At 43.6% G+C, this 144179-nt stretch overlaps 2 protein-coding genes across 2 annotated transcripts in view; one reads left to right on the forward strand and one right to left on the reverse strand.

Annotated features, from left to right (window-relative positions):
• Positions 1-867, reverse strand: part of GINM1 (glycosylated integral membrane protein 1) — an 18523-nt gene extending 17656 nt beyond the window's left edge. The window contains exon 1 of the mRNA XM_054279412.1: positions 759-867. Coding sequence (XP_054135387.1) covers positions 759-863 — 105 coding nt within the window. The 5' untranslated portion in view covers positions 864-867. The remainder of the gene's footprint in view (positions 1-758) is intronic.
• Positions 868-22907: 22040 nt separating this feature from the next.
• FNDC1 (fibronectin type III domain containing 1) lies at positions 22908-84272 on the forward strand. The gene is made up of 20 exons (XM_054279414.1): positions 22908-22938; positions 44898-45107; positions 45495-45593; positions 47389-47503; positions 48585-48772; positions 49483-49590; positions 51778-51966; positions 52743-55109; positions 56920-57047; positions 58807-58918; positions 59885-60274; positions 64896-64961; positions 66842-67003; positions 68920-69150; positions 69535-69643; positions 77309-77388; positions 79119-79148; positions 80820-80981; positions 81661-81783; positions 83187-84272. Exons 2-20 carry the CDS (start codon positions 44906-44908, stop codon positions 83300-83302), a joined length of 4977 nt encoding a protein of 1658 aa, XP_054135389.1. The 5' UTR covers positions 22908-22938; positions 44898-44905; the 3' UTR covers positions 83303-84272.
• Positions 84273-144179: the final 59907 nt, after the last annotated feature.

Here is a 144179-nt window from a genome sequence, read left to right on the forward strand (position 1 = left end):
GAAATTTACTCAGGTAACTGGTCAGTAACTTCACATTGGCTAGACAAGTTGACTATAAACCTTCCCTCTGTGATCTTACACCTTGGGTTCGCAATTATAACAATTTTAGAGGATGTATCTGATCACAATTCAAGCTCAGGCAGAAGTACCCAGCTCTTCTGTAATTCTAGAGGTCAGGTCAGAACTCACCTGGTGCTGTGGCAAATCTTTTTATTCCCACTGTAAAGCTCTCCTAAGTAGCACCCAAAATATTCCTTCCACTCTTTTTAAAAGCCACCAAATTTAAAACTGATGTCACCAAGATACAGCATAGATATTGGAATAGAAAAACAAGCAACACAATGCCCTGTGTGTTTATAGATATACATCAAAGAGATATACACCCCTTCTCTTGGTTCGAATCATGAGCAGGCTAAGCACAAGTGTTGATCTAATGCAGTGCGTACCTCTACGGCACCGAACCATGGAGATGTAGGCAGACAAGCCTGAAAACACAACATAAACACATCTACACTGCACAGGAGTGACCACCTTCCCCCTCGGACCTGTCAGATACGGCACATCGAATCCTATACGGAGGAACCAGCAAAGGGACAGGGGAAGCCCTGTCTGCCCGCGGCAGGGTCGGGCTCACCCCTGGGAGGGAGCGGGGCCGGGGCAGGGGCAGGAGCAGGAACAGGGAGAGGGACAGGGAGAGGGGGACAGGGAGAGGGACAGGGAAAGTGGCAGTGGCAGGACAGGGCTGGCCCCGGCGGTACCTGTCCCAGCGGCGCGGCCGGGCCCAGCAGAGCGGCGGCCAGAGGCGGCAGCAGCAGCGACAGCGGCAGCAGCAGCAGCTCCCGACGTCCCAGCGCCGCCTCCATCTTGCGACCCTGGAATTAAAAGCAAGTGAAACATCAACAGGCGGGGCAGGGAGGAAGCGGGGGAGGCGGCGAGAGGGGGCCGGCCCTGCCTCGGCCCTGCCCCTGTCCCTGTCCCTGCCCCTGTCCCTATCACTGTCCCTGTGCCTATCACTGTCCCTGCCCCTGTCACCGTCCCTGCCCCTGGCCGGGCAGCGCCGCCGCCGGGAGCTCCCGAGGTCGGCGTTGCGGCATTAAGCGCGAGTACGGAGCTCCAGGAGCCTGCAGGAGCCTGTCACACTGAATAGGCGAACGCAGCCTTTGAAAGCACGAAGGGAGGTACCCGTACAGACAGTGTTAGGAATTGCTGCTGTTTGGGAAATGTCGTGAGGCACCTGCTGTTGTCAGCTGCTCCGCGCGGAGAGGGTCGTGGGGCCGGAGCAATACCACCACGCTGCAGGAAAGGGTTCTGGAAAGCAAAAACAGGCAGAGTACTCCAGGAGGGGCAGAGAGAGTCATTGGAAAGGCGGAAAGCACAAGATAAAGTTTTCAAGAGCTAGAGGTCGTCGTCCTAAAGAAGAGGAAGCAGAGGGAAACTTAGTAGTAGCAGTCAAAACCATGGAAGTCTCAGGCAAAGGCAAAGAAAAGCTGGACCACCAAGTTCTTAGTGGATTTGAAGATAACAAGTGTTTTATTTGCAAGAAGGATTGCCATTACCTATTAGCAAAAAATGGTAATCATGGCAAATATATGAACACCTTGTCTAGGGAGGTTTTAATACTGCCATAAATTAGCTGTCCTGTTGAAGCAATGTTTAGCCTGATTTTATATTGCTCCATGACTCCCTGTTGGTTGATAATGAACATGAATCATAAAAGCCACAGAAACTTCTTGTTTTGTATGCAGTTTGCATTTGTGAGACACTGATACAAACATCTGGCACAAGGAACAAGGCGTTGGAAAATGAGGCCTAAGAGACTCGTATATTGCGAAGTATGTTGCACACACTTCCACGAAACCCTCAAATATGTAATCCCTAAGCACATTTATCATCAGCAGTTCCTACTGTTTTAGAGATCACAAAAAAACAGAGCTGACTAATTGCCTTTGTAATATCCACACATAGCAGTAACAGAAGAAGGAATAAAACCTGACATTTTAATTTCCACCACCTCTCTTCACTATCACCTAGTTTCCCTGATTTCTCGCACACTCATCCTCAAGATTTTTTTTTTTTTAAATCTGTTGTGTTTGGTAAATGAAAAATCAATAGGTAAAGAATCTGTTCACTGTGCAGCCTCGTAAGGCAGAGAACCATGAGGTAAGTGAGCTCCCCAGCAGGGCGTTCTGCCGCCTCTCCTGACGGCTGCAGGAGCGTGTGCAGGATACCAGGGCTGCCAGGATTCTGCTCTTGTCAGTGCTTGCAGTCATTTGCATGTGCTGGTGGGAGGAAGTTTAAATCACCGAAATTCCCGATTATGAGTTGCATTCTCTAGAACTCAGAGTGGGGGTTGCCTCCCAGCAGGAGAACAGTACAGTGTTTTTTGTAATAGATTCAGTACCTCGAATGTTTACAAAATGTACCAGAGGCATAATAATTAATGCTATCAGGGTACATTAAAATGGAGGGAAGCAAAGATCCCTGATCTGCAGAGTTTATAGATTCAGCAAAATTCACGCTGGGTTCTGAGCTGACCTTGAGGAGTTTAGCATCTCACTGAAATGGAATAGCAGATGAATGCCTTTTCATTTTTTACTATCTCTGCTTGCAAGTTTCCTGGTAAACTACCTATCAAGTAGCACTTTCCTTCTGTTTCTGTTCCTATCATTCTTTCCTTTTTCTTTCCACTTTCTTTTCTTCAATCCTCTCTCTTCCTTTTTTATTCTCCTGGAACTTAACTAAAACTTCGAAAATTATGGACTAACAGTGCTTTCAAGTATTTCTGTTTTCTTCAAATTTCAAAGCTTTCATTAGACTCACAGCATAACAGATGTCATAACAGTTTTATTTAATCTGAATGATAAAATTCCTTGCAATAACTAAATAACTTATGATCAGTTTCACAGGTGAGCTGTCCTTGGTGAAGGTGGAGCTACTCAGTGCTAGGAAAAGCTGGGAGTATAACAGGGCTTTCCCTTAGGGCTCAGCTGCAAGGCTCTTAGGCTCCTCCAGTCTGCCAGTGAACATGTCCTGCCGTTTTATTAGAATATGAATTATTATGAATTTATTATTAGAATATGTAACATTTTTGAGTATATGGTATTGAGAATGACTACTGCTTGAGCTGCTGTGTGCCAGAAGTGGTATATTTAATTGAGTTTTTATTTAAGTTGGAAGTGATGTCTTTGACCTTTCTAAGTAATTGTGAAAAGCTGTTTTTTTCTTTGAACCTTCATTGCAGGCATGGGTTATTAGGAGAATAAGAAGCCAGAAGCCAGTGTAAAGAAGAAGGAAATTAAAATTTAGTTTCTTTTATGACTAAAAAGAGTGAGAAAAGCCTGCTCTTAGTAGTATGTTTTCTTACTGAAGTGCAAAGAGTACTGAGACTAGCAAGTAAATAGTTAAATTTCAGGCAGCACAGGCTTGCATGAGACTGATGTACCATTTACATCCCTCCTAAAGTTTCAGAATAATAAATGTAATGCGTGCTATAGTTCTTTCTTCTGTCAATGACTGCCATATGGATGGCTTAAAACCAGCCTTGAATCAATTCTGGATTGACATACAGTCTGGGAATAACCTCACAAGAACAATACGACACTGCCAGCCACTCGATGACAGCACAAACAGCTTTGAGACCTAGCACAATGTGGAGGCAGAGCACAATGCCCTGCAGTGCAGATCTTGGTCCCAGGACCAGCCCACTATGTCTCCAGGACCATCCTGCAGCAGTGTAGCATCAAAAAGTAAATTCCCTGCTTGGCAGTTTATAAAGGTGCTATTAGATCTGCTGTTACTTTTACTGCTAAGTAAAAAGGAGATCCTGCTCTCACCAGCCTACACACCTCTGCACTCCCAGCTCCTGCTCCCCCTTTTCCCCTTTGCTGGTTCCAATTTACTGTACAGTGGGTCAATTCAGGTCACTGATCTGGCAGAAAACAAATTCAGCGATAGAAAAAGATAAATAGTTCTACAGCAGATTAGTGACTTGGACAAACTCATTATGTGATGAGTACCAGAGCATGATCTGGAAAGAAGTGGAGACAGTGGCCTGAAGCAGAAATTCTGTGTGCTGGGGAGCAGGATCCCTTCTTTTAAATGCAGCAAGCCTGGTTAGATAAGTTCAGCTGTAACACACAAGCCCAAGAAACACTTCATGTGTAGCTGTAGCTACATGTATATGTACTATGCTGCACATAGTGCATGTGCACTACAGGAAGGGAATAAATTCTGTTGTCTGTCCTTTCAGAGGTGCTCACACTACTACAGGTCATGTTGTGACCATGTACTCACAGTAAATATTGGGACTGTTAATCGTTTTGAAACCCTCTAATTAATATCTGTGAGGTAGACTGGGTAAAATAAGGACACAGGCCCTCAGTGTGCACCACGCTCAAAAGCTGAGTGATCCACATCAAAATGTGTACTCTCCCATAGGAAGTTGCTCCTGGGGTGGTGTGGGTGTGTGTCTTTCATTTTCCATATTCCCTTCAGGACAGGCTCCCTGGCAGCCTACTGACAGCATTGTCCACCAAATCAGATTCATTACCTGATGCGCAACAAGCCTATAGTTACACACTCAAAAAGGGTGCCCTGTTTTAATTGATAAAAGGTATGTCCTGCCTTGGAGATGGAGATCAACTCAGAAAAGGGTGTGTCCTATTAAAAACATTATAGTATTGTAAGTAAGCATCATCTCTTTTACTTGAAAGGTGGCCAGTTTAGGACAAGGCAGTCTCATAAAAAGCAGCTATTCATTGTATTCTAGAGCATATGATCCTGGATGGAGAGGGGGCTCATACACATCACCATCACCATCATCTCATTCACAGAGTGCAAATCCTGTTGGATGCTATCAAAGGCAGGGAATAGGATAAAACCTTTCCTTCTCTGTGAATCAGTCCAGAGGCAGTGTCCTGCACTGTAGCTGTGACACTGCAGCTGATTTCTTTTCAGCTAGTGAGATTGAATTTTTTTCTTTGTGTTCTCATGGAATGCATCTGAATATGCATATCTGTGTAGAGAAGATGCATATTTGGAAAGTAGATTTCACGTGAAAATAGATGTCAGCACCTAAATTTAATTTTTTTGTATTTTACAAACTAACTGTTGTGATACAGAGCACAATAAGCAATTAAAGTTCATTGTCTGTAAACAGGACTAATTTTTTGTTTTCGACTTCATATGATTGTTGTGAAGCTGCACAAGTGAAAAGAATATTGAGTTCCTAAATGCAGACTTTTGTTAAGTGCATACCTAATTTTCTGTGACAATCAGCACAAAATCATAATAATCATATAGAATAATTGTCTTGCAAAAAGCATATGAAATGTGAAGCTGTGGTGCTCTGGATGCTATTAGAAAAAAATTGAGAACATAAGTAGTTTGGGAATTAAGGTAAAGTTTCTCTGCATGGGAATTGATTGTTTCTCCTTGTCCTGACCCCATCACTCCTGCTGCACCTGAAATCTGTTCAGTCACAGAGCAGCCAGGTATTGCTCACCTCACTGTGACCTGTGCAATCAAAATCTGCCTTTTTGGTGCAACAGAAAACAGCTCTTACAGAAGCACACACTACTGAGGCCAGAGCTTATGTTGGGGAATTCAGCTTTCTCCCACCTCCTGTCAGTCTTTACCTGTTTGTTTGAATACTGCCTGCTCCTGAGTGTTCTCATTTCCAAACTGCTGGGAGCATGAGTCTCCATAGAGCAAAGTACTTATCAGCAGACCTGGTTAGAAGCTTTTTAGATGGAAGTCAGAGGGAGGTTTGTGTTTACTTATTCAGGACTCCTGTGGTCTTAGCAGAATGTGACAGCAGTCCCAGCAACAGAAAATCATGATGACTCTGGCAGTCTCCTGAGAAATGGGAAATGCAGGGTAGGGCCCGCTTTCCCAGATTCCAACAAGAATCCTAATGGGAATCTACTAGGAAAAGGGATCATGTTGCAGAAGTCCCAGAAGTGTGGTAGCAGTGCCAGTGCTGCTCAGGCTCTGCAGAGCCCTGTTTGGAGGCACCAGGTGCACTGTCAGTGTTGCCTGGTTGTGCCTTTGGGGTGTGTTTGTACAGAAGATGGGGAGCCTGGGTACTGGGAGCTGGACACTAGGGACTAATATCTGGGGTTTGGTGCTCATAGAACAAACACTGACAGAGACAGACCAGAAAGAATAAGAAAAGCATTATGGACTGAAACAAGAGTCTTTATTTCAGTGCAGAACAGAGGAATGGGAGTTACTTTGCTTTGAATGCAAGTACCAAAACAAAAAAAAATGAAGCACATAAAAGACATTTGTGGAGTACTAGGAATCCTTGGATATCAAAGCAGTGAAAAATTATAGCTGTTATGCTGCAGCATTCAAATAAATATTTACATATCTTTAAACTAATGCACCACTACCTTGATTTATATTACTGGTAACTTAGCTTCCAGCAGTATAAGATACTACCACTGAAAAAGCTGTCTTAGCCATCAGTCTTTTAGCCAGTGATTTCTTTATGTTTAAAATGCATTGGTACAGAGGTAACACTCTTTACCAAGCCAGCTCTCCAAAACCCCAGCAAAATCAGTCTCTTGGTTTTTTTTCTTCCAAAAGAATGAATTTGATCAATTTTGTTAATTACATTGGCCTTTGGTTATGTATAGTAATACTGTGAATAGTGGGCCCAGTTCACAATCAAGTAGCATGAATTCCTATTAAGGTCATGAGAAAGTATTGTTTAAAGAAAAAAAAAAAGATTGTTACACTGTCATTCTGCAGCACCAAACACAATGGCTGCTCAGGACTGGGCTTTTTCAATTACAGCACTATTTTTCAGCTTGAATCAGGACAGGTCATTTGTTTTCCTATTAGATGTAGAAGATTTACATCTTCAGAGGTACCAAAGCAGACTGACATAGTGGTTTGCAGCTGAGTCAATAGCCCCATTTACTGATTCAGGGATGCTTTTCTAATAAATAAGCATTAATTACACAGGTATTGCTGTGAACCAAGCCCATTGTCCAAAGGAAGCACATTTCTTGCCTAATTAAGTCTTTACATGGGAATATGTTTTTATAAAGGATTTGAATAGCTGCTGTGCAAGTTAATAAAATCATATGCCTTCCTGCTCACACTTTGTACCAACACAAAAAAATGAATAAACATGCAATAAAATGTAGCACCATTTAGAAAATAATGTGTAAAAAAAAGATAGGCATTTCCTAGCACTGTGCTGGGACATTTTGCTTCCTTTGGTTGGGAGGAAGATAAAGGTGTAAGTAATGGAATGGCTTCCCTCTCTTGCAAGTGTTCAAAGAAAATCAACAGGTGCATTTGGTGGAAAATGTGGTCCTTTTTTGCATTCATAGTCTTCTCTCAAACTGTAGTGGGTAAAGACTGTGTAAGACTTCTGTTCTGCTATAAGTTATGTGTTTGGCTGCTTCTTCAAGGCAAAGTCAATGAGTGTCTCCTAAGATCATGTTGAAAAGGAACATCTTTAATAAAGTGCTTGTGCAGTATGTATGCATGTGTCATGATTTTCAACCAGCCTTTCCAGAGCAGCGTTTCCAGTGGCTGCAGTTGTTAATGCTGCTGAGCTGTCCTTTTCTCCTGATCTGGAAGTGGTGAGCTTTAGCCACAGCACAAGCTCCAAGCTCCCCCCTGTGGCACCACAAATTTCATTGTGCAAGGAACACACTGCTTTGAGGAATTCGTAAGCAAGAGCTCTGAACTTTGAGAAATACTTGAGCCTGTTCTGGAATGATTTGGATACAGCTCATCCTCCTGAGCAGACCTCTGCATCAGCGCAGGTGAGCCCAGGGGTTTGCTTGTGTAGCTGAGTCTAGCTTAAGTTCTTTTGAGTAGAGGTGAGGTGACAGACTGGGGAAGCATGAGTGAAGGAGGATGTGTGCCATATAGTTATTTTATTGTATTTTCTTTCTAAACAGTGAAGTCTTGTAGACCTTCAAGCCTTAATTTGATTTCCTCTGCCGTGATTGAATTCACTGGATTTGTGTTCACTTTTCCCACAGAAGTGAGAACAAAACCAGGTCACTCATCTTTCACAGCCTTTCTCCTGTTATAAATATTCTAAATAGTGCACTTTGTGCTCAGCTATATCTAAGGGAAAAGTAATTTACTGGCCAAAAATAGACACACACCTGATCATCACTATGTGCTGCCATCTCCCAGTAAAAGGGGCGCAGTTCTTGGGCTGAGAGATGGCAGTCATCCTGTGTGAAGAGAAGGGTATTTCATTTGATGTTTTCTTTTGCTGGGTGAGGGTAGCACAGGGTGCAGTACATTTTATGTTCTGTTTCACAGCACCTTCTCTTGGCAGCAGTGGATGTGGAACTTTGAAAGTCAGATTATGGACAGAAATAAAATGTAATGATCCAAGCCATGGTCTTCCTCAGCAAGATATGGTGGCCACCTGTTTCCATTTGTGCTGACAGATCTTCATGCCTCATTCCACATGGAAAGTAGACTTGACTATTATAGATCACCAGAGCATTTCCCTTAAAGAGAGGAATTTTCAGTTTCTCTCCAACAGGACTAGTAGATGAAAGTATTACACTATTCTTATAATCCTTATTCTTGGTATTGGTGAGTGACTTTAAAATTTCTGAAACAACAAAGTTAGGAGACTTTACAATAAGAGAACAGGACCTTGTTTTTCCTTTCTGGCTCTTCCTTCCAACATCTTTCACTGGGGTTATTCAGGAACATTTCTCATCTCTAGTTTCATCAGGACTAGAACAGTGTATTGTCAAGTTTGAGCTGCTAGGTATTAAAGACTTTGAAAAATTGTGCCCAAAGGAGCTGGAACTCTCTTCCATCTTCATTTATGGCCATACAAAATTACAGGTTGTGTTTCTGTAGCTTGCCTCATTTCAGAGACATTTCACTGTGGCTAACAGTAGTTGCTGTAGTTTAGATGGGAAAAAAGATATTGATGTGATTTTGGCTTAATGTGGTATCTCTAAATGAGGTTTTAAAATCTGTGCCTGAGGTTCTTCGTTAACTTTAAGAGATTTCAGAAGTGGATGCTTTGTCCTCTTGGTTAGCACAAGTTAGTGAGAAGCCTCTCTTCAGAGGGTGCTTTTAAACTGAAAAGCACCTTCTTGGGCCATCTCCCTGTGTATTCCTGCTCTCTCACAACTTCCTAGAGTCATCCCATGATTCAGCCTGTGGTTATGATCAGAATAGTTTTGATTTATGTGTGCTCACTGCCACTACTGAGAAGAGAGAAAACTGCTTAAAATATAAAGTCTATTTTATAGCACGAGAGTTTATATCAAGCAAAGAAAATGGAACTCAACATGACAAAACTACTTGATGCCTTTTAAAAAACATTATGCCTTTTGAAACTATTTTTTTGACACTTTGTTGAAGATCAGTGGATTCTCCTGAAGAATCAGGCATTTTTCTATTTTAGTGATATTGTCTTGAAAACTCCTGTTTTAACTTGATTCGGTGTTGTCTCTCCCTGCACTTTAGCCATTCACCAGAAGGTGGGGCTTAAGGTATTGTCAGTGAGCTAGAACTGAAGGAATTTCACAAAATCCTTTGGATTGGAGAGTTTGGAATGTGTATTATCTTCTCCCTGTTTTGCAGAGGAAATCCTGGATCAGCATGACAGCTCCTCAGGCCATGGCACCTCGCGCTCAGGAATCCTAGTGGTCCCAGACTGTCTGGTACCAGCACAATGTAATTAAGCCAAAATATCATCACCTAAGACACATCAAAGAACAGAATCATTGTACAAAAAATGAGGATGATTGTGTCCCTGCAGATGCTAGTGATGTTTGTTGGATTACTGGGAAACTAATGACTGGGAGAGAGAGGAGTGTTTCCTCGTGTTTCTGCCCCAGTCCCAGCAGGCACCGCTGCTACAGAATGATAGAGCAGTTTGGGTTGGAAGGGTCCTTAGAGATCACGCACGTCCAGCTCCTGTGTCATAGACAGGGACACCTTCCACTAGACCAGGCTGCTCAAAGCCCTGTCCAACCTGGCCTTGACTTGTGTCCCCACGGGCCAGAAGATGCTCAGCTTGATTCCTGTGTGGGGGTTTGCCATGCTGGGCCCCACACACTCTTGGCCATCTTAGGCTCATGCAAACTCCCAGGGAAGACTCTCTCTAGCACCCAAACCACTGCTGCCTTGACATGGAGTTGACTTGTCAGCTGCAATCACTGCACTGCAGTAGCAGGAAGCCTTTTGGACAGCAGGGACCCAAACCCCACAGTGCCTCGGGGAGAAGTGTCTCAGATGTTGAACCTGAATCAAATCTCTGTGAGGCTGTGACAGAGCAGCAGGGTGTCTGCGGTGACATGTGTTACCAGGGTGCTGCACACCAATGGGCTGCATGAAAAGAGCATTCTCATGGCTTTCTACTTATAGACATAAGTTAAGTCCAGTCTGGATCATGCTAGGTCATGTTCAGTAGATAACTGGAAGCTGGATAGATTTGTCTAGCTGCTTTGTGGATGTACTCAGGATTAAGACTTCATACTGAACAGTTCTTGACTAAAAGCACAGCATCTCCCTTAGCTTTCCTCAGCTCTAGTTTGGGAGGAAGGATAACTGCCTTCTCTGCATGATGCAGGGATAATTTGACTCACAGTAGCCCTTGTTCATGCTCTTTCTGGGTTAGAAAGATGCAGTTGGGGTCCAGTTATTTGGTGGAAATTTATGTAGATCCTTTTCCTAGACGATGTGGATGGGATGAGCTTTTGACCGTTTCCCTTATATGAGCTTTCTTCTGAAACTTTGACCTGAGTAGCTGCTCTCTGTAGTGGCAACACATGTCACAGCACCAGAAATGTCTTTTTTGGGTGAAACCAAAGTTTCACCTAGATCCTGTTTTGTCAATGTCCTGTCTTTGGGAATGGCTAAAGGCTGATGCCTAGGGAAGAGGAGAAGAATAGAGCAAACATAAAGCAGTTGTTCCCTACAGTACTTCTCTGATCAGCAGTGATTTCCAGCTGATGGAGTCATTGAACTAGAGATGATGCCTTTATGTTCAATTGCCCTCTTAGAGACTTGGAACAATTCTAGTGAGCAGTTTTCCCAGACCCTGTTAGTCCTAAGGCTAATCTCCCACCACCTCAACTGAGAAGCTGTAATGGACCCATTGGAAATCACTTCAGTGTTGAATGTAACAGATTCCCTTGGTTAGCCATCTAGGTGCTGACAAGATTGATTAGTGAAGATTCAATTCCTTCAATTTTACACCATTCCAATGAATGGTGCAAAATCATTTCCTCAAGATAGGAAAACCCATGAGGGGTGGCAAAAATTTTGACCTATTGAGCTGGAACAAGTGGTTTGGTGTCCTCATGAAAAAGAAATGAAAAAGAATTTTCTGCCTATTTTATTTCAAAATAATAGACTTATCTCTGTTTCAATTACATGTCCTTTTTGAACAGTGAAGATAAGTTCTGCTGTGTATTCAAAACATCAATCTCTTTCCTGTCCTGAAAACAATCAATAGGCTCAAAACACTATTGGCACCTAGCAGAAGCTAACCACAGCTAAGAGTGAGGTTAACAAGGCCAACCCACTTGGTCAGGAAGTTTTTGAGACAAATCTGAAACAGAGTGTTTCTGTCTGGCAACAAAGAATAAATTTAGTGTTTTTCTTAGCTCTTAAAATGCATTTAAATGCCAGCATTCTCATGGGGGAAATTGGTTTCTGAAAAGAATTTGCATCAAAATTATCTTTGTACCCACTTCTTTAGAAAATGAGTTAATTGCTATTTATTTTCATAATCACTGTGCCAAGTATTCCAAGTATGAGGAAATACTGAATTCTGCATCTGACTTGCAGCAGCAGATTTGCTCAGACAGCCTCATCTCCCAGAAAACTGATGGCTGTTCCCCTTGCAGGGTGGCTTGGATGGAGTGCTGCAGTCTTTACTCTGAGGCAGACCTGCTGTAGACCTTGTTTGTTCTGCTGCTGCCAGAGTCCAACAGGGGTGGTCTGCTTCTTCCAGGTTTCATACAGCAGGAGAAAAGAGATGAACCCTGCCAAGAAGTACAGGCAAAAAGAGGAAAGACATACAAGAGCAAGGCACCAGAGGCAAGTGGGAAATAACCATGAAGTGGTAAGAGTTTTTCAAAGGCCTGTGGAGGTAATCTAGATTACCTGGAAGTATAAATGTGAAGGGAATTAGTTAAATTTCATCTGTCTGCACAGGTGTTCTTGCTCAAAGTGAAGATGACCTGGTTGATGGCATTAAGCCAGTTTCACTTCACAATTTTCATGAGTTCCACTGGATTTTTCTTGAGTTTTCCATGGTAGATGCATCATGGTACTGTTCTCTTTTCCAAGATGGGGCTGGAAGAAGGAAGGACAGAAGGAAGAGGAGCCATTCTTGTAAGGGTCAGAAATGAGAGAATTGGGTACCTTGTTAAAGAGATGAGGCTTGAGCAGAAATCAACCCTTCAGAGCAATTTGTCACTTGCAGAAAATCTACACAAGAGAAAGCAAGGCAACATCAAAGACTGAAGGATGACAGAGGCTGAGAATGGTCACCTAGGGAAGGTCTGAAAGGTAAAAAGAGAAGCCTTTGATGAGGTATAGCCAGGGAGTGCTAGGAAGCAAGAGGACAAAAACAGAGTTAAGAAAATGATTTGGAATAATGCTCTGAAGGGAGTCGGTGCAAGAGAGGACAAAACTGGAAAGGAGAAGGACTGTGGAAGGATGTGAGAAGAAATTACAGATTTTAGGGAGGCTGTGGAAGGTAAGAAAGGTGAGACATTGAAACAGTCATTCAGAGGTCAGCATAAGGGAAAGATGATATGCAGGAAAAGGGTGGAAGGGACTTAGAGGAATCTGGTATTGACCAGTGAAACACAGAGGCCAGTGCTAAAGCAGAGCAGTGAGGGGTAGTCCATGGCAAAGGTGAGATCCGTTCCAGTGGATTAATTTTCTGTGTGAAATACACACCATATCTGCAGGGCAAATCAATGAAAGAAAGATGTCAGGTAATCAGATGGGCACCAGTATGAGAGGTGAGAGTTGGCAAGGCTGTGGTTGAAAGGTAATGATGTGAGGGAAAGGTGATGACCTCCAAGTTGTGCCCTCCAAGGGAGGTCATCCAAGAGTATCACAGTGTCAGGATGGGACATGCAGAGAAGTTGGATGAATTGGTGATGACAGGAAGAGGGTGAGAAATAGTAGAGAAGTGTTGGAATTATTGGTAATGAGAAGAAAAGCCCAGCAACCTCTTTCCACTTTTTATCCCTGGAATAATTAATTGTTAAGAAAGATGTGGGAAAGAAAAGGAAGGAGTACAGTGACCACAAGAACAAAGAAATGTTGAGATGCTATTTGAGGATAAGGAGGGAAAAGTTAATGAAAAGGGAGGAAATATGATTAGGGAAAGGAGAACTGAGCGAAGGCAAAACAATCATGCTGGAGAGGACAGGGAGGCACATGCAGTTGGAAAAGACCTTTTGAAAATGCCACTTGGACTCCAGGATTCTTACAATTCTGAACAGAAGGGTGTTGTCATCTTATTGCAGGGGTCCCATGCTATTGTCTCCTTATAGCAAAAGTTTCATACCTCCTTGGTGTTTTCTCATGGGCTACTCCTCCAAGCACTGACTCTTTCTTCTTCACAAAGCAGCCAACTGACTCCAGCTCCCTTCTTTACCCACCACCCCACTCTTTCATAGCATCTTCTTCTCATTGGTTACAGCTGTGGCCTGTTAAAGTCAGGCCTGTTCCTAATCTTTGATAATTGGCCCAGCTGCAACTCCTTAGGGGTAAGATTACTTTCTACACTATCTTTATTTTCTTATATTCTATCCCCCCACAGAAGGGGAGGAAAATGCAGGTCCCTGTGACTCAGAGGTAACTCTGGCAGCTGCACTGTGCTCAAACCACTACTAGTTTTTCCTGTGACAGGCTGAGTTCCTTCTCCCTTTTTGGTACCTGAATTCCAAAGGTCCATAATCCACAGTCCCATGCCACATGTCTCAAATAAAAGTACCTTGTCCCTGAAGTAGAGAGAGAACTTCACCAATTCAAAGCTTAATGATAGAACACCCTGAAAGACACAAGTACCCCAGAAGAGCTTTGGCCTATGCTGTGTTTCCAGACTGGTGCTTCAAGTATGCAGAGCCACCATGCATTGAAAAAACTTTCTTCTGAGGCGACAGCAAGAGAGCTGCGCCCCTCACAGCATGGTGGTGTCACATTCAACAGAGCATCCTCCGTGCCTGGGGCATGGGCACAGCTGCCCTGTGTTGGCAGTGCCTTCCAGCCGCATTGGGCAGCCCCAGGTGTGCCCAATTCTGCCCTCTGAGCTGCCCCTGTGAGATCAGCCAGGCAACACTGGGCCACTCCGGGGGCATCCATCTCAGGCAAACCTTCAGGTGACAAGTCCTAGGAGCCAAATATCAACAGTGCCTGCTGCTGAGCTGCTCAGGAGCAGCCAGCTCTTGTAGGGTGGCAGGGCTGCACATGGATCTGGCCTTCCTCATGGCTCTGGTGACAGGAAGACCATTCATGAAGAAATCAGGCACAACCCTTCAATGTTTTGAGGATCTGCTTGTGCAATGGCAGCATTGTTTCCAGTCACCAGGCTGACATGAAGATTTAGTCATGGAGCTGCTCAGCAGGAGGGCCCTTTCTGAAGAAGAAGAAAAGTAAGCACAAACATCTCAGTGCTGCTGGAGACTTGCTTGGAGCATGTGAGGAACCTGTGGTGCTTTGGCTAATTCCTGTATGCAAAATGAGCAGGAGGGAGGACACCTTGGCCAGGATTCCCCTTTAAAGATAGCCTTAAATAGCCTGCTCTATGCATTACATACTCTGGGCCAGAGTATTTAATAGGTCTGAGTGATACTTTATGCTCATCAAGAAGCATTTTGTAAAGCTCTTTGAGAAACCCTGACTTGAAATTATATATAACATTGCCGGGGGGGGAGGGGGGGGGAGGGGGGAGGTGAATGATATTTTGGGGATGATTTCTTAACCTCAGAAAGTTAATTTATTCCTCTTTTCTATTTAATTCATGAAAAATCATGTCTGTTCCACACTTTTCCAATTATCTGTTTAAGATCTGCAACCACAAATATTTTGAGTCTTCGCAAGTCACCCAAAAGGTTGAAAATCCTTTATCTTTCTTCCAAATATCAGTAGATACACCCACAGTTAATTTCAGGTCTCAAATACCACAGAAGCAAAGTCACCTCACTCTGCAGATCACGGTCTGCACTTTACCATATTGTCAGGGTAATGTTACTGAGGGATAATGTGACCTCAGCAATGTGACTGACAGTAAATTCATTGGGTCATGCTGTGTAGCAACTGGAAGAATTAGTCTTGACTAGTGAGATGCCTCTCTGCCTTGTAGCTGTCAAAATCAAACACTAGTTTGAAATTCATTGCACTGGGTGCCTGCCAGAAAATGCAGTGCAATGCAGTTTATTTGAATTCCAAATATCCTGAGTAGGGCTGAAGCTGGAGTAAACAATATCCCTAAAAAATCACTGTGAGAGCAAAGCAGTTGTAGTCATTAAGGAAACAGTAAGCCTAAGCTGTGATCAATCCTAGTTCTTTTCTTGCCAAACAGAGCCATAACAATAGCCTTCTCTTTTAACAGAAGGATCTCAGAGAACAAATATCCTCTACTGCTGTAAAATTACAGTTGTCTTCTCACTCCTAAGTTTCCGGGATCATGAGTTTCATGGAGGTGCCTATCAGGCATGGGCTGTCACTTGCTCCTAGTGGTGGAGCAAGGGGAGTGTTAGGGCAAACAAGCTTGGACAACTTTGTAAATCAGCGGAGTTTATAAGGGCCCAGCAGACATTTATTGGTTGGGAGATGAATCCTCTGAGGCTCTCAAATTCACAAAGAAGATCCTCTCAGAATCCTGTGACTGCTGACCTTAGTGGGAGCTCTTTCCTCACAGGACCAGAGCTCCACATCTCTGTCCCCATTCCAGTCACCCTCCCTGTGCCAGCAGCACACTAATGTCCCTGCAATCCCTGCTCTGAGCTGCTGGCCGCGGTCTCATCAGACAAAGAGGATCAGTAAGGATAACCCCTCCTGGACTGTGTCCTTCAAGCTCCTAGTTTCTGTCAGAGTAGCTGACTGCTGTAGGAGTTAAGTAGAGGAAGGTGAAAATGGAGGTCTAGAAGTCCTAAACTCTTCATCAGGTAGACAGGCTGTGCTGCAGGGCCAGTTCATGCAGCTCAGATGGCGTCTACCTCTGGAGTTGTGACAAAAATCTGCTTATTTTGGCAAAATTGCAAAAGTCAGGGGTTTGTGTAGAGCCTCAAACTCATCAAGTCTCTACTGGAAGCTTTTTTTTCTTGTGTCTCAAAGTCACCACCATCTGCAGTGTGGGGGGTACAAGCACCATGCAGGAATGGCAGCTCAGAATCCCTCCATGTGCCTTTCCAGTTCAGTGCTCTTCCTCTGTGGAGGGCTCAGTACAGAGGGATGAGGCATTTTTCCTGTTTTAGAAGCAGCCACAATCATGTTTTATTTGGAAGAACCCATAGTAAGAGTGGCCAAACTGACACACCTTTTATTAGACCACTGCTTGCTGTGATGAAGCTTTCAGGACTCGACACCTCCTTGTGCTGACTGAGCTTTAGCAGCTGAAATGGCCTTGAACCTGGACAGGCAGTGCTGCATCTCTGACGGCACCCATCATCAAAGCCTGTGACAATCAGTCTCTCTGCTGACAGTTCCCAGGGTGTGAGCACTGATGTCCAGCCATCACACTGGCAGAGATCCTCCACCACTGGGGATTGCGTGCTTCAGGCAGTCAGCAGCACCCAGGTTTGACATGCTGCTGGACTTGGGTTTTGTGACACCAGGCAGGAACACAGGGAACTTGTTCATGAGGCTTTAAATACAAATTTTGCAAAGACTTTCATAAGTAGCACTTATATTCTGCTATTTTAATGCTGGCTAGTTGCAGTGTTGAAAGGTATTTGGCAAGGCAGCAATGGCTCAGTTATATCAACTCAGTCTCACCAAGAGATGAGGAATAGGGGATCATGACATGGCATTATTACATTCACTGTTCTGACAAACTGCATGGTAGAATAACACAGCTCTCATCATATGCATAAACACTCAAAGGAAAATATTATTTTGCTCCAGAAGCTGAAGCAGTTTAATGGAGAGGTGCAGCATTACTGCCACTCTCTACTGTGGTACGTGACAAGGAGTGGGAGAATTACAGGTGTGGCTTCTGTGAGAAGCTGCTAGAAGCTTCCCCATGTCTGACAGAGCCAATGCCAGCCAGCTTGGGAGCAGATCTGCCAGTGGTCAAGGTTGAACCCATGAGTGACAGTGGCAGCACCTCTGGGATGACATGTTTAAGAAGAGGAAAAAATTGCACAACAGCAACTTCAGCCAGAGAGATGAGAATATACAAGAGAACAGCTCTGCAGGCACCCAGGTCAGTGAAGGGGCAGAAGGAGAAGGTACCAAGTACCCGAGCAGGGATTCCCCCGAAGTTCCTGGTGAAGACCCCTTGGGAAGCACACACTGGAGCAGGCTCCTGGAAGAAACTGTGGCCCCATGGGGGAGGGAGAGAAGCTCACAGTGGAGCAGGTTGTCTGGCAGGACTGTGACCCAGCCCCAGAACGCCGGAGTTGTCTGTTCCTCAAGGACTGTATCTTGTGGAGGGGACCCCCACTGGAGCAATTCATGCAGCCTGTGAGAAGAACTCACACTGGAGAAGTTAATGGAGGAGTGTCTCCTGGGGGAGAGACCCCACATTGGAGCAGGGGAGGAGTGTGAGGAGTCCTTCTTTTAAAAAGGAAGGAGCAGCAGAGATGATGTGCTGAACTGACCACAGCCTCATTCCCTGTGTCCCTGTGCTGCAGTGGGGGAGGAGGTAGAGAAAGTCTGAGTAAAATAACCTGGAGAAGGAGAGAGGGGTAGGGGGAAGGTGTTTTGGATTTATTTCTCATTACCCTACTCTGATCTGATTTGTAATAAATGAATTAATTTAGTTTTCCCAAGTCAAGCCCGTTTGCCCATGACTGTAACTGTTGAGTGATCTCTCCCTACTCTCATCTCAACCCATGAGCCTTTTTCTATATTTTCTCTCCCTTGTCCAGCTGAGGAGAGCAGTGATAGAGTGGCTCTAGTGGGCACCTGGCATCCAGGAGGAGCTGCTAAAATGGAGCTTAACAGAAGTAGTGCTGGGCACTTTGTCCACAAAAGTTATAAAATCAGAGAATCACTTAGTTTAGAAAAGACTCTTAAAATCATTGAGTTCAACCAGTGATGATCTTAACACTGAACACTGACATTGCTAGAGAAGAATGGCATGGAAAATACATGTTTTCAGACATAACACAAGAAACAAGTCATGCCAGTTCTACAGCTGCCTAAAACACTTTACTGACTCCTTGTTTGTTTGCAGCATTGTTTAATGACATAATCTCCTCTTCTTTAGTTTTTGTTTCAATGAGTCTACCAGATGGGCATACAAGAATTCTGATTCCACTGACGCTCATCTGGCATTTTCATTTAACTTAAGCAGGTTTTTATTTTCTTCTGGCAGGTTTTGTTTTTTTAATCTCTACTTAGAAGCTGGATTGGGTAAATACCCCACATATCTTCAAGAACACATGCCTAAACCATTTTGTTATTATAAAACCAGAAATCTCTCTTTTAGTTTAAGTGAGAGGGTTACCTAAACATATAAATGTAAATAATTAACAAATACATTAAAGAAACTGTTTCCAGGCAAGTAAACCAGGACAAAAGGCAAAATTCAGCAAATAAATTATTGGCTACTTATGACTTGCCTGTAACAAGTATATCTTCTATGCTCTATTCTTTTTTAAAAATGAGCATTTATTTTACATGATGCAGCTATTTGTGCTTCTACCAACCTATAGGTCACACTAAAATAGGCAACCTGCAAGGAAAAGGAGTGGCTACCAGGTGCACGTAGTTTTATATTGCTGGAAGGTATTTCCTGTCTCCCTTTCAGTCTCTTCTATCCATTAGTGGCCTTCAACAGAATTGTACATTAAATAATTGCATGATTAAAATGCTTTAAACTGTTTCTGTTCATTTTGGAGTAAAATAGACACTTAGATTTATGCATTTCAATATTCCTAGCATTTTGTGCAGGTTTAGTGTTAAAGCAGGTGCAAAACATTTACAAAAAAAAGGTCTCAAATCCTTTAAACAAAATTGTGTGGAATGGTGGTTGCAATTAGAGTAAGTGGTCAGAAACTGCTTGGCAGTGTTTAATGTGGCACTCCTTCCTTCTCATGCATAAATAAAGCAAATGTCACTGGAATTTAGTAAAAGGCTGCTATGTTTTCACTTGGATCTGAAACTGTGATTGCAGATGGAGTAGAAGACGCTCCACAGCAGATGTGGCTTTAGCTGCAGGGTGCTGAGCCATGCCTGTGTTGTAGCCCATGCTGCCATAGCTGGGCTGATGCTGGGGCTGAATCCTGCTTGCTTGTATCCAAGTGAGCTGCAGCCAGTGCTGTAGAGAATTACAGAGGAGAGAAACTCTCCGTACAGAGCCCTTGAGATTGCTTATAAGTATCTGACAATTTGGCTCACTAAAATTCTTCCTTTATATGTCTCTGCCTCCATCTGTAAACCTGCCCCTACAAACCATTGGGAGTACCATTTTTATCTCACAGCCTGCAGCTATCTTTCCTTTGCATCAATGATAAGCATTCTTGAAGTCAAGAGTCAGTAAGTTTGTTCACCAAAGGCAAAAAGCTGTTCCATTAGCTGGTATAAATATGAAAGAGCTCTACAGAAAATGAAAGGAGGTGAGGCAAGAAGCTCTGCTGGACTGTGCCAGCTGAAGACCTGTTTCAATGGGTTTTCTAGAAATCCTGAAAACAAACTGCTGGTGCGTTGCATCTTCTCTACTCAGGATTTTCCAGCATATACTGATTATTTATCTGGCCTCCTATGGCTTCAAGAGAAGCATTTGCATAAACAAGACAGAGAGAATCAGTAATCCCAAGTATCCCTTGTCTGGGTTTAAACTCAAATTTAATCTTAAATGTTACATTAATATCAGCTGGGCTAATTACGGAAAATTAATTTCCTGCAAAGAACCAAATTTCACATTGCCATAGGAACAAGTCCATACTCATTGCACTATGGTATCTTAGTTGTTTCCTGAGTAATCCACATTCTCAATGGAATTCTGTCTTTTAAATGAAAAACCTCCAGGACTGCACAGCCTATACAGATGAGCATGGTGGATAGTTTCATCCAGACAGATGGCTGCACCCCTGCATGTTCAACACTCTGTCTCTCCTGGATGCACTTGCATAGAGCAAGCAATGAAGAAACAACCGAGGAAAATAAAACCCCTTCCAGATTTGTGTACCCTGCAAAGATTCACCCTTTCCAATACACCTATATACCGTTTTGCCTCCAGTTAGTAAGTGCATGGTTTTTCCCTTTTCAGAGCTGTGATTCAAAAAGCATCAAGTGGGCTTGAGCCTACTGAGTAATATCATGCTTCCATGGGGATCCCTCTGCCCCCCATGACCAGCTGGGGGGTGAGGGGGGCTCTGCGGGTGCTGGAGGGGCATGCTGAGGCCATTCCTCCTGCCTTGCCAGGTACCACTTTCTCTTAGGCCAAGCTCAGACCGCCTTGTCAGGGAGTGCTGGCACAGTCACCTTGTTGCACTAACTACATCCACTGCAATTCCCAAATGCCCCCCATGCACAATGACACCTTCCTCACACAGAACAGCTCTTGCTGCAGATAGCAGGCAGGATTTGGATTTCTGTGATGCTGAGATCCCTGACTCTAATAGGTACTCTTTACCCAGGTTTACTTCCTAAACATTTTCATCTGAATATCCAGATCTCTCAGTGTGGTTGGTTTTGGTTATTTTCTCTAGCTGTCATGCTTTGCTAGTGAAGTGTACTTTCTCTTAGAAGCAGCTGGTGTCCCATGTGAGAATTGGATGTCTTTAACCAGCCAGTGTTCAAGTCAGTCCTTGATTCATAATCCAGAAAAGGCCTTTCAAAGCTGCACTTTGGCGTTCCATTCCTCATGATATGACTGATACTATTGCAGTGGGAGCCACATCCTTGAGAAGCAAAGCTGAAAGGGGATAATGAAGCTGTGATGCTCAAGCAGGAGGGGTACAGTGACCAGTGATGCCTGGTGTGATGCAAAGCCAGGAGGCTGCAATGGACAACAATCTACTAAAAATGTGGTATTACAGATGTGCCTTAACTCAAGCTTCCTGAAACCCTGCATCTAGAGACTCCTTCTGTTTGCTATGCTGCTTGGTTTTTAAAAGCCTGTCCCAGGCTGTAGCAGTCAAGTTCTAGGAGGAAATATTCCAGGAGTGGTGAAAGACAGCCTTTTGGAGATGCCCACAGCTCAGCACTCCCTTTGCTTGTCCCAGTGTGGTTTCTTGCTTCAGCTCTGGACTACAGTCCCTACCTTGTGCATGGCTGCCACAGTCTCAGCTTGCTCCCAGGCTTCCTTACAGAGAGCAGCGATCACCTTGCAATGAAACAAAACCCAGGTGTGGTTCTGCAGGAGGCTGCCCCATACCCACTTTGGCCCCCTATGTCCCACAGAGCTCTCCATCCAACATCATCCCACTGTAACATCACAGGGAATGGAGCCTACAGTGTTCTGCTGTGAGCCCACATTCAGCTCATCAGTTACTGCTGTCTGCACCTCATTTTGGATGCTGCAAACTGTGAAAATACACATATGTAACACACAGGGCACAAAGGATACTGTGTTTTCACTGATACCAGTGAGGATGTGGCAAGTATGTCCCTGGGGGCTATGGGACTCTGAGCAGCTTGGCCAGGAGGGCCAGAGTGGTGAGTAGGGCCAGAGTCCCAGAAGCAGCTATGTCCAGCAGCAGAGATGTAGCCTGAGATTTTGGAGCCACTCTGTGCCAGTCCTCCACGGGGTCAGCCATGGAGCTGTGTGGCAGCATGCCAAAGCCAGTGTCTGGGCAGAGGCAGGTGTGGAGCCAGATTCCTGCGCAAACCCTGCACCTGTTATTTGCCTTCCTTTGATTTGTACTTTTGTTTGTTTGGTCTGTTTGTTTCTTTGTTTTTTAAAAAAAATAAAATATGGTGTTTATTTTTCCTAGTATCTTTCCTCTTCCTTCATAGCAGGCAAGAACTTTTATGCTCATTTAGTTTTGCTTTTGTTTTATTTTTGCTTAGTTTCCACAGCAGGGGACCCATTATTAATTGTTACAGAAATATCCTTCAGCAATGCAGCAAAAAGTCGACGAGGGGTGTGGGCTGGAGGGCTGTAGGAAGAGCCAGGCAAGTCGGACTGTGAAGTGCCTTGCAGATCTAACAGTGCATCCCTCCAGTGCAAGGCTACTGAAGTAAAAACCCCGTCCCGATATGGGGTGGAAGTTCAGAAAGAACAAAAGATGACGAGAAGAAGGAAGGACAATCCGATGTAGAAAGTTCTGTATAGTGAACCCTGTGCCCACGCAGGACTGAATACCCACCCCAGCTGGGAGGGCACAGTGCCACAAGGGGAGAAGACAAGAGGGCAGCACGAGGTGCGGGTAACACTCTGGGGGCCAGCTGAAGTTCCCCTGGGTGCCGAGGGGCAGGCTCGGATCTCTTCGGCTCCTTGGGGAGACGCTTCCCGAAGGAGCCAGGTGCGCTCTCGCCAGGGCAGGGGATGCTGCGGGCGCTGGCCGCCGGGGCGGGCCGGGGCCGGGGGGCGGAGGGCCGTCTCTCGCCTCCGCGGGGCCGCCCCGCTGGCTGCAGTGTCCCGGCAGCCCGGGAGGAGGAGACGGCGGGGCGCGCAGGCAGCAGCGGGGCAGCCCCGCCGAGACGCTCTCCGGGCGGGCGGCAGCTCCGCGCCCCGCCGCTCCCGCCGCCCGCGCCCGCTCCCCGGCCCCATGGCGGGGCCCGCCGCGCCCTGCGCCGCCCTGCTGCTCCTGGCCGCCCTGCTGCCCGCCGCCCTGCCAGGTACGCGGGAGCTGCCGCCCCACGCGTGTCGCTGCCCGGCGGGGAGGTGCCCGGGGCGGGGGGCTCCGGGGGGACGCGGTGCTTGGGGATGCCCGCGGCGCCGCTCTCGGCCCCGGCCCGGCAAGGGGACAAGCACAGCGGGGACACCCCGGCCGAGGCGGCCGCCTCCCTGTCCCGCACAGGCACCTGCCGCTGTCCCCGGTGTGTGCGGGCCCCTCGGCCGGTGCCCCCGAGCGGGGACGGGAGCTGCAGAGCCGGGCAAGCCTCGGCACCGAGGGTCACCTGGCGCTCGGAGAGAGACCTCCGTGGGTCGGCCCGCTGCGGCTCTGCCGCGTTTCGGGCAGCTCCGGAGCGCGGGGCTGCAGCCCACACGGACGCTCGTGGCCAGACGGGAACAGATGGCACCGGACGGTGACAGCCTCCCGCTTGCCTTCAGCCCATGGATGCCTTTTTCCCCATGGAACCTCGTGCTGGTCCCACTGTCCCGTCGGGGCTCTGCTGAGGAGCCCCTCTCAGCCCCGGTGAGCGGCGCTGACACCGGGCAGCGCAGCGCTGCATCTCCCCGGGAAGCCAGGAGAGATCCCTCTCTTCTCTTCGTTCCCGCCGCCGGAGTCCCGCGGATCGAACCCTGCATCAGCCTGGGCGAGGCCGGCGCTGCTGTCAGAGCTCCCCGGCCCGCAGGCTCAGGTTTGAGCTGCTCTGGAGGTGGCAGAGGTTGTGGGAGGCAGTGGCAGATGTGCCCTGTCCTTTCCCTAGTGGAAGCAGTGGGCGATCACTGCAGCCCCCGCGGCGCTTTTTGCACCGCAGACAACGCTGAACCGAATCTCCCCAGCTTGTGACCGCAAGGTGTGCATCAGATAAAGACAGGGTATAGACACATATGCGGAGGCATTTGAGCGCCAGAATGTATCTGTCGGGGTTACAGTAGGCAGGGTGGCACAGGGACACTTGCCCCCAGCTCCGGATGTGGTGGCTGTCCCATCTCCAGCCCCGTGCTGTAGTCGCAGAGGAGCCGGCTGAGGACCATAGCATCCTCCCCGACTCTCCTGCAGCTCTGGGCTGTGCGGCAGAGCCTGGGACTTCATGTCACCCGTGGCTCCTGGTGAGTTTTAGTGTGTAGCTAAACATCCAGAAAGAAATGATCTCCTTACCCTGGAACTGCGGTCTCTCTGCAACTTGCTGTGCACATCTGGGTTGAGCTTGGGATCACACTCCTGGAAGCGGTTTTATAATAATTTGTGGCAGTGGTAAATGGAGGGGGAACTGCATCTCTGGGGCTACCTGCTGGAAAGTGAGAGGAGAAGGGAAGGGAGCAGGGGAGTTTTTGTTCTGCTAGTGAGGGAAACATTGTGACAAATGTCATAGCCTCTGAGGAAAAGTGTTAGCTGTTGAGTGCATGCAGGCTCTTGCTTCCCTGACTGTGAAATGTCTAAAGTGATTCTTGGAGATTCTGATACTTCACTAAAATTTTTGCATGTAATATCCATCTAGTCTTTCTTGTTTGCAGTCCCACACCAATGTGCTGTAAAAATTGGGCCAATTTCTGAACAAACCCAAATGTGTTGGCATAGTGCTGCACAGAGCTCTGCGTGCTTCCCAGCTATGGAACTCTGGAGCACACCAAAACCTGCTGGAGTGGGAATACTGAGCTTTAACCCCAGAGTGGCTGGAGAGGGCTGGATGTGGGCTGCATGGGTACTCCCTGTCCTTGTTGGTGTGCTGGCCACATTGAGTGGACACCACTTTCCTTCTCCAGTCCAGAGAGCAGTTTATAAGCTACAAACACAGTTTATAAGCTATAAACACAGGCTGTGTCCTGAGCAAGTGCAGTCTTAGACAAGAGGGCTGGTGGGTTCTGGAGATCTTTCTCAGGGGGTAAAAGCCATTGCTGAGCATTTTTGCTTCCCTTGGTCCTGCCTTCTCACATTCTAGCTGTGTTTGAAATTGTCCTGCTGACCACCTTTACTGCATGTGCTCTGTCTAGGGGACCTGTCCCAAACTCACTCTGCACTTTGGAGCCTTTGTCCAAGTACCATGTCTGTGAGACAGGGAGGCTGCCTTGGCTCAGCAGACAGGCTCCAATGAAGTGAAAAAGCCCTTCAGTTTCTGTCTGTGGAAAGAAAAGAAGGATTTTTCCCCAGTAAGGGTCTGGCATTGGGCTGGTGCTGTCATTGACTGTGTTCTGTTTATCAAAATAGAAAATCAGTGTGGGGCCTGTGCCCAGGATTGTTGTGGCAGTCCTCGGGCCAAGAAAGCGTAAGAGAAGGGTGTTGTGCTGTAGCCAGCTCAGGGGGCAGATCCCATTTGTGTATTGCCAAGAGGGATTTGTTGCTTGCTGCCAGATCCCATGTGTGGAAGAATGGATACTGACTACAGAAAACAGTAGTCACCCACCCACCTTATTAGCTTAAACAAACAGTGTTCAGGAACCACCTGCAGCCAGTGGGAGAAATTTGGGAGAAACATTAAGAAGAGTCTATGGTCAGAGCAAGAGCCTTTCTGACAGCAGCACTAACTCTCATTTTCCTCCCTTGTCTAGACTGTCTGACACAAACAGAGAAAGCAGAAGGGTCTCCAAGGGAATTTTCCACTTCATTTAGCTCTAAGGAATGTATCCTCTCAGTTATTTAGGACAGTGCTGTAATGGTCTTAACTGTATAGCTCTGTACCAGTCTCTGGGTGTGTCAGATGTATGAAAGCTCCTGTGCTGTCCAAGTCTGTGATTCCAGCTCTTCAGACAGCACATGGACTGATTTTGGCTGGACGTGTGGTTAAGATGCTTGCAGAAGCTGATCTATACAGAAAGAAATTAGAAGGGGGGGCTGAGTCGATGATGCAGCAAGTCAAAGACACGCCAGCAGGGGGAATGGGATCTTGTGTCTATGATCCAGTGTCTTGAGTGAGCGTTCAATTGCACAAAAATGCAGCTCAGACACATTCAGTGATCATACTTCCCATGCAGGACACTGAAAAGTGACTTCTAAGTTCTCAAGATAACTTAGGTTGGACTTTATATCTGCTTCACATGCTATGCAGCTGTCTGCAGGTGGGCTGTTGTCTTCACATGAAGGAAGCATAGCAGTATTTCCACCAGGTGCAGCTGGTGGTGCATGTCTAGGACCCGTGGTTTCTCTAGCTGGGAATTATGTAACACACCTCAGTCTGTCACTGAGGAAGTGCTCAGGAATGTGGCTAAGTTGGCATTGGGATGTGCTGGCACCAGGCATTAGGTCTCTTAAATTTATGCTGTTGCAGCTCAAGTATAATCAGGACTGGAACCTCTTCCTAACCAAAGACCTCTAGATTGAACCTGTGTTTAGTAGCTTGGGTGTGATCCCAAATATGCAAGAAACTGCAGCCAAACCAACACTTTTTCCCCCCCTTAGTTTTGAAGTGTCAGGATCAGCTTATCTTGTTTAACTTGAGTTACCTGTCTTCATAAATTAGTATTCCTTTACTCCCCCTTCACCTGCCCAAGTGAACCATGGCTAGGTGCATGCATGTATCATGGGAACATTTACCTTTTGTTGTGCTTTCTGCTGGGAAAGAGGAGGGGACATGGATGAAAGGCAAGTCTCCCCCAGACTGCCAATGCACTAAGCAGGAGAAGTGGTCACTTCCCCAGAGGAGATGGTGTGGACATCGATGTGCCTTCCTCTTGGGAAGCCCCATGCTGCTATTTTCTCCCCCAAGCTGTAGGTGTACCACACTTTTGTGCAGCCTTGAGAGGGTTCTCCCAACCCTGCAGACTCTGTACTGATCCTTCAGGCAGGTGCCAGCACTCCTTGTTGTCTTTTTCTACCCCTGAAATTGCCACGTGTCATTTCTCTTCCACAGCTCCCTAAAGCAGCAACATTTTCACTGGTGTGCTGCACTGTGGGATTGTTTTTATTCCTTTGAATGCACATGAAATTTAACTCACTTGCAACTATGAGTGTTTTCCTTATTCCCCAAGATGAGAAAGATGGCTTCATGTCTGCAGCCAGTGCCCCTGCCCAGCATGAGAGGGAGGGGTGAACTGCTGGGTTGTGAAGCAGTGGAATCCAGAGGAGAGCAGCAGATTCTGAAGCTGAGATATCCTTTCCCTCTGTAAAAACCCAAGTGTTTTGCTTCCATGTGCGTTGAGAATTTTGGCTATGTGTGCACTAACCTCATAGCCTCTGAGGAGTGGTATGTCTTACATTTCCAGTTCAGTAGAGGGGTGATGGGTGTCTTGAAGAAATGTGAGGTTGTCTGAAAGATCATTTGTTGTGCGTGACCCAACAGAAAACCTTTGAAATCGTGTTTGCATTTTCTTATATGTGTTTGCTATTCTGCTGCTTATTCTGCTGCACTGTTGGCTGCAAAGCCTTCAGTCTGTGTTGAATGTTCACAAACTGAAGTGCCAAAATAAGCACTGCCAAGATCAAGACAGTGGCTTAAATTGCACAAGATTTAAAGAAAACCAAAAACTGCTGAGATCTTCTGCTTTGCTGTCTGTTCTCTGGGTCTTGGGACACACGTTTCTTAATTTCCTCCACACCCTGGATGCCTAGGGATTTAGAGGAGTGGTGTGGTGTAGTCCTGTGTCTCCACTGCTTGACTCTTACCAAAGAGGCATTTAGACCAGCAGGATTTTGCACTGCCCTTGTACCTGGCAAGACTGACTATGCACACTCTGACCCTAACTCTCACATTTATTCTTGCTTGAGGCACCAGCAGCTTTTGCCTGCAGCACCTCTCTAGTTGGATTCATTTCCTTTGGGGGTGTACAAGCACCTGGAAAGTGTCTGCTTTCCCTGGTTCCTCTTTAAACTTTAGAGAAAGTTGTAATGAAAAATAACTTTTTCCACAGTGTACCACATGGTTGAGTGCTTAACTGCTGCACCAGTAGTAGAATTAACAAGAGCAACATCAAACAGTGTTTACACAGCATCCCTTTCATTGCATGCTCTTGATTTGCCTGGGGAGATGAGAGCCTGTGCTGACAGCTCATGTGCTTCTGGTCCCCAGCAACACCTTTGCAGGCTGCTGAGCTCTCTCTTCTGGATGGGACCTGGTACCCACTTCTCTCCAGACCACTTTTCCTGTGTCCTGCCCTCCTAAGACACATGGCTGCTGGCTCACATAGCTCTGGAAACGGCAAATTCTCCTCCCCAGCTCCCTGGAGCTGCTGTCTGGGATGTCATATAAGGTCTTTTCTCCTACTCAGAGTTTCTGCAAATGTGTGTTTAAACTTCAGCATGTTTTGTACTGTTCACAGCACTTTCAGGATGGTTAAAAACACTCTGGGTTAAATTGTACCTTTCTCAAGCAGCAGTCACTGTACCTCACTCTCATTAAACTCGCAACCTCTGGCCCACTGTTTGCTCTTCATAAATGACATCTGTGCAGTGGGACACAGAAGCTTTTCCCACGTGCCAGGCTGGGTTGTGTACCCTGGCAATGTCACATCTCTGTGCTGTGGTTAGAGCTGAGCACACTTCAGTGCCTCTGAAATCAGCCTGGATGTGTCTCCATTTTGGTATAGGTGCTTGCATTTGGCAGGTCTGTATTTAAAGCAAATAGAATTAAGGAGTAGAGAAGCAAGGAAAAGTGGAAGAAAGACCCAAGATATGTAGAAATTGTGTGCTTTAAACAGAGACCTTTTCCTAAACAAAGAGAAATTGTTAGTTACATCAAATGTAATACTGAAATCCAGTGGTAAGGAAGGCAGTCCAAGCTTCTCCTCATCCTGGAAGAACCATAAAATGTACATCTAAATTTAACTATGTACACATTAAAAAGTGGTCTGGAGAAGTGTGCATTTTAAATCAACTCTCTTCAGTGAGTAACTCAGTCATCAAATCAGCTCTTCATTAAACAGAGTAAATTACTCTTTGAGGACTGTGGAGTGTGTTCATATTTCACAGTTCCAGTGCAGCTATTCCACTATTACATAGTTATTAAGTCCTCTTGGGCATCCTGCAATGATCCTGGTTCCAGCAAATCTTTCCGACTGTTGTGTTCTTCCTCCACTAAACTGATTATTTTTCCATTGGAGGAGTTGGTTGTTCTTAATATGTACATTTGTTGTAAAATAAGAGGCCACTCTTCAGATGGTTATTTGTCATGTTTACTGTAGAGTTGACTACAATATTTTGGCTGAAACTTTTTTTTGGGAAAAAGTGCAGGACTGCTGGAGCTGGAATGTTAGTGTTTCTTCATCTCTAAAAAAAAAAAAGACAGAAATAAAAGAATTGAATAGTCAACATAATTTGTTTTGGTATTCTGTTACGAAGTGCTTAATCCCTTCTTTCAGAGTGGTGTCCTTGGAAGGGTGTACAGAAGGGCTGCTATCGGGGAAAAACTACTGACTGTGCCTTAAAAATCCCACAATGGAAAGCAGCAAATGTAACTGGCAAAACATGCTGCCATGCATGTTTTCTGGTACCAGAGAACAGCCCAAGCCCTGCTACCTGCCTGGCCAGCCCTCTCAGAGCCCCTGGATGCTCCTGCTGCTGAGGGAGGGGAGGGTGGGAGCAGCACCCAGTTCCCAATGCCAGCACCCGTCCTGCAGCCTGAGAAGCATCCAGGCTTCATGTTTTCAGCCTCGGGAAGGCAGTGTTTACTTTTGCCTTTGCTGCTGAGATCTTAGGGCAGGTCTGAGAGCACTGCAGGACACAGGCTGTAGCCAGATGGATGGAGAGCTGGATTTAGATGCTGTAGCTCCTCCTGGGTAGTGTCTTGCTTCATGTGGCAGCCCCGTGGAAGCACCTAACAGCATCAGAATCTGCCCCTGCATGAGTAACTGAGCTGCACTTTGACACAGTCTGCATGTCTTTCCCTTTGGTCACCTTTTGAAGCCATGCCGAGTTCAGTGTTCAGTGACACAATTGTGTGGTCTTTAGCCCAGGATGTGTTGCAGATGGCCTCAGCCTCAGGCTCCAAGAGGCTGCAGCAGCCTGAGGCTGACAGTGATCCAGTGACTTGGCCGAGGGCTCGCTGCACTTTGCAGGAGTGGCTGCTCTGGGTTATGTGTTTTCAGCCCTGCTGGCTGCATCAGCTGAGCTTCGTGTCCCAGCTGTGCCATCGCTCTCATGTTTCTGGTCCCCCAAAGGAGAGGTGCTAAAAACAATTTAAAACCAAATGGCAGTGATGGAAATGCTCCATTTGGCTTTGCTGGTCTGAGACTCCAGGCTGATTTCAGGCTGCATGTATTTTTAATATATGTATTTGATAAGTGTCTAAGGTTGTGTTACTGGGGAGGTGGGTTGGGATCACAAGGCCTGGTTTCATTCAAAAGTCTGAGACAGAGTTTGAAAGTGACATCTCACCTTTCCCGAGCTCCACGGGCCCTGTTTTAATAATGAGTTGAATGCTTTTTCCATGCTGTGCTGTGCTGAAGAACTGCCCAAGCTAAGACTCTACTCTTTTCTGCTTGAAATTTTCCAAACAAGAAGTAATAACTGATGTCTTGTGAATTGCCCAGTTGCCCAAAGCTGAATGTATGCAGAAGTAAAGTTGCTGTCTGTACAAAGAAACCAAGTCAAAAGAAAATGAAATTAACCAGAAAAGCTTTTCTGTGATAGCACAGCAACAGTATTGAAAACCTAGAAAGTCTAAACCTTAAACAGCAATATTAGCAAGCCAAATTTCCATGCTAGATGTGTACAGTGATGTATTATTTTGTTTGCAATGTGGTGGTTGCTCTGCCAGGGTGCTGAGCTCCTTTTCTTCACTCATAGTGACTACTGTAAGTCAAGCCAGTCTTCCAAGAGCCTGAGCACATGCTTAAATGGCAGTCAGGGGACTGAATGCTCAGTGAGCATGTACATGTTTTCATGAAAGCCCTTCCCAGTCAGGTCAGAGCTGCTGGGTTTCAGCTGCTGAGCACAAATTTATTGCCACAAGATGTCTCAGACCATATGTGCTCTTCATCTGCCCTCCCAGCAAGTCAGCCCCCAGTGCAGGATGTGCCGTGCCCCTTGGAAGTGCTGATTGCTGAGGGCCAGACACACTTTCTTTACTCTGCAAAAACACCTGTTTAAATTACCCTCAGGAAGGGCTGATGAGTGGTATAAGACATTGTGGGATTCTGGTTGTGTTTGGGATCACATGGGGCTGGAAACCTGCAGCTGATGATGTGACGTGAGAATGGGAACGAGTGTGAAAGCTTGGAGGGATGGAAACTGGTTTCAAACTGCTACTTAAGTGAAATGAAAAGAGAAATGGCTTTGAACTGGCTTAAGTCTTTCCTTGTGGTGGTGACAAGGCAGCTGTCCCATGTTATGCTAGCACAGGGCAGTCACAGGCAGCATGGTGTGGGCACAGTGGGAGTGTGTCTGGGAGAGGATGGTGTCCACATTCCCACTGGGAATGGAGGGAAGGAACCATCCATGTGTGTGTCAACAGAGGGAAGAGAAAAGGAAATACAAGAAAAAAAACCAAGATTTTTTTTCCTTACACCAGCTGGGAGAGAGGAAGGATTCAGCCCAGTGGAGAGAGCTGAAATGAGAGCTCAGATAACTGATGACCTCAGGGTCTGGTGGGTGTAAGCATCAGACTATCTGATGAGTTAGTGTGTGGATGTTTCTGAAAGAAGGTGGTGTGTTTGAAGATGGGGGAGTTATTTTTAGTGCATGCTTACTGCTCTACCTGTTACTTTCCTTTGGGAGAAGCAAGATTTTTCTTAGGACTGGACACTTAGAGAACAAGTGCTAATAATTGTAGTGAAGGTGGCAGAAACAGACCCTATGAATCCAAACATAAGAGCCTCATAAAATTAGACACAGACTTTGCAAGATTTTTGGCAATATGAAATGAACCATTTGGCTTTTTCAGCAGTTGGACCTTTTGCAAATATATTTTTTCTCTGCTTATGTTGTATAAATATATTTTTAAAACCCCCAAACTTTTGTTATGCTTGCAGGTAGTCCCCATAAAAACCAAGAAGGCAAATAGTGAAACTTCAAAATGCTTGTAGGAGCTTTTGAGTAATTTGGGGCCTCTTTGTATGGAAGGAAATCACTGTGTTTCAGGAAGCTTTGCAGCTTCAGCAAAATGTTTTTGCTACTGAATGGTAGCAGATGGCCAACCCGCAAAAGGTTAGCAAGTTGCTTAAGTTACTTGTAAAACAGCACAAATTTCCTTGCCTTGCTCTTAGCAGCCAGCCTTGGTTTGAGGGATTCAAGCTTGGACCTTGTCTCTGCTGTTGCTGCAGGGCTGCTTCCCCAGCACTGGCCACACAGAACACCCAGGTTCAGGCTGCCCATAACCCTGTTGGATAACCTGTCCTTGCCATGCAGATCCAGTCAAAGCCCTGAGACAGCAGAGATTGCCACTGCCACAGACGTAAGGGTTGGTTTTCATCAGTAGCTCAGGTTTGAAGAGAGAGGGAATTATTGTTCATCACCACATCATTATAGGTCACCAGCATTGGTGATGGGTGGGTCAGAGCTCACAAGCTAAGCAGGCAGTGCTGGATGTGGGTTCTGGTGTTAGAAAGCTTCACTCCTCTGAGCTGCACCAGTGCCAGCTTGGTGTCACAGGTCACCTCGCAGCAGTCACAGTGGCCTAATCAATGCACCCTTCCACTGCATCCTTCCTTCCAAATCTCCTACTCTGGATAGGAGATTTGGAAGGAATCCAAACAGGAATAACATTAAATAGGAGTGCATGTACATTGGTACATAGCTCTAGCAGCCTGCTAGCTATGGCATGTTAAAGACTTCTCCTGATTTTTGCAGAGGCTTTGTTAACAGGAAGGATTGCTTTTCTTCTTCCCCATAGGCTCCTCTTGTTGTACATCCCACTGGTCAGGGATATTCTGTGCTTTGTGGGGAGAAGCTGCAAATCTTGAACCTCAACACTGGAGACCAAACCAATGTAGATATGTGAATTTCCAGTTCTAAATATCCCTGGGCTAACCCAAGGAAGATGGCATAGATTCTCTTTTACAAACCTGCTGCGCTGTGACTGCATCTTTTTTATACGTTCAGATGCTTTTCAAGGTTATTAATTGGGTAAAATCTTTGCCAGCTGTCTCCCAGTACCTGACAAATCATGATGAGGTGAATCCAAGTGGCTGCTGCCGTGTGTCTCAGTTGTGTCTGCTCAGCTATGATAGAGCTGCTTATAACTTGTGAAACAGCCCAGGGCTTTGCATGAAGACATTGCTTTGAATATGACTGCAGAAGGTTGCTCTTTGGAAAAGAAATCAAACAAGGAAGTAATTTATCAGTAACGAAGATCTGTGCCTATCTGAGCCCAACCTAATACAGACCTCCAAAGAATAGCAATCATAGTATTCTGTGCATTTCCCTGGCATGCACTTTATCTAGGATCTATGAGTTTTGCACTTTGGGAGCCTTGGAGGGTGTGCCGCCAGCTTCCCTTTTAGACTAGAAAGCTATATGTGTGCTTTCTGAAAGAACTTCTGCAATAAATAATGTGGAATGAAGTTAGAAGAATCAGAGCAGGTATTACTTCAAGACATGAACCGTGAGCCGTTTTGTATTAGAGATAGATAAATAATATTTTAGTGGGTTTTATTTGCATTTTACATTAAGAGGAAGCAGGAAAGGCTATGTTATTTTAAGATTTATGTTTTCCAGTCTCTGTAAAGAAACTTAATCTCTGACTGCTGCTAATGAAAGACCAGAGACTAATGTTAAGCCCGAGTTTTATTCTTAGTAAACCTGCACCTTGGGAAACCTGCACACCTGATTTATAAAAGGCTTTGAAATGTGAAATAAAAATGAAGAGTTTTAAATTTTATTTTCCTTCAATGCATGATGAAGCTTGAATTCCTACTCCCTGACTTCGTGAGTCTGAGGCATTTTTGGCAGTTTCGAATGGAAAGTTGAACATGCACTTCGCTAGAGATGGAATGGAAAGACTTTACATAAACATATGAATCTCCAGTAGATTAAAAAATCTGCGCTATTTCACTGGGTAAGGGAACAAATTTATCTATATTTGAAGTGGTTTTGGAGAGAAGTGTAAATCAACTGTCCCAAATGTAAGTAGGATGCTTGAGGATGATTTGGTGACATCTGTGGTATGCATAAAGGAATGAACTAAATGCAGAGCCACAGCATCCAGACTGCCAACGCTTTGGATTCAAACCCAATCTTCATTTCAGAAGTATCCTACTGATCATCTTTCCCCCCCCCTCCTTTTTTTTTTTGTATAAGTGAAAATCAGTTTTCTGAAATTTTCAAAATCCTAGATTTCTGAATAACAGTCGAAGCCATGAGGTTTTTTTACTAGTTGTGGCTTGGTTAACACTTGTTGCTGTGTCCACAAATGACAGATGCAATCCATTTGCTGAATGTTAAAGTGGCCAAAATTAACAGGTTTTTCAGGGGATGTGAAGGTGACTGAGAGTTGTCACTTTCCTCCCACAGCCTGTCACAAACCAGTACAGTTTGGTTTGTAGGCTGTAGGCTCCCATTTGTCTCCTACTTTGAGGAAGGGCCATGAAACATCCCAGCAACCAATAGCTGGGAGAAATTTGGAAGGAAATTGGGTGTTTGGATAGAAGTATTTAATTGAAAATAAAATTAACAGATAAAGTGCATAATATGAATGAAGCATGCAAAACTTTGTGCTTTATGGATGTTGGTAACCACTGCCTGATGAGGTTGGAGTGAAAGCTGGTGCAGAAAGAGAACTGTGCTTCCTCCTGTGACTTACCCTAAGCCTAGTCCATATCCTCCATCAGGATAATTGCATACAATGTTTTCCTCAGCCTTTGAGTGAGCAGGGCCTCATTCTTCACTTGAGTGCTTCTATACATGCCACCCGTTTTAATGAGATTGCATGGATGTGAAAGGAGAGCAGATTTAGGTTCATAAGAAATGATCCAGGTGCACAGCATAAAGATGCTGCCACGGTTTAGTTAGCCTCCTAATGAGCAGTGCAATTTTAATGGGTGTGTTTTCCTTTCTGGAGATCTATGGCCATGGCTGCGGGGAGAGGACAGAGCTTGGCTCACAGAAGCGCATGCTCTGGCTCTGCCTTGTGTCCCTGCCAACCCACTTCAAAGCTGCCTCCCTCAGGCTGCGGGCACAGGGGAGGGAGCAGTGGTGGAGGAGATGCCTGACAGCCTAGAAACAATGCTCTCTTTTTTTGCTGCCTCACCTGTGGGCATCCTTTGAGGTTCAGCTAGAGGGAAATAAGCTGTCTCATCTGCAAGCCTGTGTGGGGGTGACAGTAAATGTCCTGGGTAAGCTGCAGTGCAGTAACTCACACACCCAGGGCCCATGTCCAGTCTGGGCAGAGCAGCATCGTGCAAGCTCCATGCTGGTGTCAGTGCTGGAGAGAAGGACATTTGTGGGCTTGTAATCCTGTCATCCTTCCCATCTAGCCATACCTGTGTGGCTATCAGCTGTGGTTGGAGTTTCACCTTCGACTTAAAGAAAGCTCTGCAAATATTTCCTCATGTGGAAATGAAACATCATCTCAGTGGCAGCTTCACAGAATGTGAGAAAGCCACTTAGGCTAAGTCAGTCTGAGCAAATATTCTGTCTTATTCCAGGTTTTCATGAATGAGGATGTCGCTGCTCATCATGGGTGATGCAGCCGAAATCCTGCCTGGATTCCAAGTGGCACTTGAAATATCCCCAAAAGGATATTCCCCTTTGGGATATTCCCAAAGGCTGCCTCTGACAGCCTTTGAAATGTTTGAGGGACAAGCAGTAGACTGGAGTAGTGGTGAGCAAAAGGGAGCCCTGCATTCCAGGAGCTTGCATGGAAGAGCCTGTTGAAATCCATAAGTTTGCCCCTGGCACCAGTGGCAGATGGATGCATGAGTGCCCATTCAGTGCCCTCAGGAGCCATGGAGCTGCTCAGGGGGATCCTGCTGCCTTTGGAATCTCTCAGGGATTTCTTCTCCTACCTTCTCCTGCAGTCAGAGAGAGCAATATGACCTGTGCTTAAAACCCACTTCTCCCCCCTAAGGAGAGTGTTGTCACTTGTGTTACCAATGGGCTTCTCTAACACTGATTAAGCTGTTCCCAGGGCCAGTGTTGTTAAAGGCCCCAGCCTTTGTGGCTGTGAGGAGAGTGAGGATAGTGCATGAATGCAGGTGGAAGTCAGGGATGTCCCAGGGAAGATGTGGCTTCCAAGTATTCAGGACCATGTTGTGGGTTTCTCTTCTGTACTGTCCACTTCTCTTCAATGAACAGTGTGTTTTCAATACCTTCTTCGACAACAAAAATACACATTAAAACGTAGTATGAGTCAAGTGTCCCTAATTTTAAAGAGGAAACTAACCAAAATTGTATGTCTGTTAGCTTTGTGGCAATGTATTGTTTGCTCTTAACTTTCCTGACATGGTTTTGATATATTGTGTGCTTCATCTTAGATTGTTAGAAACAAAGAAGTTACTACAGTTTATAGTAAATTAAGAACATGAATATGAAAACAACAACAAACTGTAGGTGAAAACAATGTGGTGACTACAGTCATGAATAAGGTGTGGAAAGCCAGACCCTCCTTACAGTGTTCCATTTTTAAGTTTAGAAAAGGTTAGACTTGGAGTCAGTAAACAAAGATTGAAAGGATACCTGTATTAACATTTGAAGCTTAATCAAATAGTATAGATCTGATTTTTATTTGTTATCAAGAACTAAAAGGCTGTAAGCCTAAATCTGCTGATGGTACCAGCTAATCCTCAGACTGATTTCTGGACTCCCAAAGGAACAGCTGGAGTCACAATTATGACTCTGTCCTGCATAGGAAGAAAAGTCCTTATGTTGTCAGACATGGTTAAGCCATGTAAAAGAGAACAATCCACCAGAAACAAAATTATTTTCACCAGATGAAGAACTTCAAAGACTTCAAATGTAAGCAAACTAATATTATCAGGACCTTGAAAGATGCATTGATGAGAATCCAAAAGAAAAATAGATTAATATCAGTGTGAATTGGTATTAGACAGCCAGGTGGAGGAAATGTATCTACACAAAGGGATAGTTTGAGTGATAGGTTTATAAGCCACCTTTCAGTGCTGGTTTTGGAGTAGCTGGTTTCAAAAACTCTTCCAAAATGGGTCTGCCAAATGTTCAAGTTCTTCTGTATTTTACTTATTAGGGAATTGGGAATAATTATAGTTTTTATGACATACAAAGTACATTCTTCATAAATGCTGCTCCCATTTCTGTTAGTGATTGAGGATTTTATTTTAGAAGGGTCACACCCCTACATACTGTTCCTGATTTACAGAGTATGCCATATCCATCCATATCCATCTCACTGCCTGACGTTTGGAAGCTTTCAGGAGGCCTGCTTCTGGAATAGGTTTCATGTTTTGCACTCCCAGAAGTGGCTGCTGAGTTGAGCAGTGGGCTGTATTTCTCCAGGAGCTGAAACAGTGGCCTGATGTAAACCATGTGTTTTGGAGCTCAGGCCATGCACATTAGTGTGGGTGGCAAAAAGGAGCCCCAGGGCCAGAGCTGTGCAGCCAGGAGAGCTTGAAAACCACCTGCTCAGTTCTTCTGGACTGTCAGGGGCTTCTGTCCTCCCATTGGACCTAAAGGAGCAATGACTTGGTGCCTCTACCTCTGGAGCAGGGGTGGATTTCAAAATAAGTTGGAGACAAAGTGTGCCACCGAGGGTTCAGCTGGGAACTCGGAAGGTTTAAGCTGTGAGAGCAGTGAAGAGCTTTGAATGTGGTCTTGAATCAAAGAACTCGAATGTGGTGAGGGACATATTTAAGTGCTCATGAGACTGATATCATTCTCCAGGTGACAGGTGACAATTACAAGTGAAAAATGTATTCTGTAGTGGCACAGCTATGTTAAATAAAGCAAGGGGCTGTTTTTAAGCCATAGCTGTCCACGGCATCTCTTGAGAAGAATGTGGAAAGAGAAAGATGGAAAATGCAAGTTTTAAAATTATAACAGTGGGGTTCTGAGAGCTGTATGGCTCAGAATGGATGGCTTTTGCTGTTGCAGCTCCAGGCCCAGTTGGAGGAACTGTTTCCATAAGTTTTTGTTGCTTGGTTAGAGCATGCAGCAAAGCACAGCTTACTGAGTCTCAGTTCTCCCTTGCCAAGTGCCATGATTTTACCCCCTTGTCATGCTGGCTGAAGACACCATCCATGCCTTTGTAGTTATCATTTTAGAGGGAATCTCAGGTGGGCCCTAATCCATCCCCGCATTTCTCTGTGGCAAACCCTTGCCCAGCTATATGCTGTGGATGGTTGCACTGATACAAATGATGCTTTTCCATCATCTGTGATGCCTGTTCAAGCCAACCAGTCACACCTGCAAGGCAGCAGGGTGAGAAGGCAGCTCTGTCCTCCTGGTGACTGGCAAGAGGAGGATGTCCTGCCAAGGAATGTGCACAGCCACATACCTGTTGTCCATACCTCACCTGTGGTTGCAGCGACTGTGCACTTCATCTGTTCTGGTGCTGGAGTTCTTTGTAGTGCCCATACCTGACTGGTGAGCAACATGGTCACTGATGATGTGCATTGTAAAGGTTTTGGCTGTATAAATATGCTAGCAGATGTAGATGAGCAACGTCATGATTAGAGCAAGATACCAAGGGTGAAGTCTCCAGGGAGAGCAAACAATTATAGCCCAATAAGTTAATGGAAAGAGACCCCCAGCTCTTTCCATTGGTGAGGGCAACCCATGCCTTTGCCAGATGGTTTCACCTCCTCCATCCCCTCAAGGAACCCCCTAAGCTGTTGTCACTCCAGTACTGCCTTTCCTCCAACTCAGTGAACAGGCAGGCAAGTGTTGGACAATACCCTGAATGGGAACCTCAGACCAGGGCCATGGCTGCAGTGTGCTCTGACAGCCTTTGTGAAGTTCCTGGGGGTCTTTGCACAGTGGTTTGATCACTGGAGAAGCCCAGATGTGAGGCATCCAAAACCAGTGGGCGTGAGAGGCAGGCAGAGCCCAGCCTCAGAGGGCTCCCTTCAGAGGTCACTGATGCAGAAGGAAGCCTGTGCATTGATGTCAGTGGGAGAATGTGAAGCCTTTGATAACTCACTGTTGGTTTTTCCTAAGTCGTAATACACGTGTTAATCATGTAGAATTACATTCCTGAGTTTGGAAAGTGCCCTGGTCCACTGTGCTCAGCATTCAGAGAGCTCTTCAAAGGGAGCACTGGAAACTTCTGTTGACGCTGTCAATTTAAAGAATGTCCTCCGGATGCCAGGTAACTCCTCTACAGATGTATAATGGATTGCTTTCCTTAAATCAGACATTACCGCTGGATGCTGGTCCTCTGCCCGAAACTCCTGACCAGAGCCCAGTGAATTATGGCACAGATTCCATTGTGCTTTGCAGGAACTGAAGCGTTCCAGTCCCTGCTTTCTGCGCCAAGCAGAAGTGTGTGGAAATGTGCTAAACGATTTTTTCTTTTTTTCTGCAAGAAACAAAGGATGTTTATGTCGCTCGCCTCTGCTGCTTTAGCTGATTAGCTTATTTCCAGGAGGAGATCTGATGCTGACTGTATAAATTAGTGGCATTACAAGAGTTGGTCAGCCCACACAGGGGAAATTTAACAGTGCATGTTGAAATGCGAGGGGACCCACCGACCCAGTAAGCCTCAGGGTGGATTTGTTTTTCCATTTCAGTCCTACTTTCTCTTAGGTCATATACTTAGGCTTTTACACGTGTTAACTGCTGCAGTACTCTGAAGATCCCCACTAGAGCTGGTGTTCTGCTCTGTGCCAGGGCCGGTCTGAGGGAAATCACTGATCCCAGAGTCTTGTGCATTTAGAGCAGTCAGCACGTCGCAGTTTGGAGGGCCACATCAGCACTGTTTGAGCTGGCTCACCCACTGCAGGAAATATCTTTGCAGAGTGAACTCTTCTTGGGATGGCCCCAGTCCAGCCCTCATTGAAGCTGGTGAATTGCTCACATTTTCTTAACTGAGCTTGGGTCATCAACTTAAAAAAACCCCATCAACTTAAAAAAAATCCAGTAACACTTAGACAAAGTGGGACACTAATTTTTGGGTGGAAAACAACTATATTTCTGTAATATTGTGTTTGTCCTCTTTCTTATTTTCTTTTCTGCTTATGTGTCTTAGGGGTAGCTATATAGTGACAGGTAACATCAGAGTATGTGAAGGTGAGGAGGAGAGCAGCCACCCCTGTGTGGATTGCTGGATGAGAAAAGTGAGATATTCTTCTTTCCCCTTTGCTTTTCAGTTATGGTAAAATGACATTTTTCCTTTCCTGTTAATGAATAATCAACAACGGTTGAAAGCCTTAAGTTGTACAAAGGACTGCAAATCTTAGATGCCTGGCTTTCCTGGTAAAGCTCTGCTTTCACCTTGTCAAATACACTCTGTTTCATAATCTATTTCAAATCAGGTGAAAAAATAAGATGGTGTATCTGAATCGCCCCAACCCTTAAAGCCAATACACAAAGTGATTTACCTATTGGAAGATAGGATGTGGAAAACAACACTTGTTGGGGGCATGAAGAAGAAAGAAGTGATCATGTTGCAAAGTATTTTTGAAAAAAATAATTTTGTTCCTGGTGAAGGTCTGGCCATGATACAGCCAGTACATGAACACTGCCACATGGATGTGGGGGTTTGCTCTCTGACTTTCCTCACAAGCAGCCCAAAAAGGGCACCTGTAGAGTTGCCCTAGGATGTGTTTGCCATGTGTGCCCTGAACTTGAGTGTCACAGCTCAAGCTGTTGCATTTAGGAGTGGCCAATACAATAGGTTTTATGAGTATGAATGTTTTACAAAGAGTCTTACCTCACAAATGGAATAAATTTAGAATTGCCCACTAAGGAATTGAAAGATAGTGTCACTTTTTTCTTGTTCATTAATTAACTAGCATTTTTTGCTACAAATACTGTTGACATCTTCATGAGGTAGGGCTTGGACACTTATGGAAATGCATATTATACAGAGTGTTGTTTCCCACAGAAATGGCTCAGAGATCTAGGAACTGCATCTGGCTGGGGTATTTTCTAGTCCTGATGGTGGTTTTGAGTGGAAAAGGACAGGGTGTCTGTAAACTGAGTTGCTCAGCTCTGAAATTGGATTGCAGATTGCCAGTGATACAAGGTTCTTATCTCAAAGGACAGTTAGTTGAGCTTAGGGAGCAGTTAAAGTCTTCTTAAGACAGGAGTCTGCTTTTTGAGAAGGATAAATGAACTGAGCAGTTCTTTTCTTCTGAACTGCTCTTCTGAGCAGTACTTTTTCTTTAACCTTTAATACTGTTTCAATCTGGTAAAGCAGCAGTAGACTCAAGTACAGGGTTCAGAATTAGTAAGTCTCATTTTATGCTTAGAACTTAATTTAAAATAATAATAAAGACCAAAACACCACATTTCCCCTATAAAAAAGCTGCAAAAATCCTGCCAGTTTGCTGTTGCAATGCAAATTCTGATGATTTTTGGTCAAGTTGTCCATTGCAAAATTTCATTTACCAGCTACCATTTTTGGTCTTTTCTGATGACTTGTTATCTCTTAGCAGCTACAATTTCTGCCTCCAAGCTGTTACTTTGGTCATGGCTGGGTCACTGTACTCAGTCTCCCAGGCTTCTGCCTGTAAAAGAGAGATTGATAGTTGCTTATAAACTATATGGATGTTGTCTACTGGCTGTGCCAAATTATGTGTCATCTCTGCAGCAGAACACATTTTTATAGGTCCAGTTTTCCAGTCCTGAAGTTATGGTGCACAAAGTGTAGAAAAGTTTTTGTTGACTATGGAAGGCAAAAGGAAAAATCTGTACCTGGACTTGCGGTGGTAAATTGAAGTGCCTGATTTTTTGTGACCTCAAATTTCAATGACTTTTTGTACCTTAATAGGTTTGTCTTGTATATTTTCCCCTGCAGTTATAGATTGATTGCTAGGGGTCAGTACTTCCCTTTTCTTCTGGAACTATTTTGTGTTTTCCTTTGCTAGATAATTGATGAGACCCTCTGAAGAATCTGTATAATTTGGCAAGTGCAAACTGCCTCCTTGTGTGGTTGTTCAGAGGATGTTTTACCCTCAGCTTAGACCTTGTGCTTTGGGCTTACATAATTTGTAAAATGCTTTCCTACAGTACAGAGACATTTTGGCAATACTAGTGGACGTTTCATCTGTGAGAAGTCAGTCTCAAGGCTTTAATCAGCCCTAAATTTTTAGGGCCAAGATACTGTACAGTTTTAGGGCCAAGATTCCTGCAGTTCTAAGTAATGTTGGATTTCTAGACTGAAGAGAGTGAAAGGGAGTGACTCTTTCTCATTTTCGAGACTATAGGGAAGCATTTTATTTTAATGTAATTGCAGGTAGATCTTTGAATGAGTTCTGAAGATGATTACCAGTTGATTTAGTTTGACCAGAGTGGAAGTTCAGAAAGCTGTTAAATCAGTTTTGGAACAAAAGAGAAAATGCTTACAGGGGTAAATAATGGGCAGATGAGGAAGACCCAACCTTAAGTTCAGTCAAGTACTTGGTTACTTGGTAGCTAATTCTTTTAAGACTGTTTAGGACTATTGTTCCTGGGGAGTTCAGTATCCCCACAGGAAGGGGCATCACTGGGAGTTGAATGACTTAAATTAAGCATTGGATTTATTACTTCCTCCTCCCATCCCTTCTCTAGTAAGTGTAGCTAGTTTAGGATAGTTCTGATTTTTTGATGTGATTTTTGTTGGTGGTGGTGGTGGTGGTTCTGAAGGATTTTTTTGAACATGAATAAGCCTGGCTAGGAGGACAAAACTCTGGTCTTTGGGATACAATGAGTTTCTCTTGTTGTACACTGTCTACAGTCCCAGGGTTATCCTCCTTGTGGAAATTCATATTTTTTTTCCCCAGAACTAAGATGAGAGCAGGAGACCAGGACAAGGGGATGCTGAGGGGCTGTAACTGCAGAAGACAGTGACTCTGTTGGGGACTTAAGGAGTGTGAAATGTCCTGACTGGGAAGTGCCAACCCTTTGGCATGGCTAAACCTTGTGGGACAGCAACTTTGTAGGTACTTCTGTGGGGAGGTGTGAACTCAGCTTCATCTTGCCCTGTGTGGCTGAGGTCAGGGCCTTCAGCCTTATCCCAGACCAGACTGATGGCTCCTAGGCTGTGGTAAGCTCCTGCTGCTGCTCTTCATTTTTAATGAGAAGTCCCTTTCTTGTAAAGCCTGGAACAGACTTCACACAAAAACTCTGGTTTTGATGGATCAGCAGTTATCAGCAATGCTATTTTAACCATTGCTGATAACTCCATCTTGGGTGCCTTCAGACTCCTGCTGGTCAAACTGTGATGAGAAATGATAAATAGAAACTGGAGCTAACTAGTGAAATGGGAACAATGGTAGTAGAGTGTGGTGCTATCATGAGGAAAGTAATTGAATCCTTGGAAAGCCCTGGTTTTAAAATCTCAGATGATCCCCTGCATTCAGCCTTAGGGTCGGTACAATTCTCTTTGCCTAAAACCACATTTGTTTCAGATTGAATGCTTTCCATATGGCTTTCTGGCCAGGCTGGTTCCTTTTGTATCCTTCATCCCTTGCAACTCTCTATTTTAATTGCAGATGAAAGCTGCAGCTTTGACTGGGGAAGCAATGTTCTTCCTAGAACATACAGGGCTGCTGAGTGAAAACCAGCACAGTGTGCTTCCACTGCAGCCTGGAAAAACTTCAGGCACCTGGGAGAGCGTGGCTTGTTGAGGGGAGGTGTTATTTCCCTCAGCCAGGGCTGGGATGCTCCGGAGAAATGTTGGGATCTGGGGATGTGGTGGCTACCAATGGCACATGGGCTCCAGTGGGAGCCTAAAGGAATGGGGCTGGCTCAATCTGACAAACAGGAGGATTGGGAAACATCTCTCAGCAGCCAGCTGCTACTTGATGGGAGGCTGCAAAAAGTCACTTCTTGGTGGGAGCAAAGCACATGTAGCCCTGTAATGCTGGGCACCAGCTGCAGGTAGCTGTTTGGGAGGTTTGGGTTGGAATTGAGGAAAATGTATGAGAAATAGCATGGCAGCAGGACCAGGAAAGGGATCATACCTCTGCACTTGGACTGGTGATACTCAGCTGCTTTGAGTTCTGTGTCCAGTTTTGGGCCACTCACTACAAGAAAGTCATTGAGGTGCTGGGGGAAGTCCAGAGAATGGCAGCAAGGCTGGGAAAGCTCTGGAGCACCGGTCTTATAAAGGAACATTGTGGGAACTGGAGTTGCTAAGAATAGGTGAGAAAAGGTCTCAGATTAACCTTGTTAATCTCTACAAGTGCTTGAAAGGAAGTTGTAACATGGTGGGAGTAAATCTCTTCTCCCAAGCTGCAAGTGACAGAACAAGAGGAAATGGTCTGAAGTTGCCCAAAAGGAGGTTTAGATTGGATACTAGCAAATTTTTTTTCACTAGAAGAGCTGTTAAGCCTTGAACCAGTGTGACTGCTTAAAAGAACGCTGTCAACTTCTGAGCAAATGTTAAAAAATACCCAACTTGCATGAGATACCTTTTACAGTGCTCAAGGGATCATATAATGGGAGTTTGGGAAGTCAGAAATGAAGGCATGTGCAGAAAGACATTTTAGATATGCCTCTGTTGGAGAACAGAACAATTAGAGATAGGTTTAGGAGAAAAAAACCCTATTTTTAATAGTAAAACTGCTCTGTGCTTCATTTTACACTGAACTTTAGCTCTTCCCAAAAAAATAATGTACCGGTGTGCCTGAAGTGGGGAAAAGGGGTTTAAAAAAAGAAAATGGACAAGATTTAAAAGGAAAACTTCAAGACATCCCCAGTTTCTGGCAGGAGTCCTTGTATTACAGTATGTTTTCACTTTCAAGGTCTTGCACCAGTCTGTCTGAAGGTCCTGGGAAAAGGCTTTGTTGAGTATTGTACATCCCGCTTGGAAATCTTGTTGTTTCTCCAATTTGGTTTTATAGAAACAATGAAAAAGCTGTAAAATTATGCCCTTTGTTCTGATCTTCATAGATGTGCTTCCAACAGACATATGTGGAATGTGATATCATGTGCTCCATAGTAACTCTCATGGGGTTTGTGGGTGTGTTTGCTTATTTTGTGAAGAGAGAGGCATGCCAAGCAGACCTCTGAGAGCACGAGCCCAATCTCCAGATGGCAAGGTACCTTTTCGGTGGAGACCCCCCTATGGAGCAGGCTTCAGGGGTCCACACAGCAGATCGCAAGGCTATCCCCGTGGATATGGAGAGAGCAACCGAAGGATGAGCTACGCTCCGATGCCACAAGAGCGACAAAACCAGGAAGCAAGGAAACTGGGTGAGTGAAATTTCTCTGATAGCGCCTGGCTTAGCTAGCACACTTCTGTAGTCCCCTGCAGCTGCCAGGTGAGCACAGATCATGTGCTGTCCTAGGTATCAAAAACCCTTCTTCCTATAAATGAAAACACTTGTTATAATTGTGTCCTGTGTCTTAGCAGAGTGAGGGCATTATGTAGAGAATTGTGTAGAAATTGTAGGAGAACTTGATGCTATGTTAAAGAGACACCATGTGCAAGTTTGTTATATTAACACCAGAGGGAAAGGGTGGAGAGAAGAGCCATAGCTCAGATTCTGCTTGCATGTGGTGGGACCACTCTGAAATCTATTCTTTCTTATAAATGAAAAAGGTTACAGGAAACCTTCTGTTTTTTCCCTGCATGCAAAGCCTCTGAATCAGTTCATGTGGTTTCACTACCATCAAGGAGCTCACAAGGAAGGAGCCAACCTGTCTATAGGTCATCTTTAACTAAAAGAAAAGTCACAGGTATGTTTCTTTCACATCTACTGTCAATGAGTGGAGACAATTGGATGCAAAGAGATAGCTTTGTGATTTTTACACGGAAAGTCTTTTGGTGCTAGAGTTTTTCTCTTTGTGGTAAAGAGCTTGATGGGTGTCTCTAATTCTCTAATTCAAGCAGGATTAATAAAATAATACAATTTTGTATTTGGTTGAGTTTCTGAGGTCCTGTTAATTTTTTTTTTCTTTTATCTTCTCCTCTCTATCTACTGGCAAATGTTACGCATTGCAGTAACTGCATGAGAAGACTTGATTAAATCAAAGCCAGCCCCCCCCAAATGATATGCCTTCTTTCTCTCAGATCTATATCCCCTTTTTGAAGGGTTGATTACCAGAAGCATCAACCCAGCAAAAGTTTTCATTTACATTGGAAAGAAGTGATTGCATGCTGCTGCCACGGTTAAAAAGGATGACTGAGATTCTGAATCATCTCCATGCCAGTGTGCTTTCTCACCCCCTCACACTGTGATGGGAGTGGCATGGGAATGGCAAAGTGTTTAGGAGGTTTTGATGGTGACAAACACCTATGCCAGAACTGAGAATTGTGGTTGAACTGTATTGAAATCCCATCTCATACCTTTTCCTTTCTCATGCTCACTTTCTTTCTTCAGGTGCTCCCATTGCAAAACTTTGCCAATAGGCCCCCTAAGCTACTTGTGGGTAGTAGATGGGTCCTCTTGGCCATTTTGTATGGTAGCTGTTTGGCATGGAAAACCTGGAACTGTCTGAAAACCCTGTGCATTAAAAACCAGTTTGGAAGGGGGGGAATGTGCCTCCCTGCTGTCTGCCATTTGCGTAGGCAGTGCTGGGTTTTGGGCTAATGCCCTTCTCTTGCTGAAGAGAAGGGCAATCTCTCCCTGAATTTCAGTCATATATGACTAAGATCCCTAGGGACTGAGATCATCCTCCAGAGTTTACTGGCTCCTTTCCTTTCCTGAGACATCGATATTTTTTCCAATGTTACTTGTCTATAAAACTCTGTCTGGAAGGTCGTGCCTTGTACATTCTGTGCCTTTGGGAGCCTTGGAAATAGTTGCCATTACACTAGTAAGGAAAAGTAATAAATCTCATTAGCCAGTAGATAGACTAGACTAAAACAACTGTGATGGACAGATAGAAAAGGGAACCTTATCAAAATTAAAAACCTCAAAATATCAAATTAGTTTCACTTAATTTTAAAATTTTGTAAATTATTTGTGAAAGGTACTCTGATATGTCAAAACATCCCACTTCAATTATTTTTAAATTTCTTTTATTGTATACCATAAAATAAATTAAAGCTGAATTCAAACAACCTGTTTGAAGCGCTCAAAAACATTAAATAGACACTAATTCTCTCTTGTAAAAATTTTTTTGAAGAAGGTTTTATTGCCCTTCAAAATGAAACCTGATTTTAAAATCTCAGCATTTTCTTTAAGAAAAAATTTCCCCTCTCCAGGTACCTCTAGCAGTGCATTTGCTGCAGATGGTGAATATCAGTATGTTATAAAACATTTGCTGTGGGTAACAGTTTGGGGACAAATAGAATATTGAAGGACTGTAGAATGTATTAGTACTGTAGTCTTGCCAGCACACAGCTAACAAAATAAATTACTTTTCCATTAAATACCATCAGTAATCAATGCAATTAGTTTTCTACTCCCACCTGTATTTCTAAATCAACTGTGCTGTGTGAATATTATTGCATCAGTTGAAGACATTTGCTATTTTTAATGAGAACTCCAGTGTTGTTAATGAATGCTGTTCTGTTTTGCCTTTTCAGAGGAGGAAGAGGTGGAGGTGGCACAAGACATAACTGTTCGAGTTATGTCCTCTCAGTCTGTGCTTGTTACTTGGACAGACCCACTGTATGAAAAGAGGAAGGTTGCAGCAAATAGGTACTTAGCCCTGGGTTTTTAAATGGGTGCTGAAGGGGAACTGCTGCCAATGCTCTACTGAATGCTTTTGCATTCATTTAATTGCTGTTGGTTATGAGAAAAATTTAGCTTGCCTCCTAGTGCCCTGCTCATTAGAATTTAGAGACCTGTGTGAGTGTTGTACTACAGGGGTTTACCTCTCTTCTGAAATGTTGCCAGCACCAGCTCTGGTATTTATTTGGCCGTTCCAGTGTTGGTATACCACCATAGCCAGCAAATCCCCAAAGATGCATGGGCAAAGAAGGAGTGGGGGACAAGGCACAGCCTGCAGAGGTGAGGTGTTGGGCTGAGTTGTCAAAACAGACTACAGCTTCGAGATGACCATGGGTGAAGTGGGAAAGACACATCACTGCAGTGGGAAAGACACCCATCATTGCACCCTGCATCCTCTGACCCTCCAGGAACCCCATGCAGCTGATGCTAAGCAGGCTGGGGCTCCTGTGAGTGAGATCTTGGCTTGTGGCAGCATGCTGCAGCAGTTGGAGACCAAAACAAACAAGGAAATGGGCTGGAAACTGCCAAAGATCTGAAAGCACTGGATTGTGTTGCTCGGCCTGGGAGCACTGAAGAGCTGTGCAAACTGGGGCTGAAGTGCCCTGAGAGTCACAGTAGGAAAACTAGTAATTTTAAATGTTCTCTGTTTCGTTGTGGAAGCAGTTATCTAGGCAGACAGATGGGAACTGAGCCACTGGTGCTGTTCTGGGAGCAAGGGCCTGCCAGCAGTCCAGCCGTGCTCATGGCCACGGGGCAGTGAGATAGTGGTGTGGAACCTCCCAGTATGCCTGGCTCATTTTTGAATAAGAATCTTGAAAGAGCCATCTTGGAGAATCCATCCTTTGGGGTGAAAGCAATCACACTCCATTAGAGAAAGGAAAAAAGCATGCAGGGTTTTGTTGTTGGTACTTTGTTGTTTGCACTTTTGGAGGTTCCTCCCTAAGCCCCAGCAGGCTACTTGAGGGCAAAGCATCCCTGTCCTACTCTGGTTCTGCTGTTGCTGGGCTCCCACATGCTCACTTTCCTTCTCCTGTGTTTCTGGTGCCAGGCAGTACAATGTTCGCTATCGGGAAAAGGGGGAATCGGCAAGGTGGGATTACAAGCAGGTGCCCAACCGGCGGGCACTGGTGGAGAACCTGCTGCCAGACACTATGTACGAGTTTGCCATCCAGATCCTGGAGGGAGAAAAGGAAGGCAAATGGAGCGTGTCCGTTTACCAGCGGACCCCAGAGGCAGGTATGCATTCAGAGGGTCCTCGGGCTAACACAAGGCATAGGGTTTGAGCTGTGGAACAGGGCTGACTTGAGGGAAAGCCAGCCCCAAGTGATTGCTTGGGGCAGCAGAGGGTTGAGAGTGTGGGAAAGGCCTCAGTGCTGCTGCCTGCATCCCTGTGGTAGTGAAGCACACCAGGAGAGCGCACTCAGCTGCTCTTGTGGTGCAAGGAGAACAAGGGGAAGTGGCTTAGGTATTTCTGTGGGATGGTTCAGCACCTTGGACCCCTGCAGCTAGATGTGCCCCTTCCTTTGAGAAGGGCAACCTGGCTTCCATTCCTCTTTGTGGACAGCAAATTAAAATCCTCCTTCCACCATGGAGAAGCTGTCAGGCCCCTTTGGTACAGGGAAATGCTCCATAACAAACAAATTACTGTGTCATTCTGGCTAAGCCACTTAGCAGTCTTGTGCGGACTTCCTTTTCTTAAAATTATGGAATAAAATTTTGCTATGGCAGTCTGAGAGAGAGATGTGACAGAGACAAGCATGGACCTGAGCCGTGTGTACTCTTCACATTTATCTTTGAGAGATGAGACAGAGACAAGCATGGACCTGAGCCATGCATACTCTTCACGTTTATCTTTGAAGTAGCTGTATAGGAATCTCTGCTATGGAGCAAAACGTGTACGCTGTGCTGATTCTTACTTGCCTCTTCTGTGTATGGCTGTTTCCCAGCTCCTGCCAGCGCACCTGAAAATTTGGATGTTTGGCCATTAAAGGGGAAACCAACCTCTGTAGCAGCATCCTGGGATGCTCTTCCAGAGAGTGAAGGAAAAGTCAAAGGTGAGTCTTCACTGTTGGTTTCTAACTCCCTCAAGGAGCTGTTGTTCTCAAAGGCAGACTGCTGCCCTGCAGTAAGCTGGAACCTTGGCTGTGCCAGAATTCTTTCACTTGATTAAACCCAAGCAAGATTTTCATGTTTCCAGCCCAGTGTCTCCACAGTGCCACTGAGAAGCCACTGTCACTGTCTGCCTGGCATGTCACAGAGGTTCCTGGGGTATCATGCATGCACATTTTATCTCTTCTTCCATTAATAGGCAGGTCAAAATGAGGCTCAAGAAGGAAGTTTCCGGAAAGATTTTAAAGAATTAGTTGGAGAGGAAAAAGTTGGTTAGTTGCCAAGAAAGTGAGTGAGTTTATGTTGTGTTTTATTTCTAGTTTGTCATGGAAGGAAATCCTCAGCTTAAGAAGCAAACACAAATCTGATTTCAGAAGATCTCAGGCATAAATCTTGTGTACTATAATGTTATTGGACATAGTCATAAAGATAGTTTGCCAGTTGGCTAAGATTTGCATAGAATTAAAGAAAAAGCTCTTTCTGGGATTTTTCCCTGTTTCCCTCTGAAAATGAGGCTGATTTTTTAGCCTCCTGTTCTTCAGTGGTTAACGAGATTGTGTTCTCAAATTACACAAGTTGTTGGAGGTCCCTTATCAGCACTACAGCATCTCAGGATTTGAAAAATCATTGGCCTGGAGGGAGGTACACCGTGTCTGCAAGACCTGCTTTATGTGTTCTTCAGGACAGTGGTGGAATTCCTTCCCTTTTTGAAGTCAGTAGAAGTCTTGCCAATTACTTCAATGGAGCTGCAGTTGTGTCCAAGAATCATTATTTCTGTAAGAAGGGTCATGCAGGGACATTATCTGATATTTGAAGTCTGCTCCTAATTTTGACCAATCTGTAGCCCTTTGTGCAGTTTTGTCTGCATTCTTATTAGATCATTCATCCAAGGTAATAAAGATACCTAATATTTAAGGGCTGAATGCTTATACACATCTAATATATCATTGTTTGAGTATGAAGTGTACAGGAGATGTCTTATTTTTAAACTAAATAAATGACAAGATATTTTTACTGGCTAAATAAAATCACTGAGTTAGCATTCCATGGTCATTTTGATACCATGTGGTAATAAGGAATTTTTTTCTTTTGATCCTTTTGTTTTTCAATCCTGTCCTTTTTTGTATTTATACCACATATTAAAATAATGGGACACAGTGTTCTCCAGTAGTCATTTAAGAGTTATCAGAAGCTACACCAGTGTCTCTGCCATGGAAGAAATGCCTGTGTAAAAAGAAGGAAAAGAAAAAAGATTCAAAGAAAAAGGATTCGTGTCTTCCGATACCTTGATTTGTTTTTCAGTGGAGCATTAAATTTATTTGCATATAAAATATCAATGATTTTTCCTTGATTTTGATGAACTATGCATGCCTTATTTCTTAACACAATAAATATGGGGTCACTTTCAGAAAAAAAAAAAAAGATGCCGTTATATTCTAGATTTTTCTCATTGTGGCACTGTGGCTCCTCAGGTATTATTGTGGGTTTTTGTGTAGAGACAGAAAGCTGGCAGCCCATGAAATTTATTATCAAAACCCTGGTTTTGTCTGATACCTGTGCCTCTTACAGAGGATTTGAAAAGAAAACAGAGCTTGCACATATCTGACATTTCACCTGCCCTTCTTGGGAGTGTAATGGGAAGATTCCTCTTCATGCCCAGATTTGCTCCTATAGGGGAGAAATTTCTCTCAACACAGAAAGCTAAGACAGAGCACAGGTATCACAGTAATTCAAAACTTGAAGGTGAGAGCAGGGGGAGTTTCAAGGTGGCAACCAGACCTTGCTTTGCTCTCTCTGCCGTGGTGTTTGACCCTAGCTCTGGCTAAGCACAGTGTGTCATATTTAGAATTTGTTGGACAGACGTGATGTTGCTACCATTTGGCAAATCTGCAGTGCTGATATTTTCTGGTAGAAGTATCTCTTCTGAATAAGAACAAATATTCAACTTAACCTACATATATACGTGTATCTCTCTCTCATGTCTTTATACTCCAGCTGTTGACTCGGCGTGCATTGCCAGTGTATTAATTTTAGTAATGCACGTTCTAATTCATCCTACCCATACAGTCTGTCCGCTGGAAACAGGACTGTTTTCAGTTTCCTCCTTCCAACCGTCTGCCAAATCATTTCAGAATACATTCTTTCATACGCCCCGGCTCTCAAGCCATTTGGAGCAAAGTCCATCACCTACTCTGGAGCTACAACATCAGCCATAATAGATGGTCTACAGGCTGGGGAGCGCTATATATTCAAAATTCGTGCAGCAAACAGGAGGGGACCGGGTCCTCAGTCAAAAGCCTTCAGTGTCGCCATCCCAGCAGGTGAGCACCAAGCCATGAAGCAGTGCTGTAGTTCACCTACTCTTGCCTTGGTCCCAGTTGTGTTAATTCTTACTGACTCAACTCCTCTGCACTCTGTCTGACCTGTGGGATTTGAGTTCCTTGGTATTGTTTTTGCTTGCTCTTTTCATCATTATATTGCCCAAATAAGTCTTTGTCACTCTGCAGCATGCAAAAAGTCATTTTTATGGACATTTTAGCCTCTTAAATAAATGCATGCCATAATCTATGACAACACTATGTGTTCTTGTTATCCAAAAACCAATGAGTGCAATGCTCTGGGGTTTTGACTACTCTGTTCCTGACAGCTCCCACTCTTAAAAGTCACTTTAGTGTCTTAGATACTACTCCTTGTGTTTGGCTCTTGACAAAAAGTTACTGTTGTAGGGACAGAATATTTGCTGGGTTAGCTAAAAAGATGGGCCACAGCCTAACGTGGGATAATGCAGCACCATGTCATCCACATGCCTAAATTCTCCTGAAGATTTGGTTCCCCTGAAATGGTGTTGCAGTTCCTGATTTTAGATATTTGATTTTAATTGGTCTAAGTTTTATCCAAGCTACAGTAATTCCACATAGGTACCTTACTACAACCCAAAATTTATCTTGGCTGGACTCCACAGCTTGGTTAATGCAGTAATAATTATTGTCCCATATTCTCTTAAGTTTTGTTCTTGCTACCTGGGTGTTTTCTGCTTTTGATCAGTTCTTATGAATCTTCTATTGTTGTGAATAAACACTTTTCTTTTTGCCTCTAGCTGCTCCTGAGGATTCAGTTGCTCAGCAAAAGACAAATATCCAAGATAATTCAGAGGCTAAAAAGACTGGGAATGCTGGCTTATCTCCTTCTCAAAGTTCTTCTGTTTCTTCAAAAGCCCAGCTGTCACCTTCTTCTAAGCAGCTGCCTGTTCATTCACCTAGTGTTAGTGATAAAAAGAGTCTTCTTTCTGAATATAAGAACAAAATCTTGACTCGAGGAGTCCTAAGTAAATCTCAGTTACCTTCTAGAAAGACAGGAGAGCTGGAATCTGACCTCCAATCCACTGAGGTGACAGATGATCGTGATTCATCCCAGGAAGCTACAACGTCACCGCCGAAAGCCCAGGATCAGAGGAGGAATGTTAAACCCTTGTCCCCTAGTCGGCCAATCCACCCTGTCCTTGCCTCAGGAAGGATGTCTGTCCAAACCCACACATCTGAGGTGTCAAGCCAGAAGAGCACAGAGGAACGTGAGCCACCAGCACTGTTACCATCATCAGCACAACACTCTTCTGCCTCGTCCGTTCCCAGATACACAGATAATGAAACCAAACAGTTGAGGCATAGCAACAACAATGTGCCTTCTAAAACCTCTTCCCAGCCTCTGCCTGCCAAAAGTAATGGTCTTGTGAGTAATGTGGAGGGCAAGCCTGACCCCATGCTGGTGAAAGTGTCTCCTAAAGCCTCAGACCCCAGTCGCCAGGCCTCGCCATCGAGTCGGCAGTCTGCTGTCTCTCACGAGGCTGTCTCAGGCCATCGCAGTAGGTCTGGCTCTCTAGGCCATTCACACCAACCTGCTTCCAAATCAGCAGACTCCCACGCTCCTAATAGCTATAATGAGTTTGACAGTGAAGAAGCAGAGGACAGAGCAGAACAGCCAAGTTCTAGGTCACAGCAAACAAGGCTATCCTCAGGCGCCAGTTCCCGCACATGGAAGGATTCAAAATCAGCTGCGGCGGCAGGTTCATCAAGGTCTGCTGTTCCTGCTTACACTTCACCTCACTCTCGCTCCTCCACCAGTGCCAAATCCAATGGAAAGGATGTTGATAAGAATTATAGGGAGGACTCAGAAGAGGAAAACCCCTTATTTCCTTCTTTGCCCTCTTCCAGGCAGTCTTCTTCAGCAATCTATTCCAAGAGAAGAAATCCTGGTCCTGATTCTCGCTCCAGAGAGGCACATGGTGAAAAATCACCCCGCTCTAACTCAGAAGAACAACAAAGCCAAACAGCTGCTCCAGAAAATCATTCTCATTTGCAGTCTTCTCTTTCCAAATCCAAACCTGAAGAGCAGGGCAATCGAGAGGTAAAAGAAAAGCTTGCTCGATCAAAACCAAGCGAGTCTTTGCCTAGAAAGACACTCTCTTCTCGTCTTCCAGTGGAGAAGACCTCCCACTCAGAGCCTCCACAGAGGGCACAAACCAGTCCTTCCATCCTGCATTCAAGGGGCCGGCGCCTCCCATCCCACCGCGCCGTCTCATCCCAAAGTAATGAAGAGTTGCAGGAAGAGGATGATGAGGATGAAACAGAAGGCAGTGACAGAGCAAGCAGGCACTCTGTGTTTCTTAAAGAGGTGTCCTCTTCTAGGGGATTATCTGCTTCTTTCTCTCAGGGAAGCTCAAGTTCGTCTCAATCAAAGCAACAGCAGACAGGTTCTCAGGTACCTTCCTACAAGCCAAAACACACTCAGCCAGACTCCAGTTCTGCCAGTGATGCAGCAAAAGACAGCCAGTATAATCAAAGGCTGTCACACACTTTGAGACAAACTCGTCCTTCGTTGCCTACTCGCTCAGTAGTTGCTACAAGAACAGCATCCCAAACAGACAAAAAAAAGGGCTTGTTGCCCTCAAAAATGTCTAACACTGAACTTCCTCAAAAAGTTCCTTCCCCCTCTTCATCTAAATCTCATCAGTCAGTTTCTAATGAAGAGGATGATTATTACAGTGAATATGATCAGAAAGAAATGGAAGAGAAACCCACATCTTTGGCTGCAAAACGGTCCCCTTCTGTTTCTAGAGGTAACAAAAATGTATATGAAGACATTGCTAGCAATAAAAGAAAATCTATGGACACTCTTCTACCTCACAAAGTAAGTTCTGAAGAAGAAGAGATGAAAAAACCTTCAATATTAAAAATGGCTCCTCCTGAATCACCAAAAAGCTCTGCCACAGCATCACAGACTACTCAGTCCTCTAACAAACATACCCCATCTAAACCAAGCTTTGTCTGGCCACGTTCTTCTGCATCTACCACCACACACACCATTTCTCCAGCAGTTTCTTCCACTTCATCTCCTCGTCAGCGACTACTGAACTCCAGGCTAGGGAGCCCTTCCCAGCGCCAATTTGTTAGACCTCCTTATAGACCAGGTATCCTGCCTTTGTTGTACTAATGTCACTAATTGTGTTTTTCCTAGAGTCAGCAGTTAGATAAAAAGTCCTCCAGCAGGATACAGGTTCAATTATTTAGTATAATGTGTTGCTTTTTATTTTGGTGGTAGCTGGGAAGCCCAGTTCTTGAGGACATTGCCTATTTGGTGTAACGTGGTGCCCCAGACCCTTTCTCCTGTGGTCTGATCTGCACAGGATCCCATGATCCGCAAAGAGGGTGACAGAGTTAGGTGCTAAATTGGAAAAGTTCCTTATTGAGCAATGACTTCACCAAATGCTCATTGAAAGCTCATTTGTACTCAGAATATGCCAGCCTCTCAGGTACATAGCTCTTCATCATGGATAGCTGAAAGACCTTTGTAGGTTCCATAGTACCACCTTGCCCATGCCAGACAGTGAAGTGTTTCCTCATGATGCCCTGGCATTCCGTGTTTTCTTTGATGATTTTTTAAGTCACTTTCCTCTTTTTTCTAACCTGCAGCTCAGGATTGCCCATACCTGTTGCCTATACCTGTTGTCCATCACAGCCAGACCATCTAGTACCGTTATGGCTGTGATTTCCCCAAAAGTTAGAGGCTTGTTTCTGGCAGAATATCTGCAGACCTAGTAGAATAGAGGGTCCACTACAGATCAAGATATTTATTCTTCATGTCACCTATGGAAAATCCCTGACAGCCTCAGTGACCTTGCTAAGTAGAAATACCTTTTCTCCCTTCAATGCATGACCTTGCTAGGTAGAAATACATTTTCTCCCTCCAATGAATAGTATTTAGTGACCTGAATGTTTTAGTAAATACCTTCTGTGTTTTCTGTAGGTAGTAATGTTTGGTTTGAAGTGGCCTTCCTGTTACACAATGAGGACTGTAAATCTGGGCTGTTGCATCTGATATGCTTTAGTCAGACTCAGTGTTGTGTAGAGATTCACCAGCTTAAAGAGCTTTAAGGTGGGAGTAGACCTTGAATGACCTGAGACTTGAGTAGACCCTGAGAGACCATGGGGGATGAGATGTATGACTGAAAAAAATAACAGATTTCTGTACGGAGGTTATTTAAGGTTACTACTAGCAATGCAAATAGTGAAGTTATAGCCAACAAGCGTTCAGTTAAATTTTTTCCCAGTCTATATTTTTTTCCCATTATATTTTTCTGGAAGCAAGTCTCTGAGATAAGATGTGAAAGTTGCTACCCTTTCAGAGCTGGGGTGCCTACAGCTCAGTGCTACTGCTTCTCCACTTCTGACATGGCTGTACTTCTGTTTAGCAGTAGTTTTTTAGCTAGAGAAGGAGATTCCTTCATTTTACAAGTTAAAAATAGAGGAGTAGAGATAATTCCTATGCCCTCTCCTTTCAGTTTGTCACTACAGCTTTGTATAAGGATATAATTGAACAAGTGGTTGTGTTTAATAATGGTTTCTTTCTTCATCCCATGTCTGAAAGATCATTTACAAAGATCACAAACATTTTAATGACTGTAGTGCCATGAAGAAATGTTGCCCTGCTTTCTTAAAAAAAAAAAATAGACCAAATTAACAGGATAGAGATGAACAATGAGTGTTTAACCTCTTCAGAAAAACAATTTCAGATTCTCGTGTCAGTTGCAAAAATCTGACAGTGTCACAACAGTTGCTCCAAGAAGAAGTGGAGTGCCTAGTTTGTGGAGTGTAGTGAGGCCTCTTTCTGTTCTTGTTTATACTCAGATCAGCCAGAAAATGCATTTACTTGCAATTTAAAATATGGCTTGTAGGTTGCACAGCTTTCTTCAGAATAGTGTGTTTTCTTCCCTGTTTCAGGTTATAATGGCAGACCAAATCTTACAATGAAAAATGGAAACGGAAATGGAAATGGTAAAGTAATTCCTGGTAATAATGGAAAACCAAGCGGACAGAAAGTAATCAATGGCCCTCAAGGAGCAAAGTGGGTAGGGTGACCTTCTCTCTAAATTCAAGATGTTTTGACCTTTTATTGTATTTGTATTTTCATTAAGAAAAGACAGGCAAGCAGTGCCCTCAGTCAATGCAGCTTTAAAGTGAAGCTATTCTTAGTGATTTAGTTTCCACTGTTCCACTGAAATCTAAAGACAAATTCTGGGTTTTGTTATTTTAACATTTTAAATTTAAATTCAGCCTGATGGATTGAATTTTAAACTATAATATTACTCCTGTTAAATTTAGACAAACAGCTTTTCATCAAAATCAATGAGATTTGTGCTCCCCAGTGACCTGGGGACTCTTGACACAGTGGGCGCTTTGCTGTGCACTGTGAGTGGAGATTGCCTGGAATAGCTGCTGTGCTAAAGATGTGCTCAGCAATGCTTCTCCCAGACTCTCACTCCAGATAGAAGCTCCTGAGCAAGACTTCTGAAATAAAAAGTGCCTCCATAACTGTCACAATGCTTTAAATGCACTTACGTAGATTTTTGTTTCCTCATGTTTCCCAAGGTTTATGCAGAAGAGCTCTGATACCATTGATAGGAAAGTCCCACAAGCTGTGTACATGCCCATACATTGTCTTTTAACATCCTTTACAATGAGTTTTTAACCAAGGAAAGCAAGGGAAGGAACTGGTGCTTCCTGCATGTTTTCCCAAGAGCTGAGCAGCAGGATTTTGTGATCAGCCTCCCTGGCATCAGCAGAGCTGCTTGCAGCTGGCATAAGACATTTATTTTATGGCCACTTCAGTCTTACCCTTTTCATTAGAGGAACATTAAAAAGTGCATCAGGTGTGTCACATTCAAGGGAGGCATTTTGACAAGGATACCCAAAGTCCTTCAAATGGATTCCAGGAAGTGGGTTAGGAAGGTCCTTGGAATGCCATGGGACATTTCTCTGCCTTGTGAGGGGAAGGCATTGCTGCTAGCAGGATGAACACCTTGCAAAGCAAGAGGATCTATGCCAAATCTGGTGCCTGGAGGGCTTCACAGACTGATCTCATAATCTGCTGTCCTTCCTGCTGTAGTCTTTTTCTCAGCACCAGATGTAAGTCTGTCTTGCCAACCTGGAATCGCTGTTTCTGTCTCCTTCCCAGTTTCCTCAGAGTACTTAACACCTTTTGCATTTTTGTGTTCTGTGGCTGAGTGTCTGTTACCTCAGGTTAAAACAGCATAAAGTTCAGCTATTTTGGGTTGAAATAGCAAAAAGGGCTGAATTTTAACTTCAGTTAGCTCTGGAATTCAGTCCAAGCTCTCAGACATATTTGCTTTACGAGACAGAGGCTTTTCTTCAGTCTCCTATCCCAATTAAAATCTTAGCTACTTTGTTTTCACTACCATTTCAAACTAAAGTAACCAGTCTGACATTTAATTTTTTTTTAGTTAGACATAATTCTAAATCCCATCTTCAAAATGGCTCAGCGTCATACTGAAATCAGTACTACAGGAATTCACCTTAGGAGTGGTGCAGCCCAAGAAGATCAAGGGATTTGCTCATTTGCACACGAGAGCTACAGTAGGTGATATGAATATGGCTGTGCAGCTCTGGACCCCAGTTCCTGGGAATCTGCTTTCTTCAGCAATTGTACTTCACTGATTACTATACATAAGTTTTAAAAGTTCCAGTGTGTTGTAGCTATTCCTGAACATCACACTTAGTGTCTGAATTTCCCCAGGATTTCTGTTGCTGTGAAATTTCATTTCACCTCCTCTTGGGTTAGCTAAACTTGAGTCCATCTATTGCTTTTAGATTGTAGATCTTGACCGAGGGCTAGTGTTAAATGCTGAAGGAAAATACCTCCAAGACTCCCAAGGCAACCCTCTCCGAGTGAAATTAGGAGGGGATGGACGTACAATTGTTGGTAAGTTACAACTTCCTTCATACAGAAAAAAGCTCTATAGTTGTTGTACATATGGTACAAATCTTTGAGCTGTTGAATGCTTCAGGCATCCCCAGGTCCCCTGCAAGGCATTTGGAGTGGCTTGTACCTCAAGTCAGCACATTGCAGGACCTGGGGAGGCTTTGAGTCACCCTGTGAGACTGCAAGAATCACTCAACTCCATCTCACTTGTAACAGCATTAGAAAGGACTGCAGAACTGAGCCAGAACAAGGACTGATGAGTAGAATAAGGGTTGATGATTGTTTATATCTTTGTATACATAGGAATAATTATTCCCCACTTCTAGCACTGTACCAGCCATATGGATGTGTTTATTTCATTTTTTTCTTCTAAAGCCGACCACAAATAGTAAGAAACCCTGTTTGTGTTCTCTGAAGACTGCTGTTTGCATGTCAATCCACCTATACAGTTCTCTTGAATACAAATTCAGTGCCTATTGTTAAGCTGGCTACCATGAATATTTACAGTACCCAGAATTTGGCACACAAGTTTATCTGTAGTGACAACATCTTGCCAGCTCATCCCAGATTTTCCTTGCATGTGTTTGACATTAAGGAACAGAATATGGATTCATCATACATTTCATCAACAGTTAGTTGATGAGAGTGACTTAGATGAAATGCCATCATTGTCTGCACATTGTGATTCTGAAATGAAACCTCCCTGGAGTGTTTATCAAACAGCTGAAAAAATGTGAACACCACTGTGGTTTTTTTGAGGTTCTTCTGAACCATTTTCCAGCTTCCTTAGCCATGGCTCTTTCCTAAGTAACACTCTCCTTCTCTGTCAGTTTACTTACAGAAGGCTCTATTCACTCTATTCAGTGCTTTTGTGGCATCTACTGTGATAAAACACAGTAATGCTTTATGCTATAAGCCCGAAGTGGATTAACGGTGAGATTTTTTGGTTTTGTTCTTCTCTCTTAGATGAAAAGGGTGCTCCAATGGTGAGTCCTGATGGATTACCTTTGTTTGGACATAGCAGATTTAGTAAACCTGTAGCGAGTGCACAAGATAAACCAATAATAAGCCTTGGAGGAAAGCCTCTGATTGGTCTTGAGATGGTTAAGAAAACAACCACTCCCTCAACTACTACTACAACAGTACCTACAACAACTACCACCACCACCACCACAACCACTACAACAACTGTTGCTACAACCACCACCAGCACCACCACCACTCCAGAGCCGACCACCACTGAGCCACCCACCGAGAAACCCACACCCACCTGTCCTCCAGGCACCTACGGGGAGTATGATGATGAAGGCAACTTGCTCCTGGGCTTGGATGGCCTGCCAGAGTGCAATGCAGAAGGTAATTTCCTTTTGTGCTGTTTGAATTCCTGTGGCTGTGCTGTTTGTGCAGTGCAGTTACACAGATGTGGAATGGTGGAGAATCTGCCTCTGAAGATTTTGGTCCATTTGATAAGGTAGGAGCTGAGATTAGAGCATATGAAGAAGTGTTTGAGTGATAAATGGATTTTCACTGGCAAATGCCAACTTTCACCAAAGCTGAGGTTTTTTGTGAAATTGTGTTGTTTTCAGCAAATTTCTTACATTGTGTTGGATCCACTTTTATATGTTCACTCACAGGGGTACAAGTCTAAGCAGTAACTTTGTGGTCAAAGCACTTACATATAAGTTTTTCTCATTCCATTTCAGGCCAGGGAAGGAGCTGGAGGAGCTATACATTTTGTCTGTGTTGTGTTCACTTATCACAATGAATTCTGAAAAGTCTCTCTTTTGAGCCATGGTGGAAACAGCATTTGCAAAGTGAGATTCTTGCTCTCTTGCCAGCCCTTGGAGATAGATTGTCTAGCAGGAATGCAGCACAGCACAGATGAAGCTGGTGAAAGGCAACCCAGGCTCTGCACAGATAAGGCAGAGAGTTGTACACTAATTTCTTTAATATCTGTAGATATGAACCAGTGTCAGTGCAGGTCATTTTTTGCTGTTGCTGTTATACAAGCTTAGGTTTTGATGCCAAACTGAAATCCAAAGTAAACACAAGTAAATGCACTAGCGTCTTTTGGTGTTGAGCCTGTTCCCTGTGGTGTTTTATGCTTTCAGCACCTGGATTGCAAGTTAGCTGCTTATTTTAATCCTCAACTCATTCTACCAGTGGGCAATAGCAGCACAGCCATAACTTTACCAGCATGTTGGCAGTCAGACATCTGACAACTGTTTTAATGGCTAGTGAAGCCCCTTTACCTTTCTTCTATACACCTGTGTCTCTTAAGTCAAAGTAGATTTACAAGTAGGTCATGAAACCATGGCCTAGGAAGCTGAACTATCACTTTGAAAAGGGCAGTGATATAGAAAGGTGTGGCTCCAGCAACTCACAGTGAGTCTAAGGATGGCATCCTGGGAGAAGATCTCAGAAGCAGAAAACAAAATTCCCTTACCCGCGGCCCATGACAGTTAATGAGTCAGAGATGTCAGCTCCTTCTGCAGGTAAAATTACAATGAGTTATAGTGTTAGTATTTATTAAAATTAGCCACCTCTGACACTGTGCAGTTATAGAAGCATGCTTGCATGTGTAGATATGCACAGATGTGTACACACACACACACACACACACACATGTAAAAATCATAAAATCATTAAATATTAATATGAAGAGTTTTGCTTTTCCCTATGGAAAGTTCGTAGTTCTTAATTGTACTTACAAAAATGTTACAAATATTGTTATATATGGTCACTCTCATACTTTCAAAGTTGCCTAAAGGGAGCCATGATTTTTGGTAGTTAGAATCCCTCCCACACCCCCCAGCTCCTTTTGCTTATCTTAGATGTTGATTACATCCTGTAACGTTTCCTCTTTTTTGGCCTGTGCTATTTGGTACCTGGAGGACCTCTTCTGAGAATACACATTGTAAGAACAGTAGAAGTTCATGACATACATCTGGGGTTAAATCTGAAGGTAGGCTCCAGAAGATGAGCAACAAAATCCTTTGCAGTGTTAGGTTTAGCAGAGCTGTGGGCTGGGGAATTTTCATGTGATTTTCTGAACACATTAAAAATTCTGCTTGGGCTTTTTGCCTTCTACCAGATGGGCTTGTTGAATCTTTGAACTTGATAGAAGCACGAATGAAAATTAAGTTTTTATTCAGGCTGTGTGTTCAATGAGAATGGCCTTGAAGTAACTCATAAACTGCCTGGCATTTTGACAGTATGTCTGCCAATGCCTCACAGTGGAAGGCTGAAAGGATGGTGCTGGGTTTCTGCTTCTTACCTGGTTCTTAAGGCTAATTACCTTATAGCTTTTGCAATACTAGTCCCTACCTGGGAATTTGGAAATCTTCTCTGAAGAGACTTTTTCAATTTTTTCAAATCTTAGTGACCTGCTTCAGGATTAAATAAACACAGGAAAACAGTCTGCCTGTTCCACAAAGAACTTGCTAGAAAAGTAAAGATCTTTGTGGTATTTATTTAATGATGGCTGCTACTGTTTAACAACGGAAGTGTATATTTCAAGAGGGCTAAACTACTACTCAATTATCAAAACAATGCAATTTTCACTTGACCATTTCCAAATTACTTTAAATTATATTTTTATCTTGTCTTTCCCTTTAATCTGAGTCTAGAAATTACTCCACATTGTTTAGTGAAATACTTTTTCTGCCAAAGCTTGATATTTGTTGCTAAGGGCTTTATTCACAAACAGGGTCTGCAAGTGCCAAAACCCAGCTCCAAATGTTCTACTTAAGCTTTGGCAAATTCTTTTATCTCTGTCAGGATTTCTTCTTGCTCCAGCAGAATTTATTACCAGCTTTTCACTATATTCATCAGTCTTTAACTCTCAAGGAGGAGTTTGGCCACACAAGCATGATTTGTCAGTGAAATCAACTCAACTTTGTTCATGAGCTCACAAAGAAAAAAAACAGGTGGAGACTTAACCACGCGTTACTTGTGATAAAATCAAGTGATGGAATTTGTAAAAGAAGTAAGACAGCTAGACTTTCCTTACAGATGCCAAAAGTCTGTGGCAAGTGGTCATAGGAAGATTTGGCCTCATTTATTACAGGCAAGAGATTCAGCAAAGGGTGATGGTGCAAGGTGAAGAACTGCAGCTGGAGTGTGTACAGAAAATAATAAAATGAGAGGTCTATTGGAGAGTACTCTTATTGTCACCATGACACAGCTAATGTTAAACAAGCACAGTAACTGAAATTGAGTACAAAAATAGAAAATTAAATTTGGCTTTGCTGGGCTGTACATAGGCCAAGGACTTACTAGCTAATATGCATGGATGAGTTGAAATCTGCTCGTGGAAGATTTCAAATTTCTGCATATCTGATCCTCTTTATTCCTTGCATATAGGCAGTCAAAGGTACGTGCATACGTTATAGATGTTGGTTGATGTTGGCCAGTTGTGGGTAGATGTGCAGAATTCAGCAAAGAATCTACTTTGGGACTGACTACCTTCAGAGAAGACAAGTGACTTCCAAGGGGATCATCTCCTGAAGAGTGCTGCAGAAGTCTACCATAAGGAAATATCAGATTCTTATATATGAAAGTCTGACAAGAATGAACCCATTTCCTGTGTTTTAAAGCATATTTTGGCATTAAAATCGTGCAGTGTATTTAAAATAAAATTATTTTAGGAGAAAAAAAGCAGTTATACAGTAATTGTTGGTTCAAAAAAAAAATCAGCAAAATTAAAATGTATCATTCAGATTATATTTGTGAGGTATTTAACATTGGCAGTTGAAACTTTGCACTGTTTGCAGTTCTGGTTTAGTTGAAAATAACACTATTGCTTCCATACTGAGTGTTACAGGAGTGTGACCAATATATATGAAGTGTCTGGAGGTCAAAGCTGTCTTTCTTTTGTCTTTGTTCCAATGCTGGCCACTCCCCAGCCCCAGCATTGCATTGGAGACTTCTGATAGTGCCTGCAGTGAGTTACAGCACAGTGCTTTTGTTTTGTTTTCATGGCTTTTTATGACTGTGCTGAGCTTTGGGTATCTTTTGGCTTCCCTAAATAATGTGAAGAAACATTTTCCTCAGAGTGTGCAGGAAAGCCTTTGGGATTCAACAGATGAGGTACTTGATGGTTGATGTATCTGGTGCTGAATTCATGTCCTGCAGAGATAATGAGATAATATCAAGGAATAGTCAGCTGGGAAGTCTATTGGTGCATCTGCATTGGGTTTTGGGGTGGATCAGTAGGGAGTTTTTGATGTGCATCTCATAATCATCTGTCATTGCTGTGCTTTCATTTGCATCCTGGAGCAATCTCACTCTGATTTCCTGAACTGAATTCATGCTGGATGAAACCAATGCGGAGCAGTGCTTCAGGATTACACCTATGTGGCCCAACCTGTAATGGGCAGCCATTCCATAGGATCAGAGTAGAGCTAGTGCAGAGTAAAACCCCAGAAAATCCAGCACTAATTACTTCATTCTACAAATCCATTCCTTTTGGGCTGCATTCCTTGCAAGACCATTGACATGGGCTATAAATGTCATGGCTCTGTGGGCTGTTTGTTTTTATACCTCCATAAAAAATATTTGGGTAGAAATATTTAATTCCTTGGTTGGTTTTTTTGGCATATAATGTTTTCACATTTGCTGCTTCTGAGGCTATAAAATATTGTCAAATCCAGATGTGATCTTTATATAGTTGCTGGCAGCCTACCTTTGCTCCAGAGCAGCTGGGGCCTGGGGCAGAGCTTCTGGAAGGTGATTACTCTTAATTTTATGTAGTAGCCCTGAGCCCATTTTTCCCCAACAAAACTCCTGACTACTGCACTTAGCTTCTCATCTGTTATTCTCAATGTGCAGGGCAGACTGTCACTGCATTATTTGGAAACCAGGAAGTTATCTTTTTCTTTACAATTTCACTGGCTAAATATTTTTATATTAAACTTTATTCCAGAATTATTTTATTGAATTCTTACAGCATTTTTTTTTCTTTCTCTGTCAATAGATACATTCTCAGGACTGGATTCAGATGTGACAGCAACTCCAGAAGCTTATGTGATATATGATGATGGTATGGGTTAACTGTAGGAGTCTATTGCAAGTGACATGTTGCCTTTTTCTCTGTCTTCTTTCTTCAGAACTGGGTTCAAGGAGGCAGATTGGTAAATGGGAGCTTAAGCAAGTGATGCTGAGCTGGAAAATGGTTCTGCATTACATATGAAGAGAAAGGATCTAAAACCATCTGTTTCTGGACATAAAAGTCCCTTTCTATCAGTCCTGCAATCTAACAGGAACCTACTGAGGAAATAAATTACTTTTTAGAGCTGTGTCATACAGACACTGCTTCAATCCTAGATTTACTTTCTCTGGTAAAACTTCTAACTCCATCCCCGTCAAAGTCAATTGCCTCCTCTAAAATACAAAATCCAGATAACATTCAATCCCTGAACAATCAAAATACCTTAGCGAGTTGCTTCTTCAATGTGTAGTCTGCATTTGGACAATTAAGCATGCTCATACTGAATAAGATCACCTACATATAAAGTAGATAATCTGCTTAATTCATGTAGAATTTATATCAAAGAGATTTGAAATCAGATGAAAGGAAAAGAGGGAAATATTTTTTTAGAGTTAGATTCATGCCATCTTGATATTATAATCAAGGACATAAAAACCTTAGCTAAAGAGGAAGCGTCAAGTCACAGCATTTAATTGTAAGTTTGCATAGGGAATGCAAATTCTCTATTGGAACTGAAATTCACTTTCTGCCATCCGTGACATCGGATGTTCTATCCCTCTTAGTCCTCAAATTCCTGCTCCTGCCCCCACATATGGAAGTGGATTAGTACAAACCTCAGTTAAACAAAAAGTTTTTTAGTAGAATTTATGGTTCTAGAACAATGAAAGTTTTTTTTATTTGTGGTTGTAGTGCTGGATCTTAAGTCTAATCAACAACAGAAAAATATTTAAAAAGAGAGTGCAGCAGCTGAGTGGAAGATATTGTAGACATTTGTACTTATAATGCTGATCACTTCATACTGAAACTGACATTTAGAATGTGGAGAGGAGGGAATGAATTAAAAACTGCACAAGACATACATCCCATTTCCTTTACATCTCCATGGATGCAGAATATCCTCAGTGCACAGGTCTTTTGCCAGGCCTCCCCTTAGGTACAGGTCACCTGCAGAAAACACACACTTTAGCAGTTTAAGCACAAAACACTCAAGGACATGAGCTGAGTTCCCCAGCCTGCATGAGGTCATGGCAGAGATGCCAAATGCTACTTTCCCTTCATTTTGTGTGCCAGTCAGGTAGCGCAGCAGCTTTTCAAAGAGCACTGAGTTAAATAGGACTGAACATAATGAGGCTCATGTGGGACAGTTTTCCTTCCTTCATGGCCCTGCAGGGACCACAATTGGAAAGTTCCGGACTCTGCACCTCCCGTCACAGGAGGGTTTGAGAGCAGTATTGGACCACCTCTAGGGCTTTTGAATTGCAACACTGAGTTTTCTTAGAAAGTAATTTTTTTCTCTCCCTTCTCTACTTCCTTTGGCATCTGAGGGCTTAGGCCAGGATTCAGTTACTGTTCTATCTTCTCTTGGGGTTTGTGAGAGGAGGTGGCAGATACACATTCAGGATATTGCTTTACAAATACATTTGTTAATTTTTGTCCTGTTTAACTGTGTGAGTGAGGTCTAAATCAGCAGTAACATGAGTATTCTGGGGCAAAGACTCTTCTCTCTGTCCATTACTTTGGTAGAAACTATTGCAAGGCTGAACTTTGACCAACCTCTACAAAGAGTTCTGTAAGGAATGTGCAGTGGCCCCACCGGGCGGGGTGTGTAGCACTTCTTTGGGACTGTGGCCATGACAGAATTATTTCCCTTCTCATAGTTAAGCCAAAATTAGATGAAGCATGCTAACACTTTCATCTTATTTTCTCTGAAGACTACGAGTTTTTTGAGAGCACTTTGCCACCAACCACCACCACTGCCACCACTACCGCTGCTTCTACCACGACAGAATTGGAAGTTGTCTATCCGGAGACCGGTGTTGGTGGCACTGGCCCTGTGTCAGAATATGACATTGCTGGGAAGAAACGCTTCACTGGTAAGGATGCCCTTTGCCTTATCTAGCTTACTACTTGTGCTGCAAAGAATTCTTGTTTCAGCTAGGCCAGCCCTTCAGCTGAGACCATTGCACAAACACATCCAGTAGACGTGTGTGTGGTCCTTTTAAGGATTGCCACCTTGGAAACCCAAACAGCAGTAGTTATTTCCTTGCTTCAATGCTTGCATGTTTATGCGTGGGCCCACAATGGTTTTGTTGAACCGGTAAAAACCTCTTTGTACTTTTTCAGTGTGAGTGCTCTGTTCTGTGTTCTGCATTGTGTTTGGTCTAGCTGAAGTGAGTAAGAGAGCAAGAGTGTCTCACCACCAGTGAGACACCAGTTCAGCTTAACTGCATCTAACTTCACACCAGCAGTTCCAGCAGGGCAAGTCTCCATGTAGGTGTGAGTCTTCCTCTGGGGGACCTGATTATTTTCCACTGATTTGTTCAAACTCAGTGATTTCACCCACCTTGCACAAGCATGTGTGCTTCAAAAGGTGCTCCAAAGTCAAGGAATGAATGGCACTTTGGATATGAACTTTCAAAAAAATAAATCCAGTAGAGATAAGTATGATTTTGGTATTTGGACATTTTCTCAGTAGAAGGCATTTGGTGAAGGAGCCCCCATTACATGAGCCATGTCTCTGGTGTACACGAGCCATTCAAGTGTGTAGGTTGGTGTTGCAGCACTGACTTCAGAGCTGCTCTGCTTCTCTGCAGCTCCCCTGCAGCCCTTTACATATTTCTGGCACTTGAACTGAGGTCAAGTCAGCTGCTGACTCACCTGGCACTTCAGAAAAGAGTTCAAGGGATGGAGAATCATCTTTGACATATCTTGGCTTCCCTTCCAATATCCACAAGCTTCATGTGGCTTAGAGTGAAACGCTGCTGCTGGAGAAAAAGATTTGTTTTTATATATGCCAAAACTTTTTCCAGTACATCTTCAGTTTCCCTGTCCAAACAATTTCATGATATTTCTATTCAGCTCTCTCACTGACAGTGCTTCTTGATTCATTTAGCTGGAGAGGCTAAAATTAACTTCATTGCAAGATCTGGAAAAAATTCCTTTAGGGCATGAAATCCAATAAGATAAACCAAGAAACGTTGGTTTATGAACATTTCAAGGCACTAGGGAAATAATATTACCATTTCAATGAATTGTATTATTGCAACTGAATAAACATTTCCAAAGCATGTTTTATAGTCCTTCCTATGAATGTTACGGTGACTTTTAAGGCAATAAAAAGATGGTTTAATCTTTTCCTGAACTGAAGTGCAATTCCAGTCAGTATAAAGCTTTTAAAAATAGAAGTTACAGGTTGGGAGCACGTGCCTGGAAGGTAGGCACTCATGGCTCCTGGTCCCTTAGTACCCAGGGGACCACAACAATCCCTTTAAACTGGTTGGACTTCACCTTGGAATTACTCTTCACGTTTCTTTTGTTGTTTTGCTCCAGCTTGAGGATGTTTGTGTAAGAACCAACCACTTAGACCTGTAAAGTCTTAGATGATTGAAGGCTGTGTCAGGGATCTGTTCCCATGTTGGAAAGGCAGAATTTGGGTGACATTTTCATCCCACCTTCCGGAGGAGCTGGAGGTAGCAAGCAGAGGGTGCTGCAGTCAGACTGCTCTCTTCTGCCTCTTGTAGCAAAGACAGTCCTTCCATCTTTGCATAATTTGGTAATAAAGTTGTGGGTGTGGGGTAGGTTAACCTGCATGTTGATATCCCATTCCTCCTGCTCATCAATCAATTTGGCTGTAAGCCATGCTTTGTTGGCAGCGGTCTCTGGGCTGCAAGGTGAGGAATTTTAAAATGCACCACAAAATGTGTCTCTCTTAAGGAAATTGCCAGCCTGTGTGCTATTCTGGGATCCCTCAAACTCCTTACTAAATGCTGCCCTTCCCTGTCTTTTCTAGCTCCTTATGTGACCTATCTCAATAAGGATCCAGCAGCTCCCTGCTCCTTGACAGAGGCCCTGGAACATTTCCAAGTGGAGAGCCTTGATGAAATCATTCCCAATGACTTCAGAGAGAAAGATCAGCGTCCCTTGAAAGCCCCTCACAACATCACAGTTGTGGCAGTCGAAGGCTGTCACTCCTTTGTCATTGTGGACTGGGCCAAACCTGCTCAAGGAGACATGGTAACAGGTACTCTCCTGAGGGTTCCTCTCCTGATGGGAGAGAGGAGAAGGGGAAGGTTTTCCTAAATGACCACTTGTACTGGTGTCTGCACAGTCAATGTGTCACTTAAAACAGTGAATGCATTACCTCTCATCTTTTTGCCTTTACTGTTTTTAAAATCAGAATTCACAACTGGGTGCTGTCCTCTGATGTAATGCTCCATCATTATTAGCTAATGATAAGAAATTCTTACAGGCCAGGATTTTCCAGGAGAGTTAGGCATGTAATCACTTTCATATTCAAAGATGTTTCAATTCCTTTTATCCTTAAAATGTACTGTGACACCTAGGGATATCATTTATTTAAAATTTAATTAGAATCCTCACGACTATTTCTCTTTCCTGTTTACAGGCTATCTGGTTTACAGTGCATCCTATGATGACTTTTTAAAGAATAAGTGGTCAACCAGGACTGCAGGGTCTACTCACTTGCCCATTGAGAACCTGAAGCCCAACACACGGTAAGGATTTGATCCACTGCTTTTCAGTTGTTAAGGAAATAAAACAAATTTTGAGAGTTGTCTGTTGTTTTTCTTGGTCTTAGTATAAATGTTTACATCTGGTTTAGATTTAACTCATGCTGTTGGACAGCACATTGTTCTATAAACTGCACAACAGCCTGATATCTTTACGGTATTAACCCTGGAGCAGATAGTAGTGTGTACATATGTTTGTGTGTATGAAAACACATATCAGTAACAAGGAAAATATTGTTTTAAAATGTATTTTATAATCTTTTAGATAATCAAATGTTGGGGGGAAAATATACTAAAATATACTAAAATATGCTAAAATAGACCCATGGTTTGACTTGATGTGATGTGGGCCATTCCAACATATGTGTGGCCAAGATTTGATGCCTAAAGGCTGCTGGGGAAGTGCTGCCCACTCATCTGTTTTTACTTTCTGTTCATATAAATGTGCTGGAAGAGAAGACTTGGTGGTATAAGGTGAGCTTCTGGCAATTGCTCAGAAGTCAATTTAGCAGGAGTTTTAGGTCTTTATCTTACAAAAAATCTGACAGAAATGGTGGAACACGAATGCATGCTTCACATGATTTGTGAAGATTTGTGGAATAATTTGTGGTGACTGGGGGGAAAATAAACAGCTACAGAGGGACTGCATTCAGATTACTCCTTCAGAGAGATGTGCAGTGTCTCAAATACTTGTCTCTCAAATTCTGAGCCTGAAATTCTTTTGGTGCTCCCTTGGGCTCGGCCCTTCACACACTGCTGTCTGCAGTCTCTCAGGCACTGGTGGAAGGTGTTGCTCACACAGTGGAAAGATGCACTGGGATTGTGGGCTGGAATTAGTATGCCTTACTTGGTGGTGATCTGCAGATCTGAGCATTGACTGCTTGGACAGGCACATAGGGTTTGTGCTAGGACAGCACAGAAGAAAGAAATGGTGTCAGCCAAAGTATCTTTTCTTTCCAAGACAATTCGTAGGCAAAGGGAAGGTTCTGAGCATTAAAAGTAGTTGATTGAGAACCTCAACCTAGAAAACAGAATTGTTTGAGCATGGCCTTCATCTAAAACCTTAATAGACAAAATGATAAAATAAGAGAAATGAATTATGAAAAGCCAGAGCAGTGTAGCCAATTGGGAGGCATATGATGAGGCATATTTTTCTGACTGCATCATGACAGTTCTCCAGACTCCAGCATAGTCTCACACAGGTTTGCCCCTGCAGTTGCTCTTGCTATCTGGGAAACATCCAAGCACCAAGAAATCACAGAATGTTTAAAGAAGTCTTCTCCACAGAGACTTCCCTCCAGCCAAAGAGTTCTGAGGACATGATATCTCCTTGGGAGGGCCAGAACCTGACCAACTTCTGCAGCAGCTCCTTATGCAGCTGCATGAGGGCCATGTTCAGCAGAGAACACCTGCAGTGTCAAAGATCTGGAAAATTAGCAGGGGAATTCTCATTATGGAGAAGCAGGGTAAGCACATTCAGAGCACCTACAGAGTTAAAAGCAGATAGGTAAGATGTTACAGGAAAACGTGGTCCATCTAATCATCTAATCGCCTCCTGTTCTGTCTACCGTACTGTCAATCACATGCTTCGTGAGGCATTTTCTTACATATCCAAGAGTTATAAAAAGGCCACTTATTCAGAAGATTGGTAATCTAGACCTTAGTGACAATCTTTGAGTCTGGTTCATGGTGTGTTAAAACAAAGTTACTTCACAGTGGAGAGCTTCAGTGGTGTACTCTGCATCTGATAGTGCTCTCCTTACAAAACATTGTTGTTCCAAATGTACACAGGGTGGTATGTGGCACAGCTCTGAGGGTTTCATCTGTTACAGCAAGATGGAAGAGGTTTGAGATCTCTTGTTCCTAGATAGTGATGGAAGCACTATGGAATGCAGACCCTTCTGTCTTTGTACATCTACATCCTTATGACTTGAGGACTCCCTTTCCCTAAACAACTCTCCTCTTGCTGCTAGAACCTTTTCCTGCCTACATATCCCAGATTCCTCTGTATGCCCAGCCCTTTCCCCCTTCACCAGTATTCATTCCTCCACTCTTACTTTGTCTCCCATGCAGGCCAGGGAGGCATTGCCTTTACACCCCTGCTTCTCCTGGCTGCAGCCCTGCATTTCTTGCTTCTGTGCCATTTCTACCTTCCAGCTGAAGCTCCTCACCTCTTCAGTCTTTCAGTCACGTCTCCCTCCCTCTCCTGATGCCCAAAGGACAGTGTTGAAGGCCAGGGATAACTCTCTGCTTCTCATACCCAACACCTAAAGGGCTCCAGAGCACCAGAAGGAGTGGTTGCAGTGAAAGGTCACAGGAGTTCTGCAGCTGCTGTCCATGCTATGCTCAGTGCAGGGGAATTGGTGGGAGTTAAGCTGCCAGCATGCCTGAGATGGACATTAACTCCAGGCTTCAGGTCACAATTTGTCTGTATTTGAATGGAGTTTTATAGGAACAGCAAGGTTATGGATTCATGCTTCTCCATGAGCCTAGTGACTATCTTGTTGAATTAAGGTTTCATGATAGGGAAGTTCAAGCAGGTGCTACTTATTTAAGCAGATTGTTTCTCCAGCATCTTCCTGAAGATTATATAATCCATTGGCCCCTATTGTATCCTCTGTGAAGGCAATGAAGGCTTCATGTGGGGTCTGTGGTGGAGAATGAAGGATCTTTATAACAGAAATTTTATGTATCATTTACATTCTCCAAACCCACAGACTGAATTGATTGCATACTTTTTGTCTTAAAAATAACTCTCTAACCACTAGGAGAAGATACCATGCCTAAGAAAATATGGGATAAAAGTTGAAGTTAATCTAAAGATTTTGTGTCTGCATTGTTAATGAATGTTGTGAGAAAAGTCTGATTAGGTAATTTACTGTAAGCAGATGCTGTTGGCTACTGGGCATCCCACAAAGGGCTATGGGTGGTGCAATTTTGCAGCATGCACAGAGTATGAGAAGCAGGTTGGCATCCTGGCTGAAGTCAGCACCAGAGAAGATTTCAAGCTGTCAACATATCCTGGAAAACATCTGCCTGTTATTTAGGTTTTACAAACAAAACAGAAATCTATGTTTAATCCATGCTATAAATTTTCTCCTGAGGCCTGGTCTGACCTCCATTTGAGAAGTGGAAGTTTTTCCATTAGTGAAACTCTGGTCAGCTTCAGTGGGTAAAGGAGATGCTTCCTTGTGATTTGTGATGGTAAACACTAAGATGACTTTAAACTTTATTAAATCTTTAAACCAGTAGTTTTGACAAGGTCCCTTCCCTAACTTTAATTCTTAGCTGTAACAGAAGATGATGCAAAGGGCTGGACAGCATCTGCTCAACCACTAACTCAGTCTTATGCAGTCAGAAACATTATAATCCTTGCCATAAACATTCAGTCCCTGTCCTGAGCATGGTTAGACTTTTTCCTGCCTTTTTCAGGAATGCTGTGTCAGTGCCTGATGGGAGTAGCTAGACAGTCTCATTATTTAAAACACTGTCCTTCACCCCTGAATCTCCATGTCTTCTGAAATCTTTCTTTCTGTTCTCTTGGGTTTTTTTCCATCTGGAGATATTTTGATCTCACAGTGCCTGCTACAATCCAGTGTTGTACAGAGTACTTCATAGGAGGTTCTTAAACATTTACTCAGGACTTACAACTGCAAACAGAGCCTGGATCTTCTGTTTCAGGGGGTCAGATGCACCAAAAATTCTATTTCCTTTCTATAGCTCCATTGAAACAAAGCCACGGTATGTCCAACAAGCAGCATCAATCACAGATGGCTGCTTTGTGCCACCAGGGCCACACAAAAGAGCTAAGATGTCCATGAAACCATTGCCCTGTGCAGGTGGTAGACCTATGTGGCACATACCTACCTCATACCAGCTCTGCAGGAAGCTCCACTGCCAGCTTGGCTCTGATGTCTTGTTATAAAATTAGTTGTAAATATTGATGAGGGATGTAGTGGTGGGCCATTTCAGATGGAGGGAGACACTTTGCATTAGCCTGTGAACCTGCAGGCCCTCATTTACACTTTTTTCTTATGGAGGAATGGTGCAGTTGTAGGCAGCTCTGGGGGTGCATCCTGCCATCTCAGCCTGCCACTGAGCAGAGTGCAGGGTGAGGATCCATGCAGACATGCCTTTGGCACATCTGGAAAAAGGAATTTGCAGCTAACTAATTTTTTTTTAAGAAGCTGCTTCCCTAATTGTCATGCTGAGTGATTATCTCACTTTGTGCTGTGAGTGCCAGCTATTTAATTCCAACACCTTGAATTAAGTCAAAGAATAATTTTGCTCTAAATGACAGGTGTGTTGAATGATTAGTCATGTAGCCTGAATGACAAAACATGCTATATATTCAATGCCCTGTTACAATCCACTATGTCCTTTCTTGACATATCACTAGAATTGGTATATAAAATCTCAAAGGAAGTTTATTCATAGGAGGAAAAGTCTTTTTGTTGCCTGTATTGAAAATGAACAACAAATGGTACTGCATCTGTTGGGATTCTTCTGTGCCTAATGGTAGCAATTCGCACAGTTCTGGCTAAGCAAAGTGTAAATCAAATTATATGTTGCAAATTTTGTTCATGTTTCTATGTGATGAAAACCAGTCAAGTTATACTGATTTGAGATTTCCTGGCAAATTCATCAGCTGAAGGATTCTGACTAATGAAAATGTCAGATTCCTGGACGTAGAATGGCTTTGGCAATTTGTTTTTTTATTTGTCATGTCTGAGAAAGAAATATATCCCAACTGCATTATTTTATTGACCTTCTTAATACAGCAGTTATAGCATTGTCTATGTTTAAATCACAGGTCAGCAAATCATGAGATCTGGCTCTCTGTCTGGTACAGCTAGAGCTTTCTTCTGTGTATAGAGGCTTAGGAATAAATTTTGCAATTTAGTGACTTCATCACTCTTTTTTTTTAATCACATAATTTTATTTTTTTTTAGACAGTCAGGTAGGCAACAAGAACCATCATATGTCCTAGGTGGGCTTCTAGGTGGGTAAGAGGACAGCTGAATGCAGAGTTGTACTGACTGCATAGGTAATCAGTTCCTGCATCATGCATTGGCAACAAATCTGTGTGGTTTTCCCCACTTAAAGAGGTGCACAAGGTTCTTGGCCTGCTCTCTCTCTGTTTTGAGGGAGATTATGGCACTCATATGTCTGATGGGAATGCTTTGAGGCTACCATTAATACATGTGTATTAAGTGTATTTAATACCATTAATGCACGTGTATTAAGGGTATTTAAAGTTACCCAGACAGTGCCACTGTGTTGAAAGGTGGTGTCTGATTATACTTCTTTGGAAGCAGTGGGAAATCAAGCATCCATACTTTCCACCATGCTTTGAAGGGTTATGGGAGAGGTGTGGGCTGGAAGACATTTTTCTCCTGCTTTTCTGAAGCTGTTACAGCAAACACTGAGCTAAGTCAGGTAAGCTTGGTGCTGTGTTGCAGCTCTTTTGAGAACCACAGTGAGGAATTGCTGCCTTGTGTCCCATCCCTATGGACAGGCTTGTGCTGCTCACCCCTGTCCTGATCCAGGTGACAAGAGCGCTAGTGAAGGAGGTGTGGAGGAATGCAGGTGCCCCATGAGAGCATTGGCAATTTGGGATTAAAGCAGTGCTCAGGCTGCCATGCTCTGCTTGGGTGGCCTGGCTTCTCCAGAAGTGGAGAAGCACATGGGAGGCTTTTTGCCTTCCCTCCCCTCTTTCCCCAGACATGCTAAACACTCTTTTATACAAAAAATCTAGTTCAGTAGTTAAAAACAGGGGCAATTTTTTCTGCCAGCAAAAGGATTGTGCTGGGCATGAGCAAAAAGCACAGCCTTGCTGAATTCTGCCATTTATCATGTTTTCTTTTTGCCACAGCATATGTGTCTTAAAAAAAAGAACTCCTGAGTTGTTTGTGAGCATCATATACTCATTAATTGAAGGCAGAACTGGCTGCAGAGAGCAATAGAGGAGTGGTTTTCTGGTTTCAGCTGCAGGACATGGCAGGGACAGGGGACATGTCCCTCTTGCAGATGTGGGAACGTGTCCCACAGAGGGTCTGACCATGCACGTGCTCCAGGTCCAATGAAGATATAAGGTAAAGCTGTTGCCATGGGTGAAGTCTAGCATATTTCAGTTCTGGTAGCTTCCATGTTGATTTCACCTAGATAACATACCTGCAATATTTAAGGAATAAACGAGATGCCCTGGCCCATAGCCTGGAGATAACCACCTTGCTTCTTGGCAAAACCCACTGTTCATGTGACTACCACCCTTTGGCCGAAGAAGGAGGATTTGCACATAACTCCTACCTTTTCATAAAGATCAGTTTGATTTTAAGGCAAAGCAGTTCGCCTTACTTGACAAAAGACATTCCTTTTAATGTAAAAATAAATCCATTTTGCCAAAGGTCTGTTTTGACCATGTCCCCTCTGGTTTGTCACTGTGGATGGTTTCAAATGTGCTGAGCTGTGCTTGGGTCAGAGAGGGGCCTTTCAGGAGGGACCTCCAGGCCCTGCTATGTGGTTAAGTCTGAGAGAGCTTCACCAGGAAGAGCAGCCTGATGTTTTTGATGGAGCAGATTCCCTTTCACCAGCTGTGATACATCAGGCCTTCCATTCACGTGGGACACTGTCATGTGAGGTAATCCAGTGCTTGGTGGCAGCCATCCATGAAAGTAATTACTTGCCCTGTTATATGTGTAGAGCTTTTGGACATGTCTGCTTTTGGATGAGAGGCTAAACCAAGATCCAAATGCTATGTGGATATTACAGAGGCACAGTAATTTTAAATTTTTTTATTAATTTCTTTACAAGAATGAAATTGAGCTAGCAGACAAGAAAGGAAAACCTAAACTCAGGAATTTAAAAAATGCTGTGCTGGAAATTTTTAAGTAATCTTCCATTCTAGTTGGTTTCTGTTGAACTGATACAAATATAAAAGGAAAAGAAGAAAACATTAATCTGGGGGAAAATGTCAGGGTAGGCATCAACTAAAAGTCACTGTATAAAAATGCACTTAAACATATTCTTCTCTAAGGCTGAGGATAAATTTGCTTCTACTGAGCAAAGAATGGAGTTCTACTGGTGATTCATGTGCTTTGAGTTAAGCATGTGATTTGAATACTTTGGAGGAATCAATAATACATCATGTGATGCTTTCTTCTTTTGCTCAAGTATTGTGATCTTAATGCTGCTGGAGTTTTTACAGAAAGGTCAAAAGCTTAGCTTCTGATCTCATGTAAGTCTGATGCTGTTTCTGTTTGCAGTGGTGTTTACACCACTGCTTCCCTAGGAGTTAATCTGGTTTAAAACTGTTCCTGAGATCAGAATTTTATTTCCTTGCAACTTTTTCTTTTAGTCTTTTGCTGTTAGTTGTTTCATAGAAAGTGGATGTCGTTGTGTGTGGTTTTTGGAAGGGAGATGATACATAAATAAGTGTTCCAAAAATATGCATGGGAGCAATTGCAAAAAGGAGACATTTGTCTGTAACAGCCAGCTTATACTCTGGCTCAGTATCTAACTCCATTTAATGCAAAGGATACTCAGTGGAATTCTTCTGCTTTGATTCTTACCCTGTTTTAGTATTATTTATAATTTAGCAATTGCAATGGAATCTGTTTCAATATTATCTCCCCTCTCTTCTTGTTTCAGGTATTATTTTAAAGTCCAAGCAAAGAATCCCTTTGGTTATGGACCTGTTAGTTCTTCAGTCTCATTTATCACAGAATCTGGTATGGTTTGCTTTTTATTTTCATCTCAAAACTCATAATAACAGATGTGGCAGGACAATGACTGAAACCAACATGCCAATAACAGTGATTATTCTGGACTTGCTGCTTTCATATTATTTTTGGGTCTTTAAAACTTGAATTTGCTTTCAGTTAAGCTGGGAAAATAAAACGCACTTCTAATGCCACTATGAAAATGTAAGTGATGTTAAAGTCAGCTCCAGGGAAACAGGAATTGAATTTCAAAGGCAAATGGCTACTAATGTTCAGCAATACAGAAACAATGGGAAGTTTAAGGTCTTTGATAGATTGTCCAAACATTTAGTAAATTAGTTTCCTAATTGTGAACAGCTAAACAGTTGGAAGCAGTTGTCTCTGGAAGAAATACAGAAAGCGATAGTTCCATCAGACAGGCAAAGTTCTCTGGTTTTTTGGGTTTTTTTTTGACAAGGAATGCTGCTCTTTAACAGGGTTAATAGTACATTCAAGAGCAACACCCCCTTCTAAAAATAGTAGGTTAAAGGAGCTAATTTTTGCCTGTTTCTTCTTCTACTTCCATTGAGACAGAGGCCAGTGACTCCACTGAATAATAAAGAACAAATTTTTCAGTCTTTACTTGAGTGAAAGATCTTGTTGTTTCTTTCAAATTTTGCCCTTTTGGTGGCATAGGGTTTACACAGTCTCTGCCCTTGCTCATTTGACTTCCCTCTGTAGTGCTCACTTCAGAAGCTCCACTAAGAACTGTGGAAGTAAATCATCACAGAAGGGAGACAGAAATGTGAGATAATTCAATGGTCCTGGATAACATATTCAGATTTTCATTAAATGAATAAGAGGCTCAAATATTAATCCAAGGAAAATATTTGACATTGTCCCAGATGGCCAGGAAGGTCAACGGCATCCTGGCCTGTATCAGCAATAGTGTGGCCAGCAGGACCAGGACAGTGATTGTGCCCTGCACTTGGCACTGGTGAGGTCCCACCTCATGTCCTGTGTTCAGTTTTGGGCCCCTCACTACAAGGAAGACTTTGAGGTGCTGGAACACATCCATAGAAGGACTGTCAAGCTTTGGAACAGGCTGCCCAGGGAAGTGGCGGAGTCACCATCCCTGAAGGAATTTATAAAATGTGTAGATGTGGCACTGAGGGACATGGTTTAGTGGAGAACTTGGCAATGCTGGGCTGGCAGTGGACTCACTGATCTTCTTCCAACCTGAACAATTTCATGATTCTGTGCTGTATCTTGCAGATCATTTTTCTGCTGCCAGCATATGGGCTTGAATGCCTAGTTTTCCCATCCAAAATCACCTCCCTTGTGAGCTTTAACACATTACATACACCAAATGTAAAGTTTTGTTTGCAGCACTGATCTTTCATTTGTCATGGCCAAAGGTGGCTTTGCAGCTGGCACAACTACAAAAACCAGTTTCTAAATGCGAGGCCACGTGGTATACTTACAGTGATGGAATATGTCATAAGAGAAAGAAATTGCTAATTCAGATTAGAAAGAAGAGAAGAAATTGCTAATTCAGAATTGCAATTCAGAGATTGCTAATTCAGTGCTCTTCTAATGCAAGTGTAAGGCTTGAGCTGATGAGAATATTCAGTAAAGAATGCCATCACAGGATGAAGCACCTTATTGAAAATGTTCAATCAGTGACTCCGTATGTTTCATGTTATAAAACAAGGTTTGGAACAAAATACTAATTTTTTTATGTTTTTTTTTTCTTCTAGACAATCCTCTCCTCATTGTTAGGCCACCTGGTAAGTCTTACTCTGTTGTTTCATTCATGAAGTGCATAAAGCCTGTGCAAAACAGTTCTAATATAGGAATTAGAAACATTTAAACATGCAGTTTTAGGTACAGTTTTAAGTGGGAACAAGTAGTAACAAATGGGACTAATTCATAAAACATTTTTTGTCTTAGAATCTCTTATTCCATTTTCTGAAGAGAAACCTTGTAAAGATGTGTTCAAGGAAGCACTTGATTTTTGCCCATCTTTTTCCCTGGTACAACAGCTTTAATTGCTTGTTAAATAGCAGCAAACTATGTTGCTTCAGTATCTGTGTCCTTCAGTTGCCTAAGCATAGCTTGAGTAGCAGGATCAGGTTTCTCTCTCTCTCTACTTCTAGTGCTCATCTGTACAAATCATCATGCCCTTATAAGTGCTAAAAAATTCAAGGATTTATTACTGACCTGAATAATATGCCACAAAGCAGTTTAGATTGCTTTGTATTTCCAAATTTGCAATAAGCTAGTTCAGCCCATAAACAGAAGATCTGATTTCCTGGTGCTGGGGCTAACCTTGCTGACATGAACATTGGCAGTGTAACCCCAGCCAGTACGTGCCCTTAGAAGAGATGCAGGAAAAAAGACCTCATGGTTACTATGCTCTGTTAGCTTTCCTAAGGAGCTAAAATGGTTGGTTCTGGATTTTTTACCACACTTTTCATGAAAACAGAGTCCAGTACATCCATTCCTTCTTTGTTTTATTGTGCTTGCTAGCCTGGTTTCTCTGTGTCCTCGGAAGTCTCTGAGGATTGCTGATCAGTGATTGCTCCTCACATGCAAGGGTTTGCAGGATTTGGTCCATGCACCCAGTGAGAGGAAGAATGACTAACAGAAGAAACTTCCAATCTCATTTGTAAACCACCTAGAAATAGCAGAATGAAAACAGAGCTTTGGGCTGTAGCTAGAGAGAAAAAAACCAATTGTCACATTGGAAGCTTTTTGTATCATTCTGTATACATTAATACAACAGCAATTTCAAAATAAATTATTTTGTCTTGGCAGTACAAAGCAAATATTTAGGTAAACCAGTAGGAATATTTATTCTTTTGCAATACAATTAAGCAGTCTTATCTTAGGCAGCAGTGCTTTGAGTTCCACAGGGAAGGTCTCCCTTGTCTATTATTGGAAACTAACCTGTTTTGATGTAGTCTGCGAAAACAAAACAGAAAAGTACATTTTTGGTATGATCTTTTAAACAAAATAGCAGGCTATTGCTCACCACAGAGTTCTTAACATCTGCTCTTCTGTAAAAGGGTTATGTTTTGCCATCTTAAAAGGCAAGTCTTTGTCGGACCTAAAATCAGGCTGTGCTAAGAAGAGAAATTGTGTAATACTAGGTAGAGAAGAAGTCTTACTGAAACAATTAAGACTGTTTACTTAAAGCTGTGGTTCAGTACATGAAATCAGATTTTAATAATTTTAACAGTTATTTTTGTCTACTGCCTAGGAGGGATTTAATAAAGTCTCTAACTTTATTTTTAATAATATTTTTTCTTAAAGTACTATTTCTGAATATAAAAAAGTCACGCGTTAATCTGTTGCAGCATGTCTTCTGAAACATATTATTAGATGTTAAACTCTGCAAAACTTGGATTGAAGTGTTAAAGTCTGTCCCTAATGTGGAATTAATTTTTTTCTCCAAGGGGGTGAGCCTATCTGGATCCCATTCACTTTTAAATATGACCCCACCTACTCAGACTGCACTGGCAAGCAGTACGTGAAACGAACTTGGTACCGCAAGTTTGTAGGAGTGGTTCTTTGCAATTCCTTAAGGTACAAAATTTACCTCAGTGATGACCTGAAAGGTAGGCACCAAGATTGATTTCCTACTACACGATTAATTGTCTCTTCATCTTCTGGTTTTATTCATTTCATACGTGTCAGAATGGTGTGACCACTATGTGAGAGTCCTTCTTGCAAGAAGAATTAGCAGTAGCTCTTATACAGGTGCATTGCCTGAGAGATAATGAAAATAACTTTCCATATTATTGAGCTGGGGTGATGGGATCATCTCAATGGCCTTCCAGACTATGCTAATGACTATTGTAGTGCCTTGGTATAGTTTCAATACAGTGTTTGAATAATAAGAGATAAAGGACCCTGTCTGTTTGAGAGAGCTCCACAGTTTTTAATTTTCATTTGAGACTGAAGTCAAACTAATGGTATTGACATATTGATAGTTTTTTACTTTCACATGATATTTTTCAACTAATCCAGTTGAAATTCTCTCCACCTGTCACATGGACTTACAAAATGGGAACTACTCCTTACTGAGCTGTAACCCATTTATTTTCCATAATTTCCGCTTCCATACTGTGAAGGTAGCATGCTCCCTCTTTCCGGTCACTGTTTGTTCATTGGTAATACTGTGTGTGTCACTGCAACATTCTTCCTGCTTTCTTCCACACCTGCTTTCCTGGTGGTAACAAGTATCCCAGATATAAGTATTGCTGAGTTAACTAATCTGCTTGTATCACTCTTCAGATACCTTCTACAGCATTGGGGATAGCTGGGGAAGGGGTGAGGACCACTGCCAGTTTGTGGATTCACACCTGGATGGAAGAACAGGACCTCAGTCATACATTGAAGCCCTGCCCACGATCCGAGGTACAGCAGTGGGGGAGTGGGATGCTGGCCAGGAACCTGGTAGCCCATCTGTAGGACTGGGGGGTAAGGAGGAGAGCAGGGAGTGGAGCTCTGTCCACAGCTGCTGCCAGCTCTCCCAGCTGAGAACAGATTTTGCAAGTCCCAGAGGACATGTGGGTGCAGAGAGAGAGAGAGAGACAGAGACAGAAAGGAGCATATGATGCAAATACTATGCAGCAATAAAATGCAAAAATGAAACAAAAAATAATTGTATAGGTCTGTGAAACCTTTCTCTTATGCATAAGACCTGCTTCACTGAATCAAGATGCAAAACCTCTTCCATGTGCCTAAAGGGACCAGCTACATCTTTGCGAATACAGCCTTTGTGAATGATTTCTATTAGTTCATTCAATGCAAAACATAAAGGAGTATGTTTAGTGACTTAAGGTCAGCACTTTTATTCTGGCCTGGTAGACTCCTGTCTCAGAGGGAAAATTCTTACGTTGAAGGAGTTCCTCTGAGCAAATTGCTCACCTCACATCAACCAGGTTGCTTCCCAAAATGAAACCAATCATAGAAGTCAGCCAATCTTTTCAGTAACCCTGTTGGTTTAAATTATTCAGTTAGTTTTAGTGGTTTCCATGTTAAATTCTGTGTTGATATTCTTTGCATGGTGCTGTTACCAGGAAGAAACTGAAATAGTCATTGATATTTATATATCGTGGTGAAGTACTGCACTTCTTAGCTCAGAAGACAGATGACTAATCCAGATGTGTATATACTAGGTCTAAGAGATAGAGAGCACACAGAAGTTTTATTATTGGCACAAGCCAGGGGTGTTTCAGATGTTCCAACGCACGAGCTATGCGGACAAGAATGCTGCACCTCTTCTAATGCTTTAAGCAGTCACATTCTTTCTGCAGATGAATTAAAAGGGGAAGGGAGGGCTTAACTCAGTATTTACTGCATGAAATGATACCTTTTTGTTGTGTAAAAAGTAGACTTTTGCTGATAGTCTCTTAAGACCTGTGAGATAATGTGATTTGATGGTATTTTTTGCCTCAGAGTCCTTCATGTATTTAAACTGACTTAGAAACTTCATAAACACAGCTGAAATATGCCCACCTTTTGGAGTGAAATGCAGAAGCTCTTTGGCAGACCATAGCATTACACAATAGTTAAAGAGAATTTGAGCAGTAAAACCAATCAAAGCTACAAGAAATATGAAGGACTAGAGTTAGATCATTCAAGAAAGATCTTGGCCTAATACCAGGGCTAGCCAATACCCTTTTGATGCAACTCCCTGCCAGACAGTTTATAAATTTTCATTTTCACTGTGGGATTGAGTCTCACTGCATCTGCTACTTTTGTTGAATTGCTGTGCCTGTGTCCTGGAATACAGATGGGTGCTTTTCTCCCGACAGGGTATTACCGGCAGTACCGGCAGGAGCCTGTGTCCTTTGGCCGCATTGGATACACAACACCCTACTACTACGTGGGCTGGTATGAGTGTGGTGTGCCCATCCCAGGGAAATGGTAGCAGTCTGCTTGCCTGTCTTAGGCAGACCATGCTTTTCAAACGAATTCTACCAGAGGACTGTGAGCAACTGATTTGGAAAAGGAAAAATAAAAAGATAAATGAGGCAAACCAGTGAAGACCAGCTGCTCAAGAAACCACCATGAAGACAAACATGGACACCCTTTACCAGCCTAAATCTGTGGTGCTACTTGATTTCTGCTTGGAAGCAGGGATAGGATATAAGTTTCCTTCTTTCCTTCCTCTTCTGTGTCTTTAAGGCACAAAGAGAAGGTTGCAATGTGTGCAACCTGTGAAAATTAGAACTGTATTAGCCATGAAAATTTGGAAGTTTATTATATCTTACAGGAACGACCTAAGCATGCTGTGCTTGCTTAATGGGATGCTAAACTGTCTTTTGCTGCCCGATGGGGCTCCCCTATGCAATCATGCCATGTAACTGGCCACCCACCAAAGGCAGTATATTCTCCTGAAGACTTACCCTGTGGGCTCATCCACTGCTGGACTAATCACCAGGTCACAGTGTAAATTCACTTTGAGATATATCTGTATCTATATCTATATAAATACAGTACTGTACATCTGCAGAAATACTTCTTAGAGATGCTGAGATCTTCTTGTTCACTAGATAAATATGTTTGGAATTTTTATGCAAAAGGTGCTGTTAATTCTTTGAAATATCACTATGCACAATATATTAACTGAGGAAATAGCTGTATTCTTCTTGTGAGTACTGTTAATGTCGCATTTGAATTATTGATTAAGACCTGTGTCCCACTTCCTTGGAAGCCTTTGGACTGGATATTCAAATGGGTTTCTACTCCTCTATCTGTGTTAGAGTGGCACTGTATAGTCCAGTAAAAACACATACAGCAGTTCATCAGCATCAGTTAAGCTTTCTATACTTTACTATTTAAAAGTTTTAGTGCAACTACCTTCAATCCATTCTCATCTTATTTTGTAGGTTATTTATTCCTTGTTCCTTGTCAGAATCTTTCATGTTATTGTGCAGAGGCATAGGATGAGTAATTTGGAAATTAGAAACTGCTTTTAACTTATTTGCTCTCCAAAAAGAACCCCAAGCCACCTATACAGGAGTCAACTAGCTGGAAGCTCATCTGACCATGGTGACAAATTGGGATACACTTCTTTTTAAATACTACCAACATCTCTTCCAAGCAGACCAGAAAGCAGAAAGTGACATGAATGAAAGGTGTAATGATTATTTTTGGGAGGAATTTGGAAGCTTACAATAATGTTTCATGGTAACCTCTCAAGAACTTTTGCTCATGTTAGTAAGACTCACCTGTTCTGGCATCCTGGGAGAGTAGCAGATCCAATCTAACCAGGGGGACAGATCCAGTCTCTGGTCCATCTTTCACTCTTGTTCTAGCTTATATGTAGTGTAGATCTAACACCTCTTGAGTTGCTTCCTGTAGTTATTTTAAATTGCATGGGGGCAAAAAAGGGAATTAAAGTGGTTAAAAGAGCATTTTCTTTTTCATGGTAATTTGGGTTTTGACATTTTACTTTTGCTCACATATTTTGGCTTCAGTACAGTGCCAAATATATGATCTTGAAGTATAACTTTTTTCCCTAATAAACCTATGATACATGGTTCAATTTCTATTTCATCCTTTCTGGTCATCTGTGTCAAGTAATCTATGTGAAAAATTGTTAGCTTTCAAAAAGTCTCCTTGGGACAGGACTAAGTGTCAACTTTGTGTAAGGGACTGGGAGCATGTGAATGTGTTGTTCTCTTTAGAAGATGGTTAGCAGCTAGTGTGGAGTTACCAAGGGCAAATCATGCCTGACTGATTATTGTCTTCATTGAAATGACTGCTGCCATGCACAGGGGAAAAAAGGGAATGTCGTTGGCTCCCAGAAAACACTTGGCATAGTCTCCCACTCTCTGCTTGTAGAGAAACTGGTGGAATATGGCTTGGAGAGTTGGTCTTTAAGGTGGCTATGAAGTTAACTATGTTCTGAGGCTCAAAAGGTTTTGCTCAGAAATAGCACAAAGTCCAAATGACAGCTGGTTGCAAGCACCACCCCCAGGGGCCAGTACTGGGTCCAGTACAGTCTAATGACCTGGACCATGGGATGGAGTGCATGGATGCAGTGCACCACCAGCAAGTTTGCCACTGATACTAAACTGGAGCTGGAGAGTTGTTTCTGTACACAGAGCTACTCAAAAGAGGAACTTCTATGGGCTGGAGAAATGAGATGTCAGGAAACTCCTGAAGTTCAGCAAAGGGAAGTGAAAAGTCCCTCATGTTGGTCCTTGTAGCAATACAGGCTGGGATGACTGTCCAGAGAGCAGTTTTGCAGAGGAACTGCATTGTACCTTCAGAGAACACAGGTAAATTCTGATTTGTTCATCTGAAGAGACACAGTTCCTTCATTCCCTGCTGGAATGAAGGGTTGGGACAGTCCCGTTCAGAGATGTCACTAGGGGTGAAGATCTGAGACTGTGTTTTTTTCTGCAGCCTCAGCTGAGGAGAAACTGGCCGGTGCTGGGGTTGGCACTCTTCTCCTCCTATATAGATCTTCTCTGAGGCTAAACCAGCCAGGGCAGAGTCAGCAGTAGGGCACAGCAGGGAAATACATGAAGCACAATGGTACACCGTCTGCTGCCTTCACTTTGAGGTCTGGATAAGTCCTCTGTGCTGTACGATGTGATCTGATTGACACATCTGCATCCTTTGCCCTGTGTGTAGGGTAAACATATTATCATGATACTAGGTAGTTTCTTGAGGAGATTATACTGATCTTGCTCTTTGCTCATCTAAGAGGTGGGGGGATTACAGAGGTGACTAAAAGCTTAGGTCAGGAAAGCCATGTCCCAATCCACATCCTCTCTCCAAGGCCCTGTCAGTGTCCTGAACAATGGGCAGCCCTCCCCTTTCCTTCCCTACTTCCCTGCTGTCCCCATGGTGCGCTGGTCCTGCCGTGCCAGCACAGAAGAAGCAGCACACCCCCTTGGGAGGTAAACTGCCTCTCAATTGAAGCAGCTGTACAGCTTTGTGCCTGCTCTGCATATCAGGGAGAGTCAAACAACTTTGGGTACTGCTAATGGGACAGAAATGCGTCTTTTCCTCTCTCAGCTCTCCTCCCATGCCCCTCTTACTGGCAACACCACATCTGCATCTGGTTTTCAAGCTCTTGGCGCCAGCTCAGAGAATGCCATGTCCCTTCAGAGGCTCTGAGGGGTGTTGCATCACCCCTCTTTCTTGTCTAAGTGACCTTGAGGGAACAGGATGGAGGAGGAGGATCCCCACAGAGAGAAAATTCACACAGCTTAGGCCTGCATTGCCTCCGGTCCAAGTCTCTCAGGGGTGGAGGGATGCCAGGGCCCTGCCTAGTGGGGAATTGTACAGAGCTGAAGAGAAAGGGATAAAAACACAACAGAGGAAGGGGTGGGGAGGAAAAGACAAGCAAGCTGCTCAAAGCATTGTCTGCCCTGGTCAGTTCCAGATGCAAATCTCTGATCACTGTACCATATTTTTGTGAGAATTGGGATTTCTGCCTCAAAGGCAGCAGAAACAATTGCCAACATGTGACAAACGCCAAGGGTTCTCAGGGGCAGCCAAAGCCCTGCATGTGGACCCAGCATGTGAACAGAGAACCTCTTTGGTGATGAAGGAAGCCCTGAGTGTCACTTGGAAAGATAATAGAAGGCCTTTGTGGGAGGTAACCCAACCCTCTGAGCAATGTGAAGTGATCGTTGCAGTTCCTCTCTATGAGGAACTATACAGTTTTCTGTCTGCAGAACCCATGTCCTCTTTTCTTACCAGGCAGATAGATGCTATTCAAGTGAAGAGCTGTCTTCCTCTGTCAGAAGAGAAAGAGGAAAATGCAGAAGGGAGTGAGGTCAGTGTGGCAGTAACCCAGCTCTGCTTCCTAAGGCAAAACTGGCATCCATGGATGTTTAAAGTCCCATCCAAAGAGCCCTGCCAGCCTGCCTGAGGGCCCTTAGCCGCTAACATTTGAAAACAAAGCCTTGCCTTGTACTGCTGCTCTCTTTCTCATCATGCTTGTGTGACCCATAAAGCAGGGAGCACTCCCACAGGACTCCTGCCCCATCACTCTGCCAACTGCATCACAGCAGTCAGTGAAATGCATGAGCCTGGTGAGAATGAGCACTCGCAGAGAATAACACCGGTATTGTAGCTGAATGCAAAAATCCTGATGTCAGCACCAGAGTCAAGTGTCAAAGGCAACAGCCTGAGGGCCAGGTCCTCAGGTACCATCAGTTGCCATAACTCCTCAGGGCCAGTTGTGTCACAGTGGCAGTGTCACCCAGCTCCAAACATTGGCCTGACCAGCAAAAGAGCTGGAGAACCTCCATGTGTCCCATGCCAAGGGAGCACGTATTTGTGTTAGTGAAGCTGAGCCACAGACGGAGCTGCATGAGGAAGGACACAGCCAGAGGGCTCAGGGATGTAATTCTCTCCTCAGCAGAGGAGAGCCTGCACATGGAGTATCTTCTGCCCTCCTGAACAAGGCCAGCTGGAAGACATCAATGAGAGAATGACTGTGATGGTTAGGGCACAGTACATACAGGGAAAGGCTGAGCACTGGGTTTGTTCAGACTTGGGAAGGGAAGGCTTGACTGGCAGTGATTTGATATCTCAAATGGCCTAATGGAATCATAAAGAAAATGGACCCACAAATTTGTGAGTCATACACACACCGAAAGGCTGAAGGGCAATGGACACAGACTGCAACATGAGAAATCTAAGAAATATTAAGAAAATGTGTGTATCATCAAACATATCAAGTACAGGGACAGCAGCCCAGAGAGGCAGGGAAAACTCCATCCCTGAAGGTGCTCATGACTGGCCTGGACAGGGCCATGAGTCACCTGATCTAACTTTGATGCTGGCCTTGCTTTGAGGTTCAAGTGTTTGGATCTGATTTTCAAAGCTTCCTCCAATCTGGAGAATACAAGTCTATGAGTGATACCAACTACTCTATTATGCAGCCAGACAAAACAAGAACGAAAATTTCACAAAAAGCAAAGTTCAGTCTCCACACATTTTCCACAGTGGTTTTATTTATTGGACAAAAATAATCATAAATTCACAGAATGGCCTAGGTGGGAAGGGACCATTGAGAAACACCTAGTCCAGTTCTGCTGAAAGCCAGATTAGCTATAGCAAGACCACATCCTCTTGCATTTTAAAGACCTCTGATGATGTAAACTCCACAGTTTCTCTGCAGCCCGGGTCAGTGTTTAACCACTATCCCACAATAAAAAGTAATTTTCTTTTGTTTAAATTAACTTTCCTGTATTTGAGCTTGTGCCCATTGATTTTTGTCTGTGACTGGATGTGACTGGGAAGAGCCTGGCTCCATCACATGAGGGATATGATTCCACTGTGCTTTCTCTTCTTCAGACTAAAAAATCACAGGTCTCCCAGCCTTTAGTTATATCAGAAGTCTTCCTGTTCCTAAATGGAAGTTGGAAGATTATTTTGTGAGGAAGTGAGGGAAGCCCTAAGGGCAAAAGCAGGGAAGGGGTGTGGTCTCCTAGACTCCCATGAAGAATTTCTGACTTTGGTTTCTTATTGCAAGTAGTTCCTGCACAAGTGTTCCAGATGTGACTTGTAGAAGCTCTCAATTGAGCCTGAGGATCAGGTCACCCATGACTGTGGGCAATACCCTCATGGTTTGCAGAAGGCCTCTGGAGGGCAGGAGACACTGTTTGGCCAGGACTTAGAGCAGGTCTGTGCTGCGGGGGATGAGTGGAGGGGCAGAGGAATGGAGGTTTAGTTTGGATATCAGGGAAAATATCTTTTCACCCAGAGGGTGCTTGGGCACTGGAACCGGCTCCCCAGGGAAGTGGTGACAGCACCAGCCTGACAGAGTTCAAGAAGTGTTTGGACACTGCTGTCAAGCACAGGGTGTGACTCTTGGGGGTGTCCTGTGCAGGGCCAGGAGCTGGTTTCAATGATCCTCATGGGTCCCTTCCAACTCAGCATATTCTGTGATTCTATTCTGTGTTCATTCATAATTTCACGCACATTGTGAGAAAATTCTTTTAATGAAGGCACAGTTTTGGTTCAGGAGCAGTGAAGTCTATTCTCAGGTCTCTTAGAGAGAACCTTCAGGAAGAAGTCCATTCCTCACAAGACAAAACTTGCAGCCTGCTGTGTCTGAAGCTTTGGAAGGTTTGAAGTTGAAACTAGCACAAAAACACTGTGATCCTGGGCCTTCACTGGTGATTATTTTCCTAAGCTTGTTGCATGCAGTGTGATTTTCTCAGGAGTACTGTGGGCAACAAGAACCAGTTTACCTTGCAGTAGGAATGAAAGCATTACTGACTGTTTCCAGGGGACTTTCAAAGTCTTCTTGAATGTAATAGCAATAGTGTTTCTGCCTACCTAATTTCTTTCCACACTTCCATCCTTCCGAAGGTCTTTGTTATGTGAAGGTCTTCTTCATCATTAAAAATATGGGCTGAGTTTGTTTAAACTGCTGATAAAATCCCAGAAGCTTTTGTTGATTGTCTACAATTTACCTCTATTTTCCCCTTTCCTTTACTTTCTCCCTTTGGTAATTGGAGATTCTTTCTTGGAGCTGAGTGTCTTTCTTGAAGCACTATGTCTTGCAAGTATGATCTAAGCTATATCCAAAAATATTTCACAAATTCACTCAGAGATTATTGTTCCTCCCTGGCACCCCTGGGCGTGATCTGTATTGTCCCACTCAATGCCTGCTAGAAGATGTTTAACCTGCCTTGCCCATGCATTTCTCCCCTGCATAAACACAGCAGGTGTTAATGCCATGAACTCCAAAACAAATGTAGCAGCATTTCCCCCTTCCCTCTGGTCATTAGTATCATGAGGGAATAAAACAGAGGCAATAAAACACAGGAGAGGGCCTGCGGTCAGATCTTCTCTGCTCCTCCACCTCACCCAACATCTTTGCCTTCATGCTGGCCCCTGTCTTGCCTGGTCCAGGCTGCAGAACCTCTCCTCCTTGTGCTGCCCGTGGGTATCCCCACCGAGCAGGAGTGCCTGCATTGCAGGTCTTGCTTGGGGCAAGCCCATGAGCTGGAGCCAGCCACCAGTGAGTCACCTTCTCCCACACTACACGTGCCACCACACTGGGTGATGAGGATCATTTTGGGTTGCCTTGGAAGGTCAGTATTCATCAATCAGCTTTGGAGGGCAGGGAAGGAGCTGCTTGAAATGGCTCCTCAGAGTGTTGCAGCTGCCCTGCCTGCTCTTTGGCTGGGACAACCTTGAGAAAGGCAGAGGGACAGTCAGAGAAAGGCAGAGGCCATCTGCACAGCTGCACCTGGCAGCCCCACAGACATTTGTGGGCAGATACTGGGAGTCCCTTCCCCCAGGGCAGGGCAGGGTGAGAGCCCAAACCTGTGCCATGGTGACCCATAAAGACAGAACTGCCTAAAGGCAGAGCATACACAGGAGAGGCTGCCCAGAGCAGATACACTCTGTATTTTTTTGTTCTCTACTGAATCAGCAGAGTATGTAAATACAGGTCAGCTGAGGTCTATTTAGTTTATGTTGCTAATCAGCAGTGAATAAACAAGAGAAAATTGTTCCAAGTTCTGAGTATATTACAATCTCCTCTCCCTAAATGTGAGAAAAAACAAAACCTACAAAATTAATAGTATTGTCAACAACAGCTTTAGGCGGTGCAACCTGAACAAAACAGAGAAGTAACAAACCAGAATGAGGATTTGTCCACTCATTTCAAGCAGCATTATGGGTTATTGTTACATCTACGCTTCGTTTTTTGGTACTCTTCTGCTCTGAAACATTACCTTGCAAAACTGCACACTGATGGTCTTGTCCAGTGTACTGCACCAGCCTGGCTCCTGCACAGATCATCCGTGGTGATGCTGCAGCCCCTTTGCTCTCCTACTAGGTACTCAGCTGGTCCTCCGTCTGCAGAGGCTCAAAACTGATCCTGCCAACAAACATGGAATGACTTTCAAGATGACAGGGAATCTTCCTCTGAGGGGAAGACTGGTGATTCCTAGTTTTACTGCTTACTTTTTGCACAGAAATGGTCTAGGTTAGGTCAGGGCTGACCATTTCCCAGTTACCTTCACTGCTGCTGCAGTTCTTATTTTACATTTTATGGTTACATTATTTTTCTGGATTTTCAGCTTCCCTACTAGAAACATGCTTTAAGATCTTTTATTACAAAGAAAACTCTGCTTTGGTTTCTTCCTTTTGAAATTTTCTTCTGAAAATTGTTCTGAAATTGTGTGCTGAGAAATCTGCTTGAATTGTTTTTCCTTAAAACACCAAAGGTTCAGAAACCAGAAAATCGCTGTGTTGCTTAGAGTAACTGACACGACATTTTTTCATACAGTTAGGGAATTCTTATATTTATTATGTAGTATATTATAATATTTTATACATCAATCAATGTATCACAAGACATTTGAGTAATCTGTACTGAAAACAGAGTTGCTTCAGAGACAGCATATAAGATATAGGGATAAAATGTTTTATGAGAGTTGAGTTGCATCTGAAGAGAAAAATGTATGACACTAAAGGATATAATATGGCAACACATGGTATATAGCAAATTCTTAGTGAGTTCTAGCAATATGCTAATATTTCTAATAAGTGGATTAAGTGGATATTAGAAAAATTATGATGCTTACAACTTGGAAAATTCTGAAGACATTTGGAAGTCTTCCACTGTTTTACCTTTTACAGCACTCTCAGGAGACTGAATGTCCCTTGGTACTGCCAGTTACTCCAAACAGCTTGAGGTTAATTAAGCTAAGTGATCAAAATGTGATGCACTTTTTGTGATCCCTCAAACTTCTGAGATTCCCAGGCCTTGGTTTCCTTTGCAGAAAGAGACAGACCACAGTCTGCCAGCGGAAACGTTCTTGGTTCAGGGATCTTTGCTGTGTAGCTTAAAGCAAGCTGCTGAAGATAGGTGTCTAGCTGGGGGATGTTCCTGTCATCTTGGTATATAACTGCAGATTTCCTTTCTCATCATTCAAATTTTCATTTTTACAAATCATTGTGTTCACCTGAGAGTTCACAACTCCAAAGAAGAGCTTCAGGCTTGTGAAAATTTTTTTTCTTGAAATAATCCTGTAATGTGTCACTTGGCAGATAAAAATGTTGTGGTGTGGGTTAATATCCACACAGCATAGAATGTTGTGATTTTTTAGCTGCTGGTAAAACAAGTGAGATTGCCTAATTTGCCTCTCTCCCTTCAAGGCTTTGGTTGTTGGCTCCATTATTGTGGAGATGAACATGCATCTGTGGGCATTCACTTTTCTATAGCTGTTCTCTTCCACCAGCCACATCAAAACCAACACATTTGTTTTCCAAACAGAAAAAGAGGCAAGAATTAGTACAATGATTCTTGGGCCTGGTGCCCTCTGGGGTTTTTTGCTGACTTTGCCAAGTCTCCCTTGTTCATCCCTTGCATGCAACTGAGCCTGAGGTCTCCTTATGTTAAACACTTTGCATTTCATTCAGTAGCAGTGCACCAAACCAATGCTGATTTTATCCTCTTGGTTCTCAGTCTGCCAAAGAACAACAGGAAAGGAGATTGCAAGAATGTCAATGGAACAATGTCTGAGGGTTTTCCTCTACAAGAAAACCCCCTGATAAATATTATCCTTGTCTTAACGCTGCTTCATGCAATTACGGAAGTGTAAAAGGGACTCTTTGGAATCCTCGCTGACTCCTGATGCTTCACAGGACTGGACCTCAGATATCCTGGGGATCTCTCAGCATGGAACAAAATCTGGTCATGGGTTTCTGAGTTTCACTGCTCCGTAGAGACTTGTGCATTGTTTAGGGAGCCCATTTATAGGAAAAGACCCTCAGTATGGGGTCTTGTTTTCAATCTTGCATCTTTTCTGCAAGCTTTTGTTTCTGTTGTTGTCACTGAGCCTGAAAAAACTTTGTAAAAAGGCATTTTGGTACAGACTCCACACATTTCACACACACGGGTCTGTAGTCCTTTCCAAGGTCTCAACTAACAGCTGGAATTGCAACTTCCTCCTTCATTTGGGCCATCAGGGTGTGGGTTAGCCAGCTGCCAACAGCTGCAAGGAGACAGTCTGGAGCTGGAGGCTTCAGACCAGATGATTAATTCCCTTCCTTTAAACCCCCTAAACCTCCTTTCCTATATTGCAGTAGAAGACCTTTTCACTTCTTGAAAATTCAAAATCTGCCTTCTGAAAAGCTGAGGTTTCCTATTTAAAAAGGGTCATTAATAAGTAGTTCATTGACTTATTACTGGCCTGGGGACAAGTTATAGTTACATTTCAGTTGTCAGCCTCCATAGAAGAACATTTAGAGATCTTGAATTTAAAATGGTATATAAAACTGGACAACTGTTTACAGATGCAATAAATAGAATGTTTTTGTTCGGTCTCATGTTGTAGTTTCTGCCTCCATGTGCTGGCAGGAGAGCAGGGCAGCTCTGACCACAAACTCCCACTGTGGGTCAGCAGAGATGCCTCTGTTGATCTTCACCCGAGAGGGTCTTTACTTTGAGGCCAGAAAGTGACTGAAGAGAAATTAATATTTGAAAAAGAATGTACAGTGCCACATAGGGTCTGTTTGCCATTTCCCCCCTTCCTGACTGATTCTAGGCATCTGTTTTAGTCACACAGCTAATGTGGCTTTCTCTTCATGCATACTATTGCTGTGTGTCCCTATTTTGTGAGAACTGTTTATTTGGCTACTGTTATGTTGCTTTGTGTTTTATGATGTTGAACTGGGAAGTGGTTCTCCTTCAAGATCTGAATAGATCTAATGGGAAATAATGCACACCAGAATATACAGGCATGGTTTGACAGAAACAGGCAACCCTCAGATAAATTGCAGTTCTTGCACTTAGGTAGGAAATGGACCCACCAAGAAGCCAACAGAGCAATCCCAGGTTTACATTTGGCTCCCCTTTGATGTGTGGATGGTCTAGTTGATGTCTGTGTTGACATGGACAGCTTAACCCACTCTTGAATTCCAGGAAGAGCTCAAAGAATGGTGCATCCACATCTGAATATGTCCTACTTGCTTAGACTTGTATTCCAGAGCTGTCAGCTTTTTGTACAAAGCTTGAGTAGCCACATTCAGACACATGAATTTGCTTATCCAGTTTGTCCCTGTGAAGCCAGCAGAAGCTAGCCAGCTGTCAAGGGGCTGGGAGCCAGCTACAGAACAGACTACTGTTCCTGAGAACAGCCAGTCAATCAATCACATGCTTTTTTCAATGCTCTATGATGAATACTTCATAGGAACCAGCTACAGGGGAAACTCCATATAATAAATGTTGGCACCACTACCAACATTTGATATTTTCCACTTGCAAATGGTCTTTGAAACAAACTGCACTGTGCTTCCAGAGTTTCTGAGCAAACATGCTCAGACAGTAAGTAACTATAATCTAGAGCTGCAGGAAAAGGAAATGGAGGGTAAAAATGCTTCCTCATCCTCCAGAAAATAAAAGGGGCACAAAAAAAATTAAGAAGGTGAATGTGGGTGTTAAAAAAGACCTTCTGGAGGTCTGCCATTAACAGAGCAGGAGAGATGTGAGCTAGGGCGGTGCTGGGGTTGTGTGTCAGGGAGATGTGGGAGTTACCCGAGACCAATGGACTTTGTTTTACTGTAACCTCTCCATGTGCCTGACACAAGACAGAAGAGCTGCCCAATGCCAAGACCTTCACTAGAATTCTGCTTCCAGTGGCCAGAGAGTTTCTCTCTAAGCTGATAGCACAGATGGTAGTAAGAAAGAGGAAGATATTTAGGTATGGTTAACACATATTCCCACAGGAGGAACAGTTGAAAGCAAGGAGATTTGAGTGCCCTTCAATGGCCAATAAAATTGGGACAGGCCAATAGCAGACTGAAGCTGTCCCAGGAAAGATTTGGAGATGAGAAGACAGCCCAAGGATGGGATGGTGAAAAATCCATTGTTTTTCCCTGGAGGTTGCTGTGAAAATGAAGTAGCGGAAAACCTGGTATCCAGTGTATGGAAAGCCAACTTCTATGAAAGTGGGAGGAAGAAGAGTTAATTGCTGAGGGAGGGAGGCAGAACTTCACACTGGGAGGTTTTACTTATTTTATGGAGCTTTTTCTGGGCTGTAGAACTTTTATGGGTCTCTGAGGTAACATCTGATCTAGCTAAAAGTCCTGCTGAGCTGGAAAGAGCTCAAAAGTGCAGGGAGCTAAAGATAAGAAAAAATATTTGACTCAATTCATATTTCCCCTTTTTCTAATCCACGCGTTATTCACATGCCGATAATTGCTCTTTCCACCCCATCCCCCACCAATAAACCTTTCAAAACACTGAACCATCAGATTTTTTTCCCTAAAGAACCTTGCAAAGGTCCTTAATATCTTACACTGAAAAATAATTTTGCATTCCTAAGCCTTGCCATTTCCAAGATGTTTGGGACAGGGATAAAAATCCATCAAGAAATGAAAAGTCTTCAGCATGGTTTAGGGTTTCAGTGGTTTCACTGTTTAGCCTGTGCTGAGAAGGCATTCCAAAGTACACAGCTCCTGCTAATGCCACTGCCAGAACACTACTCCCTCATCCATGTTTTAAATAGACCTTCCAAGTATATGAAGTAGGAGAAAGGGCCAAGAGTGGAAAGTGCAAAGCCCTAACAGAGCCAGAACATTCTGAGGTGGGTATCTACGTTACAGCCAGACCATGGCTGGCCAGGATGGGTTCGTGTCTGCCCTGTACTGCCAGTACCGCACGCAGTGGTGGTATGGAGCAGCTCTAATGCTGTGCTTTTCAAGCCAAATCATTTTCCTCTGTGATTGAGACATCCCTTTCCAGGTCCAGGCCTCCCTTGCCTCCTGCAAGTCACAGGTGTGTTTGCTGTACTAAGTAGTTTCTACGACTGTAGTTCTTTTTCCATTTTATAAATACAATGCTGAAACTAGAAGGCTATTGAAATGCAGACCCACATTAAACACCCTGTTTGGCACTTTGAGGTACTATAATAAGCCCTTTAGAAATCCATGGAGTGCAGCAATCACCAAAAGAGCCCCAGCACCCCCATCTCTATTAAGTCTCACAATGAATCCAGTGTTTACAAAGACTTGTTCCGAATTTAGCATCTTCTGTCAAGGAAATGCTGAGTTATATGAACACTTTTGAAATGTGATGTTTTCTTCAGAGCAGGTGTGAGGAACATGTTCCTTGCTGAGAGCCAAGTAGGCCCAAGCACTCTGGCAGGCCAGGTTCCTTGATGTCCAGTAATGGAATGGCATGAGCACGGAGGGAAGTCAGATGGCTGGGGACTGTAAGACTGATGTCACAGACCACAGCTGTCCCCTAGCCAACCTGGTCACCCATACCTTCCTTCACAAATTAGACCAGAAGGTATGGGAGGCTGCTCTCAGGTCTCACTGAAACTCTCTTCTGCAAGCTGAGCAAATCCAGCTCCCTCACTTCTACTCACAAGAAAAGTGCTCTAGTCCTGACCATTCTAGTGGCCTTCCACTGAAATTTCTTCAGCTTATTGATGTGTTCCTGGTATTGGAAACTTCAGAATTCCATGTGGTATTCTGCATGTGGTCTGTTTAGTGCTGAGAGGAAAAAGCAGACTCTTCCCTGAATCTGCAGGCTGTGCTTCTGCTCACACAGCCCAGGGAGCTGCTGGCCTTCTCTGCTGCCTTTGGACAGAAAGGACAAGAAAACAGTCCTGATTTTGCTCATGCTTTGTGGAGGGATAGAATGTAAGAAAATAAAGATAGTTCATAGGTAATCTCACCCCTGAGGAGTTGCAGCTGTACTAATCACCAAAGATTAGGAACGGGCCTGCCCTTAACAGGCCACAGCTGGGTCCAATAAGAAGACGAGTGCTACAAAAGGGTGGGTTAGCTGAGTGAGGAGAGCTGATGGAGTTTGTTGGTTGTGCTGTGAAGAAGAAGGAGTTAGTGCTGTGAGGAGCTGTCTGTGAGAAATCACCAAGAAGGTATGGAACTTCTGCAATAAGATGACAACAGTGCTTAAATTAGTCACTAATTTTATCCTGACAGGCCTGAGAGCAAAATTTGGATCAGAGTAAACAGCTTTCAGCCTCAGTGCTTGGGTTTTGTCTCCCATTATGAGCTAAGGAGAAGATCAACAGGGGGATGCAAAAACCAATTTTAAAAAAATAACTACAATACCTTGAACCAAAACCCAGTGAATCTCTAAACTGCTAACTACTAAAACTTCAAGGGATGTGTGTAGAGGAAACTGCTGTATATCTGATTCACACAGCTAAATTCACCTCCCAGCCCTGCACCAAGACCTTTCTGGGCAGGGCCCTCCTCCCTGTGGAGGTGCAAGACCTGTGGAGGTCCATGGTGCTGTCAGCCTGAATCTTCAACTGCTCATCCATTTTCCTACACATCCATGTGACTGGTGCACAAAACACTAGCCATGAGTTTTCTGGGACTTAATGGATCTGCACCACCCCTCTAGGTTTCCCTCAAAGCTCTGCCTTCTGAGGTTCCCATGCTCCCTTGTAAGGGTGTCATATACTGAGCTGCATGACTGTACAGAGTCCCTGCTTGCAGTGGAGCTGTATCCAGCACTGCAACACACAAAACTGATACAGACATTCAGAGAGGTGGTGAAATGCTGGCTTTAAGAAGTCAGTGAGAGCCAAAAGAAAATGTTTTTATTCCTTCATCAAGCTGAGCTGACTGTTTACATCTGTGATTCCTTCTTCACATACTTTGCACTTATGATCATGGTGCTGCTCGGGAAACACTTGCATGGGCTTGAAGTCAGCTGCCTACAGGATCCTGAAGGCCTGGGGGGACTGTTGCCACCAGCCAGCAGGACAATGGCATTATTCTGATCAGAAGCCTTGGAGCAGTGTCATGCTGCATTTCAGGAAACAAGAAGACTGAATTATAAATCTGCTGAAGGGCTGACTGCAATGAACCTGGAAAGGTTGGCCATTTCTGGTACTGTATCATATTCTTTCCATCTGCAACTGCAGATTGCATTTTCAGCAAAGTTTGGTTAATTTAATTTCCAGTGGTTTTTTTCTTATTTGTGATGCTCTTTGCTCTTCAGGGGTGTGACTAATAGCAGAAATGTTACAATTCTTTCCACTTTCTTACTGCTTGTATTTGCAGCCAAGCGTTGTCCATCCACAAGGTTTATGTAAGTATAACCAGCATTTTGCTGGCCATTGCCAAAAATATCCTTATAGGTAAACCATCTGAAACACTTTTATGCAAGAGCAATTTCCACAGGTGATTTCTGTGTGGTCCTGGGAATCCACAGAGGTTCCAGCTGACTGGAAGCTGGTGAACACTGTCTCAGTTTTCAAGAAGGGAAAAGAGGAGTGGCTGAGGTCACTTGGTTTGTTCAGCTTGGAGAAGAGGAGACTGAGGAGAGACCTCATTGTGGTCTTCAGCATCCTCACAAGGGGAAGCAGAAGGGCAGGTACCGATCTCTTCACTCTCGTGGCCAGTGAGAGGACTTGAGGAAACAGCGTGAAGCTGAGTCAGAGGACGGTTAGGACAGGTATCAGGGAAAACGTTTTTCACCCAGAGGGTGCTTGGGCACTGGAACAGGCTCCCCAGGGAAGTGGTGACAGCACCAGCCTGACAGAGTTCAAGAAGCATTTGGACACTGCTCTCAGGCACAGGATGTGACTCTTGGGGTGTCATGCACAGGGCCAGGAGTTGGACTCGGTGATCCTGATGGCTCCCTTCCAACTCAGCATATCCCATGATTGTATGATTTATTGACTTATGGGCATTTGCAGGATCAGTACATGAAGTTTGTATTTAAGAAATTTCCGACTAATATGGAGGAGCTATGTGTTTATGGATCCTGGAAAATATTTCAGGTCATTCAAGATAAAGATTCTGAACTCTTTTTGGGAGTGAGAATCTATTCCTGGACATAGAGACTGCAAGCACATATGAAGTACTGACTTAATTTAGAAGAGAGATTGGAAAGAGAGAAGAGCTTAGATAGCCCTTAGCCTTAGAGTGTGCTATTTAAATATTGCAACTCACACAAAATCACCAAGTGTTAGTCTACTTCTCACTCCAAAGATAGTTGAGTAAATTAAACATTTTTTAAACAACAAATTCACACTTCTCCTCATTTACATTCTTGAATTGGAGCATTTTGCTCTCACTATGTTTCCCATAAGATTGCAACAGCTGAGCTCAAGAAATCGAATGCCTCTGATACACTTCTGCTACTTTAATTTCAGAAGTTAGAGGGCAAGCAGAACACCAAGCAGTGCAAGAATTGCCCTCAAAGATGGCAAACTTGTCCCTAAGAGCTGACAGTGCTTCATTTGGGCAGCACTGTGCTCTTGCATGACCGCTCCATCTTCCACTGAACTAACTGCATCTGTCATCCCTGTAGGGGTAGAGATGGCTCAGTGATCACAGGGAGTACAGGGTTGCAGTGTCTTCCCTCTTTGGTGCCTGCTCCTCCAGACAGGAATAGTTGTATAAATTACAATTAAAATGAGCCTGAACTACTGACTTTCTTCTAGCTCAGTCCAGAGATTAGGTGATTTATGCTTTTACAGGCTGGATGAACTGCAAGCATCCTGTCAGGTATTACTCACATTCCAGCAGCTAGCTCTCAGCACCTGAGTGCAAGCTGAGCTGTTGCCTTTTTAGCTAGGCTTGTTAGCACTGATTTGGGAGAGGTTGCTGGAAAGGAGCTTTCTCCCTCTCACTTTCTTAACAATGACAGCTTAATGTTTAACTAATTGTTAATCACTTCCTACACACTAGTTTCTGTACTCTCAGATGTTTTGGATGGGTTAGATCAGCATGGTTTGCTGTGACTTGTGGAAAAATTCAGCTTGTGGAGCTGAATATAGTCAATGTCCTAAAGGCAGCCACATCCAGCCCTGCAGGCTCATTTCACTTCTGGTGTCACTTACCCTTTCTGGGCAGCGTGGCTGTGCCTAGGAGCACTGTGGTTCTGTCTGCTGTAACGGGGGCAAAGAGGGAAGTTACTCTGCTGTCCCTGCATTACAGAAACCTGGGGCTGTGCTGACACCAGCATTCAGCTGCAACAGGAGTGTGGTTTTGAAGTGTGTTTTTGTGCCTTCCCCATGCACAGCCTGCAAAGATTTGTACTGCAGACTAGCCTCAGGGAACTCAGACTGGCAGGTGAAATGAGTCTGAGAAGGGTCGCTGGGAGTCCCTGGAGCATGTGCCACACCTCCATGGGCATCTGAACCAGGCTGGAGGAGAGCTGAGTGCTGTGGGGTGGGTCCTCAGCCCTGACCCACTCCCAGACCTATTCCAAGTGTGCTGCACTGCATGTGGGTGCAGACAAAGTCATGGCCTCCTCAAAAATCCACCTTGCTTATCAAGCACAGAGTTTTGAAAGTAGCTGAGCATTCCTTGGAATGCTTACATACAGCAACACGAAAGCTAGGAAATAATAACTAAAAACTAATCCTGCACACAGAGAGTGAATCTGGGAAATCTGGTTTGGATAAAGGCAGCCCAGCCCTGAACTTTCACCGAGTTTCAAGCTGCAGTCTCACATAGTTCAGAGAAATATGTTCACCTTGCCCTGCTCTGACCTCCTCCAGAACCACTTCTACTCCTGAGAGCCTCCTGCTGCTTTTTACTGCTTTAAAATCCCCTTGTAGCATCCCTGGGCAAGCATGTGATCTTTGTGGGTACTTCTGCACCACTTTAAGATCTGAGAGCAACTTGTCTGAATTTATGCGGTGGTGCCTGATCTAGTCCAGCTAACAATCATATGCTGGAGAACTAGAGTATATGGAAATATTTTGAACACAAAAATTAGGGGTAAAATCTTGCTCTTACTGATGTGCATAGGAGACTTTTCATAATTTTAGGCCTGGGTGAGGTTTCAGCCTGCAGCAGTGCTTGCCTTTAACATCACTGTGAGGAATGAATGTGGAGTCACAAGGTTTTTAGCAGACTTCAAAACTAAAATGGGAAAGAAATGCATGCTAGCCAGTGTTAAAGAAATTTGTCAACCTGATATTTATTTTAGAACAAACAAAATAATTTCCCTCTCTTCTCCCCACCTTAAATGGCTAAAACATTTCCTTGCAAATAAGTCAATATTTCCAAATAATTTTGCCACACAACCATGAAGAACCTCAATGTTCATCTGTGTGGTGGTCACAGCATTCTCCTAGACAGGGGTCTCCAGCACCTGCAGCACAGCTGGCTGGATTTCCTGTGCAAAGGAAAGAAATTGACTGGTTTTGTGAAAAGACTCATCCCATCCTGCAGTGGGGGAGGGATGTAGCTCTAGGCAAACACCTGAGTGCTGGTGCCTGCTGCTTCCTAGAGGTAGGACTCGGATGCCTAAACAAGGCCTCTCCCGAAGGTGCAGAAGTGTATCTTGTGTGGTCCCTAGAGATGAGTATGGGAAGCTGTGGGTCACCTGTAGGTCTGCTGTTTTACTCCCCAGCTCCACAGGGTGCTTATCTTTAGGCACCCATATTTAGGCAAGGGAGTGAAGGTGAATGCATGGGGTCTGCAAAGCCAAAATTCTTCCTGGCAGCACCCCTGACACTCAGGGAGCATCACTGTGAAGCCTGCACTATGGTAGGACCAAAATATTTGTCTTCATTAGTTTTGGTGTATCAGATGCACAGTGAGAATAAGGGCAGGGTAATTAGGCCTGTATTTGCCAATAGCCTGGTCAGTGAAACCAAGAGATATCCCAGACTGTTGCCTCCACAGGGTCAGAGAGAGGGCACCACCAATACCTTAGAAATCCCCGCTTGCCAGAGGATCACTTTTGAAACAGAGATGTCTTAAAATTAATGCCAAGGACAGCAAACACATTTAGGCTAAAGGACAAATTGCTGGATGATTGCAGACACAGGCTCTCTCTTTTATTCCAGAATCCAAATGCCATAAGGTTTGTTACAAGTTTCAGACTTCAGTGATATTTTTTTTTCTTGACTGGAGAGGAATGATGAAAACCAAGAAATTAGTAATAATGTTCTGCATCTGTTTGACAATCAATTTCTTTAAGTGTGTTCAGCAGCTCTACATCTCTACTGAGTAAAGGATATTTAGTGAGCAGCAAGGGTGAAATATATTAACTTCTAAATAGCTCCATTAAAATTGCAATGAGAAGAACAGAGAGAGAAAACTTCAAAGTTCTAACTCTTGTATGAGTTGGCATGTTCCCCTTTGTTTATTATCTGTACTGGTACAGTGCCTGCATCAGGGAGCAGTAGCCTGCTGTGCTTTGGAAAGGGGCTAACAAATGTGTCCCTGCTCTGTGGCCCTGACAAGTAAAGTCAGAGAGGAAGTGTAAAATTGATGGAATTCAGGTGACACGTAACTGAGAGAAAGATAAGCTTTAGGTCGAGCTTGTAGAAGAGAGAGAGAAGGTAGAATTTTTGTTTTCAAATGACAAAGCTGTAGGAAATGGAACACAGTGTAATCCATTTTCAGCACTGATTTTCTTTAAGACATTAAACAATAACTTTTGTTCTCAGCATCTTTTTCTATTGTGATGGTTTCCTTTTGGAAGCAAATTGCTCAACTTGTGTATGGTCCAAGGGCCCGTTCCTGATATGAATGATGTGTGCATACACGGGCTGGGTGGGAAAGACTCCTCCAGCCCTATAAGGACTGTCAGGATCTGACATTCTTTTCTGACTAGGAAAGAAGAAATGTTGAAGTCCTGGAAGAAAAGAAAAATTATACATAACCATTTCAAAGGAAATGAACACACTGAGTGACTGGATTCTCTATTTTCCAAACCTTTATTTTGATTTTGACCTTTCAAAAATGTTTCCAAATGTTTTTTATTTTTTCTCAAATAACAAATCTTTCAAAAGGGAATGCCATTTCAGATGCTAGAAAGGAAATCCTTGGGATGCCAGAGAGTCCAAATGTTCAAACTATTCCCCAACTTTTCTTTTTGTGCCGAGCCGTACAGGGGTGTGGGGACTCTGTGCAGTGGCAGCTCCCTGTCAGGATGTGGGGAAGGCTAGAGACAGGGGTTTGCCCATGGCATGGCTCTGGTCAGCTTCAGGAGGACCCTCACCCACCACCCATGTTGCCTCCCACTCCATGCAGAAGATGAGGTTTTGCCCCAAAGCCATAAGGACTTTTCTTCCTTCTAGGAGCTGTCAGCAGTGACAGCTGGAGGTACTTAGAGTGTTCAACAGCCCCATTTTGTTCCAGTTTGCTTCTGACCACATTAAGCTCTCTTAAAAGGCAGGTGTTGCATCCTGTTCTTTTCAGACAGGACCCACATGTTCACTCACTGTAGAGGTGGGGGTTTCTCTGCTCATGCTGGCTGCCACTGTACTATTTCAGAGAAAACTGGTGTGAAATGACAGCCAGCAGAACCATGGTAAAGCTGCCAGGGAAACATTCTTGGTTCTTAGGGAGAAGTAGCTACCTGGAGGGTTTTAATGATATCAAAGACTTTCTGAACTGATCCTCAAATGGGAATTCTTAGCTTTAGGGTTGCATCTCAGAACGATATGTCAAACAATTCCATTGTTTTTATCCACCTGCCTATCAGAATCAATGATGCTCCAGCTTGCCCCCTCTGAAGTACAATTCATGACATCTTGAGAGCCCTAAACTGAGTTGGATCGCATTCCCTGCATCTTCCAGGCATCCCAAATCAGGGTTCCCAGAACCTCTCTCTCCTAAATCCTTCCAAGCTGGGCTCCCTTACTCAGTGGTTTTGGCTGCCACAGGGAATTTGTGGCTTGAACCTTGATGGAGTCTGAGTTCTGCTATCAATCAAAGGAACATTTTACTGACACTGTGAAAAAAAGAGAAATATAAAAGATAAATGGAAAAAGGAAAGAAAAAAAGAAGATGAAAAGAAAAATAATAGGGGATAGCATGTAAATTTGGAAAGTATTGTGACTTGGGAAGCAAGTATAGATTGGAGATTTAAGGAAAATCTCACAGCGTTTATGTCACAAGACTTCACCCTTCTGAATTGGAAAGGACAGTAATGACAGAATGAATCTTGGAAAGAGTTACTGGCTGTGAGGTGTTTATTTCCACTCCATCAAACAAGTGAAATACTGGACTGCAGTCATTTCCATTCCAGAAAGTTATCTATGCAAGTAAATGGGAGAAACTCAAGTCCATCAGAGGAGGATGAGTCCTTATGGCAATCAGCAGTTTTGTAGCTCATTATCTCTTTCAGCTCATAAGATTGTTTTCCCCATAAATATTTCAGCATCCAGGAGAATGAGGTGGGAAGCCAGAAGCCCAGCATGCATTCAAACCTTCTATCATAAACTTGGTTTCACACTGAAGTTGTCCTGAAGCCTGACCCAACTGTGAGTATCATCTTACACAAGCTTGAAGACAGGAGGACACCTTCAGATGCCCAGCGTAGCTGTCTGCCTTAGCCAGATAGTCTGATGCACAGAGATGGAGGGTGAACCTGGCTCCCACCCCTCCATCTGGACAGCAGAAGTGAAACCAGGCATTTGCCTGCTGCTGCTGCTGGTGGCAAGTGGAAATAATGTCACACATTTTCACATTTTATCCACGTGGCCACTGAGAAGCAACATTCCCAAACAGACTACTTCAGATGCTTAGAAACAAGTTCTACAGGGGAAGCACCAGCATATTTTTGCATAAAATGTTGCTGAGGTTTCTCCCTTTCCTTGCAGTGGATGCCCTGCTCCTGCTCACCACCTCAGTCTCCTTCCATTCCTTTCCAAACTTTCATTTTTCACAAAACTATACAAGCAGTGTTATTCCTTACATGGAACAACAGTGCAACAAGCAAGAGAACCTCAGTTATGACCAGGCATCCTTCCAAGGAAGAAGAAAATTAACAACTGTGGCTCCAAAACTCTTGGAAGGGCTGTGTTGAACATATGTCTGTGGTAAACAGAAATTTCCAAACCTTAATAAAACACCTTCCTTCTTATAACACAGATGGAATTACTGGAAACTTACTGTGCTTGGTAATTGATCAAGCTGTTTAAAATAGTAAGAGAAAACATCAGTTGCAATGCCAGTGAAAAATATTTGCAAAAGTGCTGATGAATATGATTTTAATCCCCTATAAAATTGTGGTGAGAAAAAGGAAATTTCTATTGGATACTCTCCACAGTAAACCTAAATTTTTGCTTGGTATTAATCCACCCTGAATAGCTTCTGATCTGATTATATTTTACAATAATGTGGGAAGGCACACCAGGCAAATCATTCACTGTACTTTGTTCAGGTAACTTTTTCCATGAAAAGAGAACAGGATATTAATGCTGGGGGAAAAAAATATATATTGATGGACTTGCCTGATCATTTTAAACCTTCCAAGGTCCTAGAGGAGAAGGTGGTAACAAATGAGTGGTCCTACACTGGGAGACTGGTACATTTCACAAGCAAGACCCAGCCCTGCCAAACCCTTGAAGGAAGCAGACATTTCAAAGGCAAGTTTAAGATTCTGGTTTGGTTTCTTGTCCTTGGAGGGGCTGTGGGGTGTAATTGCAGATTCAGCTGAGTTTTTGCAAAGCTAATGCAGAACTAAATATAATGACAGAGTAAATTTCAGAAAAGTTTAAGTCTGGCTTCCATTTTTGTTCTCCTAAGTCAGGAAATTAGATTTCCATGGGAACATCTACAAAGACCTTGGTTTATTCAGCCTAGAGGAGATTGAAGGGAAAACTAATACTAGTCTACATCTTCCTCACAAGAGGAAGTGGGGGTAGGTCTCCTTCTCTCTGGCCACCAGCTGTAAGACCTGAGGGAATTATATGAAACTCTGTCACAGGCAAAGTTTCTTCACCTAGAAGGTGGCTGGGCACTGGGATAGGCTCCCCAGGGACATGGTTACAGCACCAACCCTGACAGTGTTCAAGGAGCTTTTCAAGAAGCTCTCAGGAGCACAGTGTGATTCTTGGGGTTGTCCTGTGCAGGGCCAGGAGTTGGACTCAATAAATGACCATTGTGGGCCCCTTCCAACACTATGGTGTGTTATGATGGAATGATGATTCTATAACAGAGCAACGTGAGTACAGACATACATAAGACGACCTGAGCAAGGTGACCTGAGGACCAGAAACAGGGCAGCCATTGCAGCATGAAGGCTGCCATCAATTGCTTTGGAGATGCCTGGCTCAGCTGAGGTGAAGGTGGCTGTCTCCCCCTTCCCCATAATCTCTGAAGAAAACATACTCCCCATACTTCAGTCCCATCAGCCCCTTCCCCAAAAGCAGAGGCTGGGGTGTGGACACCAGACTTTTCCATGGGAAGGTCCCTGGGAAGGGTTGTAATTACAGGATGCAAAGACAAAGTGGTCATGTTCTCTGCTGCTAGGACTCTTGTTTGCCTGACTCATCTGAACCTTAAAATATTGAGTATCACCTCTCATTTTTTGTGGCATTCTCACTAGAAGCAGCATTGTTTAGCTCATAACATTATGGGTCCCACTTATTTTAATGATGTAAAAAGCTCCATTTGCAAACAATTATGATTTGGGTATCTAAAGCAAAGATGAGAAAGTGCACAAAAAAAAAAAAGACCCTCAGCTCTCTCAGATTTAAATATTTCTCATTTTATGCTCTGGATATGAAAAGGAAGCTTGGAGGAGATGAGAGTGGAAATGACAGTGCTCTTTTGAATTACAAATTGCAGTTTGTTACAGGAGCACTGGAGAGACATTATCAGCAGGGTGTCTATAATTTGTTGACATGTACAACAATTTGGAATTGGGTACATTTTAATATAGATGCTTACTTTAATCACAGTGTGCTATCAAGGATTTTCGTGCTGGGATTTGACCTCTTCTCTGTGTGAATTCTGTGTTCCCTAGTACCAGAAAGGCTTATAAACACTTTTAGCTACCCTCAGGATTGGAGCTGGTGCTTCTGCAGAATGGTGGAGGAAAGATCTGTGAAGAGCCATGCAGCCCTGTAGCTTTTTGACTCCAGGAACACCTTTCCCTCCCATTCATTTTTTCATCTACTTGTGCAGTTTCAGTTTTCCTTTATTACCCATTTGCAAAAGCTCTTCTGTAAGGAAACAACAGAGTAGGAAAAAATCTCTTTCATAATGCTTCCTTCTACCATGCAAGCTGTGACCATTTTAAATCCCCAGGACTGGGGGTGATGAAGTCTATCAGGTGAAATCACAGGTGTTTCTCCTATTATTTAAAGTATTGTTCTTGAGAGGGAAGGGTGCAAAGCTGCATCTCAGATTTGGCCTTTTGACTAGCATACATCTGCAGGGAGTTTTGGTTTCCATTCTCTGTGGTTGTTTCATATTTTCACACACCACATTCAGCATTAGAACTAGTATTGGAAAGAGTACACATTGAGCCATTTCATAACATGTTATGGTTTATCTTCTGCATTTATGTGGCATCCATTAAAATGTGCATTTGGCCTGGACTGTCCAAGAAGTGGGCACTGCAAGACTTCCAACTCTGCTTCAGGAAGAGAAAAAGATTCAGAAAGTTAGTTATGGGACCAGCTCCTGAGCAGTGTACTCCTGAGGTGGCAATTCACACTAAATGAAGGTGGTGAAACACACAACCAGTCCACATATCTGATCACAAAATCACCAGGAAAACATCAAGTAAAAAACTTGTCTCAAGATCATGCCTCATAGGAAAGAAATTCTCTATTCATTCTTAGAAATATGTAGGTCAGCATGGGGAAATAGGGAAATTGCCATGAGGAAATTGAGGATGGGGAAATCTGTTGGGAGCACAAAAATCCCTGCCTCAGTTGTCAGAGTTTGGCTCATTGCAAACCAACCCTCACCATATTCCCTCAGTGTGGCAGAAGAGTCTGAAAACAGAGATGCAATCTGAGCATTGCTAAACTACTTGAAATGTGAAATTGCTTTAGAGGAAATTTCTAAAGAAAGAGGTGGGAGAAAAACAGCGCCCTTTATAAAATTGTCTTCTTTTTCTCAAAAGAATGGGATGGCAATAGTCAACTTGATTTGCCTTGCTAAATCTCTGAAGGCTCTGAAACAGTGAAACCCACCTCTGGTGTTGTCTGGGACAATTAAGCAATGTTGGGTCTGGAAAAACCTGGGCCTCTGGGTCCTGTCTTTGGGACTGGCTGGTGACCAGGGCTGGGCTGTGTGTGCTGGGATGGGTGGCAGACCCCACATACTGATTGCTGGTAGCCACAACACCTTACAGCAAATTTCAGACCTTCAGCAGGTAAAGCCCGAAGCCAGAAATTCATCATATGCCCCAGGAAAGCAGAAGCCAAGGTCAGGTACTGCCAATGTCCTCAGCCCATGTAACAGCAGAGGATTAATTGAGTTAAAATGAAGATGGGCATTTCACCTTTCTCCAGAGTTGCAACAGAACAGTCTGTAAAACAGCAGGAGTTACCCTTCTGCCACATCGAAATTTCAAACCTGGAGGAAGCCAGGCTGTGATACTGATGCTCACCGAGCTGGGCCCACAGTGATCTGTTCAGAAGGGGGCTTGTTTCCCTCTCTTTGCCTCAGACATCAGAAATAGTTGATGGGGCTGTCCTGCAGAGACCAGGGGCAAGACTTAACTCCACATTGAAATGCCTGGGGCAGGGTGTGACACACCCTGTGAGCGTACACATGTGGCTGGCCAGGTATGGTGCAAATTCACCCAGATGCATCTGAGCCTGCTCAATCTCTCCAGATGCATGAACAGGGGGATGGAGACACACACAGGCACAGCCCATCCCCAACCTGCTCCCTGTGGTTTTCCTTTGCCAGAGGTGTGCTGCCTCTGTATCCCTTGCTGCATTTCATCTCTTCAGGTGCCGAGGACTGGGAACAACCACTCCTGCACACTGCTGGACACTGCTGGCTGGCAGCCCCTTGGCCTTCTGCTGCTGTGTGACCAGTGGGTGAAGTCATGCAATTGTCTCCAGCAGGGAGAAATTTGAGACACCAGCCCAGCTCTAGGCTGTAAACACATCCATCTTAGTGCTGTTGTCACTTGCATGATTAAAAGGGGGAAAATGGAAAGAGACAAAATGTCTTTGGAAGACCAACTTGGTGAAATGGGAAAAAAAGATCAAAAAGGAGCTTGATTAATGGACTTGCATCCAGGCCAAGAGATACATACACTGAGAAGTGCTTTGGCTTATTCCTGTCCACTTCTCATTTTGAGGCACATTGAGGTAGAGCTTGAGTGGCTTGTGCCACGTGCACACTGACACTGCACCAGCAGTGACAAGGAGATTTACACAGACTCATGTTCCCTTGCCATCTCTCTTTCCTTGACTGTCTCAAGAGGGATCTGGACAGGGATGGGAAACAGACTCTGATAAATTTTGGTGTTATGTCTCCATTCCTGTCACAAAGTTTCCAGTTTCTTGTACCTCTGAAGTCACTATGGCCCAGGATTAATAGTCAAAACTGCTACAGCAAGTAATGAAGTGAAAACTTTGCAGTCACTGAAAGCTGCTTCTCACATTTAGGCATCATACTGTCTCTTTCCCGGACTTGGCAGGAGCATGAAAAATTACGTGTCCAACAACACCTCAGCAGTGATGAAAGTGCAGAGTTCTGTGCATTGCTTAGTAAAACCTTCAACTCTGCTATCCAGGAGAAATTCTGAGCCTTCATTTGGAGAAGATGAGCAAAAGATAATCTCTCAGTGTGGACTCTCCTGCCTGCCTGGATATTAACAGCAATGGATAAGGTGGCTCTTTCTGCGTGAGGTTTGCTAAAGACTAAAAGCAATACCGTCAAAGAGCTCTTTTGGTAAAGCTTGGCTGAACAGTGAAGGAGTGACAATCTTTGTCACAAAGCTTTGGCTTCATTCCCATACAGCTGTTCAATACTTTCCTTTCCAGCTATAAAATGTAAGGTTCTAGTTTTACTAGCTGGAAAATGCCATCAGGATTTTATGCAGAAATTTCGCTTGCAGTTTTGCCTTGTTAAAAGTTTGGTTTGTTTTCCAAGTCAGAAGACCTTGTTCTAATGCAGGTCTAAAGAGCATCTAGGCTGTCAGCACTACCCAGAACTATTTTTTCAACTTGTCATGTACTAGAAAGAGTGACTTCTCCAACCCCTTCCCCAGGGGAATTCTGCTGGTGGAGTTAGAAGAATGCAGAAAAGACTTAGAGTGAATGGGCGAGCTGTTAACCTATTCTTCTTGCAACATCCTATCAGAAATACATTGAGGGCCTCTTTCACTAATTGACTCTAACCCTGGAAGACATCTAGTCATTTCTAAAAAGAGTATGTCATGGTTTTTGCTTTTAAGAATCTGCAAATGTCTGGATGCCCAGGAGAACAGATGCTGAGGCTCATCAGTAGCTTGAAAGCAAGGAGCTACCACTGGCAGGCAGAGCTGTGAGAAGTAACATAATGGAAAAAACAACACATTTTCCATGTAAAACTTCTCTGTTAAGTAGAACACGGCTGCATGAATTTTTTAAGCATTAAATAGTCTTCAAATCTCATTCCATCTCCCAGAAAAGAGGAAATATAAACAGGCCAAATGCTGGGAAGATGGAGGAGATGGAACTGGTGGCTTGCAATCTGGTTGCGAGGAGACCTTTGCACCATGGGTGATCAGAGATATTGTGTTGAGTACACGCTGCTGAATTTCTTATCTGGCAGGCACAAGCCATGGGGCTGAATTCTGGCTGATGTGAGGCTGGCAGAAGCAACCATGTTCATGCCAACATGCAGAACCACGTATTTGTACATGGCAGCTAGCCTTGGCATAGCACATGTGATCAGTCCTGCCTTCCCCTCCCCACCCCAAGGGACATAAAATCTGCATTCCTGTAGGCTGAAACATATCTGAATGAATGAACAAATTAATGACAGAATGCATCCAAAGGGCATTGCATTGCATGGCCAGGGACACAGTCCAGTTGATGTGACTGAAGGAAGTCACTTGGAGGACAGTTTCCCTTAGGGCAAGAGCCAGTTGTAGAAATGGAGGATCTCTGACATGACCCCATTATGGATCCCTAGGGAAGGCTGGAAGCTCCATTTCCCAAAGAGGAAGGAATAGTAGAAGTGCCTTCCAACTCAGCTGTTCCCAAACTTGCTAGCACAGCAGCTTGTCAAACTCAAGCTGCCACCCACATTGGGCACAAATCCCCCTGGCTTTGCCTTTCCAATACACACCCCAAGCCTGTTTCCAGAGAAAGTCTCTGCCTGCTGTCTGAGGCTGCCTGCGGTATGGCTTGCACCAGCCTGGGCCCCCGATTCTTTTCCTTAGACGAAAGGGCTTGACAGCTCTTCAGTCTGGCAGCTCATTCTTCCATGGCTTTAATGAGGCCTGTAATTGTTATGGGCTACAGTAGTTAATTTTGGACTGCAGAGGCAGCCAGTAATTGGATAGGAGAGGAAGGGGTATTTATATTGCCTGTCAAATTGACCTCCCTCTTCCTCTCCCTCTCTCTTCTCCCACAGCATCTCATTTGTGACTTTCCTCTACCTCTCTCCTCATTGGCTCCAGGCACCACCTCATCCTCCTGCAGAGGTCCATATGGCTTTTCCTTCCCCCACCTCCCCAGTAATGCCAAATTACCCCTACACTCTTTCCTAGTGGTGCCAAATGCCATCTCCCTCCCTGCCTGGTGCACTGCCCCCCAGCCCAGCCCCAGTCCAGGGCACACAGTGGTGGCTGAGTGCTGCTCCTACCATGGCCCGTGGCCCTGCCTGCAGAGCCAGGTCAGCCAAACTGGAAATGTCAGTCTGAGCGGATTTTTAAATTGCTTTCATTTTTCAGTCTGACTGAATAACACAGGCACAGTTCCACAGCAGAGAAGACTCGTGCTGTTAAGCAAGCAACAGCCCAAGGAAGGCCAGGAGCCTTCCCAAGTGCAGAAAAAGTTTCAGCTCAGCGAAGCCGTAACAAATATACTTCAAGTCAGGGAAGTGATTAAGTGGTCTACTCTGTCAGAGCTTCAAATTCTGCCACTTCAGGACAGAAGAGAAAGACATTTCAGCAAAATGGAGCCAACTTTCTTTCACAAAACTTGTGACATTCTGGATAGAGTCTCAGAACAGCTGCCAAGTACAAAGACCTATATGACTGCATGTTGATATCAATGTGCTTATTCATCAAGCCCATTCCTTCATGGGGTTTGCTTGCCCTGAGAAGATTTTTAAAAGTGAGAATTCGTCACAGAAAGGAAAAATTTTAATTCTGCTTGAAGCAAGTTATTCGAGCAGAAAAGGTAATTTCACATGCAGGGTCAACTGCAAAGCTGTGCTTTACTCTGCTCTGGGCTGGCAAAATGAGAAGCAGGTCTGTGTCAAGGCCTTTTTGCATCAAAAGGCCTCAGGAAGGCAGCTGGGGCAGTGCTGAGGCATGGCATGGCAGGCAGAGCTGAGCACAGGGGTCTCCTCTGCCATCAGAGGCCACAAAGCACCCACAGCTTTCATGGTGGGCTGGTGTGCTACTGGTCATGGTGCTGGTTTTAGTGTGGGAAATGCTGGTTTCTGCTCCTGTCCCAATGGCCTAGCACTGTATTTTGCTGGACAAGACAACATTTTAAGGCACTCTGCAAATTTCTTTGTTTAATCAGGCCCTGGCAATCTCAGTGCTGAGACCTGCTGATGGTTTGCTCAGGTACACTGAATTCAACCATAATGATTGCAAACAAACTGAGAGGTTACTGCTTGACACAGATCTTCAGACCTCCAGCATGTCTACCAGGATAAATTAGGCTTGTGCAGGTGCTTAATTTTTATTTTTCCTTCTGGGCCTTTTGTATAATAACAGTGTAATGGAAATACCCCTGTAGGGTCCAAGGCCAAGGCAAGATTTTTGCATTATAAACCACCACAATTTCAGAGCGAGGAGGCTTTGAGATGAAAGGTGCTGGCTGAGCTGGCAGGTGCATGCTGACACTCAGTGCTGTTCAAGCCCCCAGGACTTCAAAGAACAGAGACAAACCAGGAGGTGAGGAGAAGAGGGAGTGTGGAAAGCAGCTTAACCAGCTGTGTCACTTGGCAAGGCATTTTATGGGCAGCATCACACACGAGCCTGGCAGCACACGGCAGACAGGATTCTGCTCCTGCCCCAAGCAGAACTTGTGCAATTGGTAGGGTGGCTGTTTCTGGTGTGTCATGTTGATGCCCTTTAGGCTTGTGGCTGGATCCCTGGGCTGGTGCCTCAGTTTGAAGGTGCCAGCCATCCCACAGACCAGGAACAGAACGGAACAGAACACACTTCTGGCAACAAGGCTTTTCCATTCCACTTTGGTGAATGAAGTACCCTCTGTCCTCATGTTAAAACCATGAGTTGGTTCTTTGCTTGCACAGCAGTGGCACTGCAGGCTGGAACTGCCCCTGCAAGGCAGAGTTGGACCAAACCCCTGGGCCCTGGTTTTGCCAGCTCCAACAAGCCAAGCAGGCTTTCTAGCACAACAGCTCTCTGCCAGTGAAAGAGAGATGGGGAACACTTTGAGGGGCAGCAGTAGGTTGCCTGCAGTTTAAATCTGCTGGTAGCTGAGGTGCTCTGGCACAGGGCTGTGCAGGGGGAGAAGCCAGCTCCAGCAATCTGCCACCAGGGGCTGAGCTGCAGTCAGTGCTGAAGCCCAGCTCAGTGAGAGGCTCTGCACTCCCCCCACCATGGCCAGGGAGCAGCCCAGCTCTGAAGGCTGCGCTGCTCCTTGGGCATTACTGCATGGGTGTTATGGGTTTTTCCCCATTTTTAATTTGCTGATAGGTTTGTTTCTGAAAGCTTTTGAGTGAGTAGCTTTGCCTGCTAGTGTCAGTCATTTATCACAAAGCACTCTTGTCTAAGGTGCACAACTTACAGTCTCTCAGTGCTGCATGACCACACGGCCTTGGTGGCAGTACTGGAGTCAGATCTCTGGTTTCCAGGAAAATTCCATGCATGGGTATGTCTGCTTAACCTGTTTTCTTCTCAGCCCCACTGGTACACAGCAAGCATTTTCTGCCTTCATCATGTCCTGTCAGCAGATTCATTGATCTCAGTTCTGGAGAGCACAATTGTATTTGATCTGTTAATTTTTCATGGTTGTTTTCCAAATGGTTGTTTCCACGGTAGAGAAATATGACTTCTTCCAGTTCTCCTCACAAGTATTTTTTGTACGACACATTCAATTATGGGCTAATAGTTATCCCAGCAGGACACTCCTGGAGGCTTGGGTTCCTCACTAACAAAGGATGCTGGTTTTTGCAGAGGTATTTCAGCATACTTCAGCATTTCAAGACAATCAATATCCAGCCTGAACATTGAGGAATGGCTTGTTTCTGGATGAGCATCACTTTTTCCTGTATGCTGTAGTCTCATAGCTCCCAAGCAGACAGGAAAGTTTGGACTCTAGGAGTGGAATATTTTGCTGTGAGGAAAGTGGATTACTAGAGACACATGACATTGGATATCAACATGTGAAGGGCAAAACATTAATTTTTGCTTTAAAAATGTGCTGTTAGAAATTGCTATCCTAGCAACAAACCACCTTAGTTTGCCAAATGCTGAACCTTAACAGCACCATATTTGTGCTAATTCCATCTGTTTCAGTTCAAGACAAGAGTTACTAAGTGAATCAACAGCAAGCAGTACCAGTATAATAAAAGGTATAACATAATTTTCATGTAACCTGTCATTTCTTTGAAAAACTGAGATACAGTGATTGTCCCAAAGCTTCTGGATCACAGGGAAGAAGTAAAGGAACCCTGGTATGAAGTGTTACTGACTTTATGCTGCTCACTGATACACTGTTGGACTTAATGCAGCTATAAATCCCCATTTTTATGTATTTCCCCAAAGTCCTGGTTAATGTAAACAGAAGATTCTGAATGGTTAGATGCATGGAATAAATGTTTTCCTCACTTTTTACAGTGTTTCTTTAAATAGCTTTGCATCTCTGTTGGCTACACATTCTTTCCTTGAGGAGAAGAGACTGGGCTGGTGGTTTCTAAAGGCTGCAGCAGTGAACATCACTGCAGTACCTTCAGCTGGGGCAAGGCTACATTGCCTTCTTCATCAGGAACCCTCTGCAGCTGAGGGGCATTTGATCTCACCAGAGACAATTCCTGTTCCTTCCTTCCATCTTCTCACAATTTCAATTGCTAATTTCATCTACCAACAAGCAACTTCTTTTTCTTGACCTGTAGTGGCTGGTATCCCTTCTTAAACTGCAACACATATTGTTCTGAAAAGAAATGGGGATGGAGTAGGAAGTTGCTTTGTTGCATAAATTTTAATACTGACCTGGCTTTCCTCTAAGGCCTTGGGTACACCTTCTAATTATTCTTTTCATATTTCCTGTCTGCTGGATGGTTTCTGACACACAAAGGCCTAATGAGGAACATGCTGGAAAAAGTTTTGAAGAGAATTGTCAAGCCTCTGGATAGATCCATTGAGGAAAACAAGGGTCTTCTTCTAGGCCTGCTCTACCCAGATGCAGATTTCTCTCTTTGGGGTAAACTCGTGGAACCAGGGACACAGTGGTTGAGGAAGATCTTGGGAATTCTTCACTGTGAGGGTGGTGAGGCACTGGAGCAGGTTGCCCAGAGAGGTTTTGGATGCCCCATCCCTGGAAGTGCTCAAGGCCAGGCTGGATGGGGCTTTGAGCAACCTGGCCTAGTGGAAGGTGCCCCTGCCATGGCAGGGGGGTTGAAACGAGCTGATTGCTAAGGTTTCTTTCAACCCAAACCATTGTATGATTCTATGAATTTAGTTTGAGATGCAACAGAGAGCAACTCCAGCTGTAGCACACCTTATCCTGAGCAGCCCTTGTCTGTGATCAGATGAGAGAGGCAGAAAGCGTCTGAGTACTTGCAGCGTTGAGGAAGGGAGTGCATGCCTGTGGCATCTCCAGAGGAGCAGATTTCACTGGTGGTGTCAACTATAAAGTTATGTTGTTATTGTTGTTTGTTTCCTTTTAAAGTGTAGTTTGCAGGGAGATATTTAGAAGCAGCAGAAAATTATTATAAGCTTAAAAGCTTTGCTTGACATTGTCAGTGTCCACAAGCAGGTTCAATATTCCTCCTTCCCTCTTTCCTGTCATTGTCCTTCAGTAAGATTTGGATGTTTTTACACAGAGCTAAATGTGTGTTTCCATTTGGTGTGACTGGTTTCATATAAGCAGTAAAAGAAGGTGCTAAGATCAACTCTAAACCCTATTCTCTTGTGCTCACTAAAATTTACTTAAGAAATATTTGTAAAGTACACAAAGTCATAGGTCAAGGAATGATTTTCAAGTGTTCACACATTAAATAAAGTGAAGATACTTAAAAATGCAATCTTTAAAAAGTATCTTTTTCCATAGGAAAACACAGTTTGGGCTTATTTATTTATTTAGAACAGACATTTAGATATATATACAGCTGAAAAAGTCAAAAGTTTTTTGGTGAAGTAATGTTGGTCATGTCAGAAGCAGTAAACACATCTCACCCAACAGAAACACACTGTGGCTGGCATAATAAAATAACCACAGTTGTTCTCATTCCAGATGAAGCTCAGTTTAGTCACAATGTTAGCTGTGCCTTCCATCATATGGGCATTAATGTCTCCAAAAGAATATTTGCAGGGAAATAAAGCAAACAGTGGATTACAAGGAAATTGATTAATATGTTTTCCAGAGAGCTGAACTTCTGAGCTTGCAGCAAACATTAACTGCAAGTCACTTGGGTTTATATCGGTCTAATTACACTGATTCCCACAAGAACTGCATTTTGTTCCTGCTCTGATATCCAAAAGCTCTTCAGTAGTTAGCTGAAATGCAAAGGACTGTAAGCATTTTCACTCTCACCTATCAAATAGCTGAGAGAAAATTTGTCAGGAGAGCTGGTTCAAATTACCAGTATTATTTCTGCCACAACTTATTACACAAACAGGGTATTTAGCATACAATAGGAATAGAGATAAAATTAGTTAAAGGAACCTAATCTAAATTTATTCTCTGGTTCAAAGTATTATATTTGTCTCAAAATGGAGATGTAGAAATGGGCTGCAGCCATTTTCAGTGGGGACAGCTTGTCGTGACATACCCTGAGAAGCATTGCCCAGCTGTCAATGTGTGACAGCCACACCAGCCAGCATTGCACAGGTGGGATGTAGAACGCTTCCAAAAAAGCATTCCAGCTCTCTGAGCTGGAAAACAACTCTTCCGGATACCAGAAGACCCTCAAGGCTAGATCCGAAAGGGATTTAAACAAAGTTGCACATGGGCTAAAAACCAGCACAGGATCACATGCTCCTATTAAGGAGAATTTCAGTTTTGTAAGTAATAGAAGCTCTTCTGAGTACCACCCTGCACTACTGATCTGACAACTGTCTTTTTCCCCCAGAACTTCTCAGATTTTAGGCCCTTGAAATAAATTTTCAGGTCTTTCCCAAACCTATTTCCCACTTTTTCTTGGAATTTTCCTTTGTATTTTAAAGCTGTTTCTAAGGAATAATTCTTTCCCATTTTCTCTCACTTTGTGTCATCACATAGTGATTAATAACAGTGTCCATAAACTCTCCTTTCTGGGTCACTTTATAGCCTACATGCTAAACTTCATACCAGCTGAGTTAATAGAGTGCATGTTTTTTCTCTCATGAGGCAGCTCCCAGTAGGTTGTAGGCAAATATTTGTGTTTCACAGTATGAAGATTCATAAGCATCCTTTTAATTGAACACTGGTACTCAGCAGCAGAGATCACTCAAGACTGTTCATTTTAGGCGCTGTGGCATTGCAAGAATAAATTTTTCATTTATTCCCATCTGTTTCCAAAATTGTTTTTTCTGGAAAAGTGATAGGGGGTTTAATGAAGCCTGTGAAAGGTCAAAAAACAACATCTCTAATTGAAAGCACTCTTGGGAATTCACTTGCAAATAATCCTCTTCATTTTTTTGTCTCCCTTTCTGGTTGCCAGTGTTGAACCACAGAGTTAATAGCAGCCCTCTAAAATAATCTGGCTTGTGTGCTGGGTCAGCCACAGTCATCTCCCTAAACCTTTCCATTTGCTGGTAGCAGAAGAGCAATGGAGGAGAAGCATGGAGCTGTGGTGGATGTGAGAAGTGCCCTCCTTTTGGCAATAGGCCCCTGCATTCCAAAGGACTGTGGAGTGAAAGGAAAGGGCAGATGATGGTTGTTTCAGAAGCTCTGCAATTTGCTCCCCTACCTAGGGCTCCCAGGGTATAGATTTTCCTCCAGGTGTCCCTGCTAGTCTCAGCTTGGAAAATCTCAGACTGAGGGAGACAAGCTCCAAACCCCAAAGCAGTGCACGATGAGCATTGCACAGCAGTCACCACCCGGCCAGGCAGGAGCAGAGGGACCAGCGTGGTCTCAAAGGGAGGGAAGGCAGCAGTGCTGTGGCTGACTCAGGCTGGCCTTACCCTGCCTCTCTCAGGAGCTTGCAGGACTGGCTGCCAACATTGCCAAGAGGCTGCATAAACAGTAATTAGCACCCTCCCCATAGCTTAGCTTACAGTGAATGGGAAAGATGGCCAAATCCCACATGATTTCCTGCAAACCCTCATTTCAACATCTTTGGTGCTCCTCCAGCTAGTGACAGCTACTGAATGGTCCTCCCATAACTCCAACTTCAGTGATGAGCTGAGTTCCAGACATGAGGATTTTGTCATCTGCTGGCAAGTCACTGGAGAGACCCAGTCACCCAGAGGCACAGCCACGGAGACGCCATCTTCTTTAAATTTCAAGCTGGCAGACCAGGAATGAAATGCCATTAAATTCGAGTATTTTAGTGTGCTGCCAAATTTTCTAAAAACTTGAAAAACTTAGCTTTGAATTAATGAACAAGCATCTTCAGATATCAAAATGGATTGCATAGTATTTGAAACATTCAAGTTCTAATTTTTATTATTTTTAACAGGTGAGATTGGCCTGATGTGGTTTTCTTCAGCCAGTTTGGTCTCATTTTTAAAAGATTTTTGAATATTTTGCTGGCAAACAGGGGAAGACTAATACTAAAGGAGTATAAAGACCAGATCCATAAAAGCCCACAAAATAAATGAAACTTGTTAATTGTAAGAACACAGGGTTTTATGTATGTAAAGGCTGCTTTCTGGTGCTATAAACTTAATGGAATAGATGAAAGATGGTCTTCACAGCCTTATTTGTATTGCTGTAATGATTCAGTTCTGTGGAGCTTTATACTCCACCGACATGGGAATGGTTTACCATTAAGAGCAGTAAAATGAGAGTGAGTTGTATTAATCACTTCTTCAAGCATTTGGACAAGCAGACTTTTTCTCATCAGGAAACAAAAGGATTCTTCATTTCTACAGTGAGGTTAAAGCTGTGGTGTCTGTCCTGCGTGGCAGAGCTCGTGCCACTCCCCTGGACACGAGATGCCAAAACCTGCTGTTCCAGAATTTCCTATTTGAGGATGCTGACAGCCCAACGGAGAAACACCATTCCTTCAGAGTGTGATACAGCACTTGAAAGCTCCTCAGCCAGGCATCACACACATGCTATTTGCAACATTTGGTTTTGGTGTCCCATTGGGAGCTTTCAGAGAGCCAGCACTTGGCATTGTAGCCTGCAGTTGGGCTCTGATCATACAAATGTTCCAGTAGGATTTAATTGCCATAATTCATAATTCACCAAAAAAGAAAGTGGGACAAGTCAGGCTCTGGACACAAGTAATGGAGAGCAGCAGCCAAGCGAAGACAGCAGCCAAGTGGCCAAGGCTCCATTGTGCATCTTTTTCAGAGCTGGGTCTGCAGCCTCTGAAGGGATGTGACAGGAGGGATGGGAATGTAAGACATGGGGATAATTGCTTGCCATCCCTTCTCCTTCCCTTTTTCTCTCCTGTAACAGGCATGATAAGGTCACATGGCTCCAGATCTGTACCTCCTTCTTGTGGCAACCACTTTGAATTTTCCTCCACTGCTAGGAAGCTGAGCACAACTTTGGCAAGAATAGTTCAGCCAGTGAAAATACTGTCTAAGCTGATTTGCTCCATCTCTACAGCGGCCCTGAGAAGGTCAGTGGGATGTGCAAAATGTCCACTTTTATTAATTTCTCTTGAAACGTCAACTAGAAATATACCTAGAGCCATGTATACAGATGAACATACCTGTGAAGAATTTTTAAATTAATACAGTCATACTTTAATGGCAGAAGCTTTTCTCCTTGACCAAAGCACAGATGAACCATGATTTGTTTGCATAGAGAGATGGGAAATATTATCTTTTTCAATAAAATCCAGCTGTTGATTTTATAATACAGGCAATAGCTCTGCAACTTCAAGAGACACATGTCCTTGCTGTTGGATCCACAGCTCTTCTCTTAATGTTCTCTTAACCATTGGAATGTGGACTGATTTAGCCCTGGGAGATCAAGCCTGACAGATGTTCCTCACATCTGCTCTTCAGAGCTTCCAGTAGATAAGATCCCACCATCTCTCCATCACAATCTTCACTCATACTGATCCAAAGCCTCCTTCTCCACAAATCAAGTGAATTTCTTTTTGTCCTCCGCTATAAGTTTTATAGGGAACTTGTGAAAGTGTTATGAGGCAGAAGTGAAAGGCACAGATACAAAGAGGAAAGCATTCAGGCAGGCAAGAATGTAACAGAGAAAGGTCAAATAGCTACACACCATCAAAAATAAAAATTAGTCTAATGCAATTTTGGTACTGGCTCCCTTTTTTATGCAAATAATTTAAGATTTGTTGCCTGCTTTTGTCTGTCTTGTGAATAAATTTCACAGGAGTTCTCTCTACGCCAAGATCCAAATAGAAAATAGGAAAAAATCTAGGTCAGACCTTAGGATTTCCTTTTTGAAGATATCTGTTTTGTTGGACAGCATGATACACAGGTGACTGCTCCTTGCACATAGCTCTAAAACTGGTCATGCATGGTGGTTCAACAGAGATTGTTTCACTTTTTTTTCACAAAAAGAAATCAGGGTGGAGGGTGCAAAACACTCAAAGCAAGAAAATTTTGCTTTTTTCCCCCGTTATTCTCCAGATGGTTTATCCCTTCAGAGGAAGAAACTAGATTTGTCTGAGGCAGTCAGTTCTTGACAAGGTCATGCTGATGCTTTTATATCCCATCATTCTCTTTCAACCTTTGTTAATTGTTTTGTTAGCAACCATGGTGGGAAGGACATCATGCTGATGTCTGAGTCATGAAAAGAACATAAGATTGTCTGCTTCCCACTGCTGTCCTTTGATGAAGGGCCCTGGGTCCTCTGGGTCTAAGACAACAGATGGTTGTGAAGCACCTGCCAGAAGAGCAGGAGGGGATAGAATGATGCATGTGGTCGTATCCTGCACCAGAAAATTAATAAAACCCAGACCTTGACTGTTCATTACTTCAATGGAAAGCCACAGCTTAAGTGAACATCAGAGAGGATCTTAACACATTCTTGTGTGGCATCCCAAGCACACTGCCCAGAGTGTCCTTCCAAACTGGTGAGTCCTCTCCAGAAGGATCCTGGCTTGGGCAGTGTCTCTCAGTAAACACAATTTTTCATGCCACAGATGACATGTCCTCTGAGTCACCCCAGTACAGTGCACTCATCCAGCTCACCACAAATCCACTGCACTGTACGCCCTGATCTGTGGGGAGGGCTCAGCATGTTCCTGGCCCCCATGCTAAGAAGGAAGGTGAGGAACAGCAGGGCTGGGGCTGGGCCTCTGCCCTCTCTTTCCAGTAGGTTGTACAAGCAATAAGGTTGTCCCTCAGGTGACCTCCCCTACCTATCCTCCTGGGGTTCCTGGAGGAGCTGGGAGGGCAGTGCAGGGATGAACCCTCTTATCAAGAACTACTGAATGCCTGTGGATGGGGCTGTGAAAGCATATGTTTCTGCCCAGGTTCTGCCTGTGCCCTTCTCTCAGACCAGGGGGAGCAGAATAACCACCAGATTTGTAGATGCCCCTTGGCTTCACCAGCTGGGGACACTCCAGACTGGAAGGGACTGCTTTCCCATTCACCACAGAACAAGACATGAGCAATCTGCAACCCCTTTTTTATGCCATGCAACAAAAATCTGTCTTGGTCCTCACAATTTCCCTACTTATGTGCCCTTCTTAAACTCAGTGGGCTCCCTGCTACGAGAGATTTGGACTCCCAAAGATTTACTGCTGGAAAATACTCTCTGTCACTCAGTGTTTGCTGAGGCTGAACAGTGAAGTTGAATGACTGGCTTTCAGCTGCCAGCACCTTGGCAAAACTCTCAGAGGAAAACAACCAGAAAAGTTTAACATCTGAAATTCAGACTTTTCAACATGACTCAGAAGCAAATGCCCTCATGGGTGTAGAGAGAATGGAAAAGGGACCTAGAGAAAACAACAACAAAACAAAAAAGATGTCTCTAGGGAAGGTGTCAAATTCTGCTTCTGGGGGCTTCTGGAGACATGTCTCTGCAGAGTTCTCTAAGATTTTCTCAATTTATACATTCTCTGATGCAGATGCAACTGACCCAGTGTCTTTCTGAGAGGAATACTGAAATGAGGAACACTTCCAGAATAAAACTGCTTATCTTTCAAACAGTGATTTTACTAATGTTTGTTCATAATTACTTAATCATGTAGAAGCTGGAGGTCCAATTTATGCTTGGAGATTTTTAAAACCATTGTCATGAGAGTTGCAATACCTTGGCCCTCAGGTGCTATCAGCATATAATAATAAGACTTATTATCATCAAGGTACCCAGCTCCCTGAGCTACAAGACAGAGACAGAGAGCAGAATGAAGCCTCCACAATCCAGGAGGGAATGGTCAGTGAACTGCCATGCAACTTAGACCTGCACAAGTCCATGGGGCCGGGGGATGAGTGGCTGGAACCTTGCCTGGGGCAAAAGGACCTGCAAGTGCTGGTTGACAGATGGCTAACTGTTGTCATTATATTGCAAGATTTCTATTGTCATTGCATTGCAAGGGTTCCATATTGCTAGAGTTTCATACCTCCTTGATGTTTCTCATAGGCATTCCCTCAGAGCACTGACTCTTTACTCTTCTTGTAGCAGCAAACTGACTCCAATTCCCCTCAACCAACCAATCCACTCTTTTATAACGCTCTTCTTATTGGTTCCAGCTGCAGCCTGGTAAAGTCAGGCCTGTTCCTAATCTTTAATAATTAGCCCAGCTGCAACTTTTTTAGGAGGTAAGATTACTTTCTATACTACCTTTATTTTCTTATATTCTATCCCTCTACAGCTAACCATGAGCCAGTGTGTGCCCAGCTGGCCAAAAGGCCCATGGTGTCCTGGCCTGTGACAGCAATAGTGCCACAAGCAGGACCAGGGCACTGACTGTGCCCCTGTATTTGGCACTGCTGAGAGCACACCTCAACTCCTGTGTCCACTTCTAGGCCCCTCACTGAGGCACTGCAGCGATCCAGAGCAGGACAACAGAGCTGGGGAGAGTCTGGAGCACAAATCTCATGAGGAGTGGCTGAGGGAGCTGGGGCTGTTCCGCCTGGAGGAAAGGAGGATCAGGGAAGACCCTGTTGCCCTGCACAACTTACCTGAAAGGTGTGTGTCAGTCTCTTCACTGAGGCAACCAGGGACAGGACAAGAGGAAATGGCCTCAATTTGCAACAGGGGAGGATATTAGGAAATTTTTTTTTGCAAAAAGGGTTGTAAAGCATTGGAATAGGGAAGTGATGGAGTCACCATCCCTGGAAGTATTCAAAAACTAATGGATATGGCACTTAGGGACATGGTTTAATGGTGAATATAGTTAGTAGTGGTGCTAGATTGATGGCTGGACTTCCATGTCTTAAAGGTCTTCTCCAATCTTAATGATTCTATGATTCTACCTTCTTGAAACAGTTCTTCTCTACTTACATCATTACCTCTTCTATTAACTTCAATGGGTTGGAATGGACACAGTTCTGCCCCCTGCAAATCAAATTCAACCCCTGTTTTCAGAACATAGACTTTGAAGAATGGAGAAATGCCAGTTTGTCATATTGGCAGTTCCCGCAGTTCAAGAAAACCACCCAAGGGTCCTGTCTGAATAAGTGTATGCCTTATTATCACAATAAGCATGGTAAAGCCATGGTAATATTTAGAGAAGGCTGGGAAACTTGGAAAGCAGATTCCAACATGAAGTTTTAAAAAAATCTTTAAAGGCAATATTTAACAACAAAGGAGGTTCAATAGTTCATTTCATAGGTCATGATGTCCTGAAACTTGTGTAATCACCAAAAAAGTTGTTTTAAGTTTTTAGGCAAACTGGGGTAATATAATCTAACACTATAAAAATGTGGGTGAGGTTTTCAAAAATACTTGAACAGGGTTTAACAGAGTTCCTTCCTGTATTGCATCGCATTTTGATGCACGACAAGTCAGAGCCAGACAGGACTTTGAAAAGTCCTTCATCTTTTCTCCAGCCTTTAGTTTCAGTGCTCCTGTGTAGGAAAATAATACGCTTTCTTATCTACAGACTGTAAAATCATGTATTTCAGTCTTGCTGATTGAAAGCAAGCTTATTTTGGATGAAAATAAAGGCTGTCTTGCACTTCCTACCACTAAAGCAGATGCTGAATGGAAAAGATGCTCAGATGATAATTACTCAGCATTTTACTTCAAGAGTTTCTGAAACATAGATTTATCTTACCCATACTGCAAGACCACAGGGGTTTCATACCTCTGCTCCTTCAGCTTCTGCTTGTGGCACTTGAAAGGACAAGAAAGACAAGTATCCATTCTTCATAAAGGCTTTTATTACAAGGTTGCTCAAGGTGCATTGCTGAAAGCCCATAGATGAGAGGATGCATGTGATATTGACAAAGGAGGTTGAAAAAGAATATGTAAAGGCTGAGACAATATATTAAAAAATAAAAATCTGAAACAGAATATATTTTCCTTTCCTAAATTAATTCCAAGTTTGCACCTAGTTTGTATGCTGCAAATTAAGATATTCCATGAGTTGGTGGGTGCCAGTGAAACTTGATTTGCTTTAAATTGCTGAGGCTCAAAATTAGTTTCTGGGCTCTTCCTAGTAAGGGAAGAGTTATACTGAAGTCTTGTCTTTTTTGGTGGCACTAATAAATTCGGCAGCTCTGGTACAGTCATGTCTTTCCCTGAAAAATGAAATTTATATCTGCGTCTCTCCTCTGTCAAATCTGAGAAAAACTGGCTAGGTGACTCAAGACTTATTAGGGATACATATGCAAATGTATACACCTACATTGCTATGACTACAGAAGCCTTAATTCCTCATGAGCACAGGCTAAAAGTGTGGAAAATTAGGCTGAAACCAAAGTTGAGTGAAGAATTCTTCTAAGATTTTGATCAATGATAAATCTATTATGATTTTATTATGTTTCCTATATATTACAATCACTGGTCGGGTGAGCTTTAGTTTTTGACAGCATTTGCTGCAAGCCAGTGCTGATTTATCATGTAAATACAATATTTTCAACAATCTTGGCTGAAGAGACACACAGTGCCACATGACTTTGGCTAACTAATTGGGTAGCTCAGATATTGGAGCTCAGATGCATGAACAAATAGCTGTGGTGAACAACTTGTGAGCCAGTCACAGACAGATGTTTACTTGTGGAAAACTTTCAGCTAATAATACGTATTTCTGGAGAAGTCATAGTCTGTTTTACAGGCAATTTCTGGCACAAAGGAACTGTATTCATCAATTAAAAAGTTTAGTCTGAATTGGTTTCCAACTGTAATTGAAATTAAATGAAGAACTGTCTAATCTGGGTTGCAGCACTTTTCTTTTAAGGTGCTCCAACACATATGCCTCTTCTTGATGTATTGGTAACTATGCATGAATTTGTCCAATTTTGTCTTTTCTCAAGGGTGTGGTAAGCATGCTGCTTTTCTTGACCTTCTGTGCTGGCTGACAGGTTCTTGGTGAAGCTTCTCAAAACTTGAGAAGGAAATCAGTAAGAGCAGGAAACTGAAGCTTGTCCAAATCATGCTAACGATATTGCACAGGTTTGCCAAAGCGTGGCAACTCACAGCTGATCACAGAGTGGGTGTTCAACTTAAGTAGGAACATCCTTACCTTGTGCTTTCCATGGAAGCTTCTCTCTAACAGGAGCCTGGCTGGCTGGGACTCCTTGGCAGGCTGCACCACTTGCTCTGCCAGCAGTAGCTGTTACCCAGCCAGGGAGACCCTACTTTCCCTGGTTCATTCCTCCAGTTTCTGTTGATGCTTTGTGTTGTGAAGGACAAAACTCATGTAGCCATGTAATAAAAATAATCCACTGGATTGCTGGTTGGCTGGAAAATCACTGTAAATAAAAAAAATGTTGCTGGCAACAAGAGCCTTGGGGTAGGGGGGCAGAAGACTCTGTAGTTCATGGATGTTGCCAAAATTCTTGGCCATCCATGAAATGAGAAACCCTTTGAAAGTTCTGCCCTGAAGGAGAAAAGGCATTTGGGCTATGGAACAGAGGTGAGAACACCACCTCAGCCCACCACATGGTACTCTTCTCTGGAAAAGTCCAAAAGCACTCCCCAGGTGAGGCCAGGCTGGGGCAAAATCAGTGGGTGCCCCTCCTTCCTGCTCTTGCTCTCATGCAAGGCCTGGCTCAGGTGGAAGACTCTCAAGATAGTTTAGGCTTTTGTCACTTCATTGCCTGTAAAACAGAGCTATCAAAGTTTCATATAGGCTGGTTCAAATTAGTAGCATTGATGAAACTAACTATTGTGGTTGCTCACTCTTGTGATTTTCCAGGCTTTTGAGAATGCTGGATCAGCCTATAAGAGAAATGTGACACACTGTCTCTTAGTTTTGCTGTTGTTTTTGGCAACATGGAAGCATCTTCACCATGCTCCATTACCCAATACCAGAAGCCTTCTCACAGATTATATGGTTTCAGCTTGTATCTCACTGTGCAATGAGCAAGACAGACTTGAAAAATATTACATTTAATGGCAGTTTTTTGATGCTTTGGAAAACATCAACAGCAAAACTGAAAACAAATATTGGTACTCAAATGTCTCTAAAATTATGTAGCTTGTGACTGGAGCCAAGAAATAAAGCCAGTATTCCCACTCTGTGCGGATTTAAACAAGGGTCATTTGGGATCCATGGGTGTTGATTGGGGTGTTGCAATGATAGAGGGTGCTGGACTAGTCACAGACAAGTTAATATCTCATAAAACAGAAACTAGTTGGTGCTCTTTGGATAAACTTGTTACTGAAATGTTGGAAACCTCTTTGTCTACTTTGTCTTTTGTTTTAGCAGGAAAGCCAGTTGCAGTGAATTAGGTAGGTTTGCTGGGTGCAGATCTCAGAACAAAGGTTTTCCTTTTGGCCAACTTTATTCATGCCAATGAGGACAAATACCAGAGGTCTCAGCTGACTAGAAGAATGTGACTAACCTTCCACAAATGTGTCCCTCAACTCCATGGTGAAAAATTAAATAAGAAGCAAGAGCAGTGACTACTTTGGTGCAATATATAATGTTATTTTTCTCAAGGTGCTGTTCCAGGAGAGTGAGGGAATTCTGGCCTAGAACTTCATTAAAAGATTATTCCAGATCAATGCAGCTTGTAAAATACAGTCTTGAAGACTCAAAAACCTTGAGGCAAGGAAACAAAAGCAAACCACCACATATATATTATTATTATTATTATTTCTGAATTCCCATCATCTCCTAAACTGATCTGACCTCAGACTCCTGGGCATTGGGGCTTGGCTGCAGATTAGAGAAAGAAACAGAAGAGGTGGCAGAAGGTGGTTCAGTTCTCTTGCTGAAGTTCCACCAGAGGTGGCTTGGCTGCTAACACAAACAGAAAGCAAACAACACTCTGAGCCCCTGCTGGAAAATGGTGTTGACTTATGCCAGTGGAAAGAGCAGACCTGAGCTCAGTGTATGCTTGTGGGTGAAGACAAAAGGCAAAAGCCTTCCAGGCAGAACTAGTAAACTAAGGAAAGTCAAAGAGGAAATTCTTGTGGGAGTGGTGTCAGCATTACTGTGATGGATGGTGACTGTGGTCCCGGGCATGGGCCCCGCTCAGCTCAGACACAAACTCCCTCAGGCAAACACTGTCCAAGGGGTGCTGCCCTGTGCCTCTAGAGAGCCCCAGTGCCTGTCCATGCACTGGTTTGCCTCTGCTGGTGTCCCAGTCCAGCATCTGCATACCTACTAGTTTGTGTAGCCACCAAAACACTTCTGCAAGCCAGAACTGGCCAGGGGTATGGCTGATTGGGAAGCAGGCTGGGGTGGGCTAGAACAGTATCAGTGAAACATCAGCTCTTGGAAACCTGATCAAGATTTCTCAGCATGCTGGCAGCTCTCTGAGATAAACACAAACTACTGAGCCTCAAAAACTTCTAAATGATATAAAATAATTGGGAGATTGGAGAGCCCAGCCAAAACTAGCTACACAGAGCTTTTTCCCAGAAAGCTGGAAGTCTGTGTGTGTACACGTTAGAGACTTTTCCTTTCCTTCGGAGCCCCAACACCTTATTCGTCCTCAGGCTCGGCAGGAGGGATGTGAGGCTGAATTCAGCTCAGGTACAGCCTGTCCTTTGAAGGTATCTGAAGACAGGGCATGCCAGGGGAGAGCTGCAGAGCCTGTGCTCCCATGTTCTTTCCTGTCTGGCACCAAACATCCTCGTTAGTTTGAGCGACAGAGGCAGCACTGCCAAAAGGAGATAGTTTAATTACTGTTTTCCTCCCTCCTCTCTTATGAAGTGGCTGTAAAACTACTCACTGCTGAACCTGAGCCATCCCAAGGAACTGACTGAGTGAAATATTTAAGAGGGCTATTTATTTAGGCGTCAGCTTCACAGGCTCCCTTCATAACTGTCTGTACAACTCTGAAGCTACTGGGTACTTCCATAGCAAATAATACAATTTATGAGCACTGTCCTGGTTCCTGGGCACCAACTCTCTCAGTCATGTGCAACCATGCACTCTCTCACCCATTTCACAACCATGGATGGTGTGAAATGGAATCAAATACCAGATGAGCTGGTTCAAATCAAGGGACCTCCGTATGGAGCCACTCCCAACTGGAAGGCACTCAGACCTGGGTTTCTGAACTCCCCTCCTCTAGAACACAACAGCTTGCATGGAGTCTTCAAGGGTGGGGCAAAATGGCATTGGTTTATCAGGAAATAGGAAGTCAGCTTGCATGTACTTGCTCTGAGTGCTAGCTTGCTCTTAGCATCTATGGATGTTTTTCCTTTTGGTAAAAAGCCACTTTAACTGTTTTTCCTTTTGGTAAAAAGCCACTTTAGCTGTTTTTCCTTTTGGTAAAAAGCCACTTTAGCTGTTGCAAGACTGAAGTTCCTTTGTGCTCCCTGCCAGCACACAGTATATGGAGTATGCTGTTAGCCCTTCAGCTGGGGAGCCCCACAGCAGGGAAGTGGCTGTGATTAACAGACAAACAAAGCAGCAGATGGGAATACCATGGAATCCACAGACCACCAAGAGAGCTGGTTGTCCAGATAAAAAAATTCTGAGGCATTACCACTATGACTTGGGTCAAGTTATTGAACTTTGAAGGGGTCTGGTAAAGAAAAAGGAAAGGAAGCACTTTTCTCTCTCCTGCATGGGGTACATGAGCAATTAATACAGATCTCTCAAAGACAATTTCAAACCATTCCTCATCCTTTCAAGGACTGAATGACAGGTCTTGAGAAGGAGGTGAAGCACAGATGCAATACATCATGGCTTTGTGGTGTTTTCTCCTAGAGAAGATATTCTTATAAGACAGCTTGGGAAATAGGAACCAAGTGGTTGCAGAACTGGTTTGGAAGCAATGTACAAGGAGTAGCTGCCAGTGGTGCAACACTGCATTAGAAGCTGGGTGCAGAAATAAACCCCTTCTGTGGACAGCAGAATTCAATGCCTTCCTCAGTGACCAGAAAAATGAATGAAGGAACATGCTTATTAAATTTAAATCTGGTACCAACTTTTCACAATACTGGAAGACTGGGTGAGAGTTCACAATGATCTTGACGACTTGGAGCAAAGGCATGAACTGATGGAAAAGGGGAACAACTTGGGAAGCAAAATGTAAATTGTAGGGATGGACACAAGTCTCCTGTTGTTTCAGGTCTAGCTAATTAACCAGCACCTTTCTAAATTCCAGGATTCCTGCAGCTCCTAAAACTATTGGCAAGGATTAGCACAGATCATACAAGGCTTGCTGTCCCAGCTAGCTGTATGACGTGCTCCTTCTCTAACCAACTGCTGCATATAGCAAAAATTGCCTTCTGGTAGAGCAAGTGCTATAGGAAAGGAGTTGAGGTGATTTAGGTCTTCAGTACTTTGTTTTGTAAAAGGTGAAATTTCTTCAGTTTTCCTTGAGGAGGTCCAGAAAACTTTTGTGTTTTAAAATTTTCTTTTCATGGGGATCAGATGTTCTTCTCAATATCTCTCCACTGAGGATGTTTCTTGTGAAAACTGGACAAGAATTTCCCTGCTTCAGAAACCAAGAGTGAGTGGGCAATCCTCTCCATAGAACAACATTGAAGGGCCAGTGGAGACAAGGGCATCCAGGTGACCCTGCCAGGGCCTTTGTCATGGGGACTGACAGCAGGTGGTCCATGGTGGTGCCATGCCCTGGGCTCTGCATGCATCCAAAGCATCCCTGAGAGAAGGAAGCAGGAACAGTGCAGACAGCCACAGAAGTCTGAATGCTGCATATGATCCTAGTGATGAGAGAACAGCATATTCAGCCTTTCTGGTGGGGTGTAACAAAGACCAATGGCTGGAAGTTGGAAGCAGGCTAATACATACTTGGAATAAAGAGGTTCCTGCTTTCTGAAGCAGGAAGGTAACTATAGTGTGGGTTTTTTACTGCCCAACTTCTTGAAGGAGAGGTTGGGTATTTTTCTGAAGGATGTGCCAGGATGCAGGATAAATATCCTGCCATCTGTGTGTGCAGCTGGTTCGAGCCCAGCAGCCAGCAGTGTCACAGAGCTGGTACAGACCCTTCTTGGGAACAGTGGCCGTCCTTCACCACTACCTGCCACGCTGGCCACCTCTCACCCCATGGACATTTTTCCAGGGCTACTTCAGCTGTGGGATGGGTGTGTGGAGTTTGGAGGTGGTGTGCTGGCAGAGCTGGCAGCTCTGCATACACAGGCAGATGGTTGTCCAGCCTCCCTGCAGCCCGTGGCACAGCCACCAAGGGACACTTCTCTCCAGCAGTCCCTCACCTTAATAGTTTCCCTTGGAGTAGGGACTCTGCTGAAATCATAGCCCTTGCTATGAGATAAATGGGTGAAAGGTGACAAAGTGCCCATGACACACGGAAGGACAGCGAGTGTCCCACCTTTGCTCACTGCGTTCTGGAAAGTGCACCTGGGCTGCGGACAGCCACACATATAATGAGTGCCACACATACAATGACAGCCACACATATGAGTGCCACACATATAATGACAGCCACGCATGAAATGAATGCCACACATACAATGTCAGCCACACATACAATGACAGCCACACCTATAATGAGTGCCGCACATATAATGACAGCCACACATACAATGACAGCCACACATCTAATGAGTGCCATCTGCCGGCAGATGGGAAAAGGGTATTGGGCATAACGGGATAAACAGCAGCGAGGGCTTTTTGTGCCCTGCATGCCTTCTCTGCTCTTCCCCACTGCAAGGCTGTGCTGGCAAACCCTGCCTCCTACTGTGCCAGTGATGGGCAGACGGACAGAGGGACAGCACCATTCTCATGCCATCTTCTGCATTCATGAGCTGGTGCTCCCTGCAGCTGTGTCCTGACAGAGACAGACAGACAGACAGCCATGGGAGCAGGAGCCTTGGTGTGCAGGTCTGGCCATGCATCCCATGCATCCCTGTGCATGGGATGGTGCACAGGAAGGTGGAGGATGGAAGGCACCCAAGACCCTACAACACAGGATCCTTACAGCCTGTAATGTGTGGGCAGTGGTTGACATCTCCTAACTTGGCTTGAGAACTTCTTTACATTGCTCACTGCTCTGCTTTAGGCCAAAACCAAAGGGATTTTCAGGTTGCATATGGAGATGTCTATATCGTTTCTATTTATTATATAAAAATCAAATGATGCACAATCTAAATAAATCTGTTGTGCATCTTTGACAGTGAAAACCTCAACAGATAAGAAAATACTGGTCACCAAGTATCAATTTTCTGTGTCAATTCAGAGCTATAATAATGCAGTAAACCCTAACCCTTTGACAGGCAGAAAAGTATTTTTGTGCAGGCACTTCCAAAACAAATGCCATTGGAACGGCATTCTGTCGGAGGTGTTTGCTAACAGATGTAAGGACTGAGCAGCACTTGGAGGGGTCATTTCTGTTCACTGACAGGATGGTGCTAATCCCGCTAGAAAATAAGACAGCCATGTGCTATCTATAAGATAATTGTACTCAGTGATGGGAGACAAAGCCTAATTATATATAACTTATCAGCTAAAAGAGCTGAAGTGTGGTGTTGACTTAGAGGGGACTAAACTGCAAAAAAAAAATTTTCTGTTAATTATAACATGCACTTATTATCCCTTTTATTTGGCAAAATACTTGTTTCCTTCTGCCAGTTTTTCAGGGAGTGTTGTTGCTGTGCTTTCTGCCTGAGGATGCTGGAAACTTCTCAGAGAATAAAGATGTGTGCAATGCATATGAAAACTCCTGTTCATAGTTTTCAAGTGAGCTGCCTAACTTAGGCATGGCTTCCTTTTCCAGAGCAAGCAATCACTATTGGTGGTATGTGACTCCACCAGCACTATGGATTTTTAGATTTTTCTTGCTTCAGCTATGGAATGAAATGTAAGATTTGAGACCTAAGTTAAAGAAGGTTGTCAGCCTCAAGAACCTCAGTTCATCTTGCAACACCCTTTGGGTGTGAATGTGAAAGCTCTGAAAAATGAAAACCATGAGCAGTATTTCTACTGTTTGGCTTGAATTCTCACTGGAATGTTTGTTCCACATATTTCAAAACAGAAGAAATGGAGCAAACACTTCCTGAATTCAGATCTGCAATGAACCTGTGAAGATGTAATGCAGACAAAATGTAGAAAAGAGGCTTTTGACCACATCCTTCAAAGGCCAGTTTAGTCCTCTGCCATGTTATGGGCAGTGCTTATAAAAACATTCCTGCCACAAACATGTTTAGATACTTGGCCTTTGTAAGATGCAGCAATAAATAAAAACAATGAAAATTTGGAGAGGGAAAAGTGAAGAAGTTATGTATCGCCATACCCAGCAGAACATAGAGCTCTGACCTGAGCGGAGGTCAGTGGAGGGGATTTTTTGGGTGAGTATCCCATGCAAGTCCATTGACAAAAGGGATGTGATATAGAACATGCACATTATGCCCCAGTACAGACCTTGGCTTTGCCCAGGGGGCTAAGCAAGCTCTGTAAATAAAATATGCTTTACACAGGGCTTATATCCACAGGTGCACCTTTGCACATGAGATCCCAGCTGAGAGAGGAAAGGCTGTTAGTGCCCTATGTCTGTCCTTGCTCTGTGGGATCTCTAGTTATGGAAGCACGAGGGATAAAGAAAACAGCTTGTCAGTTGTTAATGTCATAGCCGCTCTCAAGCCAGTTTATTTATACTCAAAAAAATAAGAATGTAAACTTCTTCTACAAGACAAATATTTACTGTTTATTTTTACAATGTGTGTATTTATGAAAAGGGATCAATCTCCAAGTGAATTTCATGATTACTGTTTTTGCTCATGTGGTACATACACGTGCAGCAAAGGCAGATGCCTCGTGAAGGGGACTTAATTCTTTGAGATGAGTTTTGATGCAGCTCAAAGAGAGCAACTCACTGCTTCTAACTGAGAATGACAGAGATCTTAGCTGCATAGAGTCAATTAAATATAATTTAAATAGATTTATAATAATGTTTTAGAGATTGTAGGTAAACAGAGGTGCCTTGTTTATAGACAAACCTGTTAGTTTCAGAGAAACATGCATCTAGTTTCAGACACCAGTAAGGTTTCCAGAGGGTTTTGCTGTTGCCCTTGTACTCTCATGTGCTTGAAGTGAAACTCAGTTTCCTGCTCCTCCATGCTTAGAATTTTAAATAATAGCATAAAAATCTGAAGTGGTTGAGAATAAGAATGAGCAAAGTATGTTGGATGGGTTTTTTGTAACACATTTCCTCCCCTTGGAGTCTGTGCTGGTGGAAAGCGGATGGACTGAATCCAGTGTAACATGGACCGATGTGTGCAAACTCCAGCTCAGTTTTTAGGAAACAGATGTGAAAAGCTGGGCTTTCCAACCTCTGTTTGTTTCCCCTTGCCTTAGCTGTCCACAGTGCATTTTCCCAGAGCCAAGCTTCTCTGTTCCAGGAGGAGTTAAGCTGTGCCTGTTTCTCTCAGTGTGAGGGCAGCCTGACCAGCTCGTGCAGCTCTTTGCTGAGGTGGATCCCAGGAATGCAGGAAGCCTCACTCCAGCAGTGCCAAGCTCTGTGGCCTCTGTGACCTACTGGGACCATGCACTTGTCATAGTGTCCCTGTGTCTCAGACAGGTAACTATAGTCCTGCTCACTGCAGAGAAGAGGGAGTTGGGGGCAGAGCCTGAGGACCCCCCAAGAAGGCACAGAGGGTTCAGGCAGCCTTGCAGAGCCTGTGCCAAAAGTCACACTGCCCTTAGGGCCACATTCCCTGCCCCACCAGAGAGCTGGGAGCCTGGCTGCACATCCTGCTGGGGCACCTGGGGTGTGGGAGGGCAGTCCAGCCCACACACAGCCCTGCTCTGCACCAGCATCACACTGGAGAAGATACTTCACACATGAGAACACCCTGCTGCTCTTGGTCTTGGAAAGGCCTCTTTTACACCTCTCTCCCTGGAAGAGTGAAAAACCCTTTCCGGATATATGGCCTAGGTTTCTTTGTCCACTCCTCCGTTTGCATGTAGATACCGTCTACCCTTTCTCTGCTGCTCATATTTTTGCAGGAGCAAAAATAGAAAAAGATAGTTTACTTAATTTTGTAATGGATAGCTGAATTTTCTGTGGGGACGAGGAATGTGGGAAAGAAAAGTTTGGTTTTGTTTCAGGATAATTTTTTTGGACCTTGTACATTTTCTGTGTTTTCCCTATAATTCTTGGCAAAAAAAAAAGACTTAAACAAGATGAGGAGAAGAACTCCAGATGAATAAATCTGTGTGAAATTAGGGATTGTTGATTTTCATTCAACAGAGGCTAATGAATTACTACACATGAATTATCTGTTCATGTTGTCCCCCACTTCTGTTTTGCAGACACTCAGTTCAGAATGCTGGGTAACACCTTTGTACAGAGGTCCTTGCTTTGAAGACACTATGAAAACTGGAAATATCAAACATGTTATGGTAATTTTCAGTACAATTGTTTTTCCCAGCAGATGTCTGAATGTTTATAATGCACATACACACTTATGTTGCACATAAGCATCTTCAGCTTACAAAGGGGAAGTTATAACAGATGAAAGGAGAGTTGGCTTGTGTTGCTCCAGCAGTCCTGTGAGTAAACCTGACACAACCACTTCTGTGTCAGCTCTGCTATACTGGATAAACTACCTTTAGATTATTCTCTGGAGTATAACACTGTTTCTTCACTTAGCTTGAAGAAATGTCATCCAGCAAGGAATGTGGATTCTGGACCTGCTATATAAAACAGATTTTAGAACCTTAATAAGGAAAAAAAGGAGGCAAGACGTAAGGAAAAAAAACATAGATGAAGAATGTACTTTTATTGAAGTACATTCAATAAATGAAGTAAAAATAAAGTCCACGTTTGGCTATGTACCGAAACTTGGGGAATTCTGGCAAGCAAACCCCTAAACAGTCCTGTGTTAACTCTTGGAGATAAAAAGAAGATAATGTTCATTCTTATATCTGAAGCACTTGGATGCTGACAAGTCACACCAACAGAACTTGCAGCTAAGTTCCCTTCAGACAGAGCAGTATGAGATCAGCCACCAGTGAGACGCTGGCTGCCTCCCTTCTCTGCTGCCTCCCTTCTCTGCCTCCTCCCTTCTCCAGCTCTTGGGCTCACCCACAGAGAGCAAGGGAGAGCAGCAGAGACACTGCTCAAAGTGTTAGCACAAAGTCTAGGTGGGGGAAGTAAAATCCCCTTTCTGCAGATATTGGGAAGTTCAGGCAGCAGTGTGGAGTCACACAGCGTGAAGATGGAGTGCACAGGTGGTAAATGTTCACAGTGCATAAACAATGCAATATGGAGCTGCTCAGTGACATGGAAAGGAAATGCAGGGATCAGGATTATGCAGGATTAAATTCAAGTCTCCTTTAAATTAGCATCATTGAGTAGGAATGAATCTGTGCACATGATGGCTGGAATTGACCTTTTTAAACAGCTTGTAAATTTAACATTACTAGCTGTACCCTTTTTTAATATGTATTTTTTCCAGTTTGCTCTCATTTTAACTATAGAACTTTTATTGTCATTTCCTAATTAATCTTTAAAACCAAATGAATCAGAAAGTAACACGTGGTTGAGCGCTGTCCCTGGAGTTTCAAGTTTCTTTCAGGGTACATGCAAAACTACTTGTGGACCTCTGAATTAATATCAGAAACAGGTACTTGAAAGCAGAACTGGGGACAAACAGCTTCTGTCTTGGGGTTATTGATTTTTAACTTCTTGATGAAAGATTAAATTGAGGATCCTGCTGACATAAAGTGCCAAGTGAGGATTTACAGTGGAATGAAAGTATTCTGAACTCTCACCCTGCTTCTGCGTCCGTCCCAGCCACTGACACTGGACATAGGCTTGTAATAGTCCATCTGTGTAGGTGAAATTTGGGTCTGATCCAGCATGTCTACTGATGTTTTTCTACCACAATTTAGCAAGGAAAATGTTTTATTAACTTCAGACACATAAAAGTACAGGGGTCTGAGACATAAACACCCAAACTCTATTCCCCCAAGCATTCTTCTATACCCACTGAAAAAAAATGGGTATCCAGGTGCCTTAAAGGCATGAAGAATTACATGTGAAAAAGGCATTTTCTCCCCAGGAGACTTGAGGAGACTGACCTGGGCTTAGATGGCTAATTTTGCTTGTTACATAAGTGAGGTAATAGAATTTCCACCCATCCTATTGCCAGGTGTGGAGAAAGGTCTGGAGGACTTTTGTCAGCTTGAGTAATAACAGCTTTCACTCAGATCACAAGAGCTCTTGGCACCCAATAAAAAGAACAGAGTATGTTTGAATCAAAGCCTTCCCCTTCCAGCCCTATTCACTTGCCTTTTCATTTTGAATGCTGCTGCCAGGATCTGAATTATCTACAGCATACTGACTGGCATGGTTCCCTCCAGCTGAAAGACAAGTGGGAGAGAGAGGGGAGATTACCTCCCCAGCTTGCCAGCAGGCTTGCATTTTAAACTAAGCCACAGTGTTGTTGCAGCAGGGCTCCTGTAAATGCTGTGTGTGCAGGCAGGGAGGCACAACTGGTGCACAGTGTTGGTGCCAGCCCAGTCACTGCCAGATATGCCCCTCTCCAGTGAGCAGCAGTGGTGGAGATGCACTGTTCCCCTCTGGTCTGCCTGTTCTGGAATGGCCTGCCAGGGGAGGTGGTGGAGTCGCCATCCCTGGATGTGTTTAAGAAAATACTGGATGTGGCACTCTGTACCATGGTTTAGTTGAGGTCTTAGGGCATGGGCTGCACTTGATGATCTTGAAGGTCTCTTCCAACCTTGTGATTCTGTGAATTCTGTGTGAATTCTGTGTGAATTCTGTGAATTCAGCAGGCAACACACAGCAGAGTACACTCTAACCACATAGTCAGTGGGATTGTTCACATTCTTAAGATTAAGCATGTGTTTAAGATGTGACAGCCCCACCTTATCCCTGTGAGGGTCTGGATGCTGCTCAGGACTGCACAGCTTTTGAACTCTGAAGTATTCATTGCTCTGGAAACTCAAGATGCTCAGCTCTACTGTCCAGGCCACTTCCCTGGAGTAAATGTCTCTGCTTTGCAGTCTCCTCCTGTCCCCAGAGGCCTCAGACAGGATATTCAGTGATCCATACCTACCGGTGCTCAACTCTGAACACAACTCTGAGCACTCCCGTGAATTCATTCTCCTACAACCTGTTTGATCACTCTCCCAGAAATCACAGCATTGTAGCAAATCCAAATCATAAAACTGGCCATGATAAGATGCAAATCCTTATCACAAAACTATGCTAATGAGTTAGCCAGCCTTCTGCTGGAACAGCCTCTTAGGCTTTAATGAAAAGCTGAAAAGCCACACATGCAGTTTCACTGGACCAGAAAGTCTCCTTCAGCCTTTTATCTTTAAGCCATGCAGTGCTAATGGAGGAATTAAACTCTGAAACTGATGTACAGACACGTGTTGTGTAGAACTACACAGAAGGAAAAGCTAGTAACTTCAATAATAGCTGTTGCATTTTGTTAGACTTCTTCTATCCCCCAGACACATACAGCAATTCAGCATGTCTACCAAGGGTCTCAACTCTGGAGCAATTGCTCTTGACAGTGTCCTCCAAGCCAAAAATGGCAGAACAGACATATGCAATCCTTAGGTCAACCCCCAAAATTTCCAGGAGGCTGTTCTCTGAAAGGAGATTGGATGGATCAAGCTGGTCTTTTCCCAGCAGAGCCAGACAGGCTGCCTTCCCACAGGAGCAGACAAACCTCTCTGCTCAGATCCAGAGATGTTATTTGGCATCAAGTGGGGAAAAATGCACCCTTTCTGGTAATCTTGGAGAATTTCACATTCTCATGGTTTCATCCATCGTGAGACAGATATTCAAGTACAAGCATACAAGCACAAATTGTTTAAATTTTATTTTTATTTTAATTTTTATATAGTATAAACTGTACTAGCTTCTTTGCTGGTGGAAAATACTATAACCATGATCTAAACTATAGAGGTGCTTAATTTTCCATCATTTGAAGATCCACTGGTCTAAGCCAGCCCTTCTGAAAGAGACACAACAATTCATTCCATACAGGTTATGACATTATCCTGTTGGCACTTTAAAACTCAATTCAGCAGCTAAAATAGTATAAATGTATAAAAGGCCAACAGCTGGTTTCTTGCCCCAAAGACCAAGATTTCTGGATACAAATACTAGGAAAATAAGAATATAAATACTGAGAAAAAAACCGTGACATCTCTCTCATCAATTAGCATTTCTTAGAGGTGATATAAGAAAAAATACCTAGCTCTATGTAAGAGCAAGATAAAATCTGAGATATGGGGACATATGAAATCTGCAAAAAAATATTTCTTTAGGGTAGCTGCCTTCAGAGGCAAGTTTGGTTGGAGGCATGAAGAGAGAAGAGGATAAATAAAATAAACTACCCATAAATGATTTTAAATGTCATTTTTTAATATATCAGGTATTTTAAAATAATAGGGAATTACAAAACTTTCTTCTTTAGATATCACAACCAATATTTGAACCAATATGTTTACCTGGTAAAGTCACCTACCTGCATATTTGTGGTTCAGAATAAAAGGTTCAATTACAGTTGACCTGTATACATTTTCCTGCTTTTCTGAATGTGATATGGTGTGCCAGATGATATTTTTGACTGAGCAGTGTGAGCAGATGAAGGGCATCCACAGGGATAATCTGACTAGCATGCTTAATCCATCTGGATCACATCAGCTTTTTTCCCCCTCACAAAGGACATAGAAAAGAGGCAAAGGAAAAACCCGATGAATTGCTTGCTCTGGTTAGTTGGCCACTTACATCAACTTCAGGCTCATTTCATAAAATATGGCCCCAAGTCTCTTCTAACCTCACCATACTTCATGATTTCCAACTGAACCCACTCAAAAGCCTATTTAGAATTTATGATGCTCAACCAAGCATGTGAGCAAAATTTCCCTAAGGATCCCATCACACAGAATGAATTCTAGCAACTTTTAGAGAATGCTTATTGACTTAGCTCAGCTACTTTAAAGTTATGTTTTACACTCATTAAAATAATCCTCTTGCTTATTCAGGACCTTTTCAGCAATGAGATCATTGATGAGAACAGCACATGAAAGCTCTGTTCTGGATGAACATGTGTTGCCCTTGTAGAAGGAGAGCAGAATGGCTGTCCACTCCAGTCCCATACCCCTGGCTAGGGAGAGCTAAATAATGCCTGACTGGCACTTGTCCAGTCCCTTCCTACAGACCTGAGGTGATGGAAACTCTATGGGCTCCATGGGAAATATGCTCCAAAGCTTCACTGTCCATTATGCTGAAAAGTTATTCCTCATGTCTTTTCCTAGTTAAGCACTGAACATCTTGGTCGAGAAATATACTCAATTTGTTCTAAATAATTTGAAGGATCCCCAAAGTAAACCTTCTGGGATAGATTAAGTCAATTTTTTTCTAACAGTGAGGAATGTGTTACAGATATTCAAAAGAGCAAGTAGATGCTTGATTAAACAGATGAAAGTGCAAAACTTCTAAACTGTATTCCATGCACAAGCTGAACCTCTAAAGGTTTCAGCAGCTTTGTCTGCAATTAATGCAGTGCCACACTGCCTAATTGACCTTTTCTGATTAAAATATGTCATACAATCATGGGTAAGGTTTTCTTGATGAACAATAGCAATGAAAACTCTTAATTCACCAGAAGCCCCATTTATTCAGTAACAGCTGTACCTGCCCTGCTCTGTTTCATTGGGCTTTGTTGTATCAGAGGACTCCTACAACACAGGATCACTTTTCTCAAGTGTTTCCTAAAATGCTCTTTCCTTTAGCATACTGCTGGAACTAATTTCTGCTCTTCTTAAATGTTGCTTTTCTGTCTGGGGGCCTGTCATATGAGCCTGTCGTATGAGGAACACTTAAATATCTTCCTCCATGAAGACAATACTGCAATATCCAGCACACAACCCAAGACTTGGGTGCAGTCACCCAGTCTTTATGGTTGCTGTATTAATCCTGTGTTTTGTCCCATCAATAGGATTGTACATGTGGGAAATACTGTGAGGACCACAACCTGACCCTCAGCTTTGGGATACATGACAAAATGTGTTCTTCACTCTCCCTCCCACTTCTTGCACAAGAAAAAAACCCACTCAGTTTTCTTATTGTAGTGGGCAAACCTACAATTCCCAATGCTTTAGAAGCAGGATTTTCTTATGTAGAAGCTCCTTCCTGGCAGAATGATTGCTGGTCCCCTCCTTCTCCTGCCTATCACGCACAACAGCTGGGACTGATGTGTCAGAACCCATCTGTATCTGCTCTTTGTGTACAGAGCTGAAAGGAAAAAGCAAGCTATAGGACTTGGCTCTCTTTGAGCAGCAAAACACAGCTTGGTCTCTCAGGAGACCAAGAGAGCTGATACTCCCCATCACAGGATGCCTCAGGAATGGAGATGCTGTCTAAATTGAAGAGGTCTGGTACAACATGTTTCCAAGAAAGGAGAATGAAAACTGGTCTGCTTAAATTGTTTTCACAAGAGTCAATAAAGCTGTACATTTCTGGCCTGCTTTTTACTTGCTGACCAATACTAATACTGATGTGAAATGGGATTAAAGCTCACCCTTAGGGAGATGGAGTTCTAATAAGCCTGCTGACCGGCCAGCTCCAGCCCTTTTGGGGGTGACAGCTGCCTCCATGAGCCACTTGCCCCTCTCCTGCTTTCTCTGCCTTTTCATCCTTGCTCCCCACACTCTGAGGTGCAACATGTGGGGGGCTCTGCTCCCCAGATTGCTTAAAATTCTCTCTGTGTATGGTCACCTCTACCCTAAATCCTCTCCTTGCAGAGGTGACAGAGGCAAGTTCATTATTGTAGCTCTCCACTGCCTGTGTCTCCTCAGGACCTTGAGACCCTCACTGCTTCCTACTTATGACCGGTTCATGCCTGCAAAACTACAGCACCAAGGAGCTCCTGCCTCTCCTTCTCGTTCCAGTAACTCCACATGAGATATTCTGCTGCTAGTACACCTGAGGAGTAAGATGTGCCTCAGCAATGGACCAAAATTGACTGAAATCTGTTGCTTTCTGAAAAACAAATGTTGGCAAGCATGTGTTTGCCCACAGTGCCCTAAATCTTACTTTTCCATGTCAACAGAAAACAACACACAAAAGGACAGATATCTTCCCACAGAACTTTCTCCCAGGGCCCTGAATTTTCTGGACATAAATTGCCATTCAAACTATTTCTTTTCTGCTTGCCCATCTGTGAGCTTCTACAGGACTTTGAAACTCAGTGAAGCAATGGTGACCTGCATGTGACACATTCTGCCCACAGGAAGCAGTTATTGATTTAAGGCACTGTGTGAATGAGTCAGGACTTTGGTACCTGTTAGTAAAACACCTTTAGGTTTTGAGATTTTCTCCTGTCCTTTCTAAATGCAGATTCTGGGGTTCCCCACTCTATTATGTGCCAGTTCCCATTGGCATTTTCTAACTGGACTTTCTCCAGCAATCAGATTGTCCTCTTGTACAAGGGAGGCAGGACAGCTAAAATCTTCATGAGGCCCTGGTACAGAAGAAGACCAAGGTCTCTGGTACAGAAGAAGATCAAGGTCCTGGACTGAAACCAGAAAACATGTGCTAAGGGATGGCTGCAGGCTGCACATAAATGGCAAATGATGGTGGCTGGCAGAACCAGGTGTGCTTCAACAGCTGCAACTCCAAGCGGGCCCAAAGACAGGGGAGATGGCAGATGTGTGAGCAGAGGTTTGCCAGGCCCCTGTTTAGTGCTGGAAGCCACTTTAGTCTCTGACTGGCTCTGTGCCAGAGAGAAAAAGGTGTCACAGCACTGTTTCTCATCCCCTACAAATAACTGTGCCCTTTGCTGCTCCCATCTTAAGCCTAGTTTGATAAGGGCTGAGCCCTAAGCATTTCTCACAAGGAAAGCTGGTTTGGTTTAGTTTGTGCATTGAACAGCAGCTCTTGCTGTGCCGAGGGCTGCTTGTAGCAGTTGATTATTCCCACAGGGTTATTGACAAGCCTGAGCAGCCTGCAATGCTGCTAACTTCACACCAGGAAGATGAGGCACTGGAGGGTCCCATCAGGGCCAAGGGCTGCACAGGGAGGGTCACCAGGTCCAGGAGACCATTGCAGGGTCAGAGAGTACAAACAAAACAGGGAGTCCACAAGGCTGCTCACAGCAAACTGTTCTCTGCTGAGGCTGAACTCTTTCCTACAGGTAAGACCAGCACATCACATGCAGATGTCTCTCTCTCTCTCTTATTTTACAGATGTCAGCTAGTTCTGAACCTACTGACAATTTCCTAAGTCTGTCTCAGACAAGTTGCCTACCCTTTCTAGTTTTTCTCCCCAAGGCTGCCATCAGGGAGAACTTTTCTTTGTGCTACACAGTCAGTGTAGAAGTATACAGCCAATGGTCCAGCTACAGACACCTTCTTTTGGGGAGCAGGGATCTCAAGTCACATCCTAGCACAAAAAGGCAGGGCCAGTCAGGTCCCAGAGCTCTGCCTGAAGTTATTAATTTGTGAGGAGATACTCTTGCCCTTTTTCCCTTCTATCTTCCCCTTGCCAATAACGATGTGGAAATTTTTCTGCTTCTCTCCTCTCCACGAACATGTTATAGTGCCAAAACCCAAGTTAAGAACATGCCTCTGTAAATATATCTCAAAATAGTCATGTTGGTCAAAACATATTTCAGTACTTTGATTCAAATGCAGATGATCTCATAGGGGGAATTGCAATGAAATGAAGCCATTTATTGAAGACAGAAGACCTGGGAATCAATTAAACCATAAACCTAAGGAAAACAATTTTGTATACATCCATTCAATACATATTTTCTTTTGATTTTTCCAGAATCCCTGGTCCCTTGCTAAGACATCTCTCAAAACACTGATGATATTTTCCCATCTCCATTCAACATAACAGAGGTCAAATAATGGAAAGTGGTATTTTTTCCAGATTCTATGTGGAAACTCAAAGGGGTAAGTAAAAGATAGCCATACATATAGCCTAACTTCTGATGTTTCATATTCATCTTGACAAATGCTAAAAGATGTACATTGCTGTCAATAATAAGAATAAATTTATAAATTGGGACTTAACTACACTGGCACTGCTTAGAACACAGCTGGGTATTCACTTTAAAGGATGACTAAAACTAGTAATGTAGAAAACTATGGAGTTAAAAGAG

The sequence above is a fragment of the Melozone crissalis genome, unplaced genomic scaffold (genome assembly GCF_028551555.1).
Source record: "Melozone crissalis strain CALT ecotype California unplaced genomic scaffold, PUWL_Pcris_2 ptg000027l_1, whole genome shotgun sequence".
Classification (NCBI taxonomy): domain Eukaryota; kingdom Metazoa; phylum Chordata; class Aves; order Passeriformes; family Passerellidae; genus Melozone; species Melozone crissalis.

Bases quoted from the DNA above. Each gene is read 5' to 3' on its own strand.
- FNDC1 (XM_054279414.1), top strand. From the start codon at position 44,906: ATGCCAAGCAGACCTCTGAGAGCACGAGCCCAATCTCCAGATGGCAAG. The intron at 55,110-56,919 runs GTATCCTGCCTT...TCCCTGTTTCAG, and splicing joins TAGACCTCCTTATAGACCAG to GTTATAATGGCAGACCAAAT. The intron at 80,982-81,660 runs GTAGGCACCAAG...ATCACTCTTCAG, and splicing joins CCTCAGTGATGACCTGAAAG to ATACCTTCTACAGCATTGGG.